Source organism: Salvia miltiorrhiza, chromosome 4 (assembly GCF_028751815.1).
Source record: "Salvia miltiorrhiza cultivar Shanhuang (shh) chromosome 4, IMPLAD_Smil_shh, whole genome shotgun sequence".
Classification (NCBI taxonomy): Eukaryota; Viridiplantae; Streptophyta; class Magnoliopsida; order Lamiales; family Lamiaceae; genus Salvia; species Salvia miltiorrhiza.
In genome coordinates this window covers 12,543,817-12,687,995 of record NC_080390.1, presented here as the reverse complement: position 1 = coordinate 12,687,995, position 144,179 = coordinate 12,543,817, and the positions used below count along the sequence as shown (strand labels likewise).

The 144,179-nt window shown below is 38.1% G+C and overlaps 7 protein-coding genes and 2 long non-coding RNA genes across 16 annotated transcripts; 5 read left to right on the top strand and 4 right to left on the bottom strand.

The window, feature by feature from the left end:
• Window positions 1-12,263: 12,263 nt before the first annotated feature.
• On the bottom strand, window positions 12,264-13,395 carry LOC131023017 (uncharacterized). Its single transcript, XM_057952554.1, has 3 exons — window positions 13,021-13,395; window positions 12,399-12,927; window positions 12,264-12,322 (listed from the first exon to the last, which is right to left on the bottom strand). Exons 1-3 carry the CDS (start codon window positions 13,393-13,395, stop codon window positions 12,264-12,266), a joined length of 963 nt encoding a protein of 320 aa, XP_057808537.1.
• An 11,279-nt stretch (window positions 13,396-24,674) lies between these two features.
• On the top strand, window positions 24,675-28,394 carry LOC131023016 (uncharacterized). Its single transcript, XM_057952553.1, has 5 exons — window positions 24,675-24,913; window positions 25,024-25,991; window positions 26,122-26,905; window positions 27,025-28,012; window positions 28,227-28,394. The coding sequence occupies exons 1-5, from the start codon at window positions 24,675-24,677 to the stop codon at window positions 28,392-28,394; spliced, it is 3,147 nt and encodes a 1,048-aa protein (XP_057808536.1).
• A 20,953-nt stretch (window positions 28,395-49,347) lies between these two features.
• Window positions 49,348-51,923, top strand: LOC131022773 (uncharacterized). The gene is made up of 4 exons (XR_009101416.1): window positions 49,348-49,606; window positions 49,695-49,738; window positions 51,038-51,098; window positions 51,672-51,923. It is a non-coding gene; the product is annotated as an uncharacterized LOC131022773 (long non-coding RNA).
• A 9,698-nt stretch (window positions 51,924-61,621) lies between these two features.
• On the bottom strand, window positions 61,622-64,489 carry LOC131022772 (transcription factor SCREAM2-like). 4 transcript variants are annotated; one of them, XM_057952294.1, is made up of 4 exons: window positions 64,203-64,487; window positions 63,915-64,058; window positions 63,681-63,848; window positions 61,622-61,848 (listed from the first exon to the last, which is right to left on the bottom strand). In XM_057952294.1, the coding sequence occupies exons 1-4, from the start codon at window positions 64,278-64,280 to the stop codon at window positions 61,756-61,758; spliced, it is 483 nt and encodes a 160-aa protein (XP_057808277.1). In that variant the 5' UTR covers window positions 64,281-64,487; the 3' UTR covers window positions 61,622-61,755. The 4 variants fall into 4 exon arrangements, with proteins under 4 accessions (XP_057808277.1, XP_057808279.1, XP_057808275.1 ...); XM_057952296.1 differs by having other exon boundaries at window positions 63,915-64,040; window positions 64,203-64,481; XM_057952292.1 differs by lacking the exon at window positions 61,622-61,848 and having other exon boundaries at window positions 63,475-63,848; window positions 64,203-64,489.
• Window positions 64,490-83,658: 19,169 nt separating this feature from the next.
• Window positions 83,659-84,231, top strand: LOC131023015 (zinc transporter 1-like). The gene has a single exon (XM_057952552.1). It carries the CDS (start codon window positions 83,659-83,661, stop codon window positions 84,229-84,231), a length of 573 nt encoding a protein of 190 aa, XP_057808535.1.
• A 2,738-nt stretch (window positions 84,232-86,969) lies between these two features.
• On the bottom strand, window positions 86,970-89,627 carry LOC131022771 (PAN domain-containing protein At5g03700-like). Its single transcript, XM_057952291.1, has 2 exons — window positions 88,836-89,627; window positions 86,970-88,029 (listed from the first exon to the last, which is right to left on the bottom strand). The coding sequence occupies exons 1-2, from the start codon at window positions 89,238-89,240 to the stop codon at window positions 87,028-87,030; spliced, it is 1,407 nt and encodes a 468-aa protein (XP_057808274.1). The 5' UTR covers window positions 89,241-89,627; the 3' UTR covers window positions 86,970-87,027.
• Window positions 89,628-98,086: 8,459 nt separating this feature from the next.
• LOC131022770 (uncharacterized) lies at window positions 98,087-99,535 on the top strand. Its single transcript, XR_009101415.1, has 2 exons — window positions 98,087-98,609; window positions 99,326-99,535. It is a non-coding gene; the product is annotated as an uncharacterized LOC131022770 (long non-coding RNA).
• A 13,500-nt stretch (window positions 99,536-113,035) lies between these two features.
• On the bottom strand, window positions 113,036-115,620 carry LOC131022768 (uncharacterized). Of its 4 annotated transcripts, none has more exons than XR_009101412.1 (7): window positions 115,261-115,620; window positions 114,439-115,164; window positions 114,230-114,298; window positions 114,103-114,126; window positions 113,579-113,650; window positions 113,393-113,479; window positions 113,036-113,321 (listed from the first exon to the last, which is right to left on the bottom strand). XR_009101412.1 is itself a non-coding variant. In XM_057952290.1 (4 exons), exons 1-3 carry the CDS (start codon window positions 115,460-115,462, stop codon window positions 114,249-114,251), a joined length of 312 nt encoding a protein of 103 aa, XP_057808273.1. In that variant the 5' UTR covers window positions 115,463-115,610; the 3' UTR covers window positions 114,073-114,126; window positions 114,230-114,248. The 4 variants fall into 4 exon arrangements, 1 of the variants encoding a protein (XP_057808273.1); XR_009101414.1 differs by having other exon boundaries at window positions 115,095-115,164; window positions 115,261-115,612; XR_009101413.1 differs by lacking the exon at window positions 114,439-115,164 and having other exon boundaries at window positions 115,261-115,607.
• A 1,824-nt stretch (window positions 115,621-117,444) lies between these two features.
• On the top strand, window positions 117,445-122,464 carry LOC131022767 (uncharacterized). Of its 2 annotated transcripts, XM_057952288.1 has the most exons (5): window positions 117,445-117,557; window positions 119,964-120,199; window positions 120,645-121,358; window positions 121,455-121,799; window positions 121,916-122,464. In XM_057952288.1, the coding sequence occupies exons 2-5, from the start codon at window positions 120,062-120,064 to the stop codon at window positions 122,189-122,191; spliced, it is 1,473 nt and encodes a 490-aa protein (XP_057808271.1). In that variant the 5' UTR covers window positions 117,445-117,557; window positions 119,964-120,061; the 3' UTR covers window positions 122,192-122,464. The 2 variants fall into 2 exon arrangements, with proteins under 2 accessions (XP_057808271.1, XP_057808272.1); XM_057952289.1 differs by lacking the exon at window positions 117,445-117,557 and having other exon boundaries at window positions 119,923-120,199.
• The last annotated feature ends 21,715 nt before the right edge of the window (window positions 122,465-144,179 follow it).

The window sequence follows — 144,179 nt, the reverse complement described above, 5'->3', positions numbered from 1 at the left end:
TACATTGTACTTGATATGATATCTAAGCAATGACCACAATTTAACCTTGAAAATTAAATTCTCGAAATTGACATACTCACTCGGACCATGCCGCTTTCAATTTAATTTTCTTGGTTATCTTATTTAATTCCATTCTCCAAAGTACTTGTGAAAATTACACAAGTAAGCCACGCTGTGTGGACGTTTACTGCATAACTCCCACTACTTTAATGGATTTAAATATTTTATAGAAACCTCATCTGACAAACTTATGAAAGAACAAATATGAAGTAAGCCACGCTGTGTGGACGTTTACTCACATTGTCAATCACTTTGTCTAGAGACCGCATGTGGAGGTCTACATAATTTTAAGAATAAAAATTAATAAGAAATAACCACAATTTAACTTTGAAATTAAATTCTTGAATTTGACATACTCACTCGAACCATGCCGCATTCAATTTAATTTCTTAGTTATCTTATTTAATTCCATCCTCTAAAGTACTCGTGAAAACTTATACGAGTAAGCCACGCTGTGTGGACGTTTACTGCATAACTCCCACTACTTTAATGGATTTAAATATTTTTATAGAAACCTCATCTGACAAACTTATGAAAGAACAAACATGAAGTAAGCCACGCTGTGTGGACGTTTACTCACATCGCCAATCACTTTGTCTAGAGACCGCTTGTGGAAATCTAAATTATTTTTAATCATCCATAAAATTATTAATACAGCTTAGTCTTTTTCTTTCAAAAGGTTTGATCATGCTCAACACATAATCCTAAACATGCTCATCTAGAACGCAACATGTAAAACATGCTCGCAGAATTCTAAAACATGCTTAAGAAAACGATAAACCTAGCATGCTTGTCTAAGCGCAGTTAATAAACACATATTAACAAGCAGAGACAAAAACAACATGCAAAGAGCATAAAGGATTAACACCACGACATGCAAAGAACAGAATTAAAACAATAAAGTTCTTCGTGACCCATTCGTGGAATCCCAAATCTAATCTATTACATTTAAAACAGAAAAGAAAAGGCTCAAAAATGTAAAACTTAGCCCGAACAGCTTCATCAGGCCCGTCTTTGAAATTAGGGTTTGGGCCCCCTAGGGTTTGAGAATCGCGCCACCTAGGGTTTGGGACCCCCTAGGCGCCGCCGCCACCACGCCATGACAGCAGCCGAGCGGACTTGGCAGCAACAGCCCGGCGCGGCAGCAGCCTGGCTCGGCAACAGCCTCCCATCGCGAGCAGCAGCAGCATAGCAGCAGCGTGGCTCGGCAGCCTCGGCGCCTGGTCACGGCAGACTCGGCAGACCCGGCGCGCAGACAGCAGCCTCGGCAGCAGCGGCCGCGCGGCGCCTGCCAGGCGCGCACAGCCCCTGCCCGCTGCCTGTCTTCCCTCGCCCTGCCTCGCCTGACCAGCCTCGGCGGCCCACGGCATACACCAGAAGCGGCAGCAGCGGCGGCACAACATCGCTCGACCAGGTGCGCAGCGCACAAGCGCGTGCGCGCGCACATCCCTCGGCGTGCGCAGCCCCCGCCTCGCCCTAGTCTTTGCCCGCAGCCGTCCAACCCGTCCTCCGTTAATCCGGTCTGATCGTCGTTGTCTTTGTCTCATTTTCCACAATTGCAGATTACAACCGAAAAACAAAAGAATTGAAATTCTAATCTAACCACGGATTTTCTCGTGGCGGAAAAATGATTACAACGTCAAAACGACGTATCCCACGAATCAACAGACCATGAAGAACAACAGCAGTAAAAACAACGCACATTATTAATCGTACATAAATTAATAATAGAGCCAAGAAATTAATCCTGGGCTCTGATACCAATTGAAGGAATATTAAACTGAATTAACGTTCCGTTTGCCCGATGATCGTTTCTTGGAATATTATTAATTTATCATACAACGATTAATCCCTAACATGCTCCTATGAATTTAACAGCTGCACGTTGGAGTTCAGAAATACCTGAAGAATTCAGAAGAATTCGCAGATTCGTATCTGAACAGACCAGTCAGCTTCAAGCCTTCGTTTGAAGCCTCAAACGTCCTCAAATCGTATTTCTACCAGAAATACGACTTCTTCGTCTTCGAGAGAGCTTTCCGTGACCGGCTGATTCGTCTGAATCGGAGTTCTGTGGAGGAAGTTATGGCCGTTTTACAGAGACTGCCAGAACTTGGTTTCCTGCGAAAATCTGACTCCAGCTCAGATCTTCTGAACTGTATCCCGCTCAGCTTTCACCGTTGGATGGACAACGAACTATGAAAGTCACAAGAGAGAAATAAGCTCCACACGTTTTTCTTTCCCTGCGCCCCACAGCTCTCAAAAACCTAATATTTTATCAGTGTGTTTTCCTGAGAGCTGACAGCTGTATTTAAATAAAATTAAATACGTGTGGGCACATAATTAGTGTAGGAGGCGTCTTTCTCTCCTTCTAGGGCTAGGAGACATTGGGCCAGTCCAGGGACCAGATACAAGGAATAAAGATGGGCCTCAAATAAATTAATTTATCTATGGTCAGCCCAGACCATAATTAATTTATAAATATCAGTTCATTCCACTAGAGAACCGATACTGACTTACCCCTTTATTGCCGGTGATGAGTCGGGGGGCTTGTATTTAGACTTATTAAATCTCCGTATTTAAAATATCCGACATCCATTAATTAATTAGAGCTCTGACAGCTTAAATTAATTAATCTCTTTATAAATCCTTAAGCAGTACCACTCAAACTTTATTATTGCGCCTGAACTTAATCAACCTGCAGGGTTTAGCGCAATAAACCTTATTGAGCTCCTTAAGGGGATGTCATTATCCTATACCGGATACGGGTACTAATACAGATAATCAAATATCATATATTAACCGCTATCACCCAAGATACAGAGTACTCGAGTTAGTATATAACTTTCACCCATAGTAAGTCAAAGTGATATACGAATTAATATATATATCTGAATACTTATTAGTATTAAGATCTTATAAGTCACCGAGATCTTGATTCTTCACTTAAGTCAGATAGAAAAATACATCTCAACTGTGGTCCTATCAATACGTAATGACGTACCAGTATAGACAAGTAGCCAAGACAAACTACTTCCATCTATACTGCAGCCTAAACCAATAACTTGTCCCAGAGTTATTTCGGCTGTGATCATATTATATCTCTTAAGGTTATTCCAATTATATGGTCTTCTGTAATCTACAACACACCATATAATCTACTTATATAGAGATAAAGAACATACATATGCAATCATGAACACAATCAGATAGGAGATTAGATAGTGATCTTAGGAAACATTGTATACAAGCATAAAACGTTCTTGCTTTCAGTATACAAATCCAACACTCCCGCCATCAATGATCACACTACATACCTTGTCTTGAATAAGACATCTCGTGTGAAAGAGGTTCTCCCGCTGCTCTCGCTCATCGGGTTGAGTTTGGACACTCAAGGCTCTCCTAGCTACAAAAAGCTGTCCATTGGGCGCAAAAATCTCCTCACACTCCTCCTCATCATCGGCATCATCCAAATCCTCCAATTTCGGCATATCAGGATCGGTCTCATCACCATCCGTCACGACTTCGCCGTCATCTCTCATGATCATGATTCTCCTGTTCGGGCAGTCACTCATAATATGCCCGAAGCCTTGGCACTTGAAGCACTTCTTATCTCGATTTCGACCATCAGGAGCGGCCGAAATGCCCTGATTTGCTGCACCGGATCCCTCGGGTCGGGACCTAACGAACGGCTTCTTCCCCTCTCTCGGCGGTGCCTCCTTTTTCCATTGATTCCCTTTTGACGAGGAACCACTAGAAACTAGTTGCGATTGCCTCCAATTGCCCTGATTCTGGCGCTGGTTGCTGCTGTTGTTGCCCCTCCTCTTGAGTTGATTCTCGATCTTGATGGCCATGTGAACCATGTCCTCCAACTCAACGTAGTGCTGCAACTCCACCTTATCACGAATATCCCAATGCAAACCAGTCAAGAATCTCGCCATGGTCGCCTCTCGCTCCTCCACCACATTGGCTCGAATCATGGCAACCTCCATCTCCTTATAATACTCATCCACACTCCGACTGCCTTGCCTCAAAGTCTGCAACTTGTTGAAAAGCTCGCGGTAGTAATGATTCGGCACAAAACGCTTCCTCATCACAGCCTTCATCTCCTGCCAAGTCTGAATAGGTGGTGACTCATCCAAAAACACCTAACGGATGGACTCGAATTTATACGAGGTCGTCCTAGGGCGGTAAGGTGACTCAAGTCGTCTCTCAAGGAAGGCTTAGCAGGGCTTCGATCGTGCTACTCACAGGAAACAAGAAAGGAACCTAAACACTCTAATCAAAAACTGGGTCTGACACTCTCTCCGATTAACTAGCGCGTAATAGAAAGGAAACAGTAAAATTATCTAGGCGAGAAATAAATATGAAGCAATAGATCAAGCATAATAACTAGGGTTCTAAGCTAATTAATCTAGAAGCGATAAATAACCTAAAAACGTAAAGCAACATTTATCTAGGCGCATAAAGAAACAATTATCTAGACGATGAAAAACATCAAAAGCATAAATCAAATATCATTATCTAAGTGCTCGATTATCTAGGCAATGCAATAACAAGAAAACTTGTAAAGATTAACTAATCAAAATGAAGAACTTACAATCGATTCAATGAAAACAACGATCTAGCGGAATCCACAAGTATCTAAAATGTTTCTATCTACCTAAACTAAGGGAAAAGGCATAAAATCGCAGGTGGAGGCTGGGAGAAAAATCGGATGGCAATGAAACCCTCAAAATCGGATTTTATAGCAATTTTCGTAACTGTCGGATCTGCCCAGGGACGGCGGCCGCCGTGGGACGGCGGCGCCGTCCCCCCCTTTCGGCCTTTTCTTGAATTTGTGGGACTTTGGCTGGTAAATGGCTGGCGGCGCCCGCCGTGAAACGGCGGCCGCCGTGGGACGGCGCCGCCGTGGGATCCTTTCGCTGAACTTCTAAATTGCTCCAAATGCTGCCGAAAATGCTTGATAACTCATGAATCCTGCACACGACAATAGTACACCCAAAACGATCATCGAGCACGTGAAAGATAGAGCAAAAATACACGAAGCATGCTCGAATGCACAGCAAAAAGACTCACGAATTCATCACAAAATAGGGCTAAACAACCCCCCCACACTTAAATCCTTGCTTGTCCTCAAGCAACAATCACAACATTGACAGGAAATCCACAAACGATTCTTCTCATCAAGCAAACACAAACCAATCCAAGTCTTTCAAGATATCAATGTCCCCAATCAGATGTTCAAAGTTAAGGTTTAAAAATACAACAACAAGGTGATACAACTCAATCCGATCAGACCCAATTCTCCGCTAGGGGTGAATTTCCTAATGCAATTTCCTTTACAATCATATCTCATTCCTTTTTTACATTCTTTCATTTTTCACATTTCACTTTCTCTTTTTTTTTTTGGGGGTCAAGTTATTTTCGCTCTCAATAGACGGGCCATAATTCACGAGATTGAACTTTTGAAGGTGATCCAAAATATTCTCGTGTGGTTTCCCATGCTCATAATGAAGCCATTAGAGGAGCAGAGACCCAGATCTATCAAAAACTCAACAACCAACCAAACAATTCAACACAGAGAATGATATTAGGAATTTGCACTGAAAACACTCCCCCTAACATCTACCGGACAAATCACGTCAAAAGTTGCTCATCAGGGTATTGCACCAAAACCTTAAACTAATTACACTTCATTAGGAACAAATCAATCATGAAAGACAAGGATAACAAACAACACAGACACAATCCAGAATCGCCAGTGAACTACCATCAATCATGCGATGTACTTAAAAACAGGCAAGAAAACAAGAGAAGGGGACCATTCACCCCAACACAATAAAGCCCAAGAACACAACAAGAAGATACCCACCGGATTTACAAATACCAACAAACACCCCCCCACACTTAAAATCTGGCACTGTCCTCAGTGCAAACAAAAAGAGGGGTGAAAGAGGAAACTTCCCTAAATACCGATCCAGTGGTGAGTCTGTAGTGTCCCACAATGTCTGCCTCTCTCTCGTCCAAAGAACAAGCAGTCTCCAACACAACAACTTGCACCAAACAACAAAAGCAACAAAACAAGACACAAACAAAACGAAAGAAAAACGAAACAAGAAAAAGCAAGAAAACATGGGTTGCCTCCCATGCAGCGCTAGTTTTTAAGTCGCCAGCCCGACTAAGAGAAACCCTTAATCAAAATCCGATTGAAGCTCCAGCTGCCTTAGCGCCCTTGTAAACACATCTTCTTGAATTGCAGCTGCGGGTCCTCCAAATGAGCGTTCCATGCTCATATCAGGAGATGGTCCTCTTTCCACCCATCCAAGGAGATCGAGTGACACCACCTCATCGAACTTCTCTTCCAGTAGCAAGGCAGTCAGAAAGCCTTGCTCTATATCACCTTCCTCGTGCAGCTTATCCAGAGATTCCTGCTCAATGTCAGCCTCATCCTGCAAGGTAGCAAGGAATTCCTCCACAGTCTCGTCCTCCTCCTGAAACTTATTAAGGAATTCCTGCATAATGCAATCCTCATCCAAAGCATCAAATGTTTCAACATAAGAGCAAGTTTGAATTAAGGAAGTGGGGGAAGTAGGTTTTTTTATCAAAAACAGAGAATGTTACCGCTCTACCTGCCCCTACCATACTTACAGTTCCCGTACCCACATCAATGCGAGTATGGGTGGTAGCCATAAAGGGTGGGCCAAGTAGCACGAGGTGCCCATTCTCGCCTCTAATCCCTTTTCCCTCATCAAGTACAATAAAATCAGCTAAAACACTAATCCCCCTCACAACCACCTCAACATCCACGACAAGGCCTCGTGGGCTGCTAATGGAGCCGTCAGCTAGCTCTATCTTAACATTCGTGCATTTCAGCTCTTTATTTCCCAATTTCTCAAAAATATCAAATGGCATCAAATTGACTGCCGCGCCCAAATCAAGCATTCCTAAAGCATTTTCAACCCCACCTAAGCTAATATCAAAAATAAAACTACCTGGATCTCCTTGCTTGGGTGGTGGTTGTTCTGGTGCAACAGTGACAGGTGGCAGTGGCTCACTGGGGCATTGGGTAGCCTTGATTGCTTGCACGGCTTTGCTTCTCCATTTTCCCGTGGTTATTGGGGCATTCTCCTTGATTACCGCCACGGCATGAGCTTGATGCGGCTGTTGGTCCTGGTTTGGGAACTTCCCAGTTGGCTGTTCTTGCTGCAACTGATTCAAGGTTCCTGTTAGTTGCCCAACTGTAGTCTCGAGGCGCTTGATGGTAGCACTCTGAGCCTCCATCGCCTGTTTGCTAGCTTGTATAAAAGCTTGCATCTGATCTTCAAATAAGGGGCCTGGAGGTTGGTGCTGCTGAGGTGGGTAGAGTTGCTGCGGTGGTTGCTGTTGCTGATATGGTTGAGGGTAATGCTGCTGCTGAGGGAATGAGGGCTGTTGTTGAGATGGGTAGAACTGCTGCTGGTTCTGATACCCCAATTGCTGTGGAGGTTGGGGGAGCTGATTGCCTTGAATTGAGCCCGACCCTTGGCCAGGAGCTTGATTCCTCCATCCCGAATTCTGCTCATTTCTCCAACCCGAGTTGGAGCTTGGTTGCCCTTGATTAAAGCTGGGCCTCTGTTCAAATTGAGCCCTCCCCGGATAGCTCTGAGCAGCATAGACCTCTGCTCCTCCTTCAGGTGTGGAGTCCCCCATGCGATGGCACGCGTTGGTTCCATGACCAAAATCGCCACATATGCCACATCCTTCTGCTGGTGGCGCGCGAACGGGTGGAGCCTCCACCTGGTTCATCGTGAGGTGCTGTACTTGCCTCATCAAGTCAGCTACCTGCTTCTGAAGCTCATTGTTTGGAGCTACTGAATTCGCTTCAATCCTCCTTCCTCTTACCGACTTTTGTTGAGAACTCGCGGCGAGTGTGTCGAAGATCTCTTTGAGCTCATTGGCTGTCTTTCGGGCAATGTTGCCCCCTGCGGTACTGTCCACCATAAACTGTGCCGTCTGAATCAATCCGTCATAGAAGAACTGCATCAACATGACGGGTGCTAACTGATGCTGCGGGCACTGGCGGAGGAGCTCTTGGAATCTCTCCCAAGCTTCGTGGAGAGGCTCGTCGGCTTCTTGCATGAAGTTCATTATTTGAGTCCTAATCTCCTGTGTCTTGTGATTAGGGTAAAATTTGAGCATGAACTTCTCACATGCCTCGCTCCACGTGGTTATGGAGTTTGGCGGCAGGGACAGCAACCACGTCCTCGCCCGGTCTTTGAGTGCATAGGGTAAGCACTTGAGTCTCAACTGATCTTCGGTGAGGTCCAACAGTGGGAAGGTCTGCACTTGAGTGCAGAAGTCACGGATGAACTGTAAGGCGTCCTCACTGGGCATCCTATGAAAGAGCGGTAGCAGGTTTGAGTCGTTGGGCTTCAGATTGTAATTCCGGACTGCTGTGGGAAGCACTATCGCTGAGGTGCTAGTGTTCCCGATGACCGGCCTGAAGAAATCTCCCATGTACTGTACGTTCCGCTCCGCCATGGCTTCTTGGTCAGGATTGGGATGAACTTCTTCTTTTTCTTGCTCACGCCCTTCGCCGTTCTCTAACGGATCCTCTAAGTCAACTGAGCGTGAATCCTCAAAGTCTTCCAGAATGGGGTTGGAAGTGATTCTCTCTTCACAGTCTTCCTCTCGAAACTGTGATTCCACAAGGTTTCTCGAACTGGACTCGGACTCCTCCTCCAGGCTTGAAAGGATCTCACGGGGTCGATGTATGTTGTCGTAGTAAGGTGCGAGCTTTCTCTTCAAGCTTCTATGTCCTTGCATACACAACACGAACAAACAAATCAAACGCACCGGATGGAGAAAATAACCGAGTCAAAAGTAATAAACAAAATAAAAACACGGAAAACAATGCAACACAATCAAATGCCTAAAGCCTTCCCCGGCAACGGCGCCAAAATTTGACTCATCCAAAAACACCTAACGGATGGACTCGAATTTATACGAGGTCGTCCTAGGGTGGTAAGGTGACTCAAGTCGTCTCTCAAGGAAAGCGTAGCAGGGCTTCGATCGTGCTACTCACAGGAAACAGGAAAGGAACCTAAACACTCTAATCAGAAACTGGGTCTGACACTCTCTCCGATTAACTAGCGCGTAATAGAAAGGAAGCAGTAAAATTATCTAGGCGAGAAATAAATATGAAGCAATAGATCAAGCATAATAACTAGGGTTCTAAGCTAATTAATCTAGAAGCGATAAATAACCTAAAAACGTAAAGCAACATTTATCTAGGCGCATAAAGAAATAATTATCTAGACGATGAAAAACATCAAAAGCATAAATCAAATATCATTATCTAAGTGCTCGATTATCTAGGCAATGCAATAACAAGAAAACTTGTAAAGATTAACTAATCAAAATGAAGAACTTACAATCGATTCAATGAAAACAACGATCTAGCGGAATCCACAAGTATCTAAAATGTTTCTATCTACCTAAACTAAGGGAAAAGGCATAAAATCGCAGGTGGAGGCTGGGAGAAAAATCGGATGGCAATGAAACCCTCAAAATCGGATTTTATAGCAATTTTCGTAACTGTCGGATCTGCCCAGGGACGGCGGCCGCCGTGGGACGGCGGCGCCGTCCCCCCTTTCGGCCTTTTCTTGAATTTGTGGGACTTTGGCTGGTAAATGGCTGGCGGCGTCCGCCGTGAAACGGCGGCGCCGTGGACGGCGGCCGCCGTGGGACGGCGCCGCCGTGGGATCCTTTCGCTGAACTTCTAAATTGCTCCAAATGCTGCCGAAAATGCTTGATAACTCATGAATCCTGCACACGACAATAGTACACCCAAAACGATCATCGAGCACGTGAAAGATAGAGCAAAAATACACGAAGCATGCTCGAATGCACAGCAAAAAGACTCACGAATTCATCACAAAATAGGGCTAAACAGGCGGCTCATTGTTTCTCCTCCTACTCGTCACCATCTGATCCCACCAAACAAGTGCATAATCGGAGAACTCAATTGCTGCCAACTTCACCTTCTTAAGCTCTGAATAGTTGTGGCAATCGAACATAAGCTCCACCTTTCTCTCCCAATCAAGATACAATTCTGGGTCATTCTTCCCTTGGAAGGGAGGAACGTTCATCTTGATGTTGCCCAGATTGTTATCCTGCCACGTTCTGCCGCCATCATCCTCTTCCTCAAATCCTGTATCATCTACATGCTCCTCATACGGACGGTGGAATCGACCTCCGCCACCACCACGGCCTCCTCGCCCGCGTCGGCCTCCTCGTGTGAAATTGGTCTCTCGAGAAAGAGACTGCTCCATCAGTTCGATCTTGTCGTACACTCCCTCAATTTCTGAGTGTAGCATCTTGCCAAATTCTGAGCGAAGTGCCTCCACCACGAGTTTTAACTGTGGATCCATAACAGGGCCATCGCTCAAAACCTGTTCATCTTTCTTAGACATATTAACACAGACAGAAAAAAAAACAAGAAACGGTTAGTGAAACAAGATAAAAGGACCTCACCACCTCACAAACACTCGTGTATCACTCAATATGAAATCACTCAGCGCTCGTGTATCACACTCAAATCACGGCTTTTTCCCTCTAATAGTCTCACCACTCTTGCCTTTTTCCGCTCAATTTCTCTCTCAAGGAATCAAATTCCCTCAATCTACCAACTGAACGCAAAAACCAACTGCACCAACGAGCTAGCCAAACTGTCTCAACGAGAGCACTCAACGAAACGTCCCACAAGAGACCACACCAACAACACTAAACGGACACGAAAAGGGTGGGAAACCCCCAAAAGAAAACGAAAACAACCAAAAACGCAGACTGAACAACCCAAAAAGTACTGCGCAGAAATAGGCTCAAAACGCTCTATACTACCCAAGGACTCCAGAAAACACAACGAGAAATAATCGAAAACCGGAAAAAGTGTACGCAGAAACTTCCCCGAAAGGCTCTATACTACCCAAGGACTCCAGAAAACACAACGAGAAATAATCAAAAACCAGAAAAAATGTACGCAGAAACGGCCCCAAAAGGCTCTATACGATGCCAGTGAACTGTAGGAACAAGATGCTGCAATAATTTTTTTTTTTCGGACCCTAACAGACTGAACACAACGCGGCTCTGGTGCCAAATGATACGATCCTTGTCGATCGATCGAACACAACGCACGCGGAAGACTGAACTTGAACGGAAAGGATGGAAATCCCAAAACCTCTGGATCTAACCCACGGAATGATTTAGGCGAACGGATCCCTAAACCCCAACGTGAAGTTGACGCAGCAACTCGGGGACGCTGAATGACACCCGACGAGGGTTGGTTGACTCGCCGTTACGTCGATAATTGAATTCGTCTTGGAATAATCAAGAGGAATTCGGAATTCTCAAGAGAGAAATAAAACTCACAAGTTTATTGATAAAAGTAGGCTGATTTTCGTCCAACATGTAGCAGCCATATATATAGGCAAAACTAAACCTAGTCTAATAAGGAAACAACTTAAAAATAAGCCCTAATAGGCCAAACAAGGCCCTTACTTTAAAAATCCGAAAATTAACAAGGCATTTAAACTAATGGGCTGCGAAATAAAGCTAAATAAATAAAAATTGAAGTCTTTCACACTTCGGCCCACTCGCACGTAATAAGATTAATCAAACACGGGCTCAATTCGCCAACTCCACAATCTCCAATTGGCTTCTTGATCAACTCTTGCTTCCAAACTTCTTCAACTAAGATCATCAAGCTCTCCTTGAACTTCTTGGCTCGAGCTCTTGTAACTGGACCAACAGGAACATGCACCGGGTCTTGCACCAACGAACCTTGGGCTGCATCATAATGTTTCAGATAGTTCATTTTGTATGTTTTAAACATGGTACAACTGAAAACATATTGAAAATCGTTAAATTTAATCATAAATACAACTACACATCGGTGGCCGTACCCTTGCACGATCGACGTGTGTGACCAGACCCGCCACAGAGACCACACGTTTTGGGTGCTCGTTTCTTGCGACTACTTGATGCCTCCGCTGTTGATGTGCTTTGAGTCGGCCTTTCACTTGCGGATCGAACTCGAGTTTCCTTTGGACGACCAGCTTGTCGCCGAGAGAGATTTGGTAAAACAAGCTTAGATGCAATTTCGAAAGGAATATTCCAATTCTCTATGGGAGGCAAGTGATTAACGTCACCAGAGTATGTGTCAACTAGTGAACTGCTCCAGTAGTAAGAGTGCACGTAATCCTCCACTGACTCGTTCGCCTCACTGCAAAACAAACGATTATATTTATTGATCATTTAATAATGGTAATTGTGTTCATGAATAGAAATGACATACGTACTGGCTGCAATCGCATGAGAACACGGCATCTGGTCCAGGTCGAATTCGTTGCATTCACAGCTCTGCTCTTGAAGGTCAACCATATAATGGCGACCACTCGCACGAATCCTGTATTTTCCCTCGGTGGTCCTCTTGGCTGTGTAACGACGACTTTTTACAAGTTCTGCACTGAGCTTCTGTTTTGCCTCCGGAGTCAGATTTTCATCGCTCTCTTGTGCGGCCGCAAGCCTGTCGTTGAACCACTGCTCGATAACTAATCTGATTGCCTCCAACATCGAGCAGATGGGAAGACACCTGGCCCACAACAAACGTGCATTAAAACTCTTGGCGGCATTGGATGTAAGGAAACTGTAACGGGACACAGGACATTGTGATCGTGCCCACTTCTCCGGTCCTACGCGCAACAACTTCTCGTACGCCTTTGGCTTCAGAGCAGCCATGGCTGACATAGCACGCGTGTAATTTGATTGCTCATAGGCGTATGCAGCTTGGCAGAGAAGCTCAGCAACACCGGGCCTGTAACCCTTGATCTTGTTCAACAAGTGGTAGTAGCAAATACCGTGAGTAGCATTTGGAAACTCGCTCTTCACAACATTAGCGATGGAGACATGCGCATCAAATACAATAAGTAAGTTCTCGGGCTCGCCGAAAGCTTGTCTCAGATGTGACATAAACCACTTCCACGACTCATCATTCTCGATCGGACCGACACCGATCGCCAAGGGAAAAACTGCCTCGTTTCCGTCTTTTGCCACAGCAACAAACAAAATGCCACTATTTTTTCCCTTCAGGTGTGTGCCGTCAACCACAATCACTGGTCGAAGGTGAAAGTAGAAAGGTGAGATGGAAGCCGCAAGAGCAACAAACAAATGTTTGAACCGACAGTCTATGTCTACTTCCAAACCAATCAAGGTGCCAGGATTCGCTTCCCTCAGGGCATACAGATATCTTGGGAGCAGGAGGAACGAATCATCAACTCGACCGTATATCATCTCCATCCTGAGATTTCTTGCACGCAGCGCGACATCATATTTGATTTTGATGCCGAAATCGCGTACTAACTCCGCCATGATGGAGCCATGATGGATTTTGGCTTAATGACCTCTCCATCATCGCGTATTCTGTTTGCCACATACGCTGCAACCACCTTCGAGTGCGCCTTGATTTTTTTAGCTGTGCGCAAGTCCCCTTCGCATGAATGCTCTTTCAACTTACGCACTCTCCACATCCCTCGGCCGTGACTAGACACACGAAGATCAAAATTGCACTTGTCAGAGTGCTTGCACGAGAAATAGACCCGTCCCGGATCTGAGCGGACAACTTTTGTCTCAGTGCCTCGCTTCATGTTCCACAAACCAACAGCAATGATCAGGTCGTCTTTGCTGTTGTAAAAAGAATTTTTCTGCAGATCATCAACTCTAGAAGGGTCACTCTCGCGAGCAACCAGCGAAGCCGAGGCGTCCACTGGAATCAAGGGAACTAACCAATTAGTTAGATCACGGGTCTCGGCTGTCGGATCTCCGTCACGTGTTGTACTTTGTCGGATCCAACCTGCTCGCTCGATCTCCGTGAAATCGATTAGATCGTCGTCTAATAAATCCTCAGAGGCATCAGAAGCAGTGCCCACCTCGAGCGCAGGGTCAAATTCTTCGTCATCTTCTTCAGAATCATCATCGTCTCCTGATGCAACTGAGGCTTCAGCTTCGTGCTCAGGTTCATCATCTATCCGCACCTTGTTCAATCTCCCACATACTTCATTAACCCTTTCGGTTTGATTCCATGCAGATTCGTCTAGCGGTTGTCCATCCCATGTAAAATATTATCGTGGAAGCGAGCTCTGGACACCATGAAACGACGTATGATGATACGGCGTCTCATACTGACTGCATTGTGCTTCATCTACGTGGCCCGAAGGCTGAGCAAAATCAAAAGTAGGGATGTAGGCTTCTTCAATCGGACCGTTGTAGTGCTCAACGTACACCATGGGATAGTCGGCAGTTGCCAACAAGGCTTCCACATCATCGTCTGTGGTCAAGCCACATTTCGTCTCCCTACCAAATAGATTGGTCGCCAAATAATACAATTGGTAGCTCGAGCTCAACGAATGCGTCCTCATAATATTGTTGATGCTGCACATCAGGCTCTCAATAGTTTCGTTGAGGAGGGGAAGGACCTCTGTAGCCCCACCAACATAGTATATACCATCGACGACTCCGTTGTATCTCACATATATGTATCTAACGAATTCCATCTATAAAAACACATAAAATGTAGTATTAAAATATGCATAAACGCTTTAAAAATTCACACTGAACCATAACAAGCAAGTAGCCACCAGAAAATCATTGGCCGGCGGCACTAGCCGCTGACCACCTAGTGGGCGGCGGCTAGTGTCGCCGGCTAATGATTTTTCGGCGGCTACTTGCTTTTTAGTGTTTAACACAATCACTTAGTGTTATCTCATACAATAACATCTTGTATTTGTAAATTAATAATTTATTCTCATAAATATAACATAAAACATTCAAACTATTAATTACACAAACAATATATGAGAAAATCACCTCTTCAAGTAGAATTTGAACACCAATTGCACCACCTATCGCACAAACTGAAGGAATATTAAATTGAATTAACGTTCCACTTTGTCCGATGATCGTTTCTTGGTTATTATTAATTTATCATACAACGATTAATTCCTAACATGCTCCTATGAATTTAACAGCTGCACACAGGTGTTAGAAAATACCTGAAGAATTCCTAAGAATTCGTCAATCTGTCGCTGAACAGGTCAGCCAACTTCAACGCTCCATTTGACCCCTCAAACGACCTCCAATCGTATTTTGTGAAGTAATACGACTTCTTCGTCTTCGAAAGAGCTTTCCGTGGCCGCCTGTTTCACCTCAATCGGACTTCTGTAGAGGAAGTTATGACCGTTTTACGGAGACTGCCAGAACTTGGTTTCCTGCGAAAATCTGACTCCAGCTCTGATCTTCTCGACTGTATCCCGCTCAATTCCCAACGTTGGATGGACAACGAGCTATGGAAATTCCCAAGACAGAATGGCCACACACGTTTCCTGCGCCTCCCTCTGCTCTCAAAACCCTAATTTTTATCAGTGTGTTTTCCTGAGAGTTGACAGCTGTATTTAATAATACAGAAAAGAGGAGGAGGCGCCACTTTACATGTGAGGGCCGAAAATTCTGTCTTCTTGGGCTAGGAGACATTGGGCCAGCCCAGGGACCAGATACAAGGAATAAAGATGGGCCACAAATAAATTAATTTATCCATGGTCAGCCCAGACCATAATTAATTTATAAATATCAGTTCATTCCACTAGAGAACCGATACTGACTTACCCCTTTATTGCCGGTGATGAGTCGGGGCTTGTATTTAGACTTATTAAATCTCCGTATTTAAAATATCCGACATCCATTAATTAATTAGAGCTCTGACAACTTAAATTAATTAATCTCTTAATAATTCCTTAAGTAGTACCACTCAAACTTTATTATTACGCCTGAACTTAATCAACCTGCAGGGTTTAGCGTAATAAACCTTATTGAGCTCCTTAAGGGGATATCATTATCCTATACCGGATACGGGTACTAATACAGATAATCAAATATCATATATCAACCGCTATCACCCAAGATACAGAGTACTCGAGTTAGTATATAACCTTCACCCATAGTAAGTCAAAGTGATATACGAGTTAACATATATATCTGAATACTTATTAGTATTAAGATTTATAAGTCACCGAGATCTTGATTCTTCACTTAAGTCAGATAGAAGAATACATCTCAAACTGTGGTCCTATCAATACGTAATGACGTACCAGTATAGACAAGTAGCCAAGACAAACTACTTCCATCTATACTGCAGCCTAAACCAATAACTTGTCCTAGAGTTATTTCGGCTGTGATCATATTATATCTCTTAAGGTTATTCCAATTATATGGTCTTCTGTGATCTACAACACACCATATAATCTACTTATATAGAGATAAAGAACATACATATGCAATCATGAACACAATCAGATAGGAGATTAGATAGTGAACTTAGGAAACATTGTATACAAGCATAAAACGTTCTTGCTTTCAGTATACAAATCCAACACAAACCACTTCTCAAATCTTGAGGGTTTCAATTTCTCAATTTTTTTAACTCAACTCACGAATCTACGAGTATTTGGATTTATGTTTTCTCATTCACAAATGCATGCAGCTCTATTATAGACTAATATTAGATTCCTTTGTACAAATTCACGTGAAATGTATTGTTCATTCATTCAGTACACTTCAATCTATTATTCAATGTGCAATGAAATGCATGCAGAAAGTGAGCATTAAAGCCTCATTACAATCCAAATTTGTGCAGTCACCTTATCTCTTATTTCATGTCGACATGTACTTTTTTGACTAAAAAATTAACAAAAAAATAGAAATACACAAAAAAGGATACATATGTTACTTTCAAACATTCATAACAAAGTAAAATATTTTACAACCATATGTATTACGTCAAAATGATATTTTTTTCCCAAAAAAAATTTTAGCCGCCACGAAATCGTAGCCGGCGTCACTGGCCGTGGGTGAAAATTTTCACACGGCTAGTACGACCGGCTATGATGTTCTGGCGGCTAATCTTTTTTTAGCTCTAAAATATTGTTTTGTTTAAAGTCCAGGAGTTTCAAATGTTTTCTTCAAAAATAGCCTATTATTTTATGTGTTTACTGTATTATTTTATGTTCAATCAAATCATGCATAAAGTGAGTATTATTACCCCACTATAATCCAATTTTTTGCAGATTCAGTATCTCTCATATTTCACATCAATGTATACTTCTTGTACTATAAAAAAACAAAATTAAAAATTTAAATAAAAACTCTAAATTAAGGTATTCGTGTTATAATATAACATTACTAAGAGGGCTAAAAAATTCACTACTATGTATATTATGCAACAAAAATATATTATGAAACAAATGGCGTAATTAGCCGCGGAATTTCATAGCCGAAAAGAGTACCGGCGGCTACTGTTCACGGCTATGAATTTCCGGCGACTAATTACGCCATTGGTTTCAACATATTTTTTTTGTTGCATAATATACATAATAGTGAAATTTTTAGTCCTTTTACTAATGTTTTTATAACACAAACGTAAGCTAATTTTTTTTATAATTTTTCAAACATACAGTATACATTACATTGTGAAAGTGACGTGAGTTGGGCAATTATTGTCTCTTCATCATATTTTGAACCAAATCCATTGTGAAAGTGATGTGAGTGGGACCTTTTACAAAAAACCAAGCATGTCAGGTGAAGACTTTTTGACTTTGGGGTTGGGTGGGTAGTTTTGTAAGACATCTTATAAAAGTGGGTAGATTCCCCTATTCACAGATATATATATATATATATATATATATATATATATATATATATAGGATCAAGTTAAACAGAGAATTATTATTTCATTTTGAACAAATTTAGTACATTTTACGAACATGTCAATATAACTAACGAACAAACGTATTTGGTAAAAAAAAAAAAGAGAAAAACTCGCCACAAGCAGGATTCGAACCTGGGGCAAATTGTTGTTCATGCGGTACATTGATTTGTTCATCAAATTTATACATCTGTTCGTTTTTGTTTCACGAATTCTCTATTCTCTAAATATTGAGCATTATCTGTTTAACCTTTCTCTATATATATAGGGTCAAGTTAAACAGAGAATTATTATATATTTCATTTTGAACAAATCTATACATTTTACGAATCTATATATATGTGCGCACGAGATATATGTGTGCGCGCGCTCGCGCGTGTGTGTCTGTGTGTGTGTAATATGACCCCTTATTAAGTAATTAATAATCTTCACGTACTATCAATAAACATTTACTATATTTTCGTAGCTATTAGTAATATATTTTACTCATACACTATGTTAGGTCCCGGAAGGTCTCGAATAAGTGTATGGGGGGAGGGGGAATACACTTATAGGCTATTTTAAAACTTAAGACAAACCAACACAACCTTTGACAGTAAAAGAGTTCAGTAAAACTTCGGTTGGTGACTGATACTGATTCTCTCTTCAGTAAAGAGTTATCAGTTATAACTGATATGCGTTAGGCTTCAGTCAGGTTTGTAAAACAGAGGAATGTTATGAATCTTACTGACTATCCGAAGATTTATCAGTTAGACTAATAACACTGACAGCGAAAAACTTTACTTAAGAAATAGCCCTTGTGATTAAGTTGTCAAGATTTAGTTTGACTTTGCAGTTAATCAGTTTCAGTTATAAAGAGCTTGCTCACAGATAAGAAAGTAAAGACTGAAAGCGATAAACGACAAAGGGATTTTTACGTGGTTCGGAATCCAATTCCTACATCCACGGTTAGTTGATCACACTAACAAACACTCTGGGCTTGTGCTTACGGGTGCATAGCAAACCGAAACAACCGAAGATCTAATCTCCAGCACCAACACACTGGGTTGGATTTCTCACTCTTAGCTTCGCTGAGACAAAACATATGTCTACCCTGCGACTGCCAAGATCTCACGGAGTCAGAGCACTAGTCTGAACTCCTCTCGGCTCAAACACTTCGAATCAGTTAGAAGGAGGTTCGAAAACTTGCCAACTAGATTACAAAGAACAAGCTCTCTGTAATCAGTTACTTAGGCTTTGGATATACAATATTTGTCTAAGGTTCTAAGAGAATGTGTGTAATCAGTAGTGGACTGATTTTGACTTTGTGATTCTTTTCTTCGATTCAAACTTTGGAAGGCTTTGATTTGCTGAGTAACGAATTCGGCAGCGTTTCAGCTTATGTATTTGAATCGGTGAAGATTGAAGTGATCATCGAGCTCTATTTATAGGAGAGGTCTTGAATAGATCCGTTGGCGGAGAAGGTCTTCAAGAATTCATCCGTTGGAGAGAATTTCGAACTTAGCTGAGGCTTCAATCTTCGAGGTTCCTTGTTTGATGAGAACGACTACTAAGGAGCAGGAGATAGGACATCTTTGAAAAGGTAGTCACCAAAAAGGAATGCTCTGCAGAGAAATAACGATCCTTGAAATTTCTGCATTTAATACGGCTGTACTTTGGGAGTGCGTGGCTTCCTTTTAACTTTGGAGGTTCAGTCCGAGGAAGAATGTTAACTAATACTTGACTTTAGTATCAGTCCGCTGAATCCACGTGGCCCGCATTAATGAATCAGTTCGAAACTGATCCTTCAGTTGAGAAACTCGTCAGTCAAACATCAGTGTTTGACTCTGCCTTTAATCGCTACATCAGTCGAGTTTTTCAGTCTTCAGTCTTCAATCCTCCGGTCTTCAGTCTTCAGAGTAGCTAAACTAGAAAAAGAACTCTAACACTTGAGTTCGAAAGTTCTAGTCTATTACAAAGAAACCTTAACGATTTTAATATCATCAAAATTAGGACAATGATATTGCACTAAGTTCCCAACATACTATCTGATATATCATACATTGAATTTAGATTTATTAGTTACCACCAAAAGAATGATATTTTCTTTCTTTTATTTCCAACGTATTTTGCCTTTTCTAATTGTCGTTTATGTAGAATTGTCAAAAAGTTATAGTACCTTCTTTTTAAATCAGACAAAACCAAAGTATTTTTCCAAAATCCCAGAATTAAAATATTCAACTAAGAAAAAAAAAGTTCGTAACAAGAAGACACACAACGAAAGAAAAAATAGCACGTTGTTCTTAAGGGCTATTAAATCTATATTTCATAACTTTTTGAAACCAAACCAGAAGTATAGATATTTTATGCTAAATGCATGAACATTTCAAATTATTCGAAAGTAGAAAGTAAAAGTAAATATTCGAGTTTGAAATGAAATAATTGCACCAATCTCTAATTTATTTTGAAAATGGGGTCTAATTCCACCGAAAATACCAATCTTTTATATGATTAAAATTCAGCAAAAATAAATAAAGTTGATTTGAAATTTTTAATTAGCTAGATTTTATTAGGGCTGCATCTGCAAATCTGCACACGCCCATAAAATTGGTTATTTATAAATTTTGGGATTCTCAAATTGACCCGTTGGGCGTTATCTAAATTTCGTCGGCTGACGGCCCACTATGAGTCAATGACTAGACATGGGCTTAATGCACAATTAATTCTATTTTATTTTGGGTAATTCTATTCATATAGCCCCCATTTACTCAGTATAGCCCCCTTTAAAATAATAATAAATAATTAAATATAAATTTACTATTTCATTCTATAATTTATAATCCCATAATTAAAAACTTCATAATCCATAGCCCCCAAATTAAAATCTCTACAACACATAGCCTCAAATAACATGATCTTTTCCACGCCACAAAACAAATTTCAACACCATCGAGCCGTAAAGAAATTCCATTAAAACTTCAAAAATTCACGCTGTCTGGCAAAGGTCAGAGAAAGTAGAAACTGAGCGAGAATGGGAGAGCAAACTATGCCAATTTATCAAAAAAGCTACAATAAATAAAACTCAACACAATATTGAAGAGCATATCCTATTCGAGTATAGCCCATAACACTTTTGGGGAACCTATTCCACGTCTTCCATAGTTAAAGTTTGAACACTTTCTATAAAACCCAAAAGCCCCCCCCCCCCCCCGTGTTTAATACTCCCTCCGTCCCAACTTTTTGTATCCACTTTTAGTAGTAAATACTACTAAAAGTGGATACAAAAAGCTGGGACGGAGGGAGTATGAAAAATCTTAAGCAAGAGCAAAATGTTAAACCAGTAGGGAAACGCTGTAACATGTTTCAAGAAAATCGAGCAGAAATCATCAACCTCGTAATATAAATTAAATATCCAAACTTTGAAAATTTAGATGACACATCAGAATTTATAAATAGAGAAATAGAGATGAAAAGATTGCAGAAACAACTATCGTACAAAGTGAAATACAGAAAAATAAAACTTTTGGGGCTATGACTATGAGCTATTGGATATTTAATTTAGGGGCTAGTAAATTTATAATTATTTATTATTATTTATTTTAAATCGGAGGCTATACAGAGTAAAACGGGGGCTATGAATAGAATCACCCTTTATTTTCACCTTTTTTGTGTTTTTTTTTTTTTTTCTGCTCCAATTACTACTATCTTAATAATTGAATAAAAAAGCCTTCTAAAATTTTTTTGAATAAAAAAGGTATCGACGAAAGCCCAAGATAATCTAAAATATATCTATACTATATTAAAAAGCTAACTTCCAATTTGAAATCAATTTCAAAATTGAGTGGTAATGTTGTAGTTATAATTTTTATAATAAAATTGAAGGTTTATTTTGTAAACTACTTTTTTTATCTTCTTTTTTTTCTTTCTAAAATTTAAAAATTCGACTAATTATAAAATACTAGTACGTGACCCGTCGAAATTCGACGGGGTCTATTAAAATATAAATTTATGAAAATTTTAATGTATTTTTTGGTTCATGAATTTTTTCACTAAAATAAAAAATTTAATGAAATTATTTTAAAGTAGAAAATTATTTATTTGAAATTGACCGATCTAATTTAAATATCTTATGAAATTTATATGTAAGCAGAGTTTCAATCCAACTTTGTTGTGATTTTTAAGGGATCTGTAGTCTTTTTCTATAGTAGTTTTTTTATTCCTAATATACAGTAGGTATTAGAGGCAAATTAAGATATAATAAATTTTAAATCGTGTTCATTAAAGTATTATTGATTAAGGGTATAGATTAGTTCTATATTCTTATCTTAAGAGTGATTTTTATTTTAACCCAATTAAAGTATTATATACGTTAGAGCCTGAATTGGTCTGTGATGGGGAGTAATATATGCGGAGCAGAGGAATGAACGCGGACAAAGGACTTATTAGGGTCAGAGGAACGGACCTCGCCAGAGGAACGGTCATTGCCAGAGGAATGACCTTCGCCAGAGAAATGACCCTCGCCAGAGGAATGACCTTCTCCAGAGGAATGACCCTCGCCAGAGGGATGGCCTTCATCAGAGAAATCATCAAAGATAAAAGGGTGATTTGCCTACGCACCAGAGCAGAGAAATCGCCCGCCTACGGGCAAATTTACTACTATGCCCTCAACCACGCGGGGAGCATGTTTTTAGAGATGAAGTTACTATTTTACCCCTAACATGTAATCTATAAATACTCATGCACCCGTATCTTGTAGACACACGCTCTCTCTCAATACTACAGCAATTTTCTTCGACTCTCAAGCAATTCAACTTTTTCTTCTCACGATCAAACGCTAGGTAAAATTTGTGGATTAGATTAGGTGTTGATAAAATATTTTATCAGCTGGCGCCGTCTGTGGGAAACAAATGAGTTAAGGCATGAGTTCCGACCGCCTGCGCATGCAGATCTGTAATTGCGACCGGATTTGCGTGCGCAGGCCCCAATTGATCCGTTATTTCGAAAACCCAAGTGAATCTGGACCGATAAATCTATTTTTCGTTCTGATCTGTCTATAAACTCATAAGATCCGTGGTTTTTTGTGGTTTTCCTCGCATGTGCATGTCGGGAAAGCGGTTGAGGTTGAAAATCGGGTGTTGATTTATGGTTATATTACATGTTGTCATGATAATTGTGTGCGATTATTGTGTTTTCTCGCATAATTTCTATTTTTCTGACGAATCTAACATGTTTCATTTACGATCTTTTGATTGACGCTCTATTTTTCGTGTTTTTGGGTTTTCATGGTTGATTTATTGACTCCGAATTTGTGGGGAAATCTCCGTCGTCCTCTCTGTCTATGTTTAAATCCGTGTCCTGGGTTTATTTCCTAGTGCACGGGGGTATTTCGAAATGGATTTCATCATGGCCTTCGCGCCAGTGCACGGGATATCTTATATTGCGGATTCCTCTGACAAAAGGGTGGTTCGATTTGTTTTTATGGAGGTTTTTTCTCATATTTTTCACATGTAGGTACTATGGATTCTTCTGAGGCTCGCCGCACTCTCGAGAAGGAGTTCGACAACACTGGGCTCAGCTCTGGTGCTCGTACTGAGATACCCACCTCGTTGCTCAATAGTCTGCCAGCCAGCACTGTTTTCACTACACCGTCGGGTTTTCTCAACACTTCTGCTACCCCGCTGACGGGTCAGAACATCACTCCCCAGAGATCTGCTCTGGTAGCCACCAGATCTGAACTGCAGGGTCTGGTCCCTACGTCTGGTAGCGATCCGCTGAACTTCGTGTTAACAGAACAGATGATGGTTCTGCTTAATTATGCTGTTGTACGCCAAGCACTAGGGACTCCGTTGCTATCGACAGTCCCCGCCACGACTCCTCTGCTGGGAATGCTCAACCAATAGGGCACCGACATTCCACCTCCCGCTGCCCTCGAGGTGAACGACCAACTCGCCAACAAACAGTCCACATTGCCTAAGGAAACCCAGAGGTTCCCTGTTGAGAGGGAACCGGAAAGGAGGCCAGAGGGGAGCCGCGTCATGCTGAGTAGCATTATCAGGAACGCGAAACTAAAAAACTAAGTGTCGCAACTGAAAAACCAGCTCAAGGATCTGGAGGATACCCTGCGAGAGAAGTCTCAAAGGGTCGAAATGGTACAGAGGTCAAAGAGATCTCACAGGGCAGAGAAATCATACCGGTCAGAGAAATCACATCGGTCAGAGAGGTCACATCAGACTAGAAGGTCAGAGGGATAGGAGCAGGAGTACTCCTCTGGCAAGCAGGAACACAAGGTCCATAAACGCCATCACGCTCATAACTCGCCAAAGGACAGGAGGGAGCGTGGGAGGAAAAAAGGGAGACAAGCGCGCCAGAACATCAAGGGTCTTGACCACCACCAGTCGGAGTCCATTCTCCGCTGATATCTTGGCGGATACTTTGCCAAGGAGTTACAAGCCTATAGCATTGGATTATGACGGTACCACCGACCCGGGGGTGCACCTCAGCCGTTTCGAGGGTTTAGTAACGTTACACATGTACACAGAGGGCATCAAGTGCCGAATATTCTCCACCACTCTTACTGGACCTGCCCAGCTGTGGTTTGGAACGCTAGCCCCAAACTTCATTCACTCCTTCGAGGACTTGAGGACACGTTTTCTGAGACAATTCGCGAGCTCGCGAAGGGTAGGGAAGTCAGCCATCTCTTTAATGGACATCAAATAAGATCAAAATGAAACACTACGGGAGTACACTACCCGGTTCAATCTCGCTGCTCTGGAGGTGCCAGAAGCGGAGTCACAGATAAAGAATTGCGCCTATGTCCGAGGGTTGAAGCCGGGGCTCTTTTTCGATGAACTTCAAATCAGACCAGCTCGGAATTTTGATGATATCATGGCAAGGTTACCAGGGTATTTACAGTTGGAGGATGTCCGAATGGCGCGAAAGGCTGAAAATGAAAAACATAAGGCTAAAAGAGCAGAAGCTGTACCGGAGCAGAACAACAGGAGTCAGGACCGGGCACCCTTCAGAGGGCTGCCCCCGAGGGTTCTTCCGCCTCCAACAGAAGTGCCACCTCGCCAATAGCGCACTGTAAATGAAGTCAACCGTTTCGACGAATACACCCCCGTGAATAAGCCACAAGAAGAAATCTTCCATTTGGTTAAGAATTAGCCATTTTTTCAAGCACCGAGCACTTATAGGGACGGACAGCCACAGCAGGGGCCCAAAAACAAGTTATGTGAATACCACAATGCCTATGGGAATTACACCCGATACTGTGGACACCTCATGCATCAACTAGAACTCTTAGTACGCCAAGGCAACTTGGACCAATTTATCGCTAGAGGAAATGAGGGTCAACGGCAGCCGCCGCAGAGAAACGACCATCGACAGGATCAAGGGAATGATCGGGATCGACGCCCGGAGGAAAACCGCGATCAACATAGAGGAGCCGTGCAGGGTCGGGCACCTCCCCACCCGCCCAGAAGGGAGGTGCACATGATTTTCGGTGAGAATGGGATACCAACTTCCAATCGGGCTAAGAAACAAGTAGTGCGGGCGGTAAGATCAGGGTATTATCCCAAACAGGTAATGGAGATCACAGGTGCGGCGGAGGAGCCGGCCATCAGCTTCGGGGCAGAAGACCTGCGAACGCTCATGTACCCCCACGACGACGCATTGGTCTTCACAACCGATATAGCATCTTGCTTTGTACATCGCGTGTTTGTAGATTCAGGGAGCGCGGTGAATATCTTATACTTGGAATGTTTACAAAATATGGGGATTGACGCTAATATCGAACCCACGAATGCCCCTTTGTTTGGATTTGGGGGGGGGGAAATCGTCATGCCGCTGGGATTCGTAGAGCTATCGGTCACCCTCGGAAGGGCGGATGCTTGCAAAACTAGGATGATACGATTCCTAGTGGTAGATATTCCAAAACCTTCTTATAATGTGATATTCGGGCGCCCTGCTCTGATGGCATTCAGAGCAGTTATCTCAATGTTCCACCTGAAGATGAAATTCCCCATCGGAGGGGGAAGAGTGGGAGAAGAATGGGGTGACCAGAAAATGTCAAAGAAGTGTCATGTGCGGATGCTTACGCATTCCTCAGGGCAGAAAAGAGAAAGGGTAGTAGAGGGACCGGACACCCGGAAAAAAGGGGAAGGTAGGCGACGTCGCTGCTCTGGCAGAGGAACGACGAGAATTGATGGAGCTGCTAAATGATCGGGATGACACAGAGAAATCCGCTCTAGTATCCACCAGTGACGTATGCAACATGATCGAATTATTTCCAGGAAGAGAGGGTTTTCAGACCAAAATCGGGCCATTTATGAATGAGCAGGTTAAAGAAGAATTAATCAGTTGCCTCCAGAGGAACGCGAACGTGTTTGCATTCAGCACAGCCGATTTAAAGGGTATCGATAGAGGGTTGGCAGAACATCGTCTCAACGTGAATCCCAACGTCATACCGGTGAAGCAAAGAACGAGACACTTTGGAACTGAAAAGGACGCCGCAATCAGAGAACAAGTACATGGGCTACTGGACGCAGGCTATATCGAGGAAGTGCAATACCCAGAACGGATTTCAAATGCTGTAATGGTGGCAAAAAAGACGAATACTTGGCGCATGTGCGTAGATTACAGGGACTTGAATGCTGCTTGTCCGAAGGACCATTATCCTCTGCCGAGGATTGATCAGCTTGTGGACTCTACCTCAGGCTGTGCCCTGTTGTCAATGATGGACACTTACCAGGGATATCACCAGGTTAAGATGCACAGAGAGGACATCGCTAAAACGGCCTTCGCCGTCTGTTGCGGGGTTTTTGGTTGGAGAAGCATGCCGTTTGGTTTGAAAAATACGGGAGCTACGTATCAGAGGATGATGGAGAAAATATTTAAAGAACAACTCTCAAAGAACATTTCGGTGTACATGGATGACATGCTGGTGCGCAGCATCAGAACAGATGATCAATTCTCTGACTTGGAGGAAGTCTTCACGGTCATTAAAAATCACCGGCTTATGCTTAACCCAGCGAAATGTACCTTTGGGTCACAACTGGAAAGTTCTTGGGATACAAGGTTACCCCGGCGTGAATCGAAGTTAATAAGGATAAGGTTAAAGCCATCATGGATATGACACCACCTAGAGGGATCAAAGTGGTACAGACTCTGAACGGGCGTATCACTGCTCTGAGCAGGTTCATCTCACGATCGGCAGAACGGAGCTTGCCATTCTTTAAAATTCTGAGGAAGGGGACCAAATTTCAGTGGATAGCGGAATGTCGAACAGCCTTCGACGATCTTAAAGCATACTTGGCAGAGCTCCCAACTCTGACCAAGCCAATTCCGGATGAAGTATTATACTTATACATAGCAGTGGGAGAAGAATCAATCAGTTCCGTACTTATCAGAGAAGAGGGGAATCATCAAAGGCCAATTTACTTCGTCAGTCGGGTGATTCAAGGCCCCGAGTTAAATTATTCAGAAATCGAAAAGGCTGCTCTGGCAGTCATGGTTACGGCCCGGAAGTTGAGGCCCTACTTTTTGTCACATCGGGTAGTGGTGCGAACTGCATTACCCTTTAGACAAGTGCTGGGGCGGCCGGATTTGTCAGGACGAATGGTGAAATGGGCTGTGGAATTAGGGGAATACGACGTGGAATATGAGCCAAGGATGGCCATCAAGGCGCAAGCCCTTGCGGACTTCATTCAAGAAACTACTCGCCGTCCTGTACAAGAATTTTGGATAGCCTTCGTGGATGGATCTGTCACGAAAGAAGGATATGGGATCGGGGTGTATGTCGTCTCCCCAAGCTCAGAGGTGTACCAGTTTGCTATAAAGTTTACTTGCAAAATGTCCAACAACGAGGCTGAATATGAGGCTGTGGTCAGAGCAGCGCACATTCTGTCAGAGCTGCGGGCTGAGTGTGTCATCATTAGGACTGATTCGCAATTGGTGGCTCAGCAATTCTCGGGGGGCTATCATATTAAGGAGGATCAGATGCGGGCATATCATAATAAGATCAATGAAATGAAGAAAAAATTCATGGAATTCAAAATCGAACAGATTTCCCGGGAGGAGAACACCAAAGCAGACCTATTGGCACGAGTCACCAGTGCAGTGGAACAGATGTGGAGTGATGAGATTACGCTGCTCTGCGATACCAGAGAAATGGGGTCTTCTCAGGTTTTTGGGGTAGAAATTCGGGATGATTGGCGGGCCCCAGTTATACACTTTCTTAAGACAGGGGAACGGCTGAACATAGAATCCAATCAGAGGGCTCGATACGAGAATTATTGCTTCATTAATGATCAACTCTACAAACGCTCTTTCACCCATCCTCTATTAAAATGCTTATCTCCTGAGGAAGCTAATTTTGCTCTAAAAGAGATTCATGCAGGTTGCTATGGTGGGCACACGGGATTCAGGGATCTCATACGAAAAATCATTCGGGCAGGGTTCTATTGGCCAAATATCACCAAGGACGCCAGAGAATTCGTTCGAAAATGCGAAGTTTGCCAGAGGCATGCCGAAAGAATCAATGTTCCAGGGGAAACCATGGGAATAATGTATGTTGCTTGCCCATTCGATAAATGGGGTATAGACATTGTTGGAAAGTTGCCCACAGCACCAGGGGGCAAATGTTTTCTCATTGTAGCAGTGGATTACTTCTCCAAGTGGGTGGAAGCTGAGGCCGTGGCAAAGATCGACGAAGTGACAGTGGAGCGGTTCATCTGGCGGAATATATGTTGCCGATACGGAGTCCCCAGAATCATCGTGTCAGATAATGGAACCCAATTCACAGGGCAGAGGATCGCTGATTTCTGTGATCGAATGGACATAACACAACGTTTCGTGTCAGTGGCTCATCCGCAAGCAAATGGGCAAGTGGAGCTGGCGAACAGATCAATTTGTGAAGGGATCAAGAAGAAGCTGAACCAGAGCAGAGGGAAGTGGGTCGAGGAGTTGGACACCGTACTCTGGGCATATCGTACTAGCCCAAAAACAGCAACTGGAGAGGCACCTTTTACCCTGGTGTATGGATCCAATGCAGTGGTACCAGCGGAAGCTAGATTGGAGTCATACCGAATAACAACTTACAACACAGAGCAAAACTCGGAACTCCGCAGAGCAGAGCTCGATCTCGTGGAAGTGCAGAGGGATGAAGCCCAGGTCAGAGCAGCGAAATACAAAAGCATCATCAAGGCAGGATACGACAAGAGGGTCAGAGCATGAAAGCTATCTAAAGGCGACCTAGTCCTCAAGAGGGCCGATGCATTGAAACCGGTGGGCAAGTTCGAACCTAATTGGGAGGGCCCTTTCATCATCACCGAGGTTCTGGCTGGCAGAGCTTACATATTGTCGGACCCAGACGGCAGAGCTCTCCCCAGACCATGGAATATCAATACTCTAAAAAAGTTTTATGTGTAATGTTGTTCGACGAAATAACAAATTGTAGACCGAATACTCTTTTTTCCCACAGGGGTTTTAACGAGGTTCGGGGCCAAAAACTTGTTCGCTATTATTTTTACTACGCCGCAAGTATACGGTGTAGTTGCAATATAGGGAAGCAAGGTCGTATTCCACAAGGATTAGTAGTCAAATTCTAGTGAGAAAAAAATAAGAATGAATGAGAATTGAGGAAAATTAGAATGGAATGATTATAGGATGCCACGTACGGTAAGATTTATTTTGATTTAATATATATATATATATATTGAGGAAATAGAATTTATTTTGTTGGAATATTTATATAATGATTTTTTAGATTTAGAAATTGATTAAAATTAAAAAACAAATGAATGAGAATTGAGGAAAATTAGAATGGAGTGATTATAGGAAGCCACCTAGGATATGATTTATTTTGCTTTATATTAAAAGGCTAACTTCCAATTTGAAATCAATTTCAAAATTGAGTGGTAATGTTGTAGTCATAATTTTTATAATAAAATTGAAGGTTTATTTTGTAAACTACTTTTTTTATCTTCTTTTTTTTTCTTTCTAAAATTTAAAAATTCGACTAATTATAAAATATTTAATATACATAAAATTATAGATCATGATAAGAGTTTTAATTTGATAAATTTTATATAAATATTTAATTTAAAATGTAAGAGTTATACTCCCTCCGTCCACGAAAAAGAGTCATGTTTCCCCTCTTTTTTTTGTCCACAAAAAAGAGTTATGTTTCACTTTTTATACAATTTTACCCTTTCTTGACTTATCTATTTACTTGATTTGTCATTCATGGTCCCACCACAATAAATGATAAACAACCTATTTAATTTCTTAATTAAATTCTAATATTTCTCCTTAATTGAATCTTACGCATTACCCCAACTTCTTCCATTACTATTTGGTCAACCCATTCCTAATTTCTTCCATTCTTTTGGCAAAATTCTAGTTCGCCGATCATTTTTGTGCCGCCTTCCTCCTGTGATTTAAGGTAGTCGTCGTCTCCCTCTGAAACCCCAAATCGGAGTTCATCGCTGCCTCCCTTTGATGGGGTTATTATTGACGTTTTCACAAGTGTTGACAGCGACCCACACTCAATTAGCGAGTCGCGGGTTTGGACGGCAACAACGAGGAGATTCTGCTCGATTGAGGCGATTCCGGTGATCTCATCGAGCATGGAGGAGGTGAAACCCCCGGAAATCCCAAATCACCGCCTCCCAGTGAGCGCGAAACCTTCAGGCATCACATTCCTCAAATTGTCGGCTTCTTTTTCATGGTTAGAAGCCACATGCACTGCGCGGCTCGCCTTTCTTCCCCAATGAAGAGCGCCACAACCGACCGCCCCTCTCTTCGACGCAACAATCAGCAGCCGTAGGAGGACCCACTACCGTCGTTGTCGCTCTTCACCCTTCTCTCCCTATAGATCCAGAAATCATCCCTTTGTTCTCAGGTAACAACGACAATCCCTTGCTGTCTCAGAAATTATTGACTTATCCTAATCCTTGTTTTGATGATACCAAAATTCATAGGACTTAACTGTAATAGACTAGAATCTTTTTGAACTCAAGTGTTAGAGTTCGTTTCTAGTTTAGCTTGCGATGTCGAAGACTGAAGACTGAAGACTGAAGAACGAAGACTGAAGACTGCAGATACCAACTGAAGTATCAGTTGAAGACTGATTATTTAATGCGCGCAATGGACTGATACTAAAGTCAAGTATCAGTTGAACATTCCTCCTAGGACTGATCTTCCAACGTTCAGAGGAAGCCACGTACGCACAAGTACAGCTTCATTAAATGCAGAGATCTCAGAATATCTTATCTCTGCAGAAGTCATTCCTATCTGGTGGTTACTTTTCAGAGACGTCACATCTCCTGTCCATCAAAGAGAGCCGTTTCCACCCAGACAAGGAACCTCGAAGATTGAAGCCTCAGCCCAAATTCGAATTGCTCTCCAACGGAAGAAATCTTGAGGACGATTTACGCCAACGAATCTATTCAAGAGTTCTCCTACAAATAGCGCTCGAGGATCACTTCAACCTTCACCGATTCAACGACATAAGCTGAAGCTCTGCCAAAATTGCTACTCAGCCTAAAGCTTAACCGCCCCAAAGCTTGAATCGAAGAAGAGAATTCCAAAGCCAAAATCAGTCACTGCTGATTACATACATTCTCTTAGACCCTAGGCATATATCTGTTTACCTAGAAGCCAAAGGTCAAACTTGCTTCAAAGAACTTGTTCTTTGTAAGTATAGTTGGCACTCGTTCAAACCTCCCCTCCATAAGAGTGTTTGAGTGGTTCGGAGTTCAGGAAGGTACTCTGAACTCTGAGTGAAAAGTCTGAGCACGAGGTGTGCTTAGCAGGGAAATCCTACGCGAGTGAAGTGTGGGTGCTGAAGAAGGGTTTTCTTCAGTTCACGGTTGTGTGCACCAGGCAAGCACACGGGTACGGTTTGCAGTGCACCAGTGAAGCACTTGCGGAGTGGATTGTTGGTCTGATCAACCAACCGTGGATGTAGGAAAGGGTTTTTCTGAACCACGTAAAAGTCTCTGTGTTGTTTACAGCTTTCAGTTTTACATTCTTACTTGTGCTATTTCAATTGATAAAACTGAACACTGACTAACAGCGAAGAGAAACCTTAAATCAACAACTTGATCCACCAAGGCTATTACGAAACTAAGTTTTATTTCCGCTGCGTATGATATCGATCTGACTGAACTATCCTCTGATAGTCAGGAAGACTGATATCATCTCTGTCTTTGCAAACACGACTGAAGCCCTTAATTGCATCAGTTAAGTTCCAACAACTTAACTGATAACTCTTTACTGAAGAGCTTTCAGTATCAGTCGTCAACCCTGTTGGTCAAAACTGTTTTAAGTAAAACAGGAGTCCTTGTTTGCATGCAAAGTTTCGTATTGATCTCTGATTGAGATCCCTCTGATTGAGGTTAGTAGATTGCGCAAAAATAGCCTATAGGTGTATTCCCCCCCCCCCATACACCTATTCGAGACCCTCAGGACCTAACAATTGGTATCAGAGCAGGTTGTTCACAAGAACTATCTGTATCTGACTAGGTTCTATTTGAACTAGATCCTTTAAAGGTCTCGAAAAAGTTTTACTCTTTCCTTTTGTGCTTGCTATCTGCTCTATCTGCTGTTATCTGTTCTCTTTTTTTATGGAGACTAACCACAGCAGATTATCTTCTCTACCTATGTTTAGTATTGAAAAATACGACATATGGAAGTTTCGGCTTGAAAGCTTCCTCACCGCCCAACATTGCCGAATGTGGGAAGTCATCACCAGCGGACCGATCACCATCACCGAAGTTATCAAAAGGGTTCCTGCTGATCTCCAACAGGATCCTTACGATGAGGTCCAGCCCAAGTCAAAGGCAGACTTCACCATAGAAGAAAGGAAGCAAGATGAGCTTGACAACCTCGCCAAAAGCATCATCTCCGGCACCGTTCCCGACAAGCATTTCATGAAGATCATCAAGTGCGGAACTGCAAAGGAGATGTGGGACACTCTGGAAAGAATGTGCGTAGGTTCCGAGGAAATTAAGGAGAATAAGCTATCCATAGCTTGCCAGAAGTTCGACTCCTTCCTCATGCTCAAGAATGAATCTGTCGAGGAAATGGAACAAAGATTCAATCTAATCTTGAATGAAGTTCAATCCATTTCCAAAGACAAATACACTCAACGAGAAATCAACCTGAAGATTCTTCGAGCACTGCCACGTGGAGAATGGCAGATCTACTCAGTCGCTCATCAGCATAAGCCAGGCTTCAGTCAGCTCCCGATAAACAAGCTTTTCTCCGATCTCATGGCAAATGAGTTCGACCTTCTGAGAAATCTTGGTAACAAGAAGGCTGGAGGATCAGACGAAGATGGTCCATCAACCTCAAGAGGAGTTGCACTGAAGGCCTCCACCAGAGAAGGCAAGAAGCAGATCAAGGAGCCAACGGAACTCAACCCAGAGGACTTCTTCAGTCAATATGCTTTGTTGACTGAAAGATTCAACAAGATGGAGTCCAAGTTCCGGAAGTACAAAAGGTTCCACAAGCAGCACTACAAAGGAAAAGAAAGAGAAGGCAACTCCAGACATTCCACAGATCGAAGCGGAGAAAGAAAGTCAGCCGCTTACGACATCAAGGATATGGAATGCTTTGGATGTAGAAAGAAAGGGCACTTTCGACATGAATGCCCTGATCTGACTCCAACTGAGCGCAGAGAACTGAAAGCTTAGATTTTCAAAGAAGAAAGCGATGGTTGCTGACGATGCTGACTCTTCCAAAGACACATCAGAATCATCCGACTTCGACAGTTCCGGCTCAGATGATGAGAGCCGAGCCCTGATGGCCAATGAATCAGAAAGCGTGGCTGACAACAACTACGACAATGGAATGAATGGCTCAGAGGTAAACTCTCACTCAAAAACTCCTTATACTGATAACTTCCTGATGCTTTCAGGAGACCACTCAGAATCTGGAGGTAGCTCATCCGATGAAACTGACGAGTTTGATCAGCTCATGACTGATCACTGTCAGTTGAGGAAGATGTTCGAGGATCTCCTCAAGCAGAATCAAAAAATGGACAAGGAGATCAATGATGAACGAGCTAAGAATCAGACAATCATCTACTTTCCGGATGAAACTTATCTTGATCAGCTAATCATGGAGAACAGTCGACTGGAAAAAGAGCTCAGAATCTCCAACTCAGAATGTGAAAGAGCATCTCATGAAATCAAGAGGCTCAATCACAAGCTGGAAGAAACAGTCAAGAACTGCATGATACAGTCTCCCATGATGAGCAACTTTCCATCGAAAGGCCTGGTCAACAGCATCAAAGGAAAGGTTGCAGCTGACAAAGGAAAGGATATCATGATCATCTCAAAGGACGATCCTTCTGAAATCACAACCTCAGAAGAATCAAGAGATCATGATATGGATGAAGTTCGCAAGCGCAGACTGATGGCTAGATCAAATGTTCCACCTCCATAAAGCTACAGACGAGCTAAGGAGGCCCCCAACCAGATCATTCTACTGAGAAGACTGGAAAATAGGTTTCAGTCAAAGATCAGGGAAGGAACATCAGGAGTCAAGAAGAATCTTCCTTACCAATCCAGGGGGAAGAAAGGCCACATCAGTCAGAGACTGACATCAGTTCAGTTTCAGAAGGAACAACATCCATGGAGACCAAGCAATGCTGAGTCCAGACGAGCCAAGAGCCATCCACGACAACAAGTTACTGGACATCAGCCAAGTCTCCAAAAGTCTGCAAAGACTCGAGTATCTCAGGGAAGATACTTCGCCGAGCAAAGAAGACCTCAACCACTCATCAGACAGAACTACTACAAGAGTGAGGCCTTCAAACGGATTTCTCAACAGAAGAATGCTCACGTGCCAACTAAAGCGCCAACGACGTCAATCAGACATCCAACAAAGCGCAAGAGATCAGCCAGACCAATTCTGAAGCAGATATGGGTTCCAAAGGGAACTCGAGCTAACATTGAAGGACCCAAAGCTTGATTGGGTGCCTGAAGCAACTCTTCCTTGCAGGTCAATGTCAGGAAACACAAAAAGAAGGAAGATGCCAAAGCTTCAATCAGAACGTGGTATCTGGACAGTGGCTGTTCGAAGCACATGACGGGCTACAAAGAATATCTATCTCAGTATGTGATCACTATTTTTATAGAAACAATAACTGCAACTAAACAGTGTAATTGTAGTACGAAAACAGCAAGCAGAGTATCGTATCCACAGGGACTGACACAACGAAATAACTCTAACTATCTCCTAAACAGACTATAACAGTAGACAGGCAACAAAAAGTAGGAAGGTTTGATTAGCACTAAATTCAGATAACAACAAATAAAATAAGGTAAAAACTCAAATAATAAAAGACTCTGACCCTAGGGATGTACTTTTACTAATTAATTATATGCATTTAATCTATTGATTCAATTACCAATTTAATCCAACCCTGATGAGAGATCACAAAACTATTCGCAAGCTTCTCTAACGAACACCTATGAAAGTAGATTAATTTACCCCCCTTCACATTCAAGACTCCAAGGAATAAATTAACTCCCAAGCGTACACAAAGAATAGCTCCCTATAGTTTCACCTATCTCATTCAAGTGTCAAGGCTACTACTATAACATGCATTCCTGAATCGGCTGAACAATTATCGCATTCAAGACTCAAACTGAACAGCTAGACATGTAAATTATTGGCCAAATAATTCACAAGAAATTAAGCATCAGGAATCATGAATCACAAGTTGGAGGGCAAATTGATATCAATAAATCATACACACATAATTAATCAGCTATGTACAAACCTTAGGTTCAGATGAAAGAACTAGCTGGACATCATAAAATAAAATAAAAGCATAAATAAAAGAAAGCAATTGAAATAAATAAAATAGATAAAACCCGGAAGAATGTTGAATGACAGCTTGAATCTTGTAGGAAAAGAAATCTAATCTATGAAAGCATTAAAATCCTAAGTCTAAAACTGAAAAATATGAAAAGAGGTAAAGAGATGTGAAAAGATGTGTCTAATAGGTCAGGGAAAGGACCTATATATAGGCACAAGAGATAAATACAGTGTAGAGCTCGAAAATACTGATAAAATCCGAAAATCCCGCAAAATCCCGAAAATTCGGAAATTCCCGTCTGGCACTATTCACTGCTGTGCGCGACTTTCTTGTTTCGGCCATATCTTCCTCGTCCGAACTCGGATTTGCGAACCGTTTGCGCCTATGAACTCGTATCGAGACGATCTACAACTTTCATTAAGAGCATTAGTCCAAATTCGAACTCCATATTTCTGTAAAAATCATCAAAGTACGAGCAAGTAACATATTTCACAAGATAAAGCAATTTAAGCACAAAACAATCATCCAACACTCAATTTCCTATAAAATTAACATCATAAGAACATTAAAAACCATGGAAACATGAGTGTTATCAGTATGTTGATAAAGCTGGATCCAAAGTTGCATTCGGAGACAACTCAATCGGAGAAACAAAAGGCTACGGTGTGCTCAACATGGGTAACGCGAGTATCAGTAATGTTAGCTTTGTTTCTGGTCTTAAACATAATCTGTTGTCTGTGAGTCAATTTTGTGACAGTGGTTTCACAGTGAAGATCAAGAAGGATGAATTCACTGTTAGAAACAATCAAAAGAAGGTGGTTCTGAAAGGATTCAGACAAGGGAGTCTCTACGTCGTTTCTTGGGAAGACAGCCCACCAGAAATGTGCCTCATCAGCAAGAGCAGCTCGGAGCTCAATTGGCTATGGCACAAGAGACTCAACCATCTCAACTTCAAGACGATCAACAAACTTGCTAAACATCAACTGGTAGAAGGCCTTCCTTCTATTGTGTTCCAGAAGAAGCAAGAATGTGAAGCATGCCTCAGAGGAAAGCAGACGCGGATGTCATTCAAGTCAAAGTCAGGACACTCCTCTGAAAGGATTCTGCATCTACTTCACATGGATCTGTTTGGCCCGATCACTCCAAGAAGCTACAACGGTAGAAAGTACACCTTAGTAGTTGTGGATGACTATTCACGATATACTTGGGTCATCTTTCTCTTCAAGAAGAAAGAGACGCTGGAGGAACTGCCAAAGCTGCTGAGAAGACTGAGCGTTGAAAAGGAAGTCAACATCATCAGCATCAGATCAAATCGTGGGACTGAGTTCCTAAATACTATCATTCGTGAGTATTGTGATGAACAAGGAATCAGTCATCAAACTTCTGCAGCAAGAACTCCACAGCAGAACGGAGTCGCAGAAAGAAGAAACCGGTCTCTAAAGGAAGCAACAAGGACGATGCTAGCCGAGTCAAAACTTCCCTTGAAATTTTGGGCCGAAGCAGTCAACAACGCATGCTACACGCAGAATCGCTACTTCCTCACTCAAAGACATGGAAGAACTCCATACGAGTTATGGAAGAATAGAAAGCCATCGATTGCCTACTTTCATGCTTTCGGTTCTAAGTGTTTCATTCACAACAATGATAAGAAGAGGTTGAACACTTTGGATAGCAAGGCTGATCCAGGAGTCTTCCTTGGATACTCTGGAACAGAACGTTCAAGCAAAGCCTATCGAGTGTTTAATACTCAAACTCTTTGTGTTGAAGAAACACCTCATGTGATCTTTGATGAGTCTACAGATGGTTTCAGGGAACAAGAAGCTGAAAAGTGTGTTCAAAACACTGAAGGTTCCAAAGCTGAAATCCATAACACCGAGCCCTCTACTGTCTTGGTGTGGGGACCAGGCAAAGATGAAAATACTGAGATGCTTCAGTATCAGAAGATCAACCAAAGGTCTGAAGTTCAGACTGGAGCCAATGCAAATGGCATCAGTCAAGGGGGAACTCCAGTTGCTGAAGTTCAAGTTGAAAGCGCAGAAGCCACTCCAGCTCAACTCTTCCCTGCTCCAGAAGGTGCTCAACACCTCAGAACCATTCTGACCGAAGAAGCCCCACCATCTCCAGAAGAGATCAAGAAGTATCGAAGATGGTTTGAACTCCACTCAAAGGAGAACATCATTAGAGAACCATCAGATGGCGTCAAGACTCGAAGATCAATGTGCAACCTCGTCTTCGACATCAATCAGAATTGCATCAACGAAGATAAGAATTTCAGCTGTTTCTTATCATCTACAGAGCCCAAGGATATTGAAGAAGCTCTGAAGTCTAATCAGTGGGTCATCGCAATGATAGAAGAACTCAATGAATTCAACCGGAATTCAGTTTGGGAGCTTGTGGATCGACCAGACGATGCAAAGGTGATTGGCTTAAAATGGATTTTCAAGAACAAGGAAGACGAAGAAGGAAACGTTGTGAGAAACAAAGCAAGGCTAGTGGCTAAAGGATACAGTCAAGAAGAAGGAATCGACTACGACGAGACGCTCGCCCCAGTTGCCAGATTGGAAGCAGTCAGACTCTTCTTAGCCTTCGCAACTCACAAAGGTTTCAAGGTACACCAAATGGATGTCAAGTGTGCATTTCTCAATGGAGTGCTCACAGATGAAGTCTATGTAGAACAACCTCCAAGGTTTGAGGTTGCTGGACCAGAAAAGGTGTACAAGCTGAAGAAAGCGCTCTATGGGTTGAAGCAAGCACCAAGAGCGTAGTATGATACTCTCTCGGAGTATCTTGTTGAACAAGGCTTCAAAAAGGGATCTGTGGATAGAACTCTGTTCACTCTCAAAGAAGGAGAAGATCTCTTGCTTGTTCAGATTTATGTCGATGACATAATCTTCGGATCCAAATCCAAACGCATGTGCAAGAAGTTTGCTGACATCATGACCAACAAGTTTCAAATGTCCATGATGGGAGAAATGAATTTCTTTCTCGAATTGCAAGTCAAGAAGACCAACGAAGGAATACTAATCAGTCAGTCCAAGTATGCCAAGGAACTGATAGCTAAGTTCGGTATTCAACACATGAAGTCAGTCAAGATTCCAATGAACACAAACTGGAAAGTTGACCCAGGTTCAGAAGAAAACTCTGTCTCTTCGAAGAAGTACAGAGAAATCATTGGATCTTTGCTGTATTTGACTGCGAGCAGACCAAATATCGCATTTGCAGTCGGGGTATGTGCAAGATATCAATCAGATCCTAAGGAAGCTCACTTGGATGCAGCAAAGCGGATTCTGAGATATCTCAAAGGCACGCCCAATTTAGGATTGTGGTATCCAGCAGACGACGACATCAAGCTCACCGGATATTCAGATTCAGACTTCGGTGGATGCAAGCTTGATTGCAAATCAACCTCCGGAACATGTCAATTCCTAGGCAACAAGCTCATCTCTTGGTTTTCAAAGAAGCAGACTTCAGTCGCCACCTCCACAACTGAAGCTGAATATGTTGCTGCCGGAAGCTGCTGCTCACAAATCCTGTGGTTAGTCCATCAACTAAAGGACTATGGGATCGACGAAAAGGAAGTTCCTATCTATTGCGATAGCTCCAGTGCTATTGCAATCTCCCAGAATCCAGTTCACCACACCAGAGTAAAGCATATTGAAATTCGACATCACTTCATTCGTGATCATGTCGAAAAGAAGAATGTCTCTGTGGAATGGATTCCCACTGCTGTTCAGAGAGCGGATCTGCTGACCAAGGCTCTTCCAGAAGAGAGGTTCAATGATCTATGTGAAAAGATCGGCCTCATCAACCTTGAAGAGTGATGCTGTGTTTGAAGACTTTCTCAAATAGTCATGCTGACTGGTGGTCAACCATCTGCTGATTCTACGATCGCCGACATGGAAAACAATGAAGTCCGAGAAGAAGTCATCCTGATGAATCAACCAGGATCACGCGGTATCAACTGACTACGATGTTCAGTTGATCAGTAAGTATTTTAAATGCTTACCTTTCAAAATCAGTTATTTCAGTTAAGAGCTTTAAGTTTTTAGTTCAAAATCTTTTCTTTAACTGATCAGTTTCTTTCAAAAACTTTAACTGATTGTTGGAATTGTTGGAAAATGGAATATCCGAGAAGGACAAGATTTTTATAAAGTGAAAATCTATTTTGATTGAACTTGTTCTGATCTTTTTGCCAAAAATCTTTCCAACCTTTTTGCCTCTGCAATAAAATTTCTTGAAAAGCTCATTGACATGACAGAATGCAATGATGCCTTTCAACTTTTTGAAGACGCAGTCCCTCGCAGTGACGGCGGACGCGAATTTTCTCTTCAATTGCATTTTAGGCACAGTCTTCGAAAAACCTTTTCATCTTCTTACATGGTTCAAATATTGTCTATTTATACCATGTTGTCTTCACGATTTTTCTGCATCAACTAACAACTCTCCACAGCCTTCACTGTGAGAACAATTTTCAATCTTTCCAAAAGTTGCAGAGAAAATTTGTTCCGACTGACTCAACCCAAAACACCTAAGGGATTGACTCGCAATCGTACGAGGTCGTCCTACTGTAATAAGCTAACCTAAGTCGTCTCTCAAGGAAGGCTAAACAGGGCTCTGATTATGCTACGCACAGAAAATGGGAAATAACCTAAACACTCTAATCAGAAGGTTGGGTCTGACACTCTCTCTCCGGTTAACTAATTCGTAATTAAAATAAAGCATAGAAATTTATCTAGGCGAAAGATAAGAAACAGGTAAAGAAAGCAATAAGACAACATAAAGAACTAGGGTTCTAATCTAACAATCTCAAAATCAATAATTAAATCCAAAATCATAAAGCAACAATTATCTAGGCAAGGAAAATAAACAAGCATTCAAATCTATGGCAAACACTAATCATGATTTTTCCTAAGGAACATGTAAATGAAAAGCGACACAAATTCAATGGAGTATTACTCTAACAAATCAACCAACAATCTAACTATACTAACTAGGCAATAAGATTAACAAAGCATAAATCAATGCTAAATATCATTATCAAAACGTATTCAATTATCTAGGAAAAGAGCAACCAAGAAAGCTTGTAGAATTCGATAAATCAATAGATAGAACTTACAATTGATTCAAGGAAACGACGATCTAGCGTAATCCGAGAGTTTCTAATGTGTTTCTCCCTACCAAAACTCTAAGAAAATACAGTAAAAATGGAGCTGGAGGCTGGATGGGTCGAGAATGGGGAAGAAACCCCTAAAAAATGGGTTTAAAACCCTAAAAAACGTAACTGCCAGACCGCGCAGACGGCCATGGCCGTACGGACGGCGGCCGCCGTCAATGCCTTTCGCAGACTGCAATGCGCAGCGTTTTTGTTTTGGTCCGTTCTCCCTCGTTTCAAGTCGGATTGTGGATCCGTTTTCGCCTACGAACTCATATCGAGACGAACTTCGATTCTTCTTCAGACCAATCAACTAAATTCTGACTTTATTTTTGTCCACATATCAATCAATTTGAGCACAAAATCCTGAGACAACAAAATTAGCACAAAAGCTCAAATCAATCAACTCTTGAGTGAAAGAGACCAAAATAAAAGTCAATATAAGACTTAAACACCCACAAATTCATCACAAAATAGGGCTAAACAACCCCCCCCACACACTTGATCCTTTGCTTGTCCTCAAGCAAAGTCACGACGCCAAATGATAGTTCACAAGAAAACTTCCTCACCATTCACATCTCCAACCAATCTAAGTCTCTTAGCCATTACATTCCTCACGAGATGTTCATTGTTAAGATTTTAAGAAGCAACAACCACATGATACAATTCAATCCGATCAAACCCGATTCTCCGCTAGAAGTGAGTTTCCTAATGTGATTGCCTTTATAATCAAATCCCATTTCCCTTGAAAATGATAAACAATCAAACCAAATCTCAATTTTATACATCTTTCTTTTCAAAGTGATGTTATTTTATTCTCAATAGATAGGCCAACTTTCGTGAGATCAACACTTTTGGAGGTAATCCAAAATGTTCTCACGTGGTTTCCCATGCTCATAACACTACCGTCAGAGGAGCAGAGACCCAGAGCTATAGAAAACTTAACAACAAACCAACATTCAAACACAAGGGATAAGATCGTAGGCTATCACAATGAAAACACTCCCTCTAGCATCTACCGGACAAATCACGTCAAGAATAGCTCATAAGGGTGTTGCATCCAAAACATTAAACAACTTACATCAAGTGAGGAACATGCATAGCCTGAGAGACAAAGATAGCAACCAAGTCAACACAATTCATGAAATTTACTTGTGAACAAATCATCAAAGTGTGCATTATTACTTGAAGCCAAGCAACAATCAAGATAAAGGAGACCATTTGCCCCACACAAGAAAGCCCAAAAACACAACAAAACCCATAGGATCAACAAACACCCCCCCCACACTTAAAATCTAGCACTGTCCTCAGTGCTCGCAAAAAGAGGGGTGAAAGAGAAAAACTTCCCTGAATATCGATCCAAGTGGCAAGCCCATAGTTTCCCACGATGTCTGCCTATCTATCATCCATAGAACAAACAATCTCCAATGCACCAACCTGCACCAAACAACAGAAAAAAAAAACAGAAACACAAACCCGAACAAAACGAAAGAAAAAAAGAAAACAAAGGAAAGCAAGAAAAACATGGGTTGCCTCCCATGCAGCGCTAGTTTTTAAGTCGCCAGCCCGACTAAGAGGATTTCTTAACCAAAATCCAATTGAAGCGTCAGCTGCTTAAGTGCCTGTGTAAACACATCTTCTTGAATTGCAGCTGCGGGTCCTCCTAATGAGCGCTCCATGCTCATATCATGAGATGTCCTTCTATCCATACATCCAGCGAGATCAAGTGACACAACCTCATCAAGCTTCTCTTCCAGTAGCAAGGCACACAGAAAGCCTTGCTCTATATCATCTTCCTCTTGCAGCTTATCCAGAAATTCCTGCTCAATGTCAGCCTCATCCTGCAAGTTAGCAAGGAATTCCTCCACAATCTCGTCCTCCTCCTGTAACTTATAAAGAAAGTCCTGCACAATACAGTCCTCATCCAAAACATCAAAAGTCTCAACATAAGAGCAGTTTTGCAATAAGGGGGCACGAGTAGGAGATTTCTTATCAAAAACAGAGAAAGTTACAGACCTCCCTGCCCCCGCCATACTCAAATTTCCAGTACTCACGTCAATACGAGTATGGGTGGTAGCCATAAAAGGTTGGCCAAGCAAAACAAGATGCCCATTCTCTCCTCTAATCCCTTTTCCCACATCAAGGACAACAAAATCAGCCAAAACTCTAATCCCACTCACAACAACCTCAACATCCTCAACAAGGCCCCGTGGGCTGCTAATAGAGCCGTCAGCTAGCTCTATCTTTATATTCATGCATTTCAGCTCTTTATTACCCAATTTCTCAAAAATATCAAGCGGCATCAAATTGACTGCCGCGCCCAAATCAAGCATTCCCAAAACCTTTTCAACCCCACCTAAGCTAATATCAAAAATAAAGCTACCTGGATCTCCTTGCTTGGGTGGTGGTTGGTCTGGTGCAACAGTGACAGGTGGCAGTGGCTCACTGGGGCATTGGGTAGCCTTGATTGCTTCCACGGTTTTGCTTCTCCATTTCCCCATGGTTATTGGGGCATTTTCCTTTACTACCGCCACGGCATGAGCTTGATGCGGCTGCTTGTCCTGGTTTGGGAACTTCCCAGTTGGCTGTTGTTGTTGCAGCTGATTCAAGGCTCCTGTTAGTTGCCCAACTGTAGTCTCGAGGCGCTTGATGGTAGCACTTTGAGCCTCCATCGCCTGTTTGCTAGCTTGCATGAAAGTTTGCATCTGATCTTCAATTAAGGGGCCTAGCGGTTGGTGCTGCTCAGGTGGGTAGAGCTGTTGCGGCTGCTGGAAATTCCCTTGTTGCATGGGGAACTGCTGCGGGGATTGGTAGAGTTGCTGCTGGTTTTGATAACCCATAGGCTGTTGGACTTGACAAACTTTAGAACTATGCCCATGTCCTTGCATGTGACCTTGGTGTTGCCTACTCGAATACCCTTGTGCAGCAAAGACTTCAACTCCTCCTTCATAGGTATGCTCGCCCATTTTATGACACTCGTTGGTTCCATGGCCATACTCGCCGCATATGCAACAACTCTCGACATTAGGCTCACGGGCGCGAGGTGGTTCCACCCTACTCATCTTCAACTGCTGCATCTCTCTCATAATTTCTGCCACCTGCTTCCGCAGCTCATACTGGGGTGCCACTGTACTGGCCTCAACATTCCTTCCACGGACTGATTTCTGTTGTGAGCTCTCAGCTAGGGTTTTGAAAATCTCCTTAAGCTCGTCGGCGGTCTTCCTAGCGATGTTACCTCCTGCCGTGCTATCCACCATGAATTGAGCAGTCTGTACCAGCCCGTCATAGAAAAATTGCATCAACATTACAGTGGTCAGTTGGTGCTGCGGGCACTGGCGGAGGAGTTCTTGAAATCTCTCCCAAGCCTCATGAAAAGGCTCGTCCGCTCCTTGGATGAAGTTCATGATTTGAACTCTGATCTCCTGTGTCTTGTGACTCGGGTAGTACTTCAGCATGAACTTCTCACACGCCTCCCCCCAAGTGGTTATGGAGTTGGGCGGCAGAGATAGCAGCCACGTCCTTGCCCGATCCTTAAGTGCATATGGGAGGCACTTAAGCTTTAGCTGCTCCTCTGTGAGGTCCAACAGTGGAAAAGTTTGCACTTGGGGTGCAGAAGTCTCTGATAAACTGCAGGGCATCTTCATTCGGCAGCCCATAGAAGAGGGGGAGCAAACTTGAATCATTGGGCTTCAGGTTGTAATTCTTGACTGCAGTGGGGAGCACAATAGCTGAGTTCATGGCCTCTATGACAGGCCGGGTAAAATCCCCCATGTACTGCAAATTTCTTCCTGTCATCTTCTCAACTCCAACGCTAGACAAAAGAGACTCGGTACCCTCTCCTAGGCTTCAAGCACCTCGCGTAGACGGTGAGTGTTGTCAAGTAGAATGCCAAATTCCTGTTAAGACTTTAACTCCCTAGCAACACAACACTCAACAAAACAGATCAAACGCACCAGTGGGAGAAAGAAAATAACCGAGCAAAAATAAAAATAAAATAAACACAGAAAACAAAGTAGCACAACCAAACGCCTCAAGCCTTCCCCGGCAACGGCACCAAAATTTGACTCAACCCAAAACACCTAAGGGATTGACTCGCAATCGTACGAGGTCGTCCTAGTGTAATAAGCTAACCCAAGTCGTCTCTCAAGGAAGGCTAAACAGGGCTCTGATTATGCTACGCACAGAAAACGGGAAATAACCTAAACACTCTAATCAGAAGGTTGGGTCTGACACTCTCTCTCCGGTTAACTAATTCGTAATTAAAATAAAGCATAGAAATTTATCTAGGCGAAAGATAAGAAGCAGGTAAAGAAAGCAATAAGACAACATAAAGAACTAGGGTTCTAATCTAACAATCTCAAAATCAATAATTAAATCCAAAATCATAAAGCAACAATTATCTAGGCAAGGAAAATAAACAAGCATTCAAATCTATGGCAAACACTAATCATGATTTTTCCTAAGGAACATGTAAATGAAAAGCGACACAAATTCAATGGAGTATTACTCTAACAAATCAACCAACAATCTAACTATACTAACTAGGCAATAAGATTAACAAAGCATAAATCAATGCTAAATATCATTATCAAAACGTATTCAATTATCTAGGAAAAGAGCAACCAAGAAAGCTTGTAGAATTCGATAAATCAATAGATAGAACTTACAATTGATTCAAGGAAACGACGATCTAGCGTAATCCGAGAGTTTCTAATGTGTTTCTCCCTACCAAAACTCTAAGGAAATACAGTAAAAATGGAGCTGGAGGCTGGATGGGTCGAGAATGGGGAAGAAACCCCTAAAAAATGGGTTTAAAACCCTAAAAAACGTAACTGCCAGACCGCGCAGACGGCCATGGCCATACGGACGGCGGCCGCCGTCAATGCCTTTCGCAGACTGCAATGCGCAGCGTTTTTGTTTTGGTTCGTTCTCCCTCGTTTCAAGTCGGATTGTGGATCCGTTTTTGCCTACGAACTTGTATCGAGACGAACTTCGATTCTTCTTCAGACCAATCAACTAAATTCTGACTTTATTTTTGTTCACATATCAATCAATTTGAGCACAAAATCCTGAGACAACAAAATTAGCACAAAAGCTCAAATCAATCAACTCTTGAGTGAAAGAGACCAAATAAAAGTCAATATAAGAAGTAAACACCCACAAATTCATCACAAAATAGGGCTAAACACCGACTAAAGGAGAAATCTATGACTGCAAAGTCATGGAGTGGAATAATGACGCTCACACACTTGGTCTTCACCGGACCCTTCCACTGGATCTCAACGTCTCTCCGGCGTCGAAGCTTGCTCTACCCTCACTTGTATCCAGCGAAGCGAGCGTCTTCCATCCTCATGCCCGGCACATGGATTGGAAGTTCCTGTCTAAAAATGGACAGACTTCACCTGGTTCTCAGGAAGCTTCTCACCTTTTAGTGAAGCCTCCATGTGGTGCAACAGCAATGAGCAGGAGCTCATTGCCATCCGGCGCAAAATCGACAGTGCTAGTCCTCACGACTACCACTTATTCGATTCTTCATCTTCACCTCATCTTCTCTCCCATGTATGACGAGGCGCGTTTTGATCCATTTCTTTCATCAACGCCTCGCCATGCATTTCCTTCGTTTCTCCTCCCCTCCTCTCGCACTCCTTAATTCTTCTCTCCTCGTCTGTCTCCTCGCTCTCCGGATCGTATGTATAGTTGCATCTCATGTTTATCTCTAACGATGATATGCATACTTTCCTTTCCTTCACACTGCTCTTCTCCATTCCTCTGTCTCCCCGCTTTCTCCGACCTCCCTTTTTCATCCTTTCCACCCACTCCTGACGTCCTCATCCTTCTGTATATTCGGGACTCCTCCCCTTCTCAAGTCGTGACCACAACTACTTGAGAATTGGAGTTGAAGTCTCATTTGATCTCAGCTTCCATGGTCATCTCTCTTTTTGATGTTGCCAAAAAGGGGGAAAGTTGGGAAAGTCAGGGTCAGAGAGCAACCTTTCCTTCGGTTACTCCTGTCCCTATTTCTTGACTGTAGATGGGATAGCTAAGGATCACCAGAAGGATGACGTTTCAGAAGAGACCTCAATTCAACGCAAAACAAGTGAGAGTGGAACAAGCTTAGGAACATGAAGACACGAAGATAGAAGATGAAGATCAAGAAGTTCAAGGCGCAACCAAGCAGACTGCTGGAGTCCATGGGTTACCCATGTTGTTTTTGTTTTTCTTTTTACTCCATTGTAAGTCTTGCTCTGTACCTCGACTGATGGCTTATTAGTTCTTTTTTAATGAAATGAACTTCTTATTGATCTCAAACTGAAGACAATGACTCTTTGTCCAGGCTCTGATTATGGTTTTTCTGTCTTCTTCCTGTTCTGTTTTAGATCTGTTTTCGTTCTTAACTCTAAACAAGTTTTTAGGTTCTATTGTTAAGGGGGAACTGTTTTCACCCCTTGTTTAGAGCTTGTACTATGAGTTCAGTCTTTTTGCTGTCTAGAACTGCTGTGTGGTTTAGGCATCATCAAAAAGGGGGAAATTGTTGGGAACCTTGTGGAATATGCTAACCCTTGTTTTGATGATACCAAAATTCATAGGACTTAACTGTAATAGACTAGAATCTTTTTGAACTCAAGTGTTAGAGTTCGTTTCTAGTTTAGTTTGCGGTGTCGAAGACTGAAGACTGAAGACTGAAGAACGAAGAGTGAAGACTGCAGATACCAACTGAAGTATCAGTTGAAGAATCAGTTGAAGACTGATTATTTAATGCGCGCAATGGACTGATACTAAAGTCAAGTATCAGTTGAACATTCCTCCTATGACTGATCTTCCAACGTTCAGAGGAAGCCACGTACGCACAAGTACAGCCGCATTAAATGCAGAGATCTCAGAATATCTTATCTCTGCAGAGGTCATTCCTATCTGATGGTTACTTTTCAGAGACGTCACATCTCTTGTCCGTCAAAGAGAGTCGTTTCCACCCAGACAAGGAACCTCGAAGATTGAAGCCTCAGCCCAAATTCGAATTGCTCTCCAACGGAAGAAATCTTGAGGACGATTTACGCCAACGGATCTATTCAAGAGTTCTCCTACAAATAGCGCTCGAGGATCACTTCAACCTTCACCGATTCAACGACATAAGCTGAAGCTCTGTCAAAATTGCTACTCAGCCTAAAGCTTAACCGCCCCAAAGCTTGAATCGAAGAAGAGAATTCCAAAGCCAAAATCAGTCACTGCTGATTACAGACATTCTCTTAGACCCTAGGCATATATCTGTTTACCTAGAAGCCAAAGGTCAAACTTGCTTCAAAGAACTTGTTCTTTGTAAGTATAGTTAGCACTCGTTCAAACCTCCCCTCCATAAGAGTGTTTGAGTGGTTCGGAGTTCAGGAAGGTACTCTGAACTCTGAGTGAAAAGTCTGAGCACGAGGTGTGCTTAGCAGGGAAATCCTACGCGAGTGAAGTGTGGGTGCTGAAGAAGGGTTTTCTTCAGTTCACGGTTGTGTGCACCAGGCAAACACACGGGTACGGTTTGCAGTGCACCAGTGAAGCACTTGCGGAGTGGATTGTTGGTCTGATCAACCAACCGTGGATGTAGGAAAGGGTTTTTCCGAACCACGTAAAAGTCTATGTGTTGTTTACAGCTTTCAGTTTTACATTCTTATTTGTGCTATTTTAATTGATAAAACTGAACACTGACTAACAGCAAAGAGAAACCTTAAATCAACAACTTGCTCCACCAAGGCTATTACGAAACTAAATTTTATTTCCGCTGCGTATGATATCGATCTGACTGAACTATCCTCTGATAGTCAGGAAGACTGATATCATCTCTGTCTTTGCAAACACGACTGAAGCCCTTAATTGCATCAGTTAAGTTCCAGCAACTTAACTGATAACTCTTTACTGAAGAGCTTTCAGTATCAGTCGTCAACCCTGTTGGTCAAAACTGTTTTCAGTAAAACAGGAGTCCTTGTTTGCATGCAAAGTTTCGTATTGATCTCTGACTGAGATCCCTCTGATTGAGGTAAGTAGATTGTGAAAAAATAGCCTATAGGTGTATTCCCCCCCCCCCCCCCCATACACCTATTCGAGACCCTCAGGACCTAACACCCCCAGCTTCGAGTCCCACTCTGTGATATCCCGACCTTTTCACTGGAATATTAAAAGATTAGTATACTATTGATACATGCCCGTTAATTAACAATCATATTATATCAAGGAAATTGATATAGATATACTCACAATAATTCTTATTTTATTGGATTATCGATCGATTTAAATTTCTAGGCCAATGCCGGATTACGTGAAAAATATTATTATTCATATTCCTCGTTTTATTTAATCTTTTACCCATCGTCTAGCTTATTTATTTTATTTTGAGTCTAAGGCCCATGTATATGAAATTGTGGTATATAGTTATGGGATTAAATTATTTATGTCCTTAAGCCCAAACAATTGTAGGCTTAAGTTTATATATATATATTTTTTTATTATTATTATTAGAGCCCAAATTAGATGCTTCAGCATGAGAGAGAGAGAGATGATTTCTATCTGACACAGAACAGATTTCTGCAGCGTCTTTACACTCACCGAGAAATCCTTTCTTGCAAATCTGCCCAAAACCCTTCCTCTTCCATGACACCTTTTTTTCACTCTTTTCTTTAGTAACATTCCTACCAGAGCATTCCCACTCTTTGGCTCATCAATCTGCAGTAACTCCATCTCCCCCATTCACTTCTCACTTTCACTATTCTATTGCAACTTCAGGAACTCAAGTTCACCATACATCTTGATCAAGGTAATACTTTATTCTTCTCTGTTACAAAACCACCAACTTTCTTTTTGTCTCATTCATTAAAATTATATACTGCTTCATCTTTTTACAGCAAAACCACCAAAACACAATCACACCAAACAAATCCAAAATCAGGTTCGTTCATTCTCTATTCTACAAACTTTACATTTCTTACCATTAAAATTCTGGACTTAGAACTCAAATCCTTAGGCCACAACAAGAACTTTGACATGATCTTGCTCACTGTATTGCCTTGAACCAATGAGAGAAATACAAGAGAAAGGAAACTGAAATCGAATCTGCACCAAAAATTTTATTTTCTTCAAAGATCATATCTTTCTTTTAAGAGCAAATTCTCTTCTTCCTTGGACTGGTTGTGAACTGTCGAAAAAAAGGGGGGGGAGGGAATTTCCGTTTTCCTTTGGTATTGGCCGGAGGGAAAAAGGGGAGGGGGAGAGTCTTCTGCCCGGTGTTAGGACGGCGGCGGCACGGCGGCTTCCAAGACGCCGATTGCTCGACCGGCCGCGAGGGAGGAGGAAGAGCAGGCTGGGCGACAACGCTGCTGTGGTGGAAAACGTTGCCTAGGTGGCTGACCACCACATGCAGAGGGAGAGACGACGGAGGGGGCTGGGCCGTGAGAGGAAGCGCCGGTGGCTGGCGGTGGCGCGGCCGGAGGCCAGGCGCGCTGCCCGCTGCGTAAACGGCAGCAGCGGCGGCGGTCTTCCTCGACCGTCCGCCGCAGAGGGCGCAAAGGGGGAGAGTGGCGCGAGGCGGCTGAAGGCGAGTCTCGCCGGAGCGGCTGCAGGCGGCAGTGGCGGCGCTCTTGGACCGCCTGATGTGCGCCAGGAGGAAGAGACGGAGAGGAGCGGCGTGAGGCGGCTGGCAGCTGATGACTGGCGGCGAGCCTCGCCGGGGTGGCTGCGGCGGCAGCGGCGGCGTGGCTGGACTGGAGAGGGATGGCCGAAGGATGTGAGAGAGGGAGAGAGGGAGGCGTGAGTGGATGGAGTGAGGAGAGAGAGACCATTTGTTTTAATTTCCTATTTTTTTTCCTTTTACTTTCTTTAGGGCTTTCATTATTTTTGGGCTTAAGTTGTTTGGGCTCTTCTTTTTCTCTATGGGCCGATTTTTATTGAGCTGATGGGCTGATTTTGTTAATTTTTAATGGGTTCTACATTCTTAATATAATACTTGGGCTGCATTATTAATTTTCTTTGATGAATAAGATTTTATATTTTCTTAATTGACTAATAATTTTTAGATTTAGTATTAATTATATTATTAAGTTACTAATTATGTATTAAAGTTTATGGATTCACTTAAAGATATTATTGAATTTTCTTATTCGGGCAAGTGTATCAATAGTTAGCAATCCCCACTTTACTTAGACAATTAGGATGACGCCTCGAGACCTATTTAAGAATAGATTTCTTGTAGGTTCGAGTAACCAAGGGCTTTAGAGCTACAAGAAGAACAAGCACTGAATCTCCGCATCGAGGTGGGTTTTATTTTACATACAATGTATCTTGAGTTATATAAGCTCTGATATTTCATGAAAATTATCTGTTTATCCAATATAAATGTTTTTATGTGCGTTCTGTAATTGTTTAAGGCTCGCTTAAGTATCGATCGAGATTCTCATTTGGCCTAATACGCTAAATGAGGATTGTGTACACAGGGTTAGTGGCTCGATGGGTTGATCGCCATCGTGCACTAACAGATTTAGAACGTTATAAGGATGGGTGCTTGACAGGAGGTTATCCGGAGCACAGTTAAGGTTATTGATTCCAACCGGGTGCGTCCCGAGATCAATAACAGATCTTGGATCTGACTGGGTGCGTCCCGAGATCAGTGAATGTGGGGAGAAAGTGAGTAACAATCGAACGTACATGGGCGCCCTCGACAAGAAAATATATTTGTCATGCTTAGAAGTGGGATTTCGTTTTAAAACCTTCTAAGTCATGATTTTGATATTGGATAAACTGCTTCGATTATTTCATAAAATATTTCGAAAACTTGTGCCCACTGAGTACATTAGTACTCAGCCCAAATATTTTCAAATGTTTTTCAGGTTAGGCGGCTGGTGCGCACGGTGCTGAGCTGGGGAGTGTTTCTTATCCTGACGACTGGCTACTCCTTAGCTAATCTAGTTGAATTCCTGAATAACTTCTAAATCAAATTATGTTGAGCTCAGACTCATTATTTCTATTCCGCTGCACTGTTGAATGTTAAACTATCAGGGTTGTGAAACTAAACCTCTTTAGATCCTTGGGGATTTTCTCCATATGATGAACTCGTTCTAAGTCATCATTAACCATCTTTATATTAAGCCATTTTATTTATCGTATTTTATTTCCTCCCAAGCCTGGGCTGTCACACACTCACTGTCCGAACAAACGACAGCCTCAAATTTCAGGTTTTTTTTTTCATAATGTTCATTTACTGATTTTGTTCTGAATTTGTTCGAATTTGTTGCTGAAATTTCCTGAGTTTATTGCTGGAATTTTGATGAGCTCAAGTTTGTGCTCTGTTTTTGTGTTTGTTTTAAGTCTAGATCGAGTCTTTTTCCTTGTGTTTGTGTCTTTTGGTCACCTGGGAGGGTGTAGTTCAATGGCAGGACCAGCTTGTGGGCAAGAGGTGCTCCAGGGGTCGAAAGTGCTATCACTTCTCGTGAAAGAGGTATGCGCCGGAAGCAAAGGGGATTTGGAGGCAAAACCATCCCTTATGCCCATAAGTACCGCGCGAGAGCTGGCAGGCTAGAGAAGGAAGGCAGGGGAAGAAGACGGAGGCACAACAGGCGGGTGAGGAAGGAATGCAAGTGGGAGTCCGAAAAGGGCGGAAGGCGGCAGCTATCCAAAAGAGACCGATAAGGCCAAACCACCGCCTTATCCAAAAGGAAACATATCTTCATGAAGATTAGGTCTGAAAAATGATAAGCATCTCCATGCTTGCATGGATCCGGCCGCACCTCATGGGCTGGGCCTTTGTTGCCCTATTGACTCCTATAAATACCCGACGAGCTTCTAAAGCCAAGGGTGCTGAAATTCCGTTCTGTTGTGTATTGTTTGAGAAGTGAAGCTAGCCCGGGCTGTGGGCGTAACCTAGTACTTTCCGTTTTATGTTTTGCAGGTACTTCTCTTTTCGTTTAAGTAATTTCAATTCCAGTTATGTTTTCCTTTACATCTTTTGCTTGTGTTATTTACGTTATGGTTGGCTAAGTTTTATATTCTGATTTGGGCAAGATGATCTAAGCATGAATGAATAAACTCGAGAGGTCTAATTTGGGCATAACAACTATATGAGCATATTCCCGATACACTAGGTTTGAATCCAAAAAGGTTGTAACAACTTGGTTAATTAATTGATCACTAGTTAACTAGGAAGTTCTGACCACAAGTAATAATTTGGGCACAAAGCGAGTTTCCATCGACCTCCAAAATAGTACAACTGGTGTTGGAGCCGTGACTGCTGTGAAATATCGGTGTAAGAGTCAAGTGGGTCTATCTAGCTCTTAAAGCATTCTGGGCAAAGCACAACTAGCGATAGGCCATCGCAGAGAGCGTGGATGTTGCCCGGGGTAGTTGATTTCCATTAGCTGACCCTTCTAAGGGATCATAAACTGAAAGGATAGATTGGGCAAGGGGTTTGTTGTGTGCGTGACGAGTGACAATAGAGGCACAACAATTCTTATGCCTATAACCACTGGTATGCGAGTATCGAGTGTTAGTTCATGTTTATTGATTCGAACCCAAGTCAGAATTATTTTGTTATTTGATTTATCTACTTTGTTATTTCAGTTTAGGTTGGATACCCGTTCTGCCCATAACCACGTTTTGGTCAGAACACTGCAGGATACAAAACCTTTTTAGTGACACCCTTGCAGGAGAAGTTACTGCTCAGTTCCCTGTGGATTCGACTCTGGACTTACCACTAGCTAGTCTAGTTGTGGGCACAGGATATTTTATTTGCACAAAGCTCAAACGACAGCTTCGTCAAATTGGCACCGTTGCCGGGGAAGTGAGAGCGCTAGTAATTTCTTTTGTAATTTTTGTGTGAGTTTTGCCTTAACATTTGTGTATGCGTCGTACTAGGAGTGCAGGTAACGAAGATCTTTTGTTCAAGGAGGAGAATGAGCGACTCGTCCGACTGAACAACGCTAACAGGCGCAGGGCAGAACAAGAAGCACGGGCAAGAGAAAGGCAGTTAGAAGCAGAGAGAGAGATGGCAGAAAATCTGAAAGGACAGAATGACAACAACAACAACAGAACCCTTCGAGACATGATGTTTCCAAGCAACCTGAATCTCAGGCCGTCAGCAATAGTGTTACCCGAGATCACTGGAAATTGGGAGTTGAAGCATACACTAATCCAAATTTTGCCCAAGTACAGTGATATGCCCGGGGAAGACCCTCAAAGGCATTTACAAGACTTTGAGATGGCGTGTGGAACAGTGCGCACCGCAAGTCAAGCCCTTGGCGAGTACATCCGACTCCTCACTTTTTCGTTCTCTCTATTAGAAGGAGCGAGGGAGTGGTTGTACGATTTGCCCGAAGGAAGCATTCGGACCTAGCAAGAGCTGCAGAGCAAGTTTTTGGAGCGATACTTCCCAGCCGCCCGAATCTAGAATTTGAGGACTCGAATAAGTAACATCAAAATGGGGACAGGAGAAATCCTCTATGAATACTGGGGAAGGTTCAAACAGATGTTGGCCAAATGCCCACAACACCAAATACCGGATCATGATCTTATTCGGTATTTCATGGAGGACTCCGAAGGCAAGATAGGCAATGGTTACACGCTGCATGTGGGGGATCAATCCTAAACAAATCCGCAGCGGAGGCTTTCAAGCTCATAGCCGATATGGCCGAGGAATCAAGAGATGAGGAAGGGACTATAGTCAGAACTACTCCGGTGCCAACCCCTTCTGCCCAAGACGACAAGTTGGAGAAACTGTGCAACATGTTTGAGAAATTCATGACAAACCAAGGAACGCCCAATCAAGGGAACCCCAACATCCGGATGCCTGTGAAGGCATGCCAACTTTGTATGGCAAATTCACATGCAACCGATGAATGTCCACAACTTTTCGAAGATGAAGAGCTTAATGCTATTGGTCAACAGCCAGGAGGAAATAATGGAGGGCAAAACCAGAAACCTTTTGAGCCCTACAGGCAGCAGTACAACAATCAAGGATGGAGGCAACATGAGAACCTTAGGTACGGCAACAACAATTTTTTGGGGCCAAACCAAGGGCAGACGAGTAATCCACTACAATACTCGCAACAACCTCAACAGGCAAGAGGATTCTCCCTATCAGAGCTCGTGCATCAAATGGCCCAACAACAAGTGAAGTTCCAGCAAGAGACCGAGAAGTTCATAATGGAGACACGAGGAGGAATGCAGAATGTGATTCCACGTGGCACGCATTAAGTAAAACTAGAGGTGTTCTTATTGCGTGCCACGTGGACTTACCATTAGAAGCCCTTTAAGACTTTCCTTGAGAGATGACACTGGGTCAACTTACCATCACTAGGATGTCCTTGTTCTATTGCAAGTCAAACTAGAGGTGTTCTAGGTTGAGTCAAATTTTGGCACCGTTGCCGGGGAAAGTTTTAGGCGTTTTAGTTGTGTCATTTTTACTTGCTTTATTTAATTTCCAGTTTTTCTCATTTTTGCTTTTACGTTTCTTCCACTCGGTACGTTTAATCCGTTTGTTTAGTGTTGTGCATGCAGGGACGCCGTAGTCTTAAAGGCAAACTTGTGTCCCCGTTGCATAGTACGAGCGAAGGGATTTTCAGGAAGTATAGCTGCAAAGGAGTGTTCGCTGAAGACAGCGCTGCCAGCTCTGCCAAGTCCAATTCTGATTCTGAACTACCAGAGCAGAGCGCAGGAGAGGAGGAACAAGATTCGCCAGCCAGCTCTGACTCTGAGCCTTCAGAGCAGCCAACGAAGGAGGACGCCAGCTCTGTCGATACAGAGCATAATACATACGAGGAGAAAGAAGTCATGGCTCAAAACATGGAGTACATGGGAGACTTCACCAGGCCGGTGATTGGAGATACCAACACGTCGGCAATCGTGCTCCCCACTGCTGTGAGAAACTACAATCTCAAACCCAATGACTCGAATTTGCTGTCGGTGTTCCACAGGATGCCAAGCGAGGATGCTCTGCAATTCATCCGAGATTTTTGCACACAAGTGCAAACGATTCCTCTGCTTAGCCTCACGGAGGACCAACTCAAGCTCAAGTGCTTTCCCTATGCACTTAAAGACCGGGCAAGGACGTGGATGCTTTCTCTACCGCCCAACTCTATCACTACATGGGGAGATGCTTGTGAAAAATTTATGCTGAAATACTACCCAAGCCACAAAACACAAGAGCTGAGAACGAGAATAATGGAGTTCACCCAAGGAGCGGACAAGCCTTTGCATGAAGCTTGGGAGAGATATGAAGAACTCATCCGTCAATGCCCTCAACATCAATACACTAATGTTATGTTGATGCAGTTCTTCTACGATGGGTTAGTGCAAACTGCCCAATTTATGGTGGATAGCACGGCAGGAGGTAACATAGCTCGGAAGACCGCTGCAGATCTGAAAGAGATTTTTAAGACCTTGGCCGAAAGCTCCCAACAGAAGTCCATCCGTGGAAGGAGAGTAGAGGCTAGTGCCGTGACAAATCAGTTCGAAATGCAGCAACATTTGGCCTCAATCATGCGAGAAGTCCAACAGCTCAAGATGGAAAAGATGGAAAATTCTCCAGTTCAGAGCTCAGCGCCGCCGATGACAACTCAGCCAAATCAAGCTCTGCCGATGTCAGCCCCGCCGAACCCAGCCCTACAGTACGTTGAGCTCTGTGGTATTTGTGGAGATTTCAGCCATGGAGCTAATGAGTGCCATAGAATGGGAGAGTTTACTCCGGAAGGACAAGCTGAGGTCTATGCGGCACAAGGATTTCAAGGCTACAATCAAGGGCCAAGCAGACCTTATGGGCAGAACATGAATCAAGGCCAACAAAATGTTATTGGAGGATGGAGAAATCAGCCGAACGCTGGATGGGGAAATCAAAACTTTGGAGGGAGTCAATTCCGCCGACCATCCCAAATGGGGTATCAACAGCAGCAACAATACTTCCCACCGCAGCCAAGCGTTCCACAACAATACCCACAGCAGTACCAACCGTCCCCAATGCAGCAAGGGAACTTTCAACCTCAACAATTGCAGAACGCGCAGCAGTTTCAAAAGTAAGTTCCACAGCAGAGGTCGTCTTTGGAGGAGACTATGCAGTCCTTCATGGAGATCAGCAAGCAGAACATGGAGATGACTAAGCAAAATTTTGAGTCTCAATCCGCCACAATAAAAAGACTTGAGACTACCGTGGGGCAATTATCGGGCACTTTGAACCAAATTCAACAGCAGCAGCAGCCCGAGAAATTTCATGGCCAACCCCTGCAAACTCACCATGCTCAAGCTGTCACTGTTCTTCGCAGCGGCAAGATGGTGGACAACAACGTGAAGGAAACAGAGCAGACCAGAAATTTAGAGCTGCCGAAGCCAGCTCTGGCGAAGTCAGCTCTGGCGAAGCCAGCTCTGCCGATTCCAGAACTGCCGAAGTCAGCACTGCAGAATTTCGCCGCACAAGGGTCAGCTCTGTCAAGTTCCACTCTGACGAGCCCTTATGGAGAGAAGGCAGACCAGCAAAAAGATGGAGAGATGGAGGAAGGAAAGGAGAATAAACTTCATAAGTCTTCCACACCTTATCGACCTCCGATCCCTTTCCTGGGTAGATTGAGGAATGAAAAGATGGATAAACAGTTCGCCGACTTCTACAACATGCTTGCCAAGGTGAACGTGAATCTACCCCTCCTTGATGTGATCAGAAAAGTCCCGGCGTATGTGAAGTTTTTCAAGGAGTTAGTCTCCAACAAGCGGAAGTTCGAGGACAATGAGAAGGTTCTGGTCTCAGAAATTGCAAACTCGATCATACAGCAGCCTCTGCCACCAAAGCAACGCGATCCAGGTAGCTTCGTGATTAAAATTGCTTTAGGAAATGGTATGGAAGCTACGGGAATGTTAGATTTGGGTGCTGGAATTAACCTAATGCCTTACTCTATTTTTAAACAATTAGATTTAGGTGATTTGAAATCCACTCGCATGTGTCTACAACTCGCCGATAGGTCCGTTAGATACCCCCGTGGGATCGTAGAGGATGTTTTGGTGAATGTTGGAGGCTTGATTATTCCCATAGATTTTGTGGTTCTCGAGATTGGGGAGGTGCATGAAAATGGTGTAGAGCACACACTACTGTTAGGAAGACCGTTTATGGCAACCACTAACACCTTAATTGATGTTAAGGATGGAAATATTAAAATGACCGTGTTAGGGGAGTCAGTGTCTTTCTCTGTGCATGATAATCGTGCTATGCCTTCTGCAAATTTTATCAACGAATGCTCCTTTATAGATCCTATTGATGGCTTGGTCGAGACGGTATTTGTGCAGGAACAAGAGTGTGTGGATGTTTTTGCAGGTTCGGCCGACATGGAGGAATTAGCTAGGGAAGCTGAAGAGTTCAGCGCTGCCCAGCCAGCTCTGCCACCCTTCAGCGCTGACCAGTCCGCTCTGCCGAGCCCCGCACCCTTCAGCGCTGACCAGTCCGCTCTGCCGAGCCCCGCACCCTTCAACGCTGACCAGTCAGCTCTGCCACCCTTCAGCGCTGACCAGTCAGCTCTGCCACCCTTCAACGCTGACCAGCCAGCTCTGCCGAGCTCAGCACCCGTCAGTGCTGCCCAGCTCGCTCCACCGAGCTCACCCCTGCTCTGTCCAACTCTGCCGAGCTCAGTGCTGTCCGGCCATACCGAGCTGCCCTTTGATGAACAGATGGGAACCAAGAGGTCAGCGCTGGAACTGAAGGAACTCCCAGCCAATCTCAAGTACGTATTCTTAGAAACGATAAAGGAGAAGCCGAGGTTCAGATCGGTAGCGTTGTCCCAGAATAAAGAAGGTGTGTTGCCAAAGGACGTGTTTGACCCTGGCGCAGCCCATTCTAAAGAGAATTTCAGAGGAGACGGACATCGCATGAAATCCTACTATGGGCGGAGTACTCCGATGGAGGTGGAGTCTCAAGCCCTGCACGATCCTCATTGATGAATCGAAATTGAAGTCGGGCTGGCGACTCTAACTCTAGCGCTTGGTGGGAGGCAACCCACCGTTGGTTACTTAATGCGTGCCATGTGGAATCAGCGGACTGATACTAAAGTCAAGTATCAGTTGAACATTCTTCCTCGGACTGAACCTTCAACGTTCGAAGGAAGCCACGCACTCCAGAAGTACAGCCGCATTAAATGCAGAGATCTCAGGATCATCCTTTCTCTGCAGAGGTCATTCCTCTTTGGTGATTACCTTTTCAGAGATGTCGCATCTCCTGCTCTTCAACATAGCCATTCTCACCAAACAAGGAACCTCGAAGATTGAAGCCTCAGCCCAAGTTCAAATTACTCTCTAACGGAAGAAATCTTGAAGACCTTCTCCGCCAACGGATCTATTCAAGACTTCTCCTATAAATAGCGCTCGAGGATCACTTCAATCTTCACCGATTCAACGACATAAGCTGAAACTCTGCCAAAATTGTTTCTCAACTAAAGCCCAGACTCTCCAAAGTTTGAATCGAAAAAGAGAATCCCAAAGCCAAAAATCAGACACTGCTGATTACATACATTCTCTTAGACCTTAGGCAAACCTTATTTATCTAAAGCCTAGGTCAAACTAACTCCAAAGAACTTGTTCTTTGAAGTTTAGTTGGCAAGTTTTCAAACCTCCCTTCAACCTACTGAATCGAGTGTTTGTGTTGTAAAGGAGTTCAGAAAGGTATTCTGTCTCCGTGAGATCCTAGTGCCCAGTGCGTGCTAGGAGTGAGAAATCCAACAAGGTGTGTTGGTACTGAAGATTGGATCTTTGGTTGTTTCGGTTGTGTGCACCCGTAAACACATGTTCAGGTTTGCAGTGCACCCGTAAGCACTTGCTCAGTGAAGTTGTTGGTCTGATCAACCGACCACGGATGTAGGATGTGTTTTTCCGAACCACGTAAAAATCTCTGTGCTATTTACAGCTTTCAGTATTTACTTTCTTACTTGTGCTCTTCCTTTCGTTAACTGAAAACTGATTAATAGCAAAGAGAAACCTAAAGTCTAACAACGTGCTTAACTCACAGGCTATTGCGAAACAAAAGTTTTCCGCTGCGTATGTTATCAGTCTGACTGATCTATCTTCTGATAGTCAGTAGGATTCATAACATCTCTGTTTGCCAAACTCGACTGAAGCCTTACGTGTATCAGTTAAGGTCTTTTGACTTAACTGATAACTCATTACTGAAGAGTTTTCAGTATCAGTCGTCAACCCTGTTTTGGTCAAAACTCTTTTCAGTAAACAAGTGTTTGAGTTTGTGTTTGAAGTTCCGTTTTGATCTCTTGTAAAGATCGAAAAATAGCCTATAGGTATATTCTTCCCCCCCCCACACACACACACCTATTTGAGACCCTCCGGACCTAACAGCTTGAAATTGTTTACCCATTAATAAAGGATTAATCAATTAAAATTGTTATTAACATTACCCCTATAAATTTACTTCTCTCTCCACTTACACTTAGTTTAACAACTTTCTTAAAACCCGTGCTGAGTCCCAAATGAGACTATTTTTCGTGGACGGATGGAGTATTTATTTAAAGATTAAAATTTTTACAAATTCTCTCTCATCTCTCATCTTTTTTTGAATAAATCTACTATTTTTTGTTTTTATTTTTTTAACTTATTAATTTTGCCTTTTCATAATATATGTTTTTAATATTATGAATTTTTTATTTTTTTTTAATATTCAACTTAAATATATTCAATTAAGGTTAATTTTTTTTATTATATTTATACATATGATAATTAAGTTGGTATCATCTTTTTTTGAATAAATCTACTATTTTTTGTTTTTATTTTTTTTAACTTATTATTTTTGCCTTTTCATAATATCTGTTTTTAATATTGTGATTTTTTTATTTTTTTTAATATTCAACTTAAATATATTCAATTAAGGTTAATTTTTTTATTATATTTATATATATGATAATTAAGTTGGTATCGATTTAATATAAATATAAAATATAAAAATATTTTTTTGTGCATTGCACGGGATGCAAATGCTAGTATATATTAAAAAGACGGCTTTCAATTTGAAATCATTTTCAAATCAATTTCAAAATTGAGTGGCAATTTTGTAGTTGTAACAAATTGAAGGTTTATTTGATTTTTTTTCTTTTTTTATCTTCTTATTTTTGTTTTTATTTTCTTTCTAAAATTATGAAATTCTACTAATTATAAAATATTTAATATGTATATCAAATTAAAGATCACAAAAAATTTCTTTAATTTGATATATTTTACGTAAATATTTGATTTAAAATGTAAAAGTTATATTATTTTAAAGGTTAAAACTTTAAAAAAAATCTCTCTCCTCTCTCATCTTTTTTTAATAAATCTATTTTCCAATTATTTTATATTTTTATTTTTGAACTTAATTTTTTGCATTTTAATAATATCAATTTTTTTATTGTGAATTATTTATTTATTTATTTTTTATTTTTTCAATATTCAGCTTAAATATATTTAGCTAAAATTATTTTTATTATATTTATAAATATGATAATTGAATTGGTATCAGTTTTACATAAATATAAGAATATAAAAAAAAAATTCCGTGCATTGCAAGGGGTGCAAATATTAGTTAGTTAGAAAACAATAATTATTTAATCCAGTATATACTTTACTGAGCTTTGAAATAAATTAAATCCAACTCTCTTTACGCTCGGAAACAAATATTTATCTGTTAATTACAAATTGATTACTGCTCCTGCGCAAAAGACAAAAGAAAAGATCATAATAAATGATGGGGAGTTGTATATATAACCAGACCACTTTAGAGCAATAAATTAAGTAATTAACTAATAATGTATATATATATATAAATTGGCACTGTGGAAACTTGCAGTAAAATTTGTTGATATTAGTAACATATATGGGAACTTCTTTTCTTCACATCATCAAAATATACAAGGTACAATCAAATTAAGCACAATTAATAAATATATAAGAATAATTAAACAAGATTTCACTTAATTAATCATGTTGTTCATCACTCCAATTCCTGATCGCTTGCAATACCCCTCGTTTAACCACCTGAGCATCTATGCTATCAGACTGCCCTTCATTCTGCAATTTTTAATTATTAATAATTAATTACAAGGAAATATAATTAAATCAGTTGCATATTGCTTCAATGTAATACTAAAACACTAAAAAGTCCATGGAATTTAAATTCCATGGAATTCACATAGATTCCAGATGACTTTCAAAGAATTCGTGGTTGGATTTCACCCCGATTTTCACTGATTTTCGAAGACTTTACAGGATAATTTTGGAATTGAATTCCATGAAACCAGCGCCCGCAAGAAGAGACCCAGCGCCCGCGGAGTCCCAGCACCCGCTGGAAACCCAGCGACCGCTGAGTTCCAGCGAGCGCTGGAAAACCAAAGTTTGCTTCTGTGGTATATTTTTGGTGTAGGCTTCTGTGGAATGAGGAAAAAAAAATCGAATAGTTGTATTTAAAAAGCGTGGGTGGGCTGGGCTGCCTGGGCCTAGCGACCGCGGCAACCCAGCGGCCGCTGGGAACCCAGCGCCCGCGCACACCCAGCGCTCGCTGGACACTCTCAACGATTGCTGAGTTCCAGCGCTCGCTGGCTTCTTGGCCGCGGGCGCTGGAACTCAGCGCTCGCTTAAAACTTCATGGATTTCAATTCTCGTGGTTCTTGGCCGGATTTCGTCGTGTGTATTTTTTGGATGAAATCCATGAAAGTCATTTCGGATTTTAAGTCAATGGAATAACGAATACACCTAGATTTATATGGATTTTAAAAAGTCTTGAACGAATACACCCAGATTTATATGGACTTTTAAAAGTCTTGAACGAATACACTCAGATTTCTGCAGACTTTTAAAAGTCTTGAACGAATACACCCAGACTTTTAAAATCCATAGAAATCCATCAAATTCCACAACGAATACACCCCCTGGCGACCTCGATCACGACACTAATGTTATTGGTTCGAACCCTATTAAGATATTCTACTCTCATCAAGAAATTAATAGAAGAAAATATGTAGTTAGCATATAGTTTCATTTCCTTTTAATTGTTTTGTTTCCTCATCAAATATATAACATATAAGCATGCATATATATTAAGAATTGATATGAAAATAAGAAGATATAGACTATGACAAATCAGATTTTTGTCAGAATACAATAACCAGAGACTTATATACAAAAGTGTGTGGTGCAAATTATGAGGCAGATTTTATGTGGGTTGCACGTGATCTTATTATTAATTTGATCAAGTACACAAACTTTTCGTGTACTAGGATTTAACAATCTTATAGTTACGATAATAATCTGCATAAATTATAAACTTTTTATAGTGAGAATTGTTAAGTGTAGTAAATTCCGTACGCAACATACAATTTATTGCACTAAATGTATATATAAGTTACTCTAATTTTTACAATAAGAATCTTCTCATTTAAATCCTTTGACTGTGTTCTCTTTTATTGTTAATTAATCATTAAAAAAAAGGGGGAACTCTTTCAAAATCCCTTATTTCTTTTCCCTCGATTTCTACAAATTAAATAAAATCTCATCATTCTCATTCCTATCCCTCCTTTTTGTAGGCAATTTTCTTTTGTAGAAAATTAGAGAAACAAAATGAGGAATTTATGAGAATTTTTTTTATCCCATATTTTTTCATAATGTATTTACAATATATATATCTATATGAACAAAAGATGAGGCCAAATCGTGAATAATTGTATAGAACACATATACGAAATTGAAAATCAAGTAATGTGATTGTTCATATACTATATCAAATTGTTGACTATGGGTATTTTTTATTCATGAGTGTTATGAATATGTGCAGGGTTCTGATGAAAGATATATACATATATATAGGATGTGGGAGAGGGAGAGAGAGTGGGTGTGTGTTTTTTTACCTCACTAATGGCTTCAAGACGGAAATTATCAGAACAAGAAACCCTAGCGTCGAGTACATCAAGGCCCAACTCCTCAAAAGCTTCGAGTATGGAAACAAGCAAACCGGGGCAGTTTTTCTCAGACAGCACGTTTATTAGGAATCCTTTTTCTAGGGTTTCCACTTTCACCTGCAATAAAATACTAAAATTAATCTCCAAATTTAATTTAGTGTGACATCTGCTGGTATTAATTACCGCAGGCAAGGAGTCTTGTCGGCTGGAATTTTGTAGAGTCGCCACATCTTGATTCAGCGTCTCCACCCTCTCCTTTAACTCTTCGATGTATCTTGATGCATCCACCACGATCGATGCTTTATTCACCTTTTTTAAATTAAAAAACTACCGTGAATTATTAATTTCATCACTATTAAAAATCAACAGAAATTCACCTATTAAATTCAATCAAATCCTATTTTTGTAATTAAGCAAGATTTTTATTTTCTTTTAATAAAGAAGCTAGCAATTAAAGGTTGAGATACCTACAGAAGTAGAATGAGAAGCAGAGCGAAGCTGCTCCAATTTCTGATATAGTGCTGCTTTCTTTTTGTTTCGAGAGCTCATATTTTTTCTTCTTCTTCTCCTTGGACTTCGACTTCTTATACGTCTGGAACGTACAGACGTTAAAAAAGCGCAGAACACACACTTGATCAGAAGATACCTGGAGAGGAAGAGGGGTTTTAAAGAGAGAGAAAGAAGAGAGAGAGGGATGATCAGTCAAGCAATGTTGATGTATGATTTGCTTGTTTTTTTCCTGCATGAGTACCACAAGTTTCACAGGAGATTATGACGTAATTTGTTGTTTGCATATTAATTTATATATTCTCACTTCAGCCCATCCACTTGTTATATATTCATTTTTTGGTCCTTGTAATCTTGACCTTCTCGTCAAGACTTCAACTCTTACTTCGGTCAACGTGTATATATATATATAGAAAGAATAACAAATGAAAGTGGACAAATATGGTGCGAAATAAAAATACGTTAGATTTTTAAATATTATGATTAGTGGAGGGTGGGTCGGGGCAACATTTCACCTGAGTTCAAATTTTGAGATGAGCGAAAGTTTTATCAATTAATTGAATACTAGTATTATTCAACATTATATATTGACTTATTTAGTATTATCATTTCTCACAAAAAATAACACTCTAACTATAACTTAACCATATATATATGTATGTATGTATGTAGGGAGAGGTTCAAGAAAGAACCATTAAATAAAAGAAGAACGGGAAACCATTTTCAGCCATTCGATCATCAAGATCCACGGTGGATGCATCATCTTATCAGATGAATGCAGATCCTGGGTTCGAATTCTGAAGGGAGCAATTTTTTTTTTATTTTTTTGTGTGCATTAATTTTAACAGTGAATGCATTAATTTTTACAGTGGATGCATTAGATTTGATGGTTCTCACGTTCTCACAAATAATGTAGTTCTCTCTATAATTACACCCTATGTATGTATATGTATAAGTGTATATATATATATATATATATGTGTGTGTGTGTGTGTGTGTGTGTTTATATTTGTGAAGAAATTTATTTAATCAATTGGAATTATTGAAGGGTTGTATACTGAAAGCAAGACTTTATGCTTGTATACATTGATTCCTTGGTTCACTATGATTCTTCTATCTAAAATATTGTTATTGCATAATCCTATTATAGTCCAATTTACCTCATACTATAGATTATATGGTGTGTTATAGATCGCAGAAGATCATATAATTGGAAAAAGTTGAGATATAAATTGAGTTCACAATCGAGGCAACTATGGACGAGTTGCTGGTTTAGATTGTAGCATAAATGGATAAATAGTTTGTCTTGGCTATTTATTTATGCTAGTACCTTCGTGTATTGAACAAGATCACAGTGAGATGAATTCTTATATTCTGACTAATTAAGAATCAAGATCTCGGTGACTTAAATAGTCTTAACTTTAATTGAATTAATCGGTGTGATTAATTAATTGACTATTGATTTGATTTATCATGGGTGAGAGTTCTATTGAAGCTCAATATACTCGATACTTTGGGTGATATCAATTATTATTTGACATGCGATTATATTGCAATAAGGATCTGTGTCCTGCTAATAACAGGATGATAATATCATCTCGAGGAACTTAATATGTTTATCGTATTAAACCCTGCAGGCTATGTTGCATAGGTACGGGGGTGCGGATGCGGGGGCGATATGATACGAGTACGGGGATACGAATTTTTAAAAATTATAGGGTGCGATTCGGCAAGGATACATCTAATTATTAAAATTTTATGATATATAATGCTTATAAAATATATACAATTTAAATTTTCTTAAATTAATTATATGTAATTTACATTTTATTTTACCCAAAAGTTAAGTATTTTCAATTATATAAGTTAATTGAGCAACAATATAACGATTCAAATATTATTAGTCCAATATATAAGTCATAATTGAAAATAAAATTATCAAAATAACCTTGTGTAGGCCTTTCGTGCACGAGATACGTGAATTTCGCCTATGGAATTTGCGAATCCGATTTATTTTTATAAATTGTTTTAAAAGATACGCCACGTGGCGAATCGGGTGCAAATCCAACGAGAATACGAGAGAATCGCACCCTAAAAGAATCCGATTCGCCGTACATGCTAATTTTTGAAGAATCCGTGCATCATAGCCTGCAGGTAGAATTAGTTCCGATACGATAATAAGTCTAAGTGGTAGCACTCGAGATATCGTTTATAATTAAGCGACTGATTAATTAATTAATTGATCGTCAGAGGAATTAATTAATTAATGGATATTAGATATCTTAAACACGGGATTTAATTAAGTCTAATGCTAGCCCCAACTCACCTAAAGAATAAAGAGGTAATTCAGTATTAATTTTCTAGTTGAATAAATTAATACTTGTGTCTCGATTTTATTCTGGGTTGAATAAGAAAATCGAACATTGGGATGCCAAACTTTATTCAAGCTAGTAGATCCCCGCTTGGCTCAATTAAGGCTCAAACTCTTTAAGTGGGCGTCCCCTCTATTCTCTAAAGTCTTTGGGCTTGGTCTGGTTTAATTATGTTTATGGATTTATTATTTAGGTATGATTAATACCTAGTATAAATAATAAGACAGCCCTAAACCTAATTATTATTCATTAACGTGAAATCAGAAAAGAGTAATCTGTGAGAGCAGAAAAGTGAGAAGGAGACGCCAACTTTGAAGAGGGAGAGGACTTGAAGATCGTTGCCACCCAACGTCAGGTCTTGCCGTGGGAACAAGTTGGAAGATCAACACTGGAGTCTCTAATTGCTGGATTTGCAAGTAAGACTCATTCCCTTGTAATAGGCACGAATGGTTTTTGTATGTATTCGTTTGGTATCCGAAATTGGTCACGAGCACGAGAATCATATGTCAAAATTTGGTTCCTTCAATTATATACTCTCTTATCCAATTAACATTGTTTAATTACATGCAGCAATTTGGTACTTATATCAATATATATTAGTAAAACTCAATTTCATGACATTTTAATCCTATTTTATTAATTAGGTTACATCAATGATATTACCTTTATTCCCCTAAAAAAATGATATTACCTTTTGTCTAATAATTTTGATGCTGACATAAAGAGAATTTTTTTTTTTTTTTTTGAGAAATTCCAAAACGTGCCAACTTATTATTCCATTTGTTAATCCTTAACCTTTCTTACATGCATAATTAATTGACGATGACACGATTTAGTTGATAAGGTGCTTTTTTTGCGATTTATTAATAAGTCGGAATTAATTTGAGTCACTTGGACAAATTAGTGTGCATGTGTGAATGTGCTCTAAATTAAATTACAAAACCTTTCTTACACGCACTAAATGAAACTAATTAAACAATTCAACATTCCATGAAAATTAATGAAACCCCATTTCCCCTCGCTTTTTGATCGGAGGATAATTATTATACTATCATCATCAAGCACAATATTGAATCAATATATGTGAAATATGAATATGATTTCGTTGTGAAAATTAATAAATTTAAGAAAAAAAAATTACCAATCGAACCCGGCCGTAAGAATTCATGGTAAATCCTAAATTCTTTTTTATCTTATATTATATTATATATATATCTCTATATGCTTGTTATATTTAGAGAGAGGTGAGAAGAAGATGACGGCTAGTAGACAGAGGGGGTTGTCTAAAGATCCCCCGTGAGAAGTGTTTGGAGGCATTTGTGACAGCTAATATTTTTACTTCAAATATTTGCCCATTCTTCCCATCTACAACTCCCTCAAATCTCACTCTTCATCACGAGTCTCTCTCTCATGTATATACATAGAAAACTCGTTGAGAATGCTAAATATTGTGAGAATTGAAAATATGAATGAATACATGCAAATAAATTAGTAAATTTTACAATTAAATCAATGTAACGCATGAATAGATATTTTCGTATGGATTCAAACCCTGAAGGCAAAATTTTCACCATATTAACTGGATACGATTATTTATGAATTATATAAATTATACATGTATATATATTACGTACGTATATGTAGATTTTGAAATCGATATATAACCTAGCTAAAACTCGATGGAGTTGTTCGATCGGCCTAACATTATAAGTTATGGTTAAAAATAAATTTGTCTGTTTGTTAAATTCCTCAAATTTGTCACGTGCTTCTGTGCTGAATTTACCATGTCTTCATTTTTCAACAGTTAGTCAAATTTTGTCTCTCATCGTACCTATCCACTGATGCTCCTAAATTATGGGCACATTTTGCACTGCCATCAATACCTATATACAAATATCGTCATCAACCCTAATTTTTTCTATAACCGGATACATTTTTTTATTCAAATCACGTGATCCATTTTACCTTTTTTCTTATTAATTAACTTATTCTCCTCATTTTTTCAGGCTCCGATATTAATTACACATGCATCTCAAGGAATTAATAATGTAATAATGATAAATACAATTCAAAGTGGACTCATTTTATAGCATATGTGTCGTTTTATACATATATACACGAAAAATATATATATATATATATACTGGAGAAAACGAAATTTAATTAAATCGGAGAAAGGAAACGGAGATTATTCGATTACTTTATATAAGAGACAACAATGTAATTATCACTGACAACTGTATTGCAGTTTTAATAGAATATTAATGTGTAAGAATATATAATACAAAAAACAAAGAGATTCCTACTCGAGTAAAAGTCCTAAGCACAAGAAATTAATAAGTATCATTTAACTAAGATCAACAAATATTACATTACTCTCCGAGTTCGAGGGTTTTTTAGGACAGTAACTTAGATTGATTTGGAAATTAGGACAATAACTTTCGAACTTGTAAAAATAGGACACTAATTATTTTTTAGAGTAAAATAGGACACTAATTAATAAGTGTTGCATTCGCAGGACATTTTTGAGCCAATTATCGGCTAAAAAATGTCCTATTTTTACGAAGCTTATTAATTAGTGTCCTATTTTACTCTAAAAAATAATTAGTGTCCTATTTTTACAAGTCCGAAAGTTATTGTCCTAATTTCCAAATCAATCTAAGTTACTGTCCTAAAAAATCTCCTGACTCTTACTCTTCTCTAAACAAATTAATATATTATCGCCTCACAATATTCAATCCATTTTCTAATTATTATAAAATTGCGATTTATTGATACAAAAAAAGAAATGAAAAAAAAAGGCCTAAAAGAAACCCTTGAGAGCACAGGAAAGCAAACTGAGGGTTAAACCTTGTTAAAACTTCTTTAAAGAATACCATGTGAAAAAACCTTAAAGAGGAAAAAGAGTGTCTGTCTATAAACAAAATACAGGAAAAATAGAACGAAAGAATAACAAGTCTCAAGCTTCGGACTAACCATCACCAAAAACTTGTTATCCCAGAAGAAAAATGTCATGTCAAGAACATAATTGGCATTAGGACTCGGGACTAATCATCGCCCCAACACTAAGCATCTAAGCCTATCCAAGACATGACAGAAGAAGAAAGCTAAATCAATCCATTTTCTAATTATAATAACTCTCCCAAATTAAATTACATCAAACAAGTAAAGTACTCCATATCAAGAAGTTTTAAGTATTTTGTATGAAATTAATGAGATATATATGCAAATAATTAATATTGGTTAAAAGAAAATACACTGGCATGCATACCCTTTGATCACAGGATTCGATTTAAATCTATACTTGATGTATTATAGTATAACACATTATAAATTACTCCATAAGTTAACAAAAATAGAAAATGGCGATGCAAACTTGTTTTCAAGTTGAGCAACAAAATTATTTTCTTTTCATGATAAGGAACTAAAAAAGACTTGTGAATGATGAATATATTTGCATAACGCGTGTAAATTTTATTTTGGTGTCATTTGTTTCCAATATAATTGAGAATAAAATTGTCACCTTTCCACAAAGACAAAGCACCAAGTACCCACCTACTCACATGTGTGCATTAATCATCACAACAAAACAATCCACCACACAAACACATATCCAGCTCCAAACTTGTCTCTTGCCCTAGTTCCAATTTTCATATAGGGCTTCTAGCCTCTCCAATTATTTTATTTTCTAATTTTTTGTTTATTTATATTTATTTTTCATTCTTACAAAAATACTACCCTTAATTATTAAAGTGTGTGTATTATGATCAATTGTAGTTGGCTTGTACGTACGTTATTAATGGTTGCAAAAGGACCAAACATGCTTGCACTACGAGCTTCTTCTTTGAATTAAATTATTACTACAGTATATAATTTTATCTGAATCCTTTTGTTATTTAATTATATTAATTTTGTCATCAACAGAATGTTATTGGAGGAAAACCAACTGCCCTGGTTAATTTCCTTAATTTGGCCATCGTATATATGGATCTATTGATACAGATCAGAATTAATTAAGAGTAGAGAAATATATTCAATTGTTTGATAACTTAATATTTTAATTTCACAAAAATCTCATGTACGCACCCGACCCCGCCCGGATCTAATCCAACTGGACTATCCTACCTGAATGTCAAGTGTTAGTGTCATTTCGATATATACAGTGTTAGTGTCATTTTCGAAATAGTGTCATTTGTAAAACAAAATAATGTTAGTGTTATTTTCGACATAGTGTCATTTATAAAATAAAATAGTGTTAGTGTCATTCCAAGATCGTGTTAGTGGTAGTGTTATTTCAAGAAAAAATGGATCAAGATAGTTCATCAACTGGGTCATAATTTGGGTTGTGGACAACCCGGGTGTACAGGAGACCAGCTGTTTTAATTTTGGTGATCCACCATAAGTGGTGTTATGATTATTAGTTTAATTGATTATATTTTATTATGTTTGAAATTTTATACATACTATTATAAAATATTAAGTATATCGATTAATAGTATGAGGTGTTTTAGAATTCTCACTATCATTACCTATAGCGATATTAATGAAATTGAAATAGTAATTCAGAGTATCTCAACCTTTTAGATATTAATGAAATTTAAATTTATAACTTTTCATTTATGATATCGACACACTTCAATTTTTTGTTTCTTTTTTTTTGTCTGTGGACACAATATATATATTAGCATGGCATATTTAGATTTTAGCAGATTTTGCACCCAAGTTGTGAGTATGTGACAGTCTAAATATTATAAGGACGTATATATTCAGATATATTGTGATGGAGAAAAAACTATTCTAAAATTAGAAAAGTATCTCGTGACAAACCCTAGTTTGCTCATTTTCCCTCAACCCCAGATGAGATATAAATACTCACATTAAATAGCTGGGACAGGTGTTATTATTATGTCTATCCATGCACTATTGAAAATTAAATTAAACTAATTAATTAACATTTGCAGCAGAATTGTGATGTCTATCATAATTCTTAGCACTTCTCGATCTAATACCTAAAAAATTGGCTGACGATCGTTTGTTACATCCTTTGCAGATTCTCTCTAACGGCTGTCACTACATTTTAGGGCACTAATTAATTTATATAATTTTCTTTTTAAGAAAAGTTTCGAATAATCAAAGCCCCTGCATGAAACTTCTAAATTGATTTACACATTGACCCAATTAAGGGATTCGTAAATCCATCTTCCAAAATTTGAAATTAGGATTTTCTCACTGATTTTTAAGTGAAAGAGTGGAAAGAAAAACATTTTCTCGAATATTTGTATTGTGGTAATTGTTTAGTTTCCTTAGAATGTTGTACATTAATTATCGTACAGGTGAATTCTACACATTAAACCCGAAAACAAAACTAGAAAAGCCTATGCAAAGGACAGTGAAAAATTCAAATCAAAATCAGAATTGTTTGGATATATATGTAAGATTTAACACCAAGTTCACGGGCCAATAATAAAATTTCTAACATGTACGAAAAACATTAATTAGTAAACACACACACACAACCACTGTATATATATATACACACACACACATTTCATGCAAAATTATATGACAAAACCAATAAATAAATAAATAAAATAAATAAAAGTATACATCTATATATATATTGTTGGAAATATGGTTTTGGACCATATCTGAATTTAATTATTTAATTAAATATTCATTATTTAATTGAAATAATTATTGGATGTTAATCTACGTCTCGAGTAGATGAACGTGGTATACTTGAAGTCTCAAAACCGATTTCCGGTGAGTGAGATATTGTATATCAAAGTTTGGGTGTTGAGAAGGGAAATAACACTTGTAATGTGTTGTTGTCCCACATTGGAAAACAAGGGAAGAATACTCTTGTATAAGAATAGCAATGCTCATGGAGCTAATAACTTGTGGGCTTGCTAGTGGGCTTGGATGAAGGCCTTGGCCTCGCGCGCACACACACGCGCGCCGCCGACGATCGATCGGACGGACGGACGACGCCGCCGCCGCTGCCGGACGGGCGGGTACGGGCCAAGGACTTGGACTTGGATCTTGGCAATTGGTGCTTTGGGTGGTGTTTGGGTCCAAACTATATAATTTTTTGGACAAAATACTTTTGGGCTTTTTGGATCGTTAATTCTCGGCCCAATTGTATTTATTTTCCAGCCCAACAGAAGCCCATCCGTTCAGCCCAAGCCCGCCCAAGTTTTGAAGTTTTGAAGAGCTGCTGCAGTTTTCGAAACTGCTCATGCAGAATGAATTCTGAATTCAAAATGTTGTAACATCCAGACAGTTACATGGTGGATTAATTTCCCATTATGCAGCTTTAATTCCCCTCATGGTGAATGGCTTATAAATAGAGGTCTTAGGACATAAGCATGGTAACAACGAAATTCTGCGTTTTGCTCACATACTCTCACTACATACTGCTCTGTCCTCGATTCCATTACGTTCGCCGGAGCTCGCCGGATTGTGGTGCTACATCCGACGAGACGTCGTCGTTTTACCTTTGGGGAAGATTCGCCAACACCGTGAGCACTACCGGGGCGATAATCTTCTTGCGGGAAGAGATTCATCTCGACTCGACGCTTGGTCACGTTTGTTTTACTTCATTGTAATTTCGTTCTAGTTTCTTGTTACTTCTAATTTGTTTATTTTCTTAGTTCAGTTTCTAGTTTCGTTTGTTTCATTTTTGAGTTGTAAAGTTCCTCGATCGTGCATCCCGTTTATAACAATCGCAAGAAGATTATTCGCTGCTGCCGCACGTTCGTGTTTGGACTATAATTTACTCTAAAATTTTCGAAACCTAAATCCTTTGCTTGGAGAAATGGCGTCCATCCCTGCTGCCGGCACCGCCACCAACGGCTCCACCGCCTCTGCCACCATTGGCTCAACCTCCTCCGCCACCATTGGCTCCACCGCCTCCGCTACTGTTGGCTCCACCTCATCCACTTTCATTGGTTCATCCTTTGGCTCAACGGGTGGTTCCACTTCCACCATGGCCCCGTTGCAAACGTCGAGGACGTTGGGTCTTGCCGAGAAACCCTCTATTTTCTCGGGCAAGAACTTCAAGTATTGGCAAGAAAAGATGTTGTTCTACTTCACAACCGTGGGGTTTGCCGGTTTCTTGACGGAGGATGCGCCTCCAACCCCGAGTGAAGGGGAGACGAGCTTCGAGGTTCGTGCCGGGTATGCGAATTGGTGCCAAGGCGACTACTTGTGCCGCAACACCGTTCTCATGTCCTTGGACGAGCGGCTCTACAACGTCTTCAAGGTCCATAAGACCGCGAAGGAGGTGTGGGAGGCACTTGATCTCAAATATCAAGTGGACAAGACGAATACTACAAAGTATGTCGTCGCCAAGTGGTTGGACTACAAGATGGTCGACTCCCGCTCCGTGATGGACCAAGTGGAAGAGTTCCAAACTCTCTCACACGAAGTTCAAGCCGAAGGAATGCCCTTGGCGGATGCGCTACTTGTAGCAATCATCATCGAGAAGTTGCCACCAAGTTGGAGGAGCTTTCAAAACCTTTTGAAGCATGAGCGCTCGGAGATGTCCGTGGCGAACTTGGTGTCAAAGCTTCAAATGGAGGATCACGTGAGGAGTCGTGATCAAAAGGGCAAAGCGCCGATGGATGCAAAGGCCAATCTCACCGAGAAAGGCGGTCCTTCCAACAAGCGTGGTCGCCCTAATCCCAACAACAAGGGCAAAGGGAAGCAAGGTGGAGGACAACCATCAAAGTTCGATGGAGTGTGTTTCAATTGTGACAAGCATGGTCACATGGCTAAGGATTGCCGCAAGCCAAAGCGGAAGAAGGCAAAGAACAACGTCAACAACGTCGAGAAGGACTTTGGTGATTGGGACCAAGATGACTTTGCGGCGATGATTTCCGAGGTGAATCATGTTGATAGCCCAAATGCTTGGTTCGTGGATACCGGCGCTACCGTCCACATTTGCATCAATCGTGAGTTGTTCCACAACTACAAAGAAGTGGAAAACAAGACGATCATGGAGGCTAGCGAGCGGACTTCTCAAGTCCTTGGCATGGGAGATGTGGTTCTTCAACTTACTTCGGGCGTGGAGATCACCTTGAAGGATGTGCTACATGTTCCCACTGTCCGAAAGAATTTAATTTCGGGCATTAAGCTCACTAAGAAAGACTTTGAACTGTTTTTCAAAGCTGATTATGTTGTAATTCGCAAGTGGGGAAAGTTCCTTGGGAAAGGCTATGCCTCCGAAGGGCTTTTCAAACTTGGTGTGAGAGCTTGTAAGCCTGCCAAGACAACTATCAATAAGAAAGAATCTACTTCTTCTGCTTACTTGATTGAGTGTTCCGATTTATGGCATTGTAGACTTGGACATGTTAATCTAAATGCTATAAAAAGATTAGTAAAAATGAATTTACTAAAAATTGATGAATATAACTCACAAGAGAAGTGTGAAGTTTGTGTTGAAGCCAAAATGGCTAAGTTGCCGTTTAAATCGGTTGAAAGGAGCACTAAACCATTAGAACTAATTCACACCGACGTTTGTGATTTAAAGTTCGTGCAAACTAGAGGCGGTAAGAAGTACTTTATCACCTTTATAGACGATTGCACAAGGTATTGTTACCTTTACTTATTGAAAAGTAAAGATGAGGCGATTGAAGCTTTTAAGAACTTCAAAAAAGAAGCCGAGAATCAACTTGGATGTCGAATTAAGATGGTTCGAAGTGATAGAGGTGGAGAATATGTAGCTCCGTTTGCTGAATTATGCAATGAAAGTGGTATAATCCATCAAACGACGGCTCCTTATTCACCACAATCTAATGGCGTTGCTGAACGCAAGAATCGAACTCTTAAGGAGATGATGAATGCCTTGTTGATTAGTTCAGGATTACCCCAAAACATGTGGGGGGAAGCTGTCTTAACGGCTAACTATATCTTGAACAAAATTCCACTCAAAGGGAAAGATGTAACTCCCTATGAGCTATGGAAAGGAAGGAAACCTTCGTATAAATACCTCAAAGTGTGGGGGTGTTTAGCTAAGGTAGAAGTGCCTTTACCAAAGCAAGTTACAATTGGACCTAAAACGGTGGATTGTACTTTCATTGGTTATGCACTTAATAGCAGTGCCTATCGCTTCATAGTGCACAAATCAGAGATACCCGACATACATGTTGGGACAACGATAGAATCAAGGAATGCTATATTCTTTGAAAATATCTATCCCAATAAGGATAAAGGTGTGTCTAACTCAAACAATAGAGTTGAGAGTGAAGCTACGAGTTCTAAACCTCTAGACGTAGCTAGTAGTTCTACACAAGTAGATGATGCCACGAGTTCTAATCCTGTACCACCTAATAGGAAAAGACCAAGGTCTAAACCTGTGGATGTAGAACCAAGACGTGGGGAATGGGTTAGAAAAGCTAAGGTTTATGGACCGAATTATGTTGTCTTAATGTTAGACGGCGAACCGGTGACGATCAAAGTTATCCGGCTCTGATGCAGCTCTATGGAAAGAAGCCATAGATATTGAAATTGATTCCATTATGCAGAATCATACTTGGGTGTTAGTGGATCTACCACCTGGAAGTAAAGCTTTAGGATGCAAATGGATCCTAAAGAAGAAGTACAAATCTGATGGTACTATAGATAAGTACAAAGCCCGACTTATCGTTCAAGGTTTCAGGCAGAAAGAAGGGTATGATTTCTTTGATACCTATTCGCCTGTGACTAGGTTGACATCTATTAGGATGCTTCTCGCCATTGCTGCTTTGCACAATCTCGAGATTCACCAAATGGATGTGAAAACTGCATTCTTGTACGGCGAGTTGGAAGATGAAATATATATGAAGCAACCTGAAGGGTTTGTAGTACCTGGGCAAGAGCACAAAGTATGCAAACTCCAACGGTCTTTATATGGATTGAAGCAAGCACCGCTTCAATGGCATTTGAAATTTGACGGCGTAATGTTGTCAAATGGGTTTAAAATCAATGAGTGTGACAAGTGTGTCTACATTAAGAATTCTAATAACGGCTATGTTATTGTTTGTCTTTATGTAGATGACATGCTCATCATGGGGAGTAATTCCCGAGTGATTCAAGAAACGAAAAATATGCTAAGTAAAAACTTTAGCATGAAAGATATGGGCTTAGCTGATGTAATTCTTGGAATTAAAATTCTAAGAAAGCCTGATGGTATTGCTATAACACAATCTCACTATGTTGAGAAAGTGTTAAAGAAGTTCAATGCTTTTGACAAGCCAATAGCTAGGACTCCATGGAAACCTAGTGTACATTTGAATGTACATAAGGGAGAACCTGTTGATGCGATAGAATATGCTAAGATTATTGGGAGCTTGATGTATCTAACAAACTGCACTCGTCCCGATATAGCATGCTCGGTCAACAAGTTGAGCAGCTTTACAGCCAATCCTAGTAATGAAGATTGGAAAGCTCTTGAAAGGGTCTTGAGATATTTGAAATATACTCAGAACTATGCAATTCATTATACTAGGGAGCCCCCTGTACTTGAAGGGTACTGTGATGCAAATTGGATATCTGATGCCAAAGACTCGTTCTCAACGAGCGGTTATGTATTCACTGTGGGGGGTGGTGTTGTGTCTTGGAAATCCAAGAAGCAAACTTGTATTGCTAGATCGACCATGGAATCCGAATTCATAGCTTTGGATAAAGCTGGTGAAGAAGCCGAGTGGCTTAGAAATTTCCTCGAGGATATTCCATGTTGGTCGAAACCTGTGTCGTCCGTAATAATTCATTGTGATAGTCAAGCTGCTATCGGACGAGCACAAAATAATTTGTATAACGGTAAGTCGAGACATATTCGTCGACGACATAATACCGTGAGACATTTGATCACGAGTGGTGTTATCACAATTGATTATATAAGATCAATTGATAATATAGCCGATCCGTTGACTAAAAGTATCCATCGAGATCAAATGTATAGACTGTTAGGGGGAATGGGTTTGAAATCTACATCTTAAAGATGATCATAGTGGATACCCAACCATGATGACTGGAGGATCCCAAGAACTTGGTTCAATGGGACAACTAAGCTATGAGAATCTGTGTGTTGAACACTCGAGTTACCTATTCCTTGTAGAACAGTGAGTGTTCGAGAACCTGCATGTGGTGAGATTAAGTCTTTGACTTTTAATAACTCTAGAATTTCTCAATGAGGACAAGTATAGCAGGATACTTGAGTTAAGAGTTACCTATATAAGTGTGAAGAGTGGCCGCTTCGATTGAAACACTTATGAATCCAAAGGGGTGTTCCAATGCCTGTAATGGACACAAACGTAAGAACGAATGAGGATTGAAACAATATTGTGTCAATATTATTGACTTAGTATACACCGAGGAGGACTAGTTCAAGGAACCATATCCACTAGGCCGTCGGTATACTCGATAAGATTGACTATGGTAGGTTCAAAGCCACAAGCTACCTTTCCAAATGCAATGTTGTTTCTTAAGAGGACTGAGCTAAGTGTCTGCATACATCTGCATACGGCTTTCTCACTCATGTGGGGGATTGTTGGAAATATGGTTTTGGACCATATCTGAATTTAATTATTTAATTAAATATTCATTATTTAATTGAAATAATTATTGGATGTTAATCTACTTCTCGAGTAGATGAACGTGGTATACTTGAAGTCTCAAAACCGATTTCCGGTGAGTGAGATATTGTATATCAAAGTTTGGGTGTTGAGAAGGGAAATAACACTTGTAATGTGTTGTTGTCCCACATTGGAAAACAAGGGAAGAATACTCTTGTATAAGAATAGCAATGCTCATGGAGCTAATAACTTGTGGGCTTGCTAGTGGGCTTGGATGAAGGCCTTGGCCTCGCGCGCACACACACACGCGCGCCGCCGACGATCGGACGGACGACGCCGCCGCCGCCGGACGGGCGGGTCGGGTACGGGCCGCGGCCAAGGACTTGGATCTTGGCAATTGGTGCTTTGGGTGGTGTTTGGGTCCAAACTATATAATTTTTTGGACAAAATACTTTTGGGCTTTTTGGATCGTTAATTCTCGGCCCAATTGTATTTATTTTCCAGCCCAACAGAAGCCCATCCGTTCAGCCCAAGCCCGCCCAAGTTTTGAAGTTTTGAAGAGCTGCTGCAGTTTTCGAAACTGCTCATGCAGAATGAATTCTGAATTCAAAATGTTGTAACATCCAGACAGTTACATGGTGGATTAATTTCCCATTATGCAGCTTTAATTCCCCTCATGGTGAATGGCTTATAAATAGAGGTCTTAGGACATAAGCATGGTAACAACGAAATTCTGCGTTTTGCTCACATACTCTCACTACATACTGCTCTGTCCTCGATTCCATTACGTTCGCCGGAGCTCGCCGGATTGTGGTGCTACATCCGACGAGACGTCGTCGTTTTACCTTTGGGGAAGATTCGCCAACACCGTGAGCACTACCGGGGCGATAATCTTCTTGCGGGAAGAGATTCATCTCGACTCGACGCTTGGTCACGTTTGTTTTACTTCATTGTAATTTCGTTCTAGTTTCTTGTTACTTCTAATTTGTTTATTTTCTTAGTTCAGTTTCTAGTTTCGTTTTTGAGTTGTAAAGTTCCTCGATCGTGCATCCCGTTTGTAACATATATATACTTCATCCGTCCACAAAAAATTAGGGGTGTGCATTCGGTTATATGGTTCGGTTTTTGCTAAAACCAAACCAAATCATATTTTTGTTTGATTTGAAAAAAAAAAAGAACCGAACCAAATTAACCAAAATTTTTATAATTAAAACCGAACCGAAAAACCGAATTAATCATAAGAAACCGAACAAAACCGAAAATTTAAAAAAAAAACTGAAAATTCCAAAAAAAATCGAAAAAAAAACTATAAAAATTTTAAAAAATAGTAGAAGTTAGATATTATAAAATTATAGTTAAAATATTATATATATATATATATATATATATATAATTCGATTTTTCTGTTTAAAAAAATCTGAACCGAATCAAACCGAAAAATCGAAATTTTATGAAAAAAAAAAATCAAACCGAATAACTGAAAAGAACGAACCATATTTCAAAATTTCGGTTTGAATCGGTTCGGTTATTCGGTTTCGGAGTTTTTGCTCACCCTACAAAAAATAGTCTTAAAATGAGACATCATGGATTTTAGTAAAATTAGTTGAGTGTCTTATAAGTGGAGAGAAGGAGTTTCACTTAAAAAGTAGTGTTAATTAATAATGATTTTTTTTTTTTTTGATAAATTACACTAGTAAAATAAAGAAATAAATAGGCCGCACAACGGTACGGTGGACTCGACCCTGGGACCTCAGGCCTTGGACATTAACCACATACCGCTAAACCAGCACACACACACTGTTAATAATGATAATTAATTGTATTGTTAGTGGAGAAAGGGCTGATCATGTGATAAAAAAATTCTAAAAAAGAAAATGTACTAATTTTTGTGGACGTTCCAAAATGATAAAAATGAACTATTTTTTTGGACGGATGGAGTATAATATTGTGTGCAAAGTTATATAAATGAATTATATATAAAACACAACAAACTATATATCTAATAATTAATTAACTTCGAACAAATTTTTAGGGTTTATTTCCGTGAGTTTTTATGAATATGAACGGCTGAGATCTTCGCTGGCATATGATATATATGTGACTATTCCCCAATAAAATTGGAGATTGAAGAGACATTTTGTAAAAAAAAAAAAGGAGAAGCAATTAGCAAACAACATTTATCTTGCTGTTTTTTTTTTATGTCTTTTTTTATAAAGCGATCATGTGGTTGATAATTCTCTAACTATTTAAAAAAATGGTGAACTATTTTAATTTTATAATTGAAAATTTGAAAAGGATATATATATATATATATATATATATATATATATATATCGACATTTTATACGTTAAAAATTGAGTAATTAATAGTAGGGTTAAAGTGCAGATCCACCCTAAAGTAGAGGTCCCTATAGCGCTTAGCCCCCATTCTTGACCTTGCCGCAAACACCCCCCTATAGTCCAAGAAAAGGGTGCAATTAAACCCAGACCTCTAACACCGTTAACGTCCGTTAAACGTTTGGGTTTAATTGCACCATCTACTTCAGGGGTGGATCTGCACTTTAAGTTCTTCGTTTTTTCTTTTTTTTCTTTTTTAATTTCGGCAATCCACCTCCGGCATCAGCTTAGCCGCCCTTGTACTCATCGGATCCGACTTGCACCATGTCAGCTCACACGCCCCCAATCTCTTGGTTGTCGACTGTCGACCATGCAGCAGTGCCACCAGCTTTTTCACTGTCCCGCACAGTAGCATCTCCTCCAATACCTTAACTTATTTAGTGCTTGATTATTATATGTTTACTTATTTTGAATTTTTATAATATTTTTTTTTATAGATTATGGTTTAATTATTTATTTTTGAATAATTGGTAAAACTCTAAACGATAATTATGATTTTATTTTTGGTTAATTCAATATTTATAAATTTATTTTAAAAGAGAAAAAATAATGGATCCGGGTCAGGACTCGAAACCCTGTGAATCTTATGGATCTGGACCTAGATCTCATTTTTTTAATCCAATAAATCTGGATCGAATCCGGACCTAAGTAAAAAAATACAGATCTGGATCTGAACCAAATAGGATTCGGTCCTAGACCTGCTTGCGCTGCCGCATGTCAACGATCAAGAAATTGGGCATGTGCGAGCTGACAAGGTGCAAGTCGGAGTCGAAGTACGGGGGTGGCTAAGCTGATACCGGAGGTGGGTTGCCGAAATTGAAAAAAAAAAGAAAAAAGTTAAGGTGCAGATCCACTCCTGAAGTAGAGGGTGCAATTAAACCCAAACGTTTAACGGACGTTAACGGCGTTAGAGGTCTGGGTTTAATTGCACCATTTTCTTGAACTATGAGGGGGTGTTTGCACCAAGATCGAGAATGAGGGGATAAACGCTATAGAGGTCTCTACTTCAAGGATGGATCTGCACCTTAACCCATAATAGTATGTAAGGAATAAGGATATGACTTATACCAAACTATATGTGAATATGTTAAAACTTTCCAGTGAGTCTAGATGTCTTTATTTGAAGTCATTTCGACAACAAACAAATAGATTAACTATGAATTCCCTATTTTCATGCTTTTCGGAATATTTTGAATCATGACCATTTTTGACTATAAGCAGTCATGATCCACAAATAATAGGTAGTACATTACATATACCGGCTGCATAAATGAAGCTCATCAAATCCAATCACAAATAATCTTAATTCTGACTAAGAATTTTTATTTATTTTTAATATCGCTGCAATAAAAGGTTCTAGTATGACATAAATTTTGAAGAATTGTCACCATTTTATTAAATAAAATTGTGTCATCTTGTAATTAATGGGCATAAAATATAGTGATATTTGAGGGTGGATCAATTTTTTATAAATAATTAAAATTTATTTATATTTTTTGATGAGTCTAGAATTAATGGATTAAATAAAACAGTAAATAACATTAAGATATACGTGGTTCGATCATGAAGATCTACGTCCACGGGGTTATCGATTTTTCCATTATGTATCGTGAGAAGTTTACATTTTACATTGAGAAAGTGAAAAGAGAGTCTCTCCTCTAATAACCAAACTCCTATTTATAAGCATAACAATAAACCTAAGGCCTTTGGGCCCATCTGACCATAAAGCCCATTAGCCAAAGCAATCAGGCCCAATCCCCGTTATATATTGATATGTATTTTGGAGTCGACCTGTTAGAGCTAGCGTGTGTCATAGCTGAAGGTAGAGCTGAGTTCTACCAAGGCGAGAGCCAGGTCATCGACTCATCCCTGTCAAGTCATTGTTGCATCAAATATTAAAAATAATCATAATAGTAGTAATAATAAGAATAAATAAAAATATTTCAGCCATGTTATTCACAGCGCTGGTGCATATTTTACTCCTCATCATTTTTATATATTAAAAGTATATATATAGACGTCGCTACAAGACAATTTTTTATAGTGTATTTAATAAATTTGCACAAATTATGCCATTTCTGCTCACCAATAATTGTCCCTACAGTAAATTATGTTCTCAATTTTTAATACCAGCATCGTCCATATATAATTCAATAGTTTGCAAGTTAAAGGTTTTTATAATTGAAATATAAATTACTTACGATCTGAACTGAACTAATTCTATCAGAACCACCAAATATATATAACACTCATATCAAATATTCTAATCCTTTTGTAATGAGAATTATTGGACATGTCTACGCAATAAGGAAATGGGTATAAATTTTATTGGCATTTTAATAGAGGCTACAAGCATGAAATAGTATTATTATTAATATTTTTACTAGTTTAATAAATTAGAAGCTATAAGGAGTAAACTTTGGGCTATGAATAGAATCACCCTAAGGAAATAGTTAATATTTGCTTTTCTTCAGGGAAGAGATAATTTCCTTATGGGCCAAAAAATGTTTACATAATATCGTAAATATTATTGTGAAAAATATCTTATCTACAATATATTAAAAGTATTAAAGGGTGACTCTCATAGTCCCCATTTTATTTCTTATAGTTCCTTATTTAAAAAAAGGGTTAATGGCGTGTAAATTACCAAACTATTTCCAAATTCTGGTCTAAATACTGAAATTCAAAGTGTATCATACAAATTCCTACACTATTGATTTGATCTGATTTAGGTACTCCGGCCAATTTCCGGCAAGGGTATTTTTGGTATTTGCGCTGGAACCATGTTGGCGTCCATGTGGCATCCGACTGGATCCCAGCACACCAAGTCCAGGCAAATTAATGTTGCGCTGGCAAATTAATGTCGACTGGATCCCCTTTCTTCTTCAACATCACACACACTCACACACAACACCCCCTCCCTCTCCCTTCTCATCCAGCGGCAGTAGCTGACGCCGACCGTCGGCCACTGCCGAATCTCCCTCTGACCCCCATCTTCGACTCAACAAAACACGCACACACAAAAACACACTCACGACACACAAAACACCACAACGAGAGGAACTTTCAGATGTATACTGAAATCAAATTACTGATATGGAAGATATATTGGACTCTACACTCTTACCCCACTTCAGATCACTCTGCGCCATGGCCACTGCTCACAAAATAATCTTCCTCATGGCTGTCTCAGCCGCTGCCTCAGCGGCCGCAGACGACTGCATGAGCTACGACACCGAAGCCGAGGAAGGCAACAAGAGCGAAGCCCTAAAGCTGAAACTGGTAGCAATTGCTTCGATCCTCACCACGGGCATCAACTTCCCGCTCCTCGGCCGGAAGTTGTTCGTTCTCTGCCCCGAAAATGACATATTCCTGATGGTCAAGGCCTTCGCCAGCGGCGTCGTGCTGGCGACGGGATTCGTCCACATTCTCCTCGACGCATTCCGCAGTCTGACATCCTCTTGCATCAGCCACACCCCATGGGCCAAATTCCCCTTCTCGGGATTCATCGCCATGGCAACCGCCGTCACCAAGGAAAGAAGCAGCACTTCGTGGGCTGGCAACTTCGCCCAGATCAGAGAGTTGCAAGACTCCGGGCAGTGGTGGCTGGCAGGTGTTGGGTGCGATTCTGTAGAGAGGGAGAGTCTCGAGCGGACTCTGTTCATATGAGGGTCCCGCGCTTGGGGTTGAGTCAGGGAGTGAGTTGGTGGCAGCGGTTCACCGCTGCTACAGTCCCCGGAGAAGAGAGCCGAGAAGGAAGAGGCGACAGGGAGGGAAGCCAACGCCGTCCGGCCTCACCGGAGATTGAGGGGCGCGGCGATTGGTTGAGGAAGGAGACATCTGAGAGGTGTGCCGTGTGCGTGAGTGTTGAAGGAATAGAGAGAGAGAGAAAGTAATGGAGGTAGGGGTTAGGTCAAATTAAGTAAAAAAGTGTGGTCAAATTAAAACGTGTGGGAAAATTAAATAAAAAACAATGACATTTTTAATTAATAAAACGACTGTGTTTAGAATCAGGCTCGGTGTATCCACATAGGACTTCCAGTTGTCCATGTCATCAGGCTCGGTGTATCCACATAGGACTTCCAGTTGTCCATGTCATCAATTTTTCGCCGAAAAATTTGCGGAGTACCTAAATCAGATCAAATCAATAGTGTAGGAATTTGTATGATACACTTTGAATTTCAGTATTTAGACCAGAATTTGGAAATAGTTTGGTAATTTACACGCCATTAACCCTTATTATTAGAAATTTATTATGTTAGCTTATACTTCATAGCTCAAATTAAATTAAATTTATAATAAATTAACAATTTTATTTAAGTAAATCTGAAAGAACAAACATGCATAATCCTTCATCGTAATTGGAAAATATTTATAGCCCCTATCATATAAAAAAAAACATGTTATGGAGATATAAACCATGCAAAAAAAGTGTATAGCCCCCAACACAAATTTCCAAAACCACATGAAAAAAACCACCGATTAATTATGAGATTGGCGCGAAGAAGGCATACGCGCTCTCTGCTGCAAAGAATCCTAACTTAAAAAGTAATGGTAATTCTTGTTCTTGCCGATGTTTTTCCGATTTTTTTTTTGTTTAATTTGAAGCATGCTATTTTTGTGCTTAATTGGAATGCATTAGAGGTGGTATTTGATTTCGGCACGCTAATAGAGAAGCTAATCGGGTTGTGCTCATAGTCTAACGAGCTCGTCCTGTCTCATAGGCATTGTACGTCGTGATATGAATAAGAGTGATGTTTTTCCTTTAAAAAAAATCGTATTTTTAGGAATCAAGTTGGCAAATTGTCAGTAGTTAGGATATTTTTAGTACACAAAATCTCCTATACACCCGGATGTACCGTACACCCGAATTGACCCGTACCCAAATCTTGACCCACATGCTAATCCAAACTCGCATCCTGACCCAAATCGTGTAAATGATACTATTCAGTCATACAAATGACACTGCTTATAATTTACACTATTCAATTATATAAATGACACTGTAACATTTTAAAATGTTATAGTGTCATTTTCAATCATATAGTGTTATTTAAAATATTATAGGGTCATTTACAATCTTATAGTGTCAATTATAGGAAGTATCATTATATTTCTTAATAGTGTCAATTATACACAGAGTCATTTACAATGTTATAGTGTCATTTATACGCAATGTCATTTGTATAATTACACGATTTGAGTCAGAATGCGGGTTTGGATCAGAATGCGGGCCTGAATTTGGGTAAGGGTCAACTCGGGTGTTGGGTACACCTGGGTGTACCCAAGACCACCTCTTTTTGGTATGAATTTCTGGTTTCCATTCTTCTATGATTTAGTTTTTATGACCCTGATTGAATTGAGTGAATTGAGTGGACGAAGGTTTATATCGGTAACTTTTCTCATCGTCGCAAAGAAGAATCACTGTTAACTTTTAAGCCAAAATTCTTCGTAGCGGGAAACGTGAACGCCCTCTTCACACTAATCTCAGAATTAATCTGTAATTGTTCTCAAAATTTTGAGTTGTGGACTATATAATTCTTTACAAATTTTATATCTGCATAAATGTATTTCTTTATCATATTATGATAGAGAGTTATAAATATTTTCATATTACGATTGAGAGTTATAAATATTTTCATATTACGATTGAGAGTTATACATATTTATTTTTCACATTTATTTAAATGAAATTGTTAATTTATAACAAAGTTAATTTAATTTGAAGCAATAAATATAGGATAAAATTATAAATTTTTTATTATTATTTTTAATAAAAGACTATAAAGAATAAAATATGGGCAACGAATAGATCAATCACCCAACATTAAATTATTTTGTGCAGTTTCTAGACCATTAAAAATGAACGTTAAATCCGATTACTGAAAACTAAATGCGCTGGGCCCAAAAGGTGAATGCGAATTCTCTGCATTTTTTGGTCCAAACTGCAAAAAGAAAGCCCATTTGTACATTTATAATGGCCCACTTTTATTTTAGATCCAATAACCATAAACTATTCAATTAAAGCCCAAAAGGTACTGAAATTGAAATTTTAATAAAATGAAAATTCTAAATTTATTTAATTTGACTAATGTAGGCTGCAAATCATTAGCATGGCTTTTAAAAAAATCAATCAATTTTAGGATTTTTTTCGACGAAGAAAAAAAAGGCCGCCGCCAGTTATATAGGTATATTTCTTGTTATCATAAACATAAGAATACGATTGATTCTTAATTTCTTATAAAGCTCGAACTCATACATTTAGATAACAAATTCAAATAACCTCAAGTTCATTGCACATGTAGACTTGTTTTCGTTTACCAAAACTATCACAATTCACAAATAAATAATAATTGAAAAAATGAAACTCTCCATCATCCCCACTATCTTTTTTCTCTCTCTCTCTCTCTCTCTCTCTCTCTCTCTCTCTTTTTTTTTTTTTCAAAAATCATAAATTGTGATAAACTAACTTGCTTGCTCTCTAACCGCCAAATTCCTTTTCCTCTTCCCAAAAAAATAATATCCAACGCCACCCAAAACAATCAAAATAACAAACACATCAACCACTACCACCACAATTATCACCCATTTTTTCAACCCAAAATTCTTACCATGATCATCGTTCACCCCTTTCCTCACCTTAACCATATATGCAACTCTATAATTCCCTCTCTCAATTGTCTTAATCCCTCTTGCAATTTCATACAAGAAACACCTCCCTAAACTCCCAATTCCATCTTCTTCTTCCCCGGTCTCCTCCTCGACATACTGAGCGGCCACACACGTGCAGTCTTCATTGCAAAAACGCGAGCACTCCTTCTTTCCAACCCCATCCTTATAAGAATCGCTTGTGAGCACGCTCACAACGCCCTGCAGCTCGACCATCTCCGAGTGTCCTCCTCCACACACCCTCGCCTCGTTGCAGGCGCCGGCGGTGAGACGGACGCACGAGCACGAGCCCGACGGCATGCAGATGCCGTAAGGTCCGCATGGTAAGGGGAGATCACAAGTGAAGTTGAGCGCTTGGTAGGAAGCCTCGAATTTCCCCCTCTCCTCCGAGTAATGGTACATTCTTAAATTCCCCGTGTTGTTTTCTAGAGAAAGAAACCTTAAAGGATCCAAAGACGTTGCAATCGATTTGATCTGATCGTATCTATGCTTCCCGTTGAATATTTCGAGACCGTAAGAGGACACCTCCACGAATGTGATGTTTCTTCCACCAATAGGCTTATATTCCCAATAAGAATACTTGGATTTCCCATAATTCAAAAATAACTCAATCTTGTCATCCTTAATTTCCATAGAGTAAAAGAAGGTTGAATTTGGAGGGAAAGAGGTTAATCTTGTCTTAGAACTTAATCTCTGCCCCCAAACCATAATATCAGTGGGGAAATTGAAACTCTGCCATTTAATCAATCCCATCTCATCAACAAGAACCAAATTCCCAGTTCTCAACAAACTCAATCTCTGCACTAACACAATATTAAACACCCAAAAAAATCAAGGGTTATTCTTCAAAAATAGCCCGAACTTTAACCATACTATGTTATTACAAATATAATACTCCTTCGGTCCCACGTATAATGGCTTATTACTGTTCAACACGATTATTAGAAGAGTGATTAAAGGACAAAAGTGACAGAAAGTGGTGGAGCCACAATTTTTTGTGAAAGAATTTTTTTTTAACATAGCATTATCAATGGGACAGACGAAAAATGAAAGTAAGCTATTATGAATAGGATGAAGAGATTATGTATTACTCACAATTGTTCAATTTATAGCTAAAGTCAAATTTTCAACCAACAGAAATCAATCATTCAACTATTTTTATTTTTATTTTTGACTTGGGCTCGAATCTAAGAAACAGAAATAACTATAGACTATATTTGTAACCCGGGGTAGGCATAATAAGATGTGGGGGGTTGGTTTTAAGCCCCCATAAAGATTTTTTCACTTCTTATAAAATTATTAATTAATTTGTATATAATATTATAAAATTATTAATTTTTTATGTGAAACTTTATTCAAAAGCTCTTATCATCAATCTGAATTATAGAAAAATTGTCTTCCTAAAATCTCGAATTCAAAATTAAAAAATCACAACATTATCAAGGATTTTTTTTCTGCGACCGCCCTTGTAATAATTGTATGTTTGGGCTGAAAATCTATTGATACGGTCAAAGTTGGAAGTATTTTTTAAGAATAATAGAAAAATCAAAGACGAAGTTGCAAACAAAATGATAATCAAGAAATTACACAACATAAAGATTTACCTTAACACCTTGTTTGGACGTCCCACTTTTCCAACCAACTCTCTCATTTTTGGCCTTCAATCTCAAATCCCCCAAATCAGTGAGTTGAAGAACACATTTCTCATCGACGTAGAATCTGGAGAAATGGGCTGAGCTCCACACTCTCACTTCGCCCAGAAACACATCTAAAGAGCAACAATACTTGTTCGTCTCTCCTTCTTCAATGGCTTCCACGCTAATCGCCGCCCTAAAATTCGGCGGATTGTGATCGGTTTTGATCAGAAAAGCTCGCCCCACAAACCCTCTCGCGTAATCGGTCGGAACCGCGAGAGTGACTTGATAGCCGGTGGTGATGTCGGATTCAGACACAGATTCATCGGTTACGAGGTTTATGGTGATGAGCAGAGCTAACACATGGATTTTCATGACAATGTCTCAGATTTGTTTTTTTTTTTTGAGGGACAAAAAAAGCTAATTAAGGTTGAAGAAGGTGCTCCATGGAAAGTAGTAGTAGTATAAATTATAAAATATAACTGCTCCTTTAAAAGCTTCTATCTGCCTTAATTTAATTGTATGAATGCTTTATTTATGGATTTACACTCTGTAGTGACACAGTGATGTCCCTACTAATTAGTGTTGGAGAGTTTTTGTTTTCATGTTTTCTACGCATAAATCCTTTTTTTCTTCCGTGGTTCATTGTAATTTATGCATATTCAGAGTAAATGTTCACGTTCGTTGAGTTGAGTCTGTAATAAATAGAGTTTAAATGGCATGCTTTGAATATATTGAAATAATGTTGTATTTGATCCCCATCTCATGTCCGTTAGGGCATGCATCTTTTGTGTTTTCCTTTTTTTCTCTTCCGTGTGTCGTGGTTCGTCGTAATTTTGTGCATACTTAAAGTAAATGTTCGTGTTAGTTGAGTCGTAATAAATAGAGTTCAGATGGTACGCTTTGAATGTATTGAGAAGTTGTTGTATTCTATTCCACCTTATGTCCATTGGAGCATATTTCGTGTTTTCTAAAGTCAAAATCCTTCTTTAAATCGTGTGTCGTGATTCGCCTTGTGGTATTTAGAGTAAATGAACATAGTTAGTTGAATCCTAATTGATAGATCATTCATATGATATGCTTTTGAGATATCTTTATTTTGAGTATATTTTAAATAGATTGAAATAATGTCGTATTTTTATTTTGAATAGACTGAAATGATATCCGATGGGGTAGTAAGATTTTTGTATACTTATTTTTGAAATTTATAGATTTGGTTAATTGACAAAATGAGTGCTGTTTTAGGTGGGGGGCATGCGAATTAGTGAATGGGTGGCCCCTTAAAATCAGGATATTGGATGCCACGTGGGATGCTATGATGCTTGTCTGGCGTAATGATGACGTGGATTATTGTTAATTTGTGATATATATAAATATATAATGATAGATAATTACATTCAACAATTTTGAGAACGGGCCTTGTATTTTCACGAGAATATGAATATAGTACATTTTAAAAATGAGTGGAATTATGGGCCAAAAAGTATTGGGCACTCCGATTGAAGACTACCACACTTGTAAAGTTGCAATGATTCGAGGGTCCAATTTAAATCATGTTGTAAACTTAGATAATAAAATAAAAATTATAAAAGAAGAGTTTTTTTACCTCCAATTTTTCTCTCTCCTCATAATTTTTCCCTACAAATTTTTTATCTTTTTTTTCTTTTCTTTATTTTAGTTATTTTTGAAAAATTATTAATTTCGATTCATGAAAAAAATATTCAATATGAATACTAAATTAAAGATTATGAAAAGATCTTTAATTTGACGTAAAAATTATAAAATTAAATTCAAAATAAACAAGTTATGATCGTTTAAAGTGTCAAAATTAATTTTTGTTCACTCTAATGTAGAACATTGTACTTTTTTTTCATTTTGTTTCCGTTTATTGGTGAAAAAATACGTAGTTGTCATTTTTTTCCTTTCAAAAAAATTTTACATTATTTTTTAATTATAATTATTTTAAATTTAAATATTTTTATATTACAGTAGTTTTAATGCAGCTAGGGAGAAGGAAATTTGTATTAATTTTAATATGAATCTATATAAGTATATAAAAGAGGAGTTTTCTCCCTCTATTTTTTCCCACCATTTTTTCTCTTTCTTCTCTCATCAATTTTTTCACTATTTTTATCTCTTTTTCCTTTCATAATTTTATTTCCTTCACATAAACTACAAACATCTCAAATCAAATTTATAGTCTAAAATTAATTTGACACCAAAATCCCACCTTAAACAGTTACCTCATTGCATCATCATTTTTCTAAATCAATAACGATGAAATTGGAAACTTGGACGGATAGGCTCTCTATCTTCTTAGGAAAGAGTGATACAAGTTTTTTAAAAAAATTGTTGAATGTATTAGAAATAATTAAAAATAGTGAAAATGTGAATAGTAAAGGTAAATGAAGTATTTATAATTTATAAGCGGCGTGCGTATTGTCTAAAAATAAGGAGAAAATTTTTTGGTGGACGTTTCAAAAAGAAAAAATTGAAAGTTTTTTCATGAACGAATGAAGCATAAGGGTGCAATTGTAAAATAATTGAACCTTAATAATATAAGGATGGAGTATAATTTTTCATATATATTAGGGTACAATTGTAAAATAATTGAACCTTAATAATATAAAATGGTGTTATGCTAAAGAAAGGAATATAAAATGATGTTTCCCATAATATTTACATCTTTTAGCCCAACCCAAGAGCTAAACAATTGTATATTTGAATGTAAAGTATTAGTGAGCTTTGTTTTTGTGGTGGTGCCCAACCCAACAAGTGATACCTCTCCCTTTCTTCTCTCTCTCCAGCTGCAGCGTCGTAGTCGTCGTCTTTCGTAAAATCTCTATCCGCCGCTGCAAACCCATTTTCTATCGCAATTACTTTTGCACTTGCTCCCTTATTTATCGTCGGAAACACCAAAATCGACCGCTATTTTGGGGGGTTTCCAATTGGAATTGGACTGACACACAGAATCAATGCATTCATATGAAGTCTGAAGATTATTATTGTGAGTTTTCTAATCCACATTTTAGCAGAACGAATGGCCCGATTCGATGTTTTTTAGTATTAATTCCTTATTTTTTTTCTAGTTTGCAAATAAAAAGTTAGTTATGTATCTTAATATTATAATAAAAATATTATATAGATTTATTTAATTATGTGTACAGATTATTTACTTATTTATATAAACATATTTGTTGTTATATTTTTTTTTATGTTATTCATATTTTTCTTAATATTTAAATTAATTTTGGGCTATTTAAATATGAACTTTTAATAATAATAATAATAATAATAATAATAATAATAATAATAATAATAATAATAATAATAATAATAATAATAATAATAATAATAATAATAATAATAATACAATTTAGAATTTTAAGAGCCAAGAAATGTTATATTAAATTACGGTGATTAATTTTGTTATATTGATGATTTAGTGTTATTTGTTTAATCAATGAGATTTATTTAAATTATTTGCTTTGCAATCTATAAATTTAATAATTATTATACGTATTCAATTAGTATAAAATACTCATTGAATTTAATATTATAATAATTAAGTTGATAACAATGTTATTAATATTTAAATTAACATGATTTTTGTTGTTGCCAATTGATCTAATTCATAAATAATGAAAATTTTACATTATTACATAATTTAAAAGTTTAAAAATAAATAAATATATTGTGACCCGTGCATCGCGCGGGAGGACATACTAGTTCACAATAATTAGTAGGTACGCATAATTTATTGTTTCCTAACCTTCCCATACGTGTGACCGTCCAAATTTGATGGAAAATCATTATTAGTTATTATTGTATATTATTTATAATTATAGTATAGAAAATGATCTTTATATAAATTATTTTTTAATTAATTTATTTGATCAAAATAAATTGATGATACAGATCAAACTATAATAATTTCAACAATTTTCGTCAATTATATGTTAAATATTTGTTGAGAGTTAAAATAGATTGCCTTTTTATATAAACTAGTATGTGCCCGCTCGTGCGATGCACGATCATCATCGAAATTGAACGATAATTTAAATAAATAAATAAAAATGTTAAACATAATATATATATATATATATATATATATATATATATATATATATATATATAGAGAGAGAGAGAGAGAGAGAGAAGGGTTCAACAGAGAAGCTAAATATTGTGGAGAATAGAGAAGTCGTAAAATATAAACGAACAGATCTATAATTTTAATGAACAGATCAATGTACCGCATGAACAACAATTTGCCCCGGGTTCGAATCCTGCTGGTGGCGAGTTTTTCTATATTTTTACTAAATACGTCTGTTCATTACTTATGTTGATCTGTTCGTAAAATATATAGATTTATTCGTTCTCTCGAAAAAGATAATTCTTTGTTGAACTCAACCCTATATATATATAAGTAAATATAAACATAAATGATCTCAATAAAAAATAAATTATTCACAATATAATCTCAATAAAAATATCAATCTGAAAACATTCGAATTTTCAATTATTGAAATAGCAATTAATTGATTTAATTGATAATGTGTATAAATTTATAAATAAATAAATTATGAAATATCAAAAGCAAGTATAGATGATAATGAGTATCATTATGGATCATATAATATTCTAAGATGTACAAAACTATTTATTTACATATAGTATAACTGTAGTTTAATATAGTTTTCGAATGCATATTTATGAGGTCATTTTGTTTATGCTCAAATTTTAAAATAAAGTTACAATGTATACATTTTTTTTTCAATTGGAAAGTGAAAAAATAAAGGGTTTAACATGAGATATGTGTCGTTCATTTTCCAAAATAAAATGTATACAATTTACGTAAATTTAAATAAATGTGCTACTAAAAAATTAAACTCTTCAATTTACTTTTATTTTTTATTTTTAAAGAAAATCGATAATGGTTCTCTAATTACTGATTTTCCAATGAGTAATTTTGAAGCTTAAAAATTCGATTTTTAAGATATACTATATATTAGTTATTTATCTACAAATTTATATTAATATAAAGTTGACCTTTAAAAAAATATTTTTAAGCTAAAGATTTCTAAAATGAACAAATATAAGTTTCATCATTGTAATTGTATTAAACTGATATAATAAAAATATAAATAGTAAAATATAAAAAATACTGATCTATAGTAAAAACATAAAAAATAAAATAAAAAAATATGGAAAAAGGAATGAAAGAACCGTGAATTTTAAAAAATGAGAAATGAGAGAGGAGAGAAGAGAGAGGAGAGAGAAAAAAATTATTTGGTGACTTTAAACTATAATAACTTATTGGTTTTAAATTTATTTTTTATAATTTTTACATCAAATTAAAGATATCGTCATTATCTTTAATTTAACATCCATATTGAATATTTTTTTATAAATTAAAGTTGATGAATTTAAAAGAAAATCAAATTGAATAAATATATTTGAATAGTATTTGAATAGTGTTTTAAAAGAGAGAAGAGAGAGGAGTAATATATTTTGTTGAATTAGTGTGAACGTGTGAAATGAGTTAGTGGTGTTAATAATTTTTTGTAACCTTCATATTAAAAGTATTATCAAAATTGTCATTCAAATCAATTTCAAATTGATTTGAAATCAATTTCTAATTGAAAACTGATGTTTTAATATAGTATAGATTTTTATTTAATGAAATTTCACAAAAAGTTGATGTGAGATTGGAGATTTTAGAAAAATAAGAAAGAAAAAGGTTTAGGTATAATTGACATATAAATTTACTAAAAAGATTGATATATACGCTTACACAATTTGATTTGCTTTGCGTAAACTAATATACTATGTTATATCTTAATAGAATGACAAAAAATGACGTGAGATTCAAATTATATCATTTTATTTAGATTTTCAATTTGTGAAGTCTAATATGAAAAATTGACGTGTAATTTAAAATTTGGTTCGAAGATTACAAAATATATTATTCAATTTAGATTTTAATTTGTAAAGCTTTATGAAAAAAGATTTTGGATTCAAAACTTGTTTAATAAAAATTGCATACGTTTGTTTAGGTTATGAATTAAAAAAAATATCATAAAAATCAATATGAGATTCAAATTGCATCATTTTATTGTTATAAATTGAATTTTATATATATTTTACATATGCTAAAACATAGTAAAGCTAAATGTTGAATTATAGAATTAATAAAAGGGTCAATTGCCCATAAAATACTGAACTTTCATCCATTTCTGGTTTTGCACACAAACTTTGAATTGTGGCGTGATAATTACTAAACTTTTAATTTTATCTGATTTTGCTACTAATCCAAATTCCGGCCAAATACCAAGCTAATATATAATATGGTGTGCCAATTTTGACGTGACGTATTAAATAAAAAAGAACACAAATCAAATAACTCAAATTGTCAATAATTTAATATATCAAATAAAATAATAGTATTTTTTTAGTTGAATTAATTAATTGAATAAATTCAATAATAGTAAGAGGATTCTTCGAATTTAAGTATGTCAGCCAAAGAACATTTTACTTATCAATAACTTAATATATAAAAAAAATTATTTGGCTAAGTAATAAAGTTTATTAAATTTTCATTATCTAAGGATTATTTTTTTATAAACTATATTTATTTATGCTATTTGAATGACTTCTATTTTATATATTGGAGTAATCAGTTGTGTAATAGTGAACTAGAAAAAAAATGATTTAAACTTGAGAATAAAAAAAAATTATTATTTGATTTAATATATTAGTGTTCTTTTTTTAAATAAGAAATTAACAATAAATACGTCTCGTCAAATATTGGCACGCCATATTAGCATGATATTTGACCGGAATTTGGATTAGTAGCAAAATCAGATAAAATCTAAAGTTTAGTAATTTTCACGCTACAGTTCAAAGTTTGTGTGCAAAACTAGAATTAGACGAAAGTTCAGTATTTTATTGGCAATTAACCCTTAATAAAATATAAATAATATAAGAAAATCAAATTTATTAATTCATTATTTTAATATATAGACTCACATTATTCAATAAATTTAATTATTGGCCAAAGTAATATATTAGATAAATTAAATTAATTTTTTAACAAAAATTTTAACCATTTATTTTGCCAACTAAAAGTTAATTGACTAAATTAAATTGATGGTGCAAATATATAAATGATGAGATACTACACATGTATTTATAAAAATTTTAGTCAAGATGAAATTTGATTAAAAATCAATATGGGGTAATAGATGTGACTTGTGAAAAAATGAGAATGAAGAAGAAGGGAGAATTTTCAAAATATTTGAATGTAGAATGCCACATAGGCACCCAAAGGCTTTCATTTGTGAGAGGTTTTGGGTTCAATCCCAAAGACTTGTGAGTAAGGTCGATGAGGCCTTGCTCTAGTGGTAAAGTTGAGGCACCCAAAGACTTTCCTTTATGAGAGGTCTTGGGTTCAATCTCGTCTACGTGCGGTGATGTTGGGTTCAAATAGTTTGGGTGGTGGTGAGATGTTGCATAATTGATTATAGAGTTAATCTATATATTATAGGGTAAAGGTGCAGATTAGTTCCTGAACTCGACCCCCCTAGAGCGTTTAGCCCCCCATACTCGTTCAAGGCGCGTTGACCTCCCTGAACTCCTGAGAAAAAGGTGCAAATAAACCCACGCACTTAACGGTCGATAAACGCCGTTTCTTCATTTTTTATTATTTTTTTCAATCTTCAAGGCTTTGAAACAAACTTAATGAATGTCGCCTTGCTTGAGCTCGTCTTCCAGAAGAAACGCGTTAATCCTCTCAAACGAGATCTTAACCTGGATCAAACAAGTGAGGGCATCAGATTTCAACCTGCCAGACTCAGACATGATCCTGAGAGCAGCCATGACCAAGAACACCGTGCCAGCATCCAGAGGCGCGCTGTTGATGAGCAAGAATTTCTTTGGCCGGTTAGGGTTTCGCTATTGCTGCCGCGAGATTTCGATTGCTTCATATGCAGCCCGATGAGATGGAATTCAGCGAGTTCACGGCGGCCATGGGCGGCGACGAGGTGTTGCAACCTGGGGAGATCTATTTCGAGCTGCCGCTAGCGTGGCAGAACGTGTGCCTGCAAACGGAGGACATGGCTGCTCCGACGAGATAGAGTTCGGCGAGTTTGCGGCGGACATGGGCGGCAACGAGGTGCTACAGTCTGGGGAGATGTATTTCGAGCTGCTGCTGGCGTGGGAGAACGTGCGCCTCCAAGCAGAGGACATGGCGGCATTGGCCTTGAAAGCGAGCGTAGCTCTGGCAAGTAAGGCTAGAGATGATGATCGAATTATAAGTTGCTGCTGCGCTGTTGTTTCCGGTCGAGACGGACTAACCGGCGGCTTTGTTTTGTGATAAGGAGATGTCGCTCCTCGCCGGAGATCACGGCGGCAGAAGGGGTGGAGGGAAGGGCAGAGCTGCTGCCGGCGCAAACAAGTTTGTTTCAAAACCTTGAAGATTGAAAAAAAAATATGAAGAAACGGCACTTATCGGCCGTTAAGTGTGTGGGTTTAGTTGCACCTTTTTCTCAGGAGTTCAGGGAGGTCAACGCGCCTTGACCGAGTATAGGGGGCTAAACGCTCTAGGGGGGTCGAGTTCAGGGACTAATCTGCACCTTTGCCCTATATTATATAAAAAATCAGTTTAACGGCTATTTTTTCTCGCCATAATTTAAAATTTAAAATTATAGTTATTTTAAATTTTTCAGTTATTAAAATATATCTCCACTTACTTATACAAGATATTCGGCAGTTTCTTGTTTTTTTTTTCTCAATTCAAACTTTTCTTTTCTTTTTTCTTCTACCTTTTTCTTTCTTTCTTTTTGAATATTATATAATGTGAGTAATAATAAAATATTCAATATATATCAAATTAAAGATCATAAGATTAGCTTTAATTTGATATATAATAAATTTAAAATAATAAAAATATTAAAATTTAAATTTACAAATTAAACTATTTTCTCTCTCCATTCTCTTATTTCACTTCTTTTTCTTTAATGATCTATTTTCGTTTGAATTATTATATTTTGTTTCCGTTATCCTTCACTTATCAATTATGTAATACGATCTTTTCCTTAATTCTAGGTTCTATGTGGCATATCTAAGAATTGAAGATTTAAAATGCCTGCAATTTTAAAACTTCTACCTCAATTCTGTATTGCTGACGTGGCAATATAATTCCACATAAGTATATTATTTTAAAAACACAAATCTAACATTTCTCTACCCCAATTCCCCTTCTCCCGTCTCTCACATCCGATTCTCCCCTTCCCCACCGCGCCCCGCTCCTCCCACCGCTGCGATCTGCCTCGCCGTCCCACCCCGCCCCCTTCTCCTTTCCCCGTTTCAACACCAGACTCTCCCTCCCTCGCTTCAATTTGCCGTAGTCCAGCCCCAAGTCAGTGCCACCGCCCCTTCCTCTGCACACACTTGCGTGTTATTTTTCAAATCTTTAAACCTGAAACCCTACTCATCGGTCTCTCTCCCACCGCCAGCTCCTTCTCTCAACTGCCGCCCCAAACGACTGTGTCTTCATGGACGGGCTCATTCATCACCCGAAGTCTAGCCATCGGAGACAGCTGACGGCGACGCTCGGTTGCCCACGCCCTAATTTCGTCCCCAAATCCATCCTCACCCCCGTCGCCGATGGCCCGTTCCAAGCCCCAGGCTGCCCAACCCCAATTTCGTTGCACTTCCGTTGATTCGCCGCCGGTATTCTCCATGGTAAGAAAGATTACACTTGATTATGAGTAGCGCTGAATTTCGGAAAGATTTACCTTTCCCTCAATGATCAATCAATTTTTAGGGATTAAGTTTAACAATGGAAAGTTATTATGCTAGGAAATATTACATTTGATTTTACTATGATTAGTGCTCAATTAGAAATATCAAATTTTGGAAAGATTTACTGATTGATAACAATGGAAACTTTATAAGCTATAAAATTGTTAGTTCGAATGATTAATCGGCTCTGAAAGTCATGCATTGAAGTTTTCACTGTTGATATTAAATAGAGATAATATATTCAGCGTGCTATAATGGATTGAAGGTCCTAAATCACAGTTTTCAATTTCAATATTCAAATGGAGAAACAAATAGTGAAAATAGTATCAGTAGAGGAAATGAAAATTCCGTATATTAGATAGAATGAAGTTTCAATAAGTAATTCGATGGTATGGTTCATAAAGATATTTCTTTGTTCATTGTATGGTGAACAATTGTTGGTTATTTGAAAAAAAAATTAATGAAATATGAAGAAACAAGTAATTTTGTGTAATTCTTTGAGGTATTTTATCACTGTTGTTTGAAATCTTGCAGGCATTGTTGTTTTTATCACAATATTATACTTTTCTTCTATTCTTTACACATATGTCAAGAATCAGTTTTAAGCTTTATTGAATTGTTAGTTGTTTAATTCCTTTTCTTTCTCTATATTTTAGTTCCGAAATTCGCCATCGAGGAATTCAAAGTGCCTCTCAACCAGGTATGATTCTATTTCTATTTCCAGTTCCATCTTTCTGAGCTATATTTTTATTTGTTGAGCCGGCCCAAAGGATTCTGAAGAATATGATTTGTGATCTGGAGTTGGTAACTTATCTGAATGTTAACTTAACAATCCGTAGTAATTTGTGGTGGCCTTTTGTGTTGTATCATTTCCTTACTTGAATACATCACTACTCACAGCAAAAGAAAATTTTGATGCTTTGTGAAGGAATATTAAATTGAATTAATGCTCCGTTTGCCCGATGATCGTTTCTTGGATTATTATTAATTTATCATACAACGATTAATCCTAACATGCTCCTATGAATTTAAGTGCTGCACGTTGGAGTTCCGAAATACCTGAAGAATTCAGAAGAATTCGTCAAACTCGCAGCTTAACAGACCAGTCAGCTTCAAGCCTTCGTTTGAAGCCTCAAACGTCCTCAAATCGTATTCTGCCCAGACATAAGACTTCTTCGTCTTCGAGAGAGCTTTCCGTGGCCGCTTTTTTCGCCTGAATCGGAGTTCTGTGGAGGAAGTTATGGCCGTTCTCCTGAAACTGCCAGAACTTGATTTCCTGCGAAAAATCTGACTCCAGCTCTGATCTTCTGAACTGTATCCCGCTCAGCTTTCACCGTTGGATGGACAACGTTTTATGAAAGTCCCAAGAGAGAAATAAAGCTCCACACGTTTCCCTGCGCCCCACAGCTCTCCAAAACCCTAATATTTTATCAGTGTGTATTTCCTGAGAGCTGACAGCTGTATTATATAATACAGAACAGAGAGAGGGGGCGCCAATATGGTAGGGGGCGATTTCTAGCTCTACTTGGGCTAGGAGACATTGGGCCAGTCCAGGGACCAGATACAAGGAATAAAGATGGGCCTCAAATAAATTAATTTATCTATGGTCAGCCCAGACCATAATTAATTTATAAATATCAGTTCATTCCACTAGAGAACCAATATTGACTTACCCATTTATTGTCGGTGATGAGTCGGGGCTTGTATTTAGACTTATTAAATCCTCGTATTTAAAATATCCGACATCCATTAATTAATTAGAGCTCTGACAGCCTTAATTAATTAATCTCTTTGTAATCCTTAAGCAGTACCACTCAAACCTTATTATTGCGCCTGAATTTAATCAATCTGCAGGGTTTAGCGCAATAAACATTATTGAGCTCCTTAAGGGGATGTCATTATCCTATACGGATACGAGATACTAATACAGATAATCAAATATCATATATTAACCGCTATCACCCAAGATATAGAGTACTCAAGTTACTATATAACTCTTGCTCATAGTAAATCAAAGTGATAAACGAATCAACATATATATCTGAAATCTTATTAGCATTAAGATCATATAAGTTACCGAGATCTTGATTCTTCACTTAAGTCAGATAGAAGAATACATCTCACTGTGGTCCTATCAATACGTTATGACGTACCAGTATAGATAAGTAGTCAAGACAAACTACTTCCATCTATACCGCAGCCTAAACCAATAACTTGTCCTAGAGTTATTTCGGCTGTGATTATATTATATCTCTTAAGGTTATTCCAATTATATGGTCTTCTGTGATCTACAACACACCATATAATCTACTTATATAGAGATAAAGAACATGCATATGCAATCATGAACCCAATCAGATAGGAGATAAAATAGGGAACACAGGAATCATTGTATACAGGCATAAAACGTTCTTGCTTTCAGTATACAAATCCAACAATCTCCCACTTATACTAAACCAAACTTTTAGTATACAATGCGTCTATTTACCAATCACCTAACACTTCTCCCACTTATACTTAAAGTTTCCTAAGTGGGTGGCATCAATCGCATTCCCATCTTTCAATGACCATTTGCGATAAACCTTTTGTGAAAAGATGAGTAGGTTTCTCCAATATGTGAGAATTTATTATATGAGCACAAAACCTCGATTTACGAATAATCGTATAACTTGGTACTTACTCTCCATGTGTTTGACCCCTTGTGGTTCTTAGATTCCTTAGAGTTTGCAACTGCACTTGAGGTTTCACGAAGGTGATGCTCTCACGCAAATTAGGAATCACCCTTAGATCCTGGAGGTAGTGGTCAAACCAAAAGGTTTTACCTCCCAAGGAAAACACATAGCTCGAGGTAATTATTCTTTGTTCCGGTCAGCCTGGAAATCCGAAATCGTATAATCCAAAAAGGAACTAAACTGTCTAACTGGTAAATTATCCTTATTCTCTAGTCATGGACTTGAGAATATAATTTACCACAGTTCAGTGTCCTTAACTAGGACTATATTGATATCTTACAACTATGCTAACTGCATAGCTAATATCAGGTCTCGTGCAAAGCATTGCATACATGAGGCTACCTACGGCGGAAGCATAAGGTATCTTCCTCATTTCATCAACCTCAACAGGCATCTTAAGACATAGTCTTTAGATAAAGGAACGCCATATCTAAAAGGTAGCAATCCTTTCTTGGCGGTATTCATACTAAAACGAGCATTCACAGTATCAATGTAAGACACTCGAGATAAGCCCAACATCCTTTTCTAGTGATCCCTTATAACTTTGATCACAGAGACGTATACTGTACCTCCTTAGTCTTTCATCTGAGACTGTTCGGATAACCATTATTTTATGTCTTGACAATAGCTCCATATTGTCGCCAATTAGGAGGATATTATCTACATAAAATGCAAGATAAACCACATCACCGACGACAAGGAGCGATTGACACGAGATGCTTCTCTCCCTCCCTCACGTAACCTTTAGGTTGTTGCACATGGATGTCCTTACCTTTTCCAAGATAATATATATGACATCCATTTGCCAGACCTCGATGGTTTAAGTGAGCTGCTATGGGTAAAATGATCCGAATGTTCTGAGCATGGCACTGGCGAAAATATCATCATAACCTATACCCTTACACTGGGCATAACCTTTCGCCACCAGTCTAGCTTCGAAAGCTACGACCTTGCTCATTCGGGCCTGTCATTATCTTGTATACTCACTTACAACCTAAGGCTTTATTGCCTCCTGGTAGCAAAATTTTCTAGTATACACCCATATTCTTAATGGATTGCTCCATTGAGGCGTGCCAGGAATCTACATTCTCGTCTTCCACTAATTCCAAGTAGATATCTGGGTCGATTCTCTTATATTCACTACCAGGGACTGAATCCAAAGATTCTCCCAAGAACATAAATCAATCGGGTTGTCCCACAACCCTCTCACTACAATGGATCTGTGGTGGCACATGTGTGTCAACAGTGCGTGCAGTGTCTTGTGGTACAAAACTCTTGCACACTTGGCTTGGTTGATGGAATCGTCTGTCTAATGTCTTCAATTTCTTGAAGCACACTATCTGACTTGGATTACTGATTACTCACATAGTCCACTTCTAAGAATCGTGTGTCATTGCTAATAATCACCTTCTGATTCTTTAGGACTAATTGCAAAGATACATAACTCATCACCGAACATATTTTATTCCAAGAGTGACCTATTTCTTCTCTCCACCACACCATTTTATATAGGGATTACACGGTGTAGTAAACTGGGTTGGAATCCCAAACACTGACAATGAATCAGAAAATATCATTCCTAACACATTATTGGCCCTTTATCCCCTTTGCCATGAATGACCTGATCTCCATCTTTTCCTCTATACAGGATTCGCAGGTTCGAAATAGTACAACCAGGATTGAATCCAATGTACTTATTTAGACGCGAGCCTTTGGATCCTGTTAAGATAGATGTGACCTATTTCTAGGGTATCAATATATGTGTAAGATCCTCATGAGAGATTAGCCTTAACTTTTCTCTTTCTTTTGTTCGATGATATAAATGCAATATAAAGGTATTTTGTAGACAAGTTATAGTATGAAGAGAGATGTTCAAAAATACCAGAATAGACAACTTTGTCATTTCTTATGATAGAAATACCACTATCAAAAATGACATAAGATCCATCTATTCAAAATTTTTGGAACATGATAAGGAACTCTAAAAAACTAAACTATGTCTTTAGTACTTAAAGACAAGTCTCCAATTGCAACAACTGCGACTCTAGTCACGTTGCCTATGAAGACAATCATCTCATCACTTCTCAGCTTCCTTGTCAGCCTAAAAGCCATGCAAGGTGCAATCATTATCAGTTTCTCTCGTTATCCACTACTCACAGCTGAGTAGAAAACGAGCTGACATGTCTCAGTTACTATAGCAAGTGAAGTACCTTAACCCTTTGCCTTGAGTATTGAAAGAAGAAATTTCCAATACTCAATCTTATCACACCACTACTCCCACTATTTCCCTTGTCTTTCTTGCCCCTTGGACCCTTCTTCTTCCCGTCATTCGACGAAGAAGATGGCTCTCCTTTGGCAATAACAAGTGCTTGCACATCTCTTTCCCACAACTTCCTTAGCCGTAACTAGAGCATTCAACAACTCAAAAAGAGTATTATCTTTCTTGCTCATAACAGCGTTGAGGCGGAAGTTCTTAATTAAAAGACTTGGGAAGAGAGTTCAGGATAATATCGACTTTTACCTCACCGTCGATACTCCCACTGAGCAGGTCAAGTCCGTCAAAATTTGCATGACATGCTCGCGCATTGAGCTGTGCTCACTCATAAAAATAATAAGATTACTCTCATCAAATTTAAATGAGCAGCTCAGTCCGACTCTCCGAACACTTTCTTGAGATTCAGCATGATGCTAATAGCATCATCCATGCCCTGATGTTGGAGCTACAAGGTTTGTGACATTATACTCATAATATAGCATATAGCCACATTATTCGTCTTATGCCACCTTTTATGTAATTCCTTTTTCTCATCAGTTGACTATTGTTCGGACCATAAGAACGTGGAGTAGTAAGCAACGCAAAAATTGTGTTAGTTTGTGATAAAGATAAAAATCCAAAACTGCGTTTCCATTTTATATATGTGGACCGGTTAAAAGACTTTGTGCAAGAATAAATAAACAATAAGAGACATAGACATATCTGAAAGTAAACAATTTAAACATGTAAGAACATGAAGCACATAATTCGTAACAATAATATTGTAACCTTTTGATAAAACAATATTAATGAAACCTCCAACCGCTCAAAGAATCCCATGTGCAAGCCACGTGGGGTGGACGTTTACACACGAACTCCTCAACCAGACTATTCACCTAGTCATTTAATTTCCATGTCAACTTAACCTTTTGACAAAAGAAACTAATAGTTGGCACCTTAACTAGACCATATCATCATCAAGAAGGGACTCCTTTGGGAGTTGTACATTGTACTTGATATGATATCTAAGCAATGACCACATTTTAACCTTGAAAATTAAATTCTCGAAATTGACATACTCACTCGGACCATGCCGCTTTCAATTTAATTTTCTTGGTTATCTTATTTAATTCCATTCTCCAAAGTACTAGTGAAAATTACACAAGTAAGCCACGTGGGGTGGACGTTTACTGCATAACTCCCACTACTTTAATGGTTTAAATATTTTTTATAGAAACCTCTTCTGACAAACTTATGAGAAACAAATATGAAGTAAGCCACGTGGGGTGGACGTTTACTCACATTGCTAATCACTTTGTCTAGAGACCGCATGTGGAGGTCTACATAATTTTAAGAATAAAATTAATTAAAAAATAACCACAATTTAACTTTGAAATTAAATTCTTGAATTTTGACATACTCACTCGGACCATGCCGCATTCAATTTAATTTCTTAGTTATCTTATTTAAATCCATGATCTAAAGTACTCGTGAAAAACTCCCACTACCTTAATGGATTTAAATATTTTTTATAGAAACCTCATCTGACAAACTTATGAAAGAACAAACATGAAGTAAGCCGCGTGGTGTGGACGTTTACTCACATCGCCAATCACTTTGTCTAGAGACCGCTTGTGGAAATCTAAATGATTTTTAATCATCCATAAAATTATTAATACAGCTTAGTCTTTTTCTTTCAAAATGTTTGATCATGCTCAACACATAATCCTAAACATGCTCATCTAGAACGCAACATGTAAAACATGCTTGCAGAATTCTAAAACATGCTTAAGAAAATGATAAACCTAGCATGCTTGTCTAAGCGCAGTTAATAAACACATATTAACAAGCAGAGACAAAAACATCATGCAAAGAGCATAAGAGATAAACACCACGACATGCAAAGAACAGAATTAAAACAATAAAGTTCTTCGTGACCCATTCGTGGAACCCCAAAATCTAATCTATTACATTTAAAACAAAAAAGAAAGCCCAAAAACGTAAACTTGGCCCGAACACTTCAAAACAGGCCCGTCTTTGGAAAGTAGGGTTTGGTCCAGGATCTTTGAGCAGGATGGAGTTATATTAGTGGTTGATAATATTTCATTTGACTTTGTGAAATGTGCTACTATTGATTATGTTGACGAGCTTATGCGTTCTGCCTTACAGGTTCGTTTGTGGTAGCTGCTTATTTATAGTATTTTAATAACTGATGTTATCAATCCTTTGCCAGTAAAAAATTGTGATATTATATGTGGTGAGAGTAGAAATCACTATTTACTTATCATGGTATTTCTACATGGATAGAACAGCTAACAAATTCGATGTAAATTATTTTATGAGATTCTGCACCTTTGAGATGGTACATTTTGTAAATTAGTTGGTCTAGATTCTCATTGTACTCATTTTCAATCATTTATTAATTTCTTTGTCTATCATATGTTAGTTTATTTGTTTATTTCCAGTTTTGGGTCGATTGATTGATGCTCACTCATTAATGTGGTGATGATGTTCTTGTGCCCAGACCCATAACACCATAGGTATTGGTATATAGAGAATAAGTAGTTTTGAATCTTGTGACAGAAGTGTTGTACAGCTGTGCATCTTTTAGTGGGTTTTATTGACTAGCATAATCAGATGAGGTGATTAATATGCATAAAGCTTATCAATTCTGTCACTTGCTACCTTTACTTATGTAGTTATTGTATGACATGCTAAAGGGGATAGATTTTATGTTTAGCATAGAAGTTAGATAAGTAAATTGTATCTGAACTGCTGCATTTAAATCTATGTTCGTTCTGAGGTTTAGTGTTCAAGTTTGTTTATTTGGTTGTCTTTTATCTATTTATGGATTACATTGTTGCGATAACTTTTATATTTTTAATTAAATTAAATATTTACGTAAAATATATCAAATTAAAGCTCTTATCATAATTTTTAATCTGATATGCATATTAACTATTTTATAATAAGTTGAATTTTACAATTTTAGAAAAAAAAATAAAATAAAAAATAAGGAGATAAATAACTACAAAATTGTCACATAATTCTGAAAAAAAAAAATTGAAACCTAGGCTTATTAATACTCCTTCCGTCCACGAAAGAACTTCCTATATTTTCTTTTTGGGACGTCCACGAAAGAACTTCCTACCTATTTTTGGACTATACCCCACCACTTATAATCCTCTTACTTTTCACTTTTCACAACTCTCAATATTAATTATAACACATTTTCACCACTCTCAATACACTCAACTACCTTTTATCCACTCTCAATACACTCAACAATATTTTTTCTTAATAATAATAATAATAATAATAATAATATTGAGGGTTATACTTAATTAAGGAGTTGTGTGGGTGGAATAATGATTCCAATTATATTACAGTTTTGAATTGATTAATTTGATTACGCGGGAAATATTTTTATATTTTTATGTTTATATAAAATTGATATCAACTCAATTACTATATTTATATATAAAGCAAAAAAAAAGTAATTTTAATTGAATATATTTGAGCGTAATATTAAAAAAATAAAGAAGAATTCACAATAATAAAAATTAATACTCCCTCCGTCCACGAAATGAGTACCCATATTTCTTTTTTCGTCCGTCCATGAAATGAGTACCCATTTCCCTTTTTGGCAAGTGTACCCCACACATCTTTTTAATTAATACACTAAAAAAGTGGGACCCTTAAACTATTCACACTACACTCCATACATTTCTTAAAACCCGTGCCGTCCACAAATGGGTACTCATTTCGTGGACGGATGGAGTATTATGAAATGGTAATATATATATATATATATATAATTTAAAAATATGAAAATGAAAAAAAAAAAAAAAAAGAATTGGATATAGATCTATGAAAAAAAAGGTGAGTGAGTTGAGATTTTTTTTTTAATTATAATCTTTAAATAAATACACATAATTTTGCATGTATGAGTGGCAAATAGTAGTGCACAAGAAGTTGAAATTTTCTCTAAAATTTGTTGCAGTTTCGTGGTGATTTATTTATTGGATAGTTGATTGCAGGATGTTGACGCCGAGAAGTAGCAACGCCCCTACCTCTCAAGCCTTGGCGGCTATCCGACGGGTAGTGGGTGGCGAGTATTCGACGAATGGCGGATGGCGGATACCCGACGACTGGCGGGTATCCACGGATTGCGGATATGGGTGGCAAACACTAGTGGGTGATAAAAGTCCTCTTTAATTTATTTTTTCATGTAAGTTTAATGTGTAACGTAGACCTATATCATATTAACAGTTTTTTAGTAAATAATCTCCATAATTTATAAATATATTAAGAAATAATTTTTACATTTTTTATATATAAAAATTATAATATTAAATGATACTCGTCGAAATTCGACGGGTTACACACTAGTTTCTTTTTCATTTAGATATAATTTTTTTTTGAGGGGTTTTTCATTTAGATATTATTTTACTTTCTCATTTTCTTTTGTTTTTCGGTTTTATCCTCTTCTTTTTTGTGCATAGCATGTTTAAGTATGATTTCACAGATATAATTGTATTTTTTTTGCTACGTTTTATATAAAATTTTAGACCTTTTAAAATTTAAAATTCATAAAAAAAAATTAAAATGAATAATTAAGTTATGGTAATTTAAAATTTTAAAACTATTTTTTAAATCCTTCCTCTCTACTCTATTTAATGTTTTTTGTATTATTCTCTCCTTAATGACATGCTCACTTTTTTCTACTCTATATATATGTGTGTGTATTTATTTTATTTTTGTGTTTTTAAAGTTAAAATAAATAGATATCATATTTTGTGTTTTACATTTTTTTAATTACAATGGTTTAGAATGTAACAAATGTGAATGAAAATATATTGGTTCATTATATAACTCTTTTTTTAAATAATTTTTTTGTACTAATTTTAATATAACTTTGTAGATTAATAATTAGTTATATATATTAAAAATATGATTTCATATAAGAATTTTTATTTATGTTTGTATATGAAAAATTTTATTTATTTATTATGACATGTAATTGTAACAGCTCAATTCTTGAAGGAATAAATACAATCGAGGTGCAACCATTTTATGGAAATAACATAAGGGAAAAATACTTATGGGGGAAATATATTAGTAGCCTAAAATATAAAAACAATTTTCAAAAGAGCCATGAGTATAAAAGTATAGTAAAAGTAGCTATTTTGTAATAAAAAGACAAATGTATCCTCAATGGAATCCACAAATAATATAACAATAATATATTAAAAATAAAATAAAAAACATAATTGATAATTGGAAGAAAGGTACAACTTTATCATCCCCTCTCTCATCTCCCTCTCGATTTATTCTCTTCTCTGTCTTCCATCTCTCTTCTCTTCTCTCCTCTCTCTCTCTCTCTCTCTTAAATATAGAAACAACATTTTTATTTGAAAAAAACAATTCCTTTTATTCCTTAAATTTGGCCCACAAAAACTTTTCTCTCTCTCCTATATTCTCACGTATGCATTCAATACATATCACCAAACTTAAGGTTTTCTCCTCCACCAAACACCCGCCCCTCCCTCATTCATTACTTCTCACCAAACACCTGCCGCTGCACTATGATGGATTCGCCCATCCGCCGGCGTCTTCCCTACTGAGAGAGAGCGAGAGTCGCCGCGCGCCCAGCCTGGTTCCACCGCCGATGTCGCCTGTGATAGAGGTTGAGCGTGCAGCCTTATTCCACCGCCTGAAACCCTAAGCACGTCGCTGCCGCCGCGCTCGTCTGCCATCGGGGTTTCACGCCGTCGCCTGAAGCCCTAAGCACGTCTTCCACAGCTTGACGCCGCCTCGCTCGTCTTCCACAAGAGTTTCACGCTTTAGTCAAGGTAATTCATTTTTTCTTCCTCGAATCGAACAACTCAAAGGACTGGAGTATGTTTAAATTTTCCTGAATTCTTGGCAAAATAAGTAGACGCCTGATTCATAAATTAAAAAAAAATGATATATTTCTTTAAAAGATTATTATTTTTCAGATAAATCGATGCATTCTCAAAATTAATTGGCAAGATTTTTTTTTTTTTTTAGTTTGAAATGTGGGATAGTGACAAACCTGCATTTGCATGCGTGTGTCTATTCTTTCTCAACTTTTTGCTAATTGTATGTACTATATATAAAAAGGAGTCTAAAAAACAATGATGAGTGTTTCAGCATTTGTTCTAAAAGAAAGTTATGGAATCTTGATTACTTTTGTTGATCATGGGTGAGAGCGCCCCTGCATGATTTGTCACTAGATGCTGTAATAATTTGAGAGGTTATATAATCATCAAAAACTGCAAAAAGGGCGTTGTTGTGTTGTGTTGTTTTCGAAAGCTTATGCGTAAAAGCTTTAAACTTTTAAGTATATGAATTGAGAAATTATGAGATATGACTAATTATAACTTGTGAGAAAGAAATAACCCATTGAGATTTTAGAAAGAAAACTCTAAAAGCTTCAGTTAAAGCCAAATTCAGAACAAAAATGAAAACCAAAAGTATATTAATTTTGATTTGAGATTTGTTTGTATAGAAACAATTGCATTGTCCAGAAAGGTAGTAGAAGTGTATTATTTCCTCAGGAGGTGGTTTCAAATCTATAAAAAGATCACTTTGTTCCCTAAGTTCCCTAGTCTTCTTACTTCGCAGTCACAGTAGGGTTTTATAAAACCCATCATCATCAAACAATTTTCTTTTCTTCCCATACATCATTCCATCACAATCAGCCGCACATTCATTCATATTTTTTTCTTTTTCCATTCCTTTTAGTGACACTAGTTTGCAATATCTATATTTTTGTGTAGAAGATGAGTGACACCCAATCCGATCCTCAATACGAAGAGGAGGTGGAAGAGACGTCCGAAGAGAGTTTGGAGGAAGAGGAGGTCGAAGTGCAGCCAGAGAGGCGGAGGGGAAGACGACGAGGCCCACGAAATGTCGCCCGCGATGAGTATGAAGAACCACCACCCCCAGTTAGATTTATTGCTGAATATTTTTTTTATATTTTTATAAGAAATATTATTAGATTTATTTCATGAAATTTGTTGATAAAGAGATTGCTCCACTAGTTATTATTGTTTCCTTATTCACGGTCCATTCTAACATGGTGAATCTATTGACCAAATCATTCACCTATGACTTATATAATGATTAATACATTAATGTAATTAAATCAATACTCGATCTATGATATTGCTCCTATGAATGTGCTAATATATGTGTTTTGGACTGTTTTTAGCCAATGTTGTGTTTGTGTGTTGGAGCTTTTGTTGGCTGTTGGATGTTGGATGAAATTGTGATTAAATTATGTAATCGTGTAGTACTTGTGTACTAAGGAACCAAATTTTGTGTACAATTTCGTGCACTTGATAACTATGGATGATGTCAGGTTTCGTGTAAGTCTTTGTGTTCTAATTTACAGAGTTCGTGTACTATTCGTGTACTGAAGAAATAGGTTTCGTGTATGCCGTCGTGCACTTGATATCAATAAATATTAACAACTTTCGTGTACTGTTTCGTGTTTATGTTTATAGGTTTCGTGTATTATGTCGTGTATTGAAGAACATGTTCATGTATGCACGAGATATTGTGCACGACTATGATCTTTTGGACACGACACTAGACACGAAATCAAATAACATACTTTTAAATGATTTGGTATCGATATGGATGTTAACATTTTCATTTTCATTGAGAATTATGCTTCAAATCTCAAAATAAACTTACTTAACACGGTTTTATTGAATTCACTATTAAATTATTGAAACGTGAAACTTACAACTTTGTAAAAAACACTCATATAAATATTAGTGAAGTAACTCAAGATCTATAAAGATAATAAGTCATATTGTTGTTTTAAAGACATTCTCAGTAAAGATTATAAAAACTACTCAATTGGCTCATTGCACTAATTTATAATGATCGATCAATTCAAAAATAGATCTGAAATCAATCATCCTATACGGTGCACGAGATTAGGGTACACGAATCCTTAGGGTACACGAAACACAACACGAACCACTGCACTACACGAAGGTTTCGTGTACCCTAATCTCGTGCACCGTATATGATAATTGATTTTAGATCGTTTTTGAATTGATCGATCATTATAAATTAGTGCAACGAGCCCACTGAGTAGTTTTTATAATCTTTACTGAGAATGTCTTTAAAACAACAATATGACTTATTATCCATATAGATCTTAAGTTACTTCATTAATATTTATATGAGTGTTTTTTACAAAGTTGTAAGTTTAACGTTTCAATAATTCAATAGTGAATTCAATAAAACCGTGTTAAGTAAGTTTATTTTGAGATTTGAAGCATAATTCTCAATGAAAATGAAAATGTTAACATCCATATCGATGCCAAATCATTTAAAAGTATGTTATTTGATTTCGTGTCTAGTGTCGTGTCCAAAAGATCATAGTCGTGTACAATATCTCGTGCATACACGAACATGTTCTTCCATACACGACATAATACACGAAACCTATAAACATAAACACGAAACAGTACACGAAAGCTGTTATTATTTATTGATATCAAGTGCACGAAGGCATACACGAAACCTATTTCTTCAGTACACGAATAGTACACGAAATTTGTTAATTAGAACACAAAGACGTACACGAAACCTGGCATCATCCATAGTTATCAAGTGCACGAAATTGTACACAAAACCTGGTTCCTCAGTACACAAGTAGTACACGATTTGGGAGAGGGAGAGAGAGAAGCGCCGGAGTGGCGCCGGAGAAAAAGAGAGGACCGAGAGAAGGGTTCTCGGCGAAGATGTCGTCCGAATCCAAGGTGGTGATGGATCATTGAGATCGGAGGTTGAAGAGGGTCCCATCACGGGGCAGTAGCCGCGGAGCTCTTCTGTGGAAGCGCCCGAGTCGTTCGACTGTCTGCCGGCGAGCGCTTCTGTGGAAGAGGGTCTCCACCGATTCATGCAGACTGTCTCTGCAAAGTTCACTACAAGAAAAATGCTAATAGACAACATGCAAAGCGTGTCATCTATTTGAAAATCGCATGTCATGTATGAGGGTGTTGTCTATTGGGGGCGCTAATAGACAACGCGCATGCGCATGTCGTCTATTAGCTAATAGACGACATGCGCATGCGCGTTGTCTATTAGCTGATAGACAACGAGCATGCGCATGTTGTCTATTAGAGCATGCGCATGTTGTCTATTAGCTAATAGACAACATGCGCATGAGCGTTGTCTATCAGCTAATAGACAACGAGCATGCGCATGTTGTCTATTCGTTGAATTTTTAATTTTAATTCTGCAGTTATACTTAAATTTCTTATTTTTTCAAATAAATATTTTATTAAATCTAAAAATTCATAATAAATAATTTAAAATATATACACGAATAATAAAAATGTCATTCATTAATTTCAAATATTCTTTATCATTCTACATTGAAAAAATATCCATCATACAAACATTCTACATCAAACCCAAGATGTGATCAAAGTTATCAAACAAGGAGGAGCTCATTCTTGATGATGAAGGGCAGTGGCTGGAGGGCAGTCGCAGTGGCTGGAGGGCAGTCACAGTGGCCGGAGGGCAGTGGGCTGCAGGGGCCATTCTTGGCTTGCTCTGCTGCTTTCGCTTCTGCATCTTGAAACCGTTTGGCACGAAGCTTCCGACTACAATCTGATTTTATATGTATTCATATCAGGACATCATTTCAAGAACTAAGAAGACCCAACGGAAAAAGTAGTGACCTGGATCGGACTAGCTGCCATGAGCAAACCTGCAACGCCACCACCTATTACGCGACCATCAGGGCTAGCTAGCGAAACGCTTAATCCCTTCGATCCAGCAAAACACAACAGCAATAGGCACAGTTAGAAAAACACCAACAAGACCTATATTTACAAAGGATGTCCCAGAGGCATCATTAAACTTACAGAGTTTTTAGATTAGGAATTTGCGTTAATGTCGAAGGAATTGGACCAGTAAGCTGATTGTTCTTCAAGTTCCTGACACGAGGTATAATTTGCACGTCAAGTTAAACGACTAAGAATTCCATCAGACATAAATAGCAATCAACCCCAAAACATTTAGTGCAAACAAGGTGACTACATAGTTGTAGAACGATGGCCTAGCTGCATATGTTGAACATATTTTAGTCCAAGTACGTGATCAAAATAGAAACAGAAGCTTTCAATATGAGAGAAAGTAGCACTAACGTGACAAAAGGTTCCAAGCAGTCGCCTTCTCAGGAACGCATTCCCATCCCTGATTTTTCACCAAGGAATCACTAAAATGAGAGAGAGAGAGAGAGAGAGAGAGAGATAGAGAGAGAGAGATGAATGATCCCAGCAATAGGGCTGTCACGACCCTTCTTGAAATCATCCCAACCTCTCACCCAAGACTGGCCAGGCGTAGCACGAGTTCCAGGTGCAGCGTGATTCTCCAGATTGCTAGTCACCTTTTGCCACACAGCCACGAATACCTAACATACATAACAAATTAGGGAAACGAAACATCTATCGGAAAGTACAAGGGAGAAAAAGAAAAACAGCTAGCTCAGATCAGTATCAATTTTATCGTCTTACTGGATTTACTTTCACTGCCTCAGGGGGTTCCTCTTGGCTGGTCAGCCATTTCCACAGATCGGGATTTTCCTGCAGATGATAAAGAGTGGATATGATTAAACAAGAAGAAAAGCGCCAGTGCTATCACAAGTAATCTTGACAAGAGGCCAAACGCCCACTTTTGAGCTAGTTGAGGCAAGTCTACTACAACATGATACCCATTTTTGTACCTTTCATAAGACCAAACAGAAACAAACATGGGCAGATATCTCTACATCCCTGAAATGAATCTGCATATGAGCATATCCATCATAGTTAAGTCTTGTCATGCAAAGTGAGATTTGATTTGTTACAAATATATTGTAGAAAGTAGCATGCTCTGCTACTGAAAGCATTGTGTTGTAAAATTGAGGAAGTGCACTTGTTTCCTAATTGTCTTGAAAAAACTATGAGGAAGATGCAAGGTTCAGAGGGTATTGATCTGGTTGCTAGGAATACTCCAAATAATCTTTTTTCTTGGATGCCTAATCATAATGTTCTATTTCCCTGAACAAGAATTTTCTCTAGAACTACTTTCTCACCAAAGGAAACAATGTGCCATCACTAACCTTCACTCAATTCAAAGATATCCATTTTTTCTTGTTTTCATCAATATCAGAAGTAAAAAACCGAGTGAAACAACAAATAGGGATAGTCAGACTAGTCGCGGATCCAGTAATTGTTAACATGAAATAGCATGATCAATGACATCATAACAAAATCTCCATTTAAACACATTCGTAAACAGCACAACTTCAACAATCTAAACCTACACACAACTTCAAGCAAATCAAATGAGGGGGAAATTTCAGAATTTCAGATATTATAACTTGTTCCATCAACGCACACATAATAGCATGGCAAGATGAATGATCCTTTCCGGCTTCCCTCCCTCCTGTAAGCAAGTACTTTGAACCCTAATTTAGCAAAAAATCAAGTCCTGATTTGAACAACAAAAAAATCAATCCCTAATTTGACTTTTTGACGCAAGCAAGTGAACAAGAACAACTAACCTGGAGGCTGAATCGGATTAATTTCAGAGGCCGGGGACAGGGATGGCGGGACGTGTGCGTCGGATTTCAGGTGGAGGTTGGCGATTGTTGTTGTATCTTCGAATCGACGACCACCGATGGGAGTGGCGGTGCGGGACGCATTCAGGAACTGGCGTGGGGAGTGCAACGACTTGTCCTCGCTGTCGGAGGCGAGTATCCCCATGGTGGCGTTTGAGTTCGGTGGCAGGAAGACGGTGGTGCTGTCGCCGGAGAGCTGTTGTGAATATTCAAGTTTGGTGGCGGAATTTGATTTTGGGAGCAGCGTGTGTTTTGGGGGAATGAAATCTGACTTTTTTTGGGAGAAGAAGTGTTGGGAATGAAATTAGGCGCTAATAGACGACGTGTGAGAAATTGTGTCTTCTATTGTATAATAGACGACATTTTCGGGTTTGTCGTCTATGACCGTCTTTCTATAGACGACGAGGCTCAGAAATATGTCGTCTATACCTCTATTAGACAACGCGCTTGGTTAAATGTCGTCTAATTTCATGTTTATAGACAACGCACTATCTACTGCGTGTCATCTATTGAGATATAGATGACATGTTTTTGATGTATGTTGTCTATTTTATGTTGTCTATGGCCTTAATTCTTGTAGTGGTTGTTGTGTTTGAAGAAAAAGATACCATCTTTTTTATGGGTTTTTCTTGAAAGTTGAAATACTTGTTTGTGCGCGCGTGTGTGATTAATAAAACTCTTTTCCAGCATATATTATCTTTCTATGCAGAATAATTCGGAAAAAGAAAGTTACAGAACAAAATTTTAAAAAAAAAATATAACTTGGGGCAGCATATGGAGTTTTCATGAATCTTTTCCTTTTCTTCTCTTTTAGAGCTTCTTCTCACGGGAAAATACTACTTTCTTTAACACTTTATTTTCTTTCTTTTCTTTTTCTGGGGTTTCTACGGGAACAAGTAGAGAATGAAGTGAACTACTCCTTCGACTCTAATTACAGCTTGGGTAGGTGCAGCCGTGGAAACAAGAAAGGGGGAGAGAGAGAGAGAGAGAGAGGGGGACTCTTTTTTCTTTAAAGAAAATTCCTTTTTTGCTGTTTTCTCCATTAGCTTTTGTGCACTCTTTACACAAAAGAAAAAAGAAAGGAAGACCACTAGAATTAGTGATAAAATAAGAGAAAGGTAGAGTAGGTTTGAAAGAGTTGCAGTGGAATCTTTAGCACCAAACCCAAGTCGAGAGAGAGAGAGGAGAGGAGAGAGAGAGGGATTTTGTGGGCCCCATTGAGGATATATTTGTCTTTTCACTATAAAATGGCTACTTTTACTATAGTTTTATAGTTGTGGCTTTTTTGAAAATTGTTTTTATATTTTAGGCTACTAATGTATATTAACACAATACTTATTGAACCCGAATAATAAGATAACTAGCCGGGCTAGTATATAGAAGTGTTCACTTTTATATTGTAAAATTAAAATTTAGCATATGAAATAAAAATATTAAAAATTTAAAGTGTTAATGTATAATAATGGTGGCATATTAATATCGAATGGAAATTATTTCTTCTTTTTATCTTTTCCTTTCGATTGCTCTTTTTTTTAAGTTATATATTTGAAAATGTAATATGGAAAGCTTATTGAATACTTATACTAATCTATATATATATAAAAGCAAAATAAACTCCATTCTAGGTGGCTTCATATAATCACTCCATTCCAATTTTCTTCGATTCTCATTCATTCTTATTTTTTCTAATTTTTTAATCAATAATTTTCGATATCAATAATTTTCAATATCTAATAAATTTATTTTGCTTTTATAATTACGTGTAATAATAAAGATTACGATATATCAACAACCATTCTTCCTATCTATCTTAGTTTATAATTTAATAATTAATTGAGGTACTATGAACTCTGCTACGCACGACAAGCTGCTGTTAACAAATAATTGTGCGAATAATTTATTAGCAAAATGACCAAATATAGAAGGCAATATATATCAACAATTTTTTATATCTAATAAATAATAATATAACTCCTAGAACTCCAACTCAACCATTCTTCTTTTTGAAATATCCGAAACTATCAATATATCAAAGGTAGAATTCTTTGTCAAATTAACTATCTTATATTTCATCTATAAAAAAGTGTATAATTAATTTTATTTCTTTATCTTGAACTATTCTTCTCGGTTTTTGCTCTCTTTCTCTGTCTGCTCTTTTATTTTTTGCTTTCTCAGTTTAGATACCATTTGTCTGTTCTCTTTCTACGTGGAAATTAGGAGACTTCAAGTTGACTACTAAGGTATGCTCTATGATTTGTATTTTGTTTTCCCTATTTTTTTTGTTTTAGTTTTGATGCATTTATTTTGTGCCGTTGAAGTTTAGGTTTTTGTGAATTTGATGTATTTTGTTTAGACTGTAAAACTATAGTACTAGCTACGGAGGTAGGTACTCTTGCTACAAGAATTATATGTATATAAAAAAGAATTATTATTAGTATTATTGGTTGAGTGGCAGAGCTTAGTTAATTAGTTAAGTAAAGGGGTGAATAGTTATTCTTTTCAAAATAAAAGGCTACTGTTTCGTCCATATTGTCAATACATGCGGTTCTGGTAATTTGGGTTTGTGTATGTCAGTTTTTGGAAAATCAGATTAGAGTAGTAACTAATCAAAAAGATTTTATATGTATGCAGAAGCTAATTTGGATGAATTGTTTACATGTTATTGTTTTTTAAGTCAGTCAGTGACTAATAATTCTTATAGCTCAAATTCAAATCTTTAAAGCGAGTTTTTGATTCTATAGCTAAAATGATATCACGAGGTAATTATAAATTTAATAATTTAGTGATATTATGTATTTATTTTTTATTTTTTAATTATTGGGCTTCAGCTACAGACATCTAATATCGATACGTGTCAAATAATTGTTCCAATTTCTCTTTTAATATTTTTTCGATCAAAACTCTGCTTACATATAAATTTCATAAGATATTTAAATTAGGTCAATTTCAAATAAATATTATAATTTTTTGTTTTAAAACAATTTCATTAAATTCTCTATTTTAGGTAAAAAAAAAAATCATTAAACAATAAATACATTAATAATTTCATAAATTTATATTTTGATAGACCCCGTCGAATTTTAGCGGGTCACTTACTAACATATTGATTGTAAGATTTTATTGACTTAGATAATCAATAATTATAATAATTTATATTGTTTATTGAGATATTTTTATAAAATTTAAATATTTTCAGATAATTAACGGATATTATTATATAGGTTTGAAAAGAGAGTTTGTATAGTTTTTATTATTCGTACTATCTATTATTTTATTGTTTTGATAAACTAATCGTATTAAATAAAGAAATTTAGAAGCCTTACCACAGGAGACTTGAATTCAAGACCTTTGACCTTAAGCATTAATTCATTACCTTAACACACACATATAGATGTTCATAAATCCACATTTATTTTTTTGGGAGACTTCACTAATTGTAGAATCAAAATAAAAGATTATATACATGCTTATGTGAAATTTTTTCTATTAATTAATATTACTATTTACTACTATTAATGTTTATTTTGAAATATTCTGAGTTTTTATTGAGATGAATAACTAATTATTGTAACAACTTATATTTAATTATTTAGATATTTATAAATTGAAATATAGTTGAATAATTAACGAATATTAGTATTATGAATTTGAAATAAGAACGAATAGTAAAATCATTTTTAATTGGATTTGAGATGAGGACGAGTATATAAACGAATTTCATAAAATTCACGAATTGTATAATTATCAAATTTATACTTAAAAGTTAAAATTATTAACAAAATTTATATATAATAATAAACTAGTTTTTTTTTTAAGAACATTAAATAGTTAAGAGCACCCGCATCGCGGGTACTCGAGGGCCTCCTCGAGGAGATGGCTGGCTTCGAGGAGGGCGATGCAGCGTGGAGTTCCTCGAGGACTCCTCGAGTTATCGAGGAGCCTCGAGTAGGCGCGTGCTCTGCACGCGCCATAATTAAAAAAAAAAAAATCCTATTTCAATATTTTCGACCGTTTCTTCATAATTTTATTTTATTTTATTTTTTTTTTTTGCTTTCCAACGGCTCTTTCAACGGCATTCTTCAATTTTCCTTTTTTTTTTTTTTTAATCTTCTTTTCTCTCTATAAATAATACTTCTCCCTACAACTCATTCACCTACAATTCATTCATCACAACTCACTTTCATTCATCACAACTCATTCATTCTTCCTCCTACAATTTTTTTTCCAAAAATGTCATCACCTGAACATGATTCATCGCCCGATTCCGACGAAATCGCTGAAAAGTTCATGGAGTTGGTTGAGTTGCAGAAACAAGTGCTTCATTCATACTACCCCCATAATTTTTTTTAGGAATTGTTTTTATTTTATTAAAGTTTTATGTAATATTTAGGATTTTATAATTAATGCAATTTAAATTTGTAATAAATTGTGTTATTTAAATTTGAGAAATAAAATTTAAATGAAAAACATAAAATCAAAACTAATATTATCAAGGAGGCTATCAAGGAACCCCAATGCAGCACTACCTACTCAATAACACAAACACTATCAAGTAGGCTATCAAGGAGGCTATCAAGGAGGTCCCAATGCGGATGCTCTAACTAATGTCAAGCCATAAATCGCTCTTAATAATGAAAGCGCTTCAGTTTCAGATTCTCGACGCTTCATCATCTTCTTCCTCAGCGCTTTGTGATTAAATTACAGTTGCGCCATAACTGAAACGAAATTTAAGCAAGTTGAGCTCATGCATCGAGGATTCTACCGTACAACCTTAGCAGCAGCGCGGTTGTTCAACGAATCGAGTGCTCTTCGTCTTGGAAAGATCATGAACAAAAGCGTGAGATCAATGGCTGGTGGAAATTCCGCGACTTCGCACATCAAGGCGAGGATTTTGTTTTTCCCTTTTTATGTTTTACTTTTTGTTGTTTAAAGCTGTCCAATGTGCATTTTATCAAACACTTGGTGTGCAGAATTGAATGATAAAGTGGATTCTTCTACTTTTGTTTAGCCTGTGAAATACAATGATTAGATGGTCCTAGCTATGAATTATATACTAATTTTTGTTGTTGTTGTTGTTGAAATTGAATTAGCAGTATAAAATATTCTGGATTGTTGATGATCATCATTTAAATATATGGAAACCCTCCTTTTTCAGTGCTGTTGGGAAATTCTGTTCAGATAAATTGTGTTATAATTTTTGGGATTTATAGTAGCTATCATATTAGCATTTGGTCTTTGATATATCGAGATGGTATAGAATTTTGCCTTTTGTCTGAATTGATTTCAAATGTAGTGTTGAGTAGTGATATGGTGAGGAAATGTTGCAGATTTCGGAGCAAGAACGAGGGCAGCCGCAGCCTATCAATTCATCAACATATGAGAAGGATTATCCTCCACTTTCTGTCAATTTTGTTAAATCTAAACGGGGAACTAGATTACCCGTGGTCAATTGTTCTAAACAGAAGCCGGAGGTGGCTCAGAACATCATGCCATTGCAACATGAAGCATCTAACATAGTCACTTGTTCTGGAGAGAAGTTGGTTCAAAATGTAGAGCCATTGCAACGTGAAGCGGCCAACTTGATCACTTGTTCCAAACAGAATTTGGAGAAGGAGGTTCACAACATCAGTACACAATGTGAAGCTTCTACTTCAATGAGTGACCACATTGACTCAGGCTTGCCCACCAGCTTCGGGAAGAAGCAGTTATCTTCTTCGAGAAAGCCAAAGGTTCGCCAAACTCGTGTTCATGAACATCAAGAGGCCAAGAGAAGACCAAAGCCCTCTTCCAAGCCCTCTTCCTACTCTGCAATAGAGGATCCATTTGATATATGCCTTCCTAAATCCTCAGATTCCCCCAATTATGTGAATAAGAGATATACACGAGTGTGCTCTCCGATGAGACAGCCAGCCGAGGAGAATGAGCAAAGCAAAGGTATTACCGAGAAAGGAAATGATACAGAAGACTTGGTTGAAGAAAGTGGATTGGTGTTAGGGCCTGGAATGGTTTTACTCAAGCACTATATTCCCTTGTTGGAGCAGGTAGTCCTCTAAAGTTTGTTTGATGTGTTTGTTCGTTTTTGTCCTTCATAACCTTTCACAGTTTATGGTATTTAGCTGTCCCTACCTCTCTTGCAGGTGAACATTGTAAACAAGTGTCAAGAGTTAGGTTGTGGTCCGGGGGGGTTTTATCGACCTGGCTACAATGATGGTGCAAAACTGCGCCTGTTCATGATGTGTTTGGGTCTAGACTGGGATCCTCAAACAGCAAGCTATGGAGAGAGGCGCCGCCATGACAATACTGCACCTCCTGACCTTCCTAGGGAATTTACTTCATTAGTGTGCAGAGCACTTGATGATTCCCACAGTCTAATAGAAAGAACCCTGAAGGTTGAGAACGTTGACGATGTGCTTCCTAAAATGTCTCCAGATTTGTGCATTGTCAACTTCTACACTAGCAACGGGCGGCTTGGTCTCCATCAGGTTGGTTTGTGAACTGCAAAATACGCGTCTTCTCTCCATTTGCATCAAAGCATGAGATCTTATTTTGAGTAAATTCAATGTGCACTCATTTGTTTAACCCTTATCTGTTCGTACAGGATCGTGATGAAACACAGGAGAGTCTTTACAAAAGGCTACCCGTTGTTTCAATCTCTATTGGTGATTCAGCTGAGTTTCTATATGGCAGGCAGAGAGATGCCAACAAGGCTAACTTCGTCACACTAGAATCAGGCGACGTGCTGATCTTTGGTGGTGGATCGAGGCATATATATCACGGGGTGAATGCCATTATCCCCGACACAGCTCCTCTTGCATTGCTGGAAAGTACAAGACTTCGACCAGGTCGGCTCAACCTGACTTTCAGAAAATACTGAGTTTCTTGTCTCAGATGTGAATCCCTTAGTTCTTCACTGTGAGTAAATATGTGATATAGAGGATTCTTGTGAAGGTTCAATTTGGAAGCATCATGCTAATTTTGAGGCAAATTTTGTCCTAATTTTAAACTGCCTCTGCCATGACAATGTTTGATTTCACCATATGTTTTGGTGGAGTGATGCCTTATTTGGATTATTGGGATTATCACCTTTGAATATACAATTATGCTTGTTCTTGTTTTTGGTGACTAAATTCCAAACGGAACTTCTACACACTGATTGGTGGAATCTCATGTGGGTTGGCGTTTTTGTTTGGGGAGTTTTTAACTCAACTTGAAAACGATTCTATTAATCAATTAATTAGTTTTTACTTTTTGAGGAAAAAATGTTGTTTTTTTTAATCAAGGAAAAAAAGTTGTTAATTAGTGAAGATCACAGTAATTCAACCATCACTAATAATTGTATTCTTAATGCAGTGGTGAGAATTGAAATATTCTCGTGTTTTGTCTGCGATGCATTTCGTATTAGGTTATATTTATTTTATTTATTTATTTTTCTTGATTCAATCCTAATTAAACATGGAATTCTAATTGGGATGTCGCTGAGAATTCTAACTCTAAACTGTGCGTTAAGAGTCAATTTCTGATAAGGTGATTGAATTTGACATATACTCTCTCCGTCCACAAAAGAACTTCATATCTTTCATTTTTGAGACGTCCACAAAAGAACTTTCTACCTATTTTTGGACTATACCCCACCATTTATAATCCTCTTACTTTTCACTTTTCACAACTCTCAATATTAATTATAACACATTTTCACCACTCCCAATACACTCAACTACCTTTTATCAGGGCCGGTCCTGAGGGTGGGCGGGCCTGGGCGACGGCCCAGGGCCCCAAAAATTTTGGGGCCCAAAATTTTTATTATATTCCATTAATTATAGGTTTTAATTTTGGGCCCAACAAAGTTATAGGTTTTATCAGATACCATTAAATTTCGTCCTCTTCCAACGTATTTCTTGGAAAAAAGAAAACCTCTTCATCTTCTCGAAAAAATTAGAACGAAGAACATTGTCTTTGCAATTTATTTCTCACCGTTGATTGAATTGCGAATATAAATATAAGGTATCGTATGAATTCTCTTATATCAATTTATTTCTTGATTTTTGATTATCTACCTAATTATTCGAGCAAAAAAAATTTACACTGCGGATTCCGAATTCGGATTATCTACTTTTTGGTTTTTTTGAGTATGTAAATTTATATATCATACGTAATGTTTTATTAGATTTTATTAATTTTACTTAATTTTTGAAGAACTTGTACTGCTTTTTTCTTAGGCGAAGAACTTGTATTACTGTTATGTCTTTATGTGATATGTTTATATGTTTTCATAATGTATATTTAGATTATGTTTTAATTAATATTATATTTTTAGGTCGTAATTTTAGTAGCTATTAAGTTTAGTCATTCAGAGAAGTATATTGACACATAAAAATTTCTAATCCCTGTATTAGTCATGTATATTTGTTCTTTTTTTCTTTCGCTGCACGGCCATAGGCTATTGAATCAAAAAAATAATTATTTGCTCAATTTGTTCAATCATCAATTAGTGGGCACAAATAATTATGTGGATGCGAATTTGCTTGATACTTGGTAGCAATAGCATATGAAGGCTTTTATAGAGAAAGGTATACAAATAACATATCCACATTCTGGTTTTGGAAGATTAGTATTTGGCCATTTCTTTGCATGAACCATGTATATTTTTTATTTTTCAATGTATCGCGTACAATAATATATTGGGGGCCCATTATTCTAATGTCGCCCAGGGCCTCATTTCTGTCAGGACCGGCCCTGCCTTTTATCCACTCTCAATACACTCAATAATATTTTTTCTTAAAACCTGTGTCACTCCCTCCTAGGAAGTTCTTTCATGGACGGAGGGAGTATAACTTACTCGAGCTATTAGATAATGAATAGTCAATATTTACTTCAAGTTAAAACTTAAAATGTGTTTCACTTATACACGTTGATGGTCTAGGATGGCGACACTTTATTATTCTAAAACACAAATTAAGTTTTGTTATAAACTAGATAGCAGCGAGAGAATATAGAAGAGAATACGAATGAAGTGTATTCAATATGAGGGCCAAAAGCCTCTATTTATACAAGTAGGAAGCTAGGGTTTTAGGGAGATTTCTTGGTCAACACACATAAGATATATCTTATAGATATATTTACAACACTTCCCCTTGATTGACCAATCCCTAAAACAAAAAAATGTTGCCTCATTAAAATCTTGCTAGGAAAACCCAATGGGACAAAACCTAGTCGAAGGAAAAAGTGTACAACTGCTTCCCCTGTACTTGAGATCATTGAATATCTCTAAGTCGATGCATGCCGATCTCGTGTACCAATTTTCTGAATGTCGATGTTGGTAATGCCTTGGTGAATAAGTCCGCCAGATTATCACTTGAGCGAATTTGTTGCACGTCGATATCGCCATCCTTTTGAAGGTCGTGTGTGTAGAAGAGCTTTGGAGAAATATGCTTTGTCCTATCGCCTTTGATGTATCCTTCCTTCAGTTGCGCGATGCAAGCAGCATTGTCTTCATATAAAACAGTTGGTTTGACCTTTGATGAAGCTAACCCGCATGACTCTTGGATATGACTCGTCACATTTCTCAACCATACACATTCTCGACTTGTTTCGTGGATTGCAATGATTTCAGAATGATTTGAGGATGTTGCAGTCAAGGTTTGCTTCACAGACTTCCATGATATTGCAGTTCCACCACATGTGAAAACATATCCAGTTTGTGACTTAGCTTCATGTGGATCGGATAAAAATCCTGCATCCGAATACCCCACTAGAGCATTATCAGAATTTTCTTGATAATATAATCCAATGTCAATGGTACCCTTTAGATAACGTAGAATGTGTTTAACACCATTCCAATGTCTCAAAGTGAGTGCAGAACTAAATCTTGCTAGAAGATTAACAGAAAAAACTATATCCGGTCTAGTATTATTAGCTAGATAAGTCAACGCTCCAATTGCACTTAGATATGGTACTTCAGGACCAAGTATCGTTTCACCCTCTTCAATTGGTCGAAATGAATCTTTCTTAGTATCAAGAGATCTAACGACCATTGGTGATGCTAATGGATGTGCATTATCCATGTAAAAGCGTTTTAACACTTTTTCTGTATATGTGGATTGATGGATAAACGTTCCTCCACGGATACGTTCCATTTGTAAACCAAGACAAAACTTTGTCTTTCCCAAATCTTTCATCTCAAATTCTTTTTTCAAATATTTAGCAGTTTTATTGAGCTCTTCAGGAGTCTCAATTAAATTTAAATTATCAACATAAACTGTTATGATTGCAAATCCACTTTCGGTTTTCTTAATAAAAACACAAGGGCATATATCATTATTCTTGTATCCTTCTTTCAAAAGATACTCGCTCAGTCTATTGTACCACATACGACCAGACTGTTTCAACCTATACAACGATTTTTGCAGTTTAATTGAATACATGCTTTTGGGTTTTGACTGCAATCCTTCAGGTATTTTAAATCCTTCGGGAATTTTCATATATATATATATATGTCATTATCTAATGATCATATAGATAAGCAGTTACTACATCCATAAGGCGCATATCAAGCCTTTGTGACACAGCCAGACTAATCAAAAATCTAAAAGTAATACCGTCCAATACTGGAGAGTATGCTTCCTCATAATCAATTCCTGGTTTTTGTGAGAAACCTTATGCTGCGAGTCTTGCTCTATATCTCGTAACTTCATTTTTCTCGTTTCTCTTTCTAACAAAAATCCATCTATATCCAACAGGGATTTTAGATTCCGGAGTTAAGGCTATAAGCCCAAATACTTTCCGGTTATCACATGAATTTAATTCCCTTTCGATAGCTTCTTTCCACTTTGGCCAATCAAGTCTCTATTTTCATTGTGCAATAGATTTTGGTTCAGGATCCTCATTTAAAACTTGAAGAGCTATATGAAAGGCAAATATATCATCAACGATGATATTTTCTCTCTCTAGTATCTGATTTGAATGTAAATAATTTATTGAGATCTCATGATTTTCAGAGACTTGCAATTCTTCAGGAATTAAATCACTTTCATTTGATTGATTAGTCGTTTTCGTCATTGTTTGGTTTCCATCTTGCCCATTTCTTTTTCTAGGCATAGAATCCTTGGAACCAACTGGTCGACCACGTTTTTGACGAATTTTGGACTCATTTGCTGCCAAAGCTATTTGTCCTTCAGGGACATCAATTTTAGCTGGAGAATTTGCAGCATGTATGTGAGATTGTGTCACTTTTCTTGTATCTACAAAAGCATCAGGAATTTGATTTGCAATCTTTTGCAAATGAATGATCTTTTCAATTTCTTGTTCACATTGATTTGTTCTAGAATCAAAATGTGATAAGTTTTTCTCATTCCAAGAGATTTCCTTGTGCTTTTCTGGATGTAGATTTATTCCTCCTAATGTTGAAAATGTCATTTCATCAAAATGACAGTCTGCAAAACGTGCAGTAAATAAATCACTCGTTAAAGGTTCTAAATACCTTACAATCGATGGTGAATCAAATCCAACATATATCTCAAGTCTTCGTTGGGGACCCATTTTTGTTCGTTGTGGGGGTGCAATTGGGACTTGAACCGCGCAACCAAAAGTTCGTAAGTGAGAAACATCAGGTTATCGGCAAAAAATAATCTGCATTGGGGAGTATTCATGATTGGCTAATGGTCTTAGTCGAACTAATGTTGCAGCATGTAATATGGCATGACCCCAAGCAGTAGTTGAGAGTTTTGATTTCATAAGTAATGGTCTAGCAATAATTTGAAGACGTTTAATAAACGATTCCGCTAAACCATTTTGAGTATGGACATGAGCTACTGGATGTTCAATCTCAATTCCAATAGCCATACAATAGTTATCAAATGCTTGAGATGTAAACTCACTAGCATTATCAAGACGAATTCTTTTAATTGAATTGTTTGGGAATTGAGCTCTTAATTTTATGATTTGAGCAAGTAGTCTAGCAAATGCTGCATTTCTAGTAGAAAGCAAGCATACATGTGACCATTTAGAAGAAGCATCAATCAATACCATAAAGTATCGAAAAGGTCCACAAGGTGGATGTATAGGTCCACAAATGTCTCCTTGAATTCTTTCTAAGAAAGATGGAGATTCAGTATTAACCTTCGTATATGAAGGTCTAATGACTAACTTGCCTTGCGCACAAGCATCACATGAGAATTCATTTGTAGAAAGAATCTTTTGATTCTTTATGTTGTGCCCATATGAATTATTGATTATTCGGCGCATCATAATCGCTCCAAGATGTCCAAACCTATCATGCCAAAGCTTAAAGCTTTTTGTATCATTGAACTTTACGTTCATGACATGGTTTGTCTCAATTGCTTTTATGAATGTGTAATACATTCCAGAAGGTAGTGTTGTTAATTTTTCTTTTGTCAGCTTATAGCCTGAAACAAAAGAATTTATGTAAAGATATTCATTGCTACCTTCTGCAATTGTCTCGATGTGGTATCCATTATTGCGGATATCCTTGAAACTTAGTAAGTTCCTTTTAGACTTACTAGAGTACAGGGCATTTTCAATATCTAATTTAGTATCATTTGGCAAAATGATACAAGCTCTTCCGGAGCCTTCAATGATGTGTGATGCACCTGATATTGTGTTGACATTATCCTCAGCTAATGTCAACTTAAGGAAATACTTCTTCTTTTCAAGAATAGTGTGTGTGGTGGCACTATCGGCAAGACAAATATCACAAGATTCCACTTGATTTTCTGAGATATTTTTGAAAAAAAAATCAATTATTATTGAGTAAGCTTTCAAGATAAAGAAATAAGCAAATGTTCTAATAAAAAAGAAAAACAACATCTTGAAAGTAAATGGTAGAAATAAGCAATGTCATCTTAACAACTAGAAATAAAAGATTAAAGACTAAATAGTGTCCATATTATTGTCTTCAAGCACACCACCACCGATCAACTGATCTATATTATCTCCTTTTGGGTCATCAAAGAAGTCGGAGACATCTAAACGAGTAGTATCAATTGGACCGTCAAAGTCAACATTATTGGACTCCTTCTTGCCTTTTCCCTTGATTGAATCTTGATATAGATCTGCAAGGTGTTTTGCTGTTCGGCAAGTACGTGCCCAATGTCCTGTCATACCACACCTTTGGCATTCACCTTCCTTTTTGTATGAATTGTGCTCGTTGGATGCTTTATGTTTTTTGTTGCAAGAGGTTGCATCATGTGGTTTACCGCGTCCGCGACCGCGGCCATATCCACGTCCACGTCCACGTCCATTATCATGGTTGAAAGTTGCATTGGCTTCAGGCAATGCAGCGGAACCGGTGAGGCGGAGTTCGTGATTTTTCAAGAGCAATTCATTATTTTGCTTGGCAACCAACAAACAAGATATTAATTCTGAATACTTTTTAAAACCACGCTCTCTATATTGTTGTTGTAACAGCACATTAGAAGCATGGAAAGTGGAGAATGTTTTCTCAAGCATATCAGCATCACTGATTTTTTTCTCCACAAAGTTTCAATTTAGAAACAATTCTAAATAATTCAGAATTATAAGCACTCACAGACTTAAAGTCTTGCAGTCTTAGATGCATCCACTCGTAACGAGCTTTAGGAAGGACGACAGTCTTTTGATGATCAAACCTTTCTTTGAGGTTCGTCCACAATTCTTGTGGATCTTTGACAGTCAGATACTCTGTCTTAAGGTCATCATGAAGGTGTGACGAAGGAATATTAGTGCCTTAGCGCGATCCTGGTCGGACGCTTTGTTTCATTCTTTTATAGTTTCTCCTAGACCCCTTGAGATCAGGTGAATATCAGCATCAAGAGTCCATGACATATAATTCTTGCCCGAGATGTCAAGGGCGATGAACTCAAGTTTGACTATGTTTCCCATCCGTGCAATTCTGCACAAAACAATCAAGGATATGTTATCCAAATGTTTAATTTATTTTGCTCATAGAGCATGTAATATTCTTCAGGAATATTACTTGTGCTACTTTTAATAGCATCAATTTAAGATCTTGAATGTAATATTCTTCAGGAATATTACTTGAGCTATTTAAATAGCATCAATTAATTTTCAAGATCATTTTGAAAAAAATAGAAAGTATATATATAGTATATTTCATAATATAACAAATCAAATCTTGAAATAAAAGCATAAAAAAAATGGAAATTGACATGAAAATTTATAATAATAATAATAATTTTTACGGTAAACAAATTGATTAATATGATTTATTTGAATGAATATCAATTCGTCATATCAGAGACAATTATATATATATATATAAAAAGATAAAACATATTAACGGCAATATGCATGACATCTTTCAATTTACCAAAAACATCAACACAATAGACAATTATCACTACAAGAAAACACGCAATTAACGACCGAAAATTTCGGTCGTTAATTTTGCGGCCAACGACCGATTTACGACCGTTTCATGACCGATTTTATTTTATATTTTTTTTATTTTTTAACGACCGAAAATTCGGTCGCTAATTATTTTTTTAATATTTTAATATTTTATTTTTCTTAACGACCGAATTTTTGGTCGTAAAAATTATTTTTTTATATTTTAATTATTTTTTTAATTTTAACGACCGAAAATTCGGTCGTTAATATATATTTTTTTATTTTTTTTAATTTTTTTAAAAAAATTAATTTTTTTAACGACCGAATTATTCGGTCGTTAATATTATTTTTTAAATTTTTTATTTATTTATTATTTTTTTAATTTTTTTAAATAAAAAAATATTTTTTTAATTATTTTTTTTAAAGACCGAATTTTTTTAATTAATTTTATTTATTTTTTATTTTTTTATTTATTTTTTATTTATATTAATTAATTTATTTATTTTATTTATTAACGACCGAATAATCGATCGTTAATATTAATTTTTCAATTTTTAAAATTTTTCAATTTCGTTTTTATTTTTATTTTTTGATTATATATATATAAATATTTAATTATTTTTTTATTAATTTTCTATTTAATTATTATTTTTAAATTATAGAGAATATTTTAAAAATGATTGTTATTTTCATAATATTATTCTAAAAAAATAGATAATATTGATTATTAATAAAAATGTGATATTATTTGCAAATAATAATAAATTATTAGATTTATTAGATTTATATTATAATAAATTATTAGACTTATTAGATTTTCTAAATTATTAGATTCATTATTTTCAAAATATTAATAATTTTATTATTTTAAAATAATAAAATTATTTTTCAAATATTAATTTTATTAATATTGATTATTTGATTTAATATTGATTTTGTTGTATATTTGATTGTTATTTTTCATACTCATATTTTCTTTTCTTTTTTTAATTACGATAATATTGTTTTTTTATTATTTTAAATTCGATCGTATATTTACTTTCAATGTTTCGCCGGCACCACAAATCTTAGTTATTATCTCGACATATTATAAGGTTATGAATGATTAATGATATTTTATATTGAATTAGAGTTTAAATTAATTAATAGGTACTATATATATCAATAATACGAGTGTTCTGTACTGGTGACTACTCGAAATGAACTTTAAGGTTAAGCGTGCTTGACTTAGAGCACAAGTAAGATGGGTGACCACAGGGAAGTTCGTCAAATGGTATGCAATTAAGGTCAAAATACATTCGAAATACACTAAAAATACTTGTGGGATACAAAGATATTAAAAAAAAATTCGAAAAAATATTAAGTTCGTCAAATGGTATGCAATTAAGGTCAAAATACATTCGAAATACACTAAAAATACTTGTGGGATACAAAGATATTAAAAAAAAATCGAAAAAAAAATATTTTTTTCGAAAAAAAAATATTTTTTTTATTAATTTTTAACGACCGAAAATTCGGTCGTTAACAATAAAATTTCGGTCGTTATTTAAAAAAAATAAAAATAAATAAATTTTTTATTTATATTTTTTTATTTTTTTTTTCTTTTTAACGACCGAAATTTCGGTCGTTAAAAATAAAAAATCGGTCATTAAATTTCACGACCGAAAAAACGGTCGTTAAAACTCGGGCGACGATGCAAAGAACGACCGAAAAAAACGGTTATTAAAAATATTAATGACCGATTTTTCGGTTTTAACGACCGAAATTTCGGTCGTTAGAGCCGCATTTTCTTGTAGTGTATTAGTAATATGATCGAAATCAAAATCTATATTATATATAAAAAGGCAGTTCTAACAACTACTCCCTCCGTCCCAAACGAAATGTCATGTTTTCCTTTTTCGGCTGTCCCAAACGAAATGTCTTGTTTCCTTTTTTGGCAATACACTCTCTCTCTATACTTAATATTTAAATAATTTCCACCAACCCACTTTATCTACTTTATACACTTTTCTTAATCTCCGTGCCGAAAAGAAATATGACATTTCGTTTGGGACGAAGGGAGTATTTTTTACCGCCAAATTTAAAAAAACTACTCCGTCCCTGAAATGGCTTCCTCTTTGGGGACGGCACGGGTTTTAATAAAAAGTTGTAAAGTCTATTGATAATGGAGAAAAAGTGATATAATTATTATTGGAAGTTGTGAAAAGTGTTATAATTAGTATTGAGAGTGGTGAAAAGTGAAAAGTAAGAATAAATAAAGTATTATTAGTGGTGGGGTACGTTTCCAAAAATGGAAAGAAAGAAAGAGGAAGTTATTTGGGGGACGTCCCAAAATGGAAAAAGAGGAAGTTATTTTAGGGACGGATGGAGTAATTTTTTTCTTTTCCAACTATAATCCCATATTTTCGGACACTCATCCAATTTATCCAAATACGGTTTAGTTTCTCAGCCCACTTTAAAATGTGTATAATCTATATAATATATAAAAAAGAGTTTTTCCTCTATTTCTTTCCTTTCTTTTTTCTCTCTCTTCTCCAATCAATTTTTATCACTATTTTTATTTTATTTTTTTCTATATTTTAATTCTTTTCTAAACATTGTCACATGATTTGATTTAAAAAAAATATGTAATATGCATTTTAAATTTAATATAGTATAAAAATCGTGAAAATGAATTTAAAGCAAATAAGTTATGAAAAAAATTAAAAATTAAAATATTTTATTTTCTCTCTTTATTAAAATTTTACAATTTTTATGAAAATATTTATTTATTTATTATGATGTGTAATACTCGATAATAATAATGTGTATTGCTAATTTTTATTATAGACTTTTTTTACATTTATTTAATAACTTTAATTATCATTACGCTTTATACAAAGTTGAAAATTTATATTTTCAAGTTCGGGCTTTTATTAAGTAATAAACGTGGAATGTTTTAGTTTATTTTATTTTTAAAATATATTTTGTATTTATATATTTTAATTTATTTATTTAAATATATTATTTAATTTCAATGTTCGTCGTGGTTCGTGCTAGTTTGCATTAAAACAGGGTGAATAGAAGTATAAAAGTAGTATGATTAAACATTAAAGCAATTGATATAAAATGTAATCAAATCAATTAACGTAGTAAGCATATTTGTGATTACTAATCATTTTGGGTGAAATCTCATATATCCTAAATTACGAATGATAGGGTTTAAGTGTAGTACTTAAAATTTTTATTGAATGCATCAGTTGTCACTCATATCACAGTAGTACTCACTACAAAAAATAAGCCGATTAGCGACGAAATTTTTCGTCGCTAAAAATGAAAATTCTGTCTCTAATCGTGGCTAACGACAGAACAACGACAGATTTTTTCGAATCTAGAATCGTGGTCGCTAGCAAAAATAGCGACGAAAATGCATTCTGTCGCTAATATTAACGACGGACTAACGACCGAAAATTCTGTCGCTAAAAAAATTGTTGTCGTTTGGTTGTATATTTATAACTACGGATTAGCGATAGAAAATTTCGTCTCTAGTAGAGACAGAACACATTTTGTCGCTAATTATGTTTGAACATACTATCACTATTTCGTCGCTGAAAACAACAGATTTTGTAAAATATTTTTTTATATTATTTATATAAAAGTATTTAACCTATTAACACATTATTAATGCAACTTATTCATCAAAATATAAATAACAAAAGGTCTTATATCACATTAATTCATAGAAAATCAACATAACAAGTTCAATCTCCAACATAACTAAAAGTTAAAATCAAAGTGTTCAAAATAGTTCCAAACCAACATATAAAGATAAAAGGATCAAGAGGAAGATGATGAGCCTCCTCTACCACTATTTAGCTTCGATAGAGCTTGCTCAAATGCCTCCTGCTGAGCTCGTAGCTGAGCCTGAATCTGTGCATGCATCTGTGTTTGTGCCTCGTCTCGTGCCCTCAGCTCTGCTCGCATCTTTTCCTCGCTTTGATGACGCTCTTGTCTCTCTAACTCTAACAGTTCCTGCACCTCCACCAACTTCTGCTGAGCAGTGGAATCGAGCTGGGAGGTCGCTGCAGAATCAGCACTCGATCAACCACTTATATAGCAATGCGCAAGAGAACCAGCACCGAACAATCTCTTCTTCTTCGAGGGCTGGATAAGACTTTTGAAGATCTCATTCCTATCCACTTCTGGCACCTCATTTGTGTCGGGAACAGGCTGGCTCAATGTCTCAATACGCTCATTCACCTTCATCTACAATATAATTCAATATTAAACACTCTATTAAACAAGTTAATTAAAACTAGTTATGATTAACAACACAAAACTATTTATAAGACATGAGAAATAAAGCTATATTAGCATTTCATTTAAGAAATTTACTGCCAACATGCATTTTGAGTAGTTAAAAGTAGTTATAAAACTCATGCATTTTTCAGTTTGGTGGAAAACTCAAGCAATACATAATCAAATTCAAGGATTTCTGTAGTTGGTCTTTTAATAGAAATACAAACATACACATTGTATTCATGGAACAATGTTTAGCAAAAGTTAACAAGTCATTGCCAAATTAGCCATAGTTAAATTACCTAAAGGCTAAAGCTATCTTATCTCCGTGGAACATCAAATTTTTTGGTTGTTCCCTAGTATGTATTTAGTTTATTGTTATGTTGGAGTAGAAAAGACACTTGTTGCTTTTATGTTGTGCTTTTATTTTTATTGGTCATATACAATTGAGAACAACAATCAGGGCAACTTTGGTCTGTGGACATGTTAGGGTTCTAGGTGTATATAGTATAGTTATCCAACGTAGCAAGAGCGCCTACGATAACGAGACATTACAGAAACTACCCCTCCTCCCCAACTAACAACAATAAGATAGACCACTAGAAAGAGAGAGAGAGAGAGAGAGGGAAAAAAAAGCACTCTCACACACAGAGGGAAATAGAACCCTACAGATCTACTCCCCTAAACATTATCCATAACAGGATCATTTATGAATCAACTCAAGTGAAACAGATGAAAGAAATGATGCATATCAATCGTTGATTGCATAAGAAAAATGTAACTTATGTCTCCATTGGCATGTGATGTTGGCCAAGGCTGCTCTGTTGATAAGAAACAGGCTCCAGATGGCATCAACCCCAAAAATAAATTCAGTAATGAAATAAAAGACTTCGAACACATTGTAGATCTCAAAGAAAATAGGACATCCATTAAAGGTAAGTCACAAACTTTATAGGAAAATATGATGGAGCTCGAGCATAAGATGGCCATCTAATTTTAAAAGGGCTGGGATCCAATCAACCAGAATGGATATCATTTACCATCACTAAATAGCTAAAATGCTGAATAAGCATCAACGAGGTTGGCAGGGCAAGCGCCTCCAAACAGCTTCTTGTTTGGGAGACTTCCTAATATGGTTTCCAGAAGAAAACCCAAACAAATGAAAAAGAAGTAAATCCATAACATCACAACCTACAGAATTTTTTGGGGAGGGCATAGGTTCACAACAAGCAATACTTGGCAAACTATAAGGATAATCAAATTTACTGCCTACATCCATCATCAAGTAAAGATATGTTTCCATTATTCCATAAGCTATATTAGCATTTCATTTAAGAAATTTACTGCCTACATGCATTTTGAGTAGTTAAAAGTAGTTATAAAAATACTTACTGCAATAGCACGAGACTTCCCATCTGTGTAATCACCAGATTTTGTGACGTGAAACCTTTCGAACGCATCGAGCTGGACCTCTTCTACGGTGACTCCTTTCTCTTTTGCCTATGCATTTAGACACATAAAGTTAAAAATTTAATTAAGTGAAGTTTATTAAACTAGAAAGTAATTACCATTTCCATGGCGTAATCCAAAGCACATCTTGAGCCACCTCTATGCTTTAAAATTATTGTTGGGAACCTTGTGGAATATCCTAACCCTTGTTTTGATGATACCAAAATTCATAGGACTTATATGTAATAGACTAGAATCGTTTTGAACTCAAGTGTTAGAGTTCGTTTCTAGTTTAGTTGCGGTGTCGAAGACTGAAGACTGAAGAACGAAGACTGAAGACTGCAGATACCAACTGAAGTATCAGTTGAAGAATCAGTTGAAGACTGATTATTTAATGCGCGCAAAGGACTGATACTAAAGTCAAGTATCAGTTGAACATTCCTCCTAGGACTGATCTTCCAACGTTCAGAGGAAGCCACGTACGCACAAGTACAGCCGCATTAAATGCAGAGATCTCAGAATATCTTATCTCTGCATAGGTCATTCCTATCTGGTGGTAACTTTTCAGAGATGTCACATCTCCTGTCCATCAAAGAGAGCCGTTTCCACACAGACAAGGAACCTCGAAGATTGAAACCTCAGCCCAAATTTGAATTGCTCTCCAACGGAAGAAATCTTGAGGACGATTTACGCCAACGAATCTATTCAAGAGTTCTCCTACAAATAGCGCTCGAGGATCACTTCAACCTTCACCGATTCAACGCCATAAGCTGAAGCTCTGCCGAAATTGCTACTCAGCCTAAAGCTTAACCGCCCCAAAGCTTGAATCGAAGAAGAGAATTCCAAAGCCAAAATCAGTCACTGCTGATTACATACATTCTCTTAGACCCTAGGCATATATCTGTTTACCCAGAAGCCAAAGGTCAAACTTGCTTCAAAGAACTTGTTCTTTGTAAGTATAGTTGGCACTCGTTCAAACCTCCCCCCCCATAAGAGTGTTTGAGTGGTTCGGAGTTCAGGAAGGTACTCTGAACTCTGAGTGAAAAGTCTGAGCACGAGGTATGCTTAGCAGGGAAATCCTACGCGAGGTGTGTGGGTGCTGAAGAAGGGTTTTCTTCAGTCTACGGTTGTGTGCACCAGGCAAGCACACGGGTACGGTTTGCAGTGCACCAGTGAAGCACTTGCGGAGTGGATTGTTGGTCTGATCAACCAGCCGTGGATGTAGGAAATGGTTTTTTCGAACCACGTAAAAGTCTCTGTGTTGTTTACAGCTTTCAATTTTACATTCTTACTTGTGTTATTTCTATTGATAAAACTGAACACTGACTAACAGCAAAGAGAAACCTTAATCCAACTATCTGCTCCACCGAGGCTATTACAAAACGAAGTTTAATTTCCGCTGCGTATGATATCAATCTGACTGAACTATCCTCTTATAGTAAGGAAGAGTGATATCATCTCTATCTTAGCAAACACGACTGAAGCCCTTACTTGGATCAGTTAAGTTCTAGCAACTTAACTGATAACTCATTACTGAAGAGCTTTCAGTATCGGTCGTCAACCCTGTTGGTCAAAACTGATTTCAGTAAAACAGGAGTCCTTGTTTGCATGTAAAGTTTCGTTTTGATCTCTGACTGAGATCCCTCTGATTGAGGTCAGTAGATTGTTGTAAAAATAGCCTATAGGTGTATCCCCCCCCCATACACCTATTCGAGACCCCCCGGACCTAACAATTGGTATCAGAGCAGGTTGTTCGCAAGAACTATCTGCATCTGACTAGGTTCTTTTTGAACTAGATCCTGTTGAGGGTATCGTCGTTTTTTTTTATCAAAAATCTTTTCTCAAGTTTACTCTTGAGATTGCTTGCTCTGTGTTCGTTTCCTATTTCCTGCGTGCTTCTCTCTGTTCTCTCTAACAATGTACAGGAACAAGAAAGATTCCTCTAGCGATTATGTTCATACATATTTTCGAGGAATCAGTGGACTTGAGATGGGATCATTGGACTCTGATGAAGAAGAAAGGATCATTTTTCCAGAAGAAAACCAGAGTCCAACCCACTCACAATCAGAAGCAACGAGCAGATATGATCAAACACGACTAGAGTATCAACACCTAAGAACAAGAATTGAAAATCTTCTTAGGGAGCACAAACAGATCATCGAAGAGACTGATCTAGTGCAAGATGCTCGAAGGATCGTCATGCGCCACTTCATTACAGATGAAGATGAATCTGACAAAAGAGATGTACAGGAGCGCAGACTGATCAACAGACTGAAACTTCTTCAGTTTCAGAAACAAGAACTTCTACAACGTCTCATGGAAGAAGAGACAGAATTCAAAATGGCGTCAGAAGTTTTTGAAAGAGTGATCCATGAGGAATCACTTCAACACAGAAGAAAGATGGAATGTAAAAGGAGCGTGCAGCAACAGCCAACGAACCTGAATTCAAAGGAGAATCAGTCATAAGACTCAGGGGGAACTTACGCTTCAAACATCAATGTATCTAGTGATAATCACTGTGTAAGCTTCTCTCAACAATTTCACTTGTTTCTATGACTGCTTTTCTTTATTGATTTTCGGCTGTATTGTGCTTAGTTTGACGTGTCTGAATGCTTACTCTCTTTATTCTTTATTTTAGACACGTGCACACCCATTTTAAAATGGTTGTCACACGATCACACAATACCGCCCTTTTTACTAACAAGCGGAGTGATCCACGTGTCACGACACCATTTGCACGGATTTCAAACGTTTATTGAAACCGCCCTATGCACGATCTCTCACACCTTCTTCAAAAATGTTTCATCTTCGACTAAAAGATTTACTCAATCTCAGAGAAATCTGTGTGTGTGCAAAATTCCTTGAGAGTACCTTTTTCTGCAAGACTAACAGTAAGAATCCACAGTTTTACCTCTGTGAGAATCAGCGATCAGACTTTTGCAGAAAACCTCTTAAAGATCCAAATGGGAAAATCAGCATCACAACAAGTTGTTTGTTACGAATCTGTTACTACATTGGAGTCACTCCAACTGTTTGCTGATTTCAACAAGATCAACGAGATCTTAGAACGACATGGATGGATGAAGTTCGTACAATGCTCACCTAGGTTTCTTCTCGACGAGTCGATCATCCGAGAATTCTACGACAAAATCAAAATAGATGAATCGACTGGAGAACTCAAAACAGAGATTTCTGTTTTCACGAATGAAGGCTTTTTAGAATCAACCAAGATGTCCATCAACATATCTAAAGCTGTGAGAGAAATGTTCAACCTCCCGACTGATCGACCAGCCCCATTCTTCACCGATGAAGAAGCCACAGAGCATATGAGAGAGGCGCTGATGAACAACATATCTGCTGATCGCGTCATCACCAATGTTCTGAGCATTTCAAGAATTCATCTTCATCTCAGACCCTTTGCCAAGATGATCAAGAAATGCTGGTTTGGCACTCTTGGATCCCCTGGTCATCTCTCAAGACCACACAAATTAGTGTTGATCGCCCTATTGCAGAAAGGCCCATTCAACTGGGAGAAGGCCTACATTCAGATTCTCGCTGAAGAGAAGGAGGAATCTCACTCCACCAAACATCTGCGTCAAGGAACAAGAGTCTCAACACTCATTCTTCATTGTGCTAAGGAGACACCTTGCTTCTGAAAGAACACTACTCAAGTGTCTTCCACCATCCATCTGTTTGAAAAATAGAAAAGTTCACTCAGAGGGAATATCAGTATCTCGACTGAAATTCCTCTCCTCACTTCTGAGCCACGATACAAGACTCGAGGCTCAACCAAAAGAAAGTTCGACAGCGTTTCGTCTCCAGTCAAGATCTCGCTGGACACTCCTCAGAAATCTCACAATGAGGAACATGAAGAAGATGCACCAAAATTTTCTGAAGATGTCCTAATGCCAAGCACGGAAACTCCTCAACAACAGACTCCTACTGTTCCACCACCAGATGAAGAAAATCAACCAACAGAGGAGAAACAAGCAACAAATGACAGAGAAACTGATTCTGAAGAACTTCCTCTCAGAGGTTTCTTCCATTACTGTCTTGAAGGGTTCAACAAGAAAGCAAAGTTTGATGATGTTACTAACGTCAATGTCGCATCCTCATCCTCAACCTTGTTCAATCAAACTACCTTTCTCAAAGACTTCGTGACACAATTGTCAGAACACTGTGTCACAACCCTCTTTCCCACAATCTTAGCCTCACTGAATCCTGAAGAGTTCCAAGCTCTTGTCAGCTACTTCTTTTTCATCTTCATCAAAACCCTACCCAAATCCCAATACAAGGAGATTGATGAAGTTCTCACTGAAAGAGAAATGGAAGCTTTGGAGAACAACATCTTTGAGAAATTCAGAGTTACAAATGTTTGGGATGGCATCCACGACTGGGCACCCAACTTCAGACTGTATCTCACCTCCAGAGGTCTTCTCAAAGAAGATAATGCTGAGGACATCGAAGTCCACCATGAAACTCCACTGCATCAGACTGCTCTAGCCAAAGCAACAGAAGAACGAACGCCAACTGAAGAGAAAGAACCTGCTGAAACTACCACTGAAGAAAGAGTTCAGATGCTGGAAGAGAGGCTGCTCATTCAAGAAGAAGTAGCAAATGAACTGAGAGTCAAAATTGCAATTCTTGAATCAACAGTCACTCATCTTCAACAACAACTGGAAATCCAGAATAAATTCAGCGAGGTCCCTGAGTCTGATGACAAAGACAAACAAGAAGTGGACAGGAAAGGAAAAGGGAAGCTGACTGAAGAACCAAAAGGAAGTCCACCAAGGAAGCCAAGCAATCAACTCCGCATCAACTAAGGACTAAGGAAGATCAAGGAATGTCATCTAAACAGAAACTCATTATTTTGAATATGATGTTCCTAGATTGTATTAGTTCGTTCTTCCTTATTATATTCTTCCACACTTTTGTTTGATATTTCGTTCTTTGCTGAGTTTAAGCATATTCATGTTTATTCAGTCCTTGTTCTCTTTGCCTAATTTACTCTTGATGTTTATGGGTTATCTAATTTAGGGGGAACACTGTTCAAGATTTTTCAATACTTGTCTGATTGTCTTCACTGATTGTTGGGAACTTGTTCGTATTTTCTCTTACTCAGACTTGTTATGAAAATAGGGTCTATGTGTGTTAATGATTATCTGACGAGATTGTGTTCTACTTTAGACTTTCAATTTCCAAATATCTCTTTTAAGCATATCTTTTCGAATCATTGCATGCACTATACGCCGCCTATTTTCGGCAAGAGATCATGACATATATTCTTTATCAGTTCTTATTTCATTTTTCTAGGCACTTATTTGACGGGCATTTATTACGGACGTAAAAAATTATTATAATTAATTTGGCGCGCAGATTTCAAATCGCCCACGTCTTTTCGATTGCCCTAGGAAACTGTTCATCTCTCACGATCACACTTTCTCCATTACGACCTCTACTCAATCTTCCTTCACTCTTGCATTCTCTCTAACTTTCAAAATCCACAGCATTATACTGTGAGATCCCTTCCTGTAAAATTTTCTTCACGGATTTCTTTTTCAAAATGGCCAAGACCAGCATGAAGAAAAATGACAACAAGAAGGAGGCATCAAGAGAGAAAGAAGCCAGATATGAGCAGACGGAGAAAGATGTCAGATATGAGCAGACGGTGCATAAGGAATCCGTTGAAAAGAAGCCTGAATTTGCAAAGGTCTCAGATATTCTTCACCGAAACGGATGGGTGAAGTTTGTCACAAGTGAACCGAAGTATCTACTCGACGACGCTGTCAGAGAATTCTACAAGAATCTCAAGTTCAACGATTCCGAAGAATTGATCTCAAAAGTCAGTATCATCAACGGAGCAAACTGCATTGAAGAGACTCTCAACGTCTCTGAGATTGTCAGGGAATTGTTCAATCTCTCAAACAACGGATATCTCCTCTCCACATTGACTGATGATGAAGCAAATGAAACTCTCAAGTCTGCACTGAAGGATAAATCTGAATCAACGAAGAGTCAAGTCACTCTTTCTCATCTTCATCCAGAGTTTGCCATGTTGGGCAAAATTATCCAGAAGTGCTGGATAGGTGCTACAGGGACTCCCGACAAAGCTTCTCAACCGCAGAAGAATGTCATGGCTGCTCTTATGAAGAAAGAATGTTACAACTGGGAAGAAGCTTACCTAAAGCTTCTTTTCAATGAAGCTCACAACACAAGGCCGGCGACGATGGTCCGACAAGGGAACAGGGTATTCCAGATCATCATCGAGGGGACCAAGAAGCACAAATATGTGCAATGGCCTAAGATGATCGAATTCATAGACAGCCTTCGTCTATTCAAACTGGCCAGAAGAGATCCCAAACCTTCCTCAAAGGCGAAGGTAATTGACATCTCTTCTCCTCCATCATCTGATTCTGAAGCCCCTGATTCACCTCCATCAAATCCTCGCACGAATGTGCCACGACGTGTTCGTACCATCCTCCCCAAGAAACCATCTATACCAACTGAGATGCCTTGGAAACTTTCTCCAAAATCCAAAGGCAAAGCAGTTGTGGAAACTGTACCAGAACCAGCCGCCACCTTCATTTTCAAAGGTACTCAAGAAGCTGTTGAACTTCAGTCTGAAGCTCAACAAATTGCCACCAATCGCCTCCGACGCATAATTGGTGATGTTGATACGTCTTTAGAAGTCTACCGGGACCTTCATAGACTCCTCACGTATACTCTTCTGAAGACAGCGCCATGCCCAAGAATTAACAGTCTTCACAGCCCTGAAGCTGAAGACTCGTTTCAGATGGAAGAGGCTTCCCTGATCAGCCTCTTTCAAATTGAACATGTTTGGGACGTAATTTATGACTTTGACAGTTTTGCCATGAATTACTTGTACTCCTCCAAACAATTCAGACGTCTCATGTCACTCAACGACGATGCCGAGACATCAAAGGTGTTGGACGAGCCTCTAATCATAGAAGAAGTTACTGCGGATCACAGCTCTCCAGTTGAAGACACTGCACAACCGGCGGAAGCTGCTGATGACCCTGCCGCCGATGTACAACCAATGACTAACTCAATCAGTCAACCGGAGTTACCATCTTCTGATCCAACAATTCCTACTGAAGCAGACCAGGCGAGCATCACTGTTGTTAATGCTCCTCTTTCAGTAGAAGAAGATAGATCAGCAGACAATGCTGATCGTCCAATTTCTGAAGAACGAGTTGACGACATCCTCAAGTCTCCTCCGCCTTTATCAATACTCTTGAGCACTGATGAACCTATTTCATCTGAAGGCCAAGACATCAGTCAAGAGCAAACAATTCCGCAATCTGTTGAAGAAAGAACAGATCGCTCTGCTCAAACCAATCAAGCCGAGGCCAACGAAGAGCGTCAGCAAGAGCAGAATTCTCCTGCCGAATTAGATGTTCCAATAGAACACGTCGAGCTTCCTCGCGCAGAAGGACCTGTTCTATTTGATTCGGATACGGAAACTGATGAGCGCCTTACCATCTGGAAACACAATCGGCCGCACAGACATCTATTACGGATCTCTGATGGTGAAGAAAGACCAATGGACATACTGCTGAAGCAGTTGGCTGATCAACGGTTTGAAATCGACTCACTCAAGCATGAGCTCGAACTACAGCAAATCTATGGTAAAAAGTTCGTGAAGAAACTCAAAGAAGTAGAGAAACAGGCAACCGAAGACATGGTCTATCATGCCGGCTTGATCAATGAGCTAGAACAGCGGATAAAGGCAGAGAAAAATGCTCTGCTCAGATATAAGCTTGAAATGCTTGATCCAGAGACTGGTATCCCCAAAATTCGGAAGGATCACACCGAATTGTACACACTCTTCCTCGAATCAGAGATTGAAAGGAAGACATAATACGCTGGACTAACTGACAAGATCCGGGAAATGGAACTCGAGTTCCTACAGACGTTCATGCCGAGAACTGAGGTCAAGGAACTCGTTGCAACGACAGTACAGCCTATCCTGGAACGACTGGCACAGGTGGAAAGGCAACTCCAACAAACCAAAGAATCTCCTGACTCCGCTCTCGTTCAGAAGATGCTAAATGATCTTCAAGAGTTACAAAGCCGACTTCCTCCAGCTGATGCCAAAAAGGGGGAAGAGGATATATTGAGGCGTATGCAAAGAGAAGCGGAAATGCTCCCCTTTGTTTTCAACAGGATGGAAAACAGGGCTGAGGAAATCACTGCAAGGGTTGCCCCCACTTTCGCCTCAGTTGAAGCCAACAGAAAGAGAAGCAGAGAAAGCTCTTCAAGTGAATCAGAACTGAAGAAGAAGAAAATTGTCGACTTCATTTCAACTCTAAAGGAAAGTCAAAAGCTTGAACCTTATCTCAAGAATGGATTGATTGTATCTCATCTGAAAAAGTTTGAGCGACCAGATAAATGGATACCGTCAGAGTTGAATGATTGGTGGGAGCAAATCAAGGAACGCTACACCAAATGGATGATGTTTGCAAGTATCCAAGGCGACAAGGATCGCAGGTATGAAGCCTGGAAGTACTTCCTCATGCAACTGGAAGAACGAGATCTTGTTCGTCGAATGCTGGAAGCTCAGAAGGAATATGGACAAGGCATTTCTGACCCGCAGAAGAAAGCAGTGACTCCACCAAGGATCAGGAATGGAGTCGATAGAGAAAGGATCAAGAAAGAAGTCAGAACCGTTTGCAGGATTTGGAACTTTCATCCAGACTCCGATAATGCCAGAAAGGTATGGAAAGCAGTCTTCAAACTCTACAATCAGAAACCTTGAGTCTGTTGAGTGT

Bases quoted from the DNA above. Each gene is read 5' to 3' on its own strand.
- LOC131023017 (XM_057952554.1), bottom strand. From the start codon at position 13,395: ATGGAGATGATATACGGTCGAGTTGATGATTCGTTCCTCCTGCTCCCA. The intron at 12,928-13,020 runs GTATTTGATGCG...TTGTTGAACAAG, and splicing joins AGCCCGAGAACTTACTTATT to ATCAAGGGTTACAGGCCCGG. The intron at 12,323-12,398 runs GTACGTATGTCA...TTTGTTTTGCAG, and splicing joins TTCTCATGCGATTGCAGCCA to TGAGGCGAACGAGTCAGTGG.
- LOC131023016 (XM_057952553.1), top strand. From the start codon at position 24,675: ATGAACTTCAAATCAGACCAGCTCGGAATTTTGATGATATCATGGCAA. The intron at 25,992-26,121 runs GTAGGCGACGTC...AATTATTTCCAG, and splicing joins CACCCGGAAAAAAGGGGAAG to GAAGAGAGGGTTTTCAGACC. The intron at 26,906-27,024 runs GTTACCCCGGCG...TGCTCTGAGCAG, and splicing joins GAAAGTTCTTGGGATACAAG to GTTCATCTCACGATCGGCAG.
- LOC131022772 (XM_057952292.1), bottom strand. From the start codon at position 64,280: ATGAGCTCTCGAAACAAAAAGAAAGCAGCACTATATCAGAAATTGGAG. The intron at 64,059-64,202 runs GTAGGTATCTCA...AATTCACGGTAG, and splicing joins CTGCTTCTCATTCTACTTCT to TTTTTTAATTTAAAAAAGGT. The intron at 63,849-63,914 runs GTAATTAATACC...ATTTTATTGCAG, and splicing joins GACAAGACTCCTTGCCTGCG to GTGAAAGTGGAAACCCTAGA.
- LOC131023015 (XM_057952552.1), top strand. From the start codon at position 83,659: ATGGAAGATATATTGGACTCTACACTCTTACCCCACTTCAGATCACTC.
- LOC131022771 (XM_057952291.1), bottom strand. From the start codon at position 89,240: ATGAAAATCCATGTGTTAGCTCTGCTCATCACCATAAACCTCGTAACC. The intron at 88,030-88,835 runs GTAAATCTTTAT...GTGTTAGTGCAG, and splicing joins CGTCCAAACAAGGTGTTAAG to AGATTGAGTTTGTTGAGAAC.
- LOC131022768 (XM_057952290.1), bottom strand. From the start codon at position 115,462: ATGGGGATACTCGCCTCCGACAGCGAGGACAAGTCGTTGCACTCCCCA. The intron at 114,499-115,260 runs GTTAGTTGTTCT...GCTCATATGCAG, and splicing joins TAATCCGATTCAGCCTCCAG to ATTCATTTCAGGGATGTAGA. The intron at 114,299-114,438 runs GTACAAAAATGG...TATCATCTGCAG, and splicing joins TCTGTTTGGTCTTATGAAAG to GAAAATCCCGATCTGTGGAA.
- LOC131022767 (XM_057952288.1), top strand. From the start codon at position 120,062: ATGCATCGAGGATTCTACCGTACAACCTTAGCAGCAGCGCGGTTGTTC. The intron at 120,200-120,644 runs GCGAGGATTTTG...GAAATGTTGCAG, and splicing joins CCGCGACTTCGCACATCAAG to ATTTCGGAGCAAGAACGAGG. The intron at 121,359-121,454 runs GTAGTCCTCTAA...CCTCTCTTGCAG, and splicing joins ATATTCCCTTGTTGGAGCAG to GTGAACATTGTAAACAAGTG.